This window comes from Hordeum vulgare, chromosome 6H (genome assembly GCF_904849725.1).
Source record: "Hordeum vulgare subsp. vulgare chromosome 6H, MorexV3_pseudomolecules_assembly, whole genome shotgun sequence".
Lineage (NCBI taxonomy): Eukaryota > Viridiplantae > Streptophyta > Magnoliopsida > Poales > Poaceae > Hordeum > Hordeum vulgare.
Genome location: NC_058523.1, coordinates 489,280,838 through 489,425,016, shown reverse-complemented (window position 1 = coordinate 489,425,016; position 144,179 = coordinate 489,280,838). Strand labels below are relative to the sequence as shown.

Here is a 144,179-nt window from a genome sequence, read left to right as displayed (position 1 = left end):
CTTCACCATATTTGGGCCTAGAGGAAGGCATTGGTAAGTAGTAAGTAGATGATGGGTTGCTGGAGTAACAGAAGCTTAAACCCCAGCCTATGCGTTGCTTCGTGAGGGGCTGATTTGGATCCACGAGTTTAATGCTATGGTTAGACTTTGTCTTAATTCTTCTTTTGTAGTTGCGGATGCTTGCGAGAGAGGTTAATCATAAGTGGGATGCTTTTCCAAGTAAGGGAAGTACCCAAGCGCCGGTCCACCCAGATATGAAACTATCAAAGTAACGAACGCGAATCATATGAAAAATGATGAAAATAGCATGACAGAAATTCCCGTGTGTCCTCAGGAGTGTTTTTCCTCCTATAAGACTTTGTTCAGGCTTGTCCCTTACTGCAAAATGGATTGGGTCACTTGCTGCAGCGTTGCTACTACTTTTTACTTGTTACTCTTTGCTTGCTACGTTTCACCTCGCTACACAATCACTTGTTACCGCTACTTTCAGTGCTTGCAGTTATTACCTTGCTGAAATCTGCTTATCAGAGCCTTTTGCTCCTCGTTGGGTTCGACACTCTTACTTATCGAAAGGACTACGATTGATCCCCTATACTTGTGGGTCATCACACCACACCATCAACTATGCATTCACAAACATCGAAACACCAAAACTACACAATCTGCCATAAACAGCATCATAGCACTTTGAGAGCTACATGCAAAGCACCTACAGCCACCTAAACATGCCAAATAAGATATGTGGCAGTATCTATCTGTCGTGGTTTTCTCACAGCAGATGTCCTAGTGAAAGGACTTAATCATGGAGCCATCGCACCTTGGTGGCGACTCAAAGGGGTTGAGCGGAAGCGGGACTCAGATTTACCCAGGTTTGGCCCCTCGCGAGGAGGTAAAAGCCTACGTCCTGCTTTGTGTTGTATTGATGATGTTTCGATTACAAGGAGGGCGTAACTCGCCTGACCTAGCTCTCGATGATTTCTAACCCTGCCTCTCCTCTCCAGGGACTCGCCTTTATATACAGGTCGAGGCCCTAGGGTTTACAAGAGTCCATGCCTTAATACAAACCGTGATTCTTTCTATCTCTAAGTCGTCGTGATTTCCAAGACTGGAAACCTCCTCGACGACTTATCCTCTATGTAGATTTGGAACCGCCATCCAGCTCCTGGGCCTTATGGGCCAAAGCTTGCTTCGCCAAAGGATGAGTCGCCCATTTAGTGACCCGGCCCAACTAGGGCGGGTCACACCACAGGTAATATCCCCAACATTAGGCCCCAGATTGACTTGAACCTGTTCACGCCAATAATCTTTTATCCAGTTTAGGAGCGACTCATTCCACTCCTTTCATGCACCTTACGCTTAAGCCGTCATTCCTCATGAAAACACCTAAACCGCCGAACCGTTTCCGATGACATCACCTTATCCCTTTCATTTCGGAAGACGATGACGCAATCTCCAACGGATCTCGCGACACAAATATCCTGAAAATCTTGGCGCCATAATTGCAAATCTATAACCTGTCTTTTCGGTTCCTGCACGAGGCGAAAGGAATCTCCACCTACTCATTTCGTCTGTCCCTTCTTCCTCACGACCACGCAAAGAACTCCGTCGCCGCCCGAAGAGCTCCGTCACCGCTAGAAGAACTCCGTCACCGGCCGTCGCGTCCGACGCATCTCCGAACCAAACGAGGATGCCATCCTTCCCGCAGGTCCCCACAGTTGCTTCCGGACGCCATTAACAGGTTAGTCCTTCGCCATTATAAACAGATCTCAACTCCTCGGTGTTCGTCATTCGCTGCTTCTTAGAACTCCTCAAACGCCTCTTTGCATGCCAATTGATTTATAGAGGTAATAAGCATGGTAGTACCGGCCGTATCCCCAATCAATCAGCTCCAGTTTGAAGAACCAAGAAGGTTTCGGTCAAATCACCCTTATCGTAGTTACTTTTAGCCATGGCCTGTTTCACCTTATCCAGGTTTTCTCCGTTATTTTGCCTCGCTCGTAGATCCATATTGCATTGCTTGCTATGTAGAAAACTGTTTGTACATTCGTACTTCATCATTTTTCTGCATGTTTTTGATGCCCTGAGATACCTCCTCTGAGTAATGGGAAATTCCTAAATCACCATCGTGTCCAAACCTGGTCCCTTGTTGGCGAGTTAATAGATTCTCTCAGCCACTCGACAAGCGTTTTGGCGAGTTAACTAACCCATGACCTTTTCCTCTGTAGCTATGGGTGCCGTCTTTAAGGCCGACTGGCTCCCGACCAAAATTGACAACACCTTCCTCGAGCAGTGCGTAAAGACTGGGAACCTTGACCCGAAGGAAGTCATTGGATGGCGATCTAGACTAGGCGACGAAATTCCCAACCTGGCCGAAGGGGAAATAGTTGTTTTTGCTGACCACCTCGAACGAGGATTTAAGACGCCAGGGTCAAAGTTCCTCAGAGATGTTATGCTTTTCATGAACGTCCGCCTCCAAGACCTGGGCCCCAACTCGATCAGCAACATGTGCAAATTCCAGGTATTCTGTGAAGCTTACCTACGAATGGAACTGACAGTCACTTTGTTTTGGTACTTCTTCCACCTGAATCGCCAGACCGAATTCTCCAATGGCCCTAGCTTAGAACTTGGAGGGGTTAACGTTCAACGATGCAGGGACAGTCCATTCCCATCACTCGCCATGGCCAGCCAACCTAAAGGCTGGGCCGAGTCTTGGTTTTATTGCCGGGACACTTCTCCTCCGGGTGAAAACAAACTCCTAGGCTACAGGAAGGAGCGTCTGCCCACAAACTTCAAACTTCCTGACAAGCTCACCAAACAAGATGAATTGGATTTCATTCCAGTGCTATCCGAGTTACGATCTTTAACAAACAATGGTCTTACTGGAGTTGATCTGATCCACTGCTGGGTGGAATGGTGCATCCTTCCCTTGAGTCGCTGAGACGGCTTGATGTGCGAGTTTGATTGTACTTTGAACCATCCCCAATGCTACTTCCACACGGCACTCACAGAGGAAGACATTCTGAGCATCATCAAGAAGCAAACCGGCGAGCCTTTGGCCAAGTGTAGCCAAATAGGGCTTAGGCCATTTTGCAAGATTAACCCGGCTCCTAAGGTAAATAATTTGACCCGTCCTTGGTTCACTCTTTCCGACATACTCGGATTCTGACTTGCATAATGACAATTCCACCTCAGAAGGGCGACCGATTCTGGTCACGAAGGCCGGAGAAGATTTCCCTGAAGCAAACCAAACCGCCTCCAAAAAAGAAGTCCAAGGGTAAAAACCAAACCGATGTCGTCGAATCGTTTGATGTGGACGAATCCCAAGTCGGCGAAGCGTCTTCAGAGGTGAAATTTTATCCTTTTTGTCTTGACGCCCTTTTACTCTAATTTGTGCTTATATCTCCGCATTTCCATGTATAGAATGATGATAACGAAAGCCAGGATGACGCCATAGAGGTAATTTCCATTTCTCCCGACTCAACTTCTCCTTCGCCTAAGCCGGCCAGGCGAGTTTGTGGGAAAGTTCCCATGTCTCACCCGAATGCTTGTCTGGACCCTAATTTCCCCTTGAAGAAGGCGCAACACACTTCCTTTCCGAAAACTCGAAGCCACTCAGGGGATTTGATGTCCAGGTTACCAGTAAAAACCCCTACCAAGAAACGGCGAAATGAGGTACCCTCTATCAATTCCTACCTTCGTTTTCTTTTGGATCACACTTGTAACTCGCTCCTATTTTGAGATATTACTTTTGCAGACTTCTCCCCCTTCATCGGGCGACTCAGTGATGTCGGCCCTTCCACCCATGATTCGCGTACAAGGGTAAATCCTTATAATAGTTATGTCTTTCCTGATGATAATGATGCTTGCTTTAAACATGACCCTCTTTTTCTTAGAGCGCAAGCAAAGAAGAGGAAAATCGGCGGCTCAACTTCCACTCCTTGTGCTCCAGAGCTTAAAGAAGACCCAGCACCGGCTCGTGTTGACCCGGCAAAAGATATACTTGATGACCGAATTGACCTTCCAAGTTCTCCCAAGGAAGGCATGGAAAAAACCAACCCGCCAAGTCCGTTGAAGGCGGCTGAAGATCCTGATGATGTGGTCATTACTGGTACTGGCTTCTCTAAGACGACTTCGGAAATCTTATCAAAGCATGTATCAACATCATCCCATCCTTCCACCAGACATGGGATCTCCAAGGCCAAACTTCCTCAATATGAAAAACTTGAGTTTGATGAACTCTGCTCCGGCTTCGCAAGTCGCCTGGAAACAAGTTATGAAATGGAGAAGAACCTGCTCCATATGATGAAGAATAAACATGAGGTACGCCTTAATGCATACCCTCCTCATTAGCCCCCAAGGGTCGGTCATCTTTTGAAAGATGAGTCGGGTCTTGATGTAGAAAAAATCTTCGACCTGTAACCCCCAAGGGTCGGGTCATCTTTTGACAAATGAGTTTGGTCTTGATGTAGAAAAAATCTTCGACCTGTAACCCTCAAGGGCCGGGTCATCTTTTGAAAGATGAGTCGGGTCTTAACTTAGAAAAAATCTTCGACCTGTAACCCCCAAGGGTCGGGTCATCTTTTAAAAGATGAGCCGGGTCTTGACTTAAAAAAAATCTTCGACCTGTAACCCCCAAGGGTCGGGTCATCTTATTGAAAGATGAGCCGGGTCTTGCTCGTGGTATAATTTTGTATATTTAAAAAATTATACGTTAGCCCCCAAGTGTGAGGGATGTTGCTTGCAACAATTCTGAGACTTGTCCCTCCAAAATATGTTGACAGGAATCTATGTCCCAAGCCGAGTCGACGTTGGGCGACTTAAAGAAAAGTTTAGCCGACCAGCAAGACGCGCGGGCTCAAGCAGAAGAAAAATTCCAGGCGATCTTAGCTGATATGGAAAAGCTGAAAGCCGCCAACAAGAAATCTCAAGCTGATCAAGCCAGCGCGCTAAAGCGAGCTGAAACGGTTGAAACAAAACTGGGAGCCATGCAACAAGAGCTGGCCGGTTTAAAGAAACATATTTCCAGCATGACACAGGCCATCTTTGGTAAGAAGGAATTCCTGGTTTCGTATCTCAGAAAGAAAAAAATAGTGTGAAAGAAAACAAAGTACTAACCATCATTGTCTTTCTCACGCACGCCCAAGAGTCGCCAACCTTCAGGACGACTGCATCTTGAAGTTAAAGGCGATTTACACACTGATTGAGCAGCTGTATACTGGGAGCATGCTGACCATGAAGGCAGTGATGGGCACCAAGGAACCAATCACATCAATGAAAAAGATGCTTGGTTGCTTATCCACCCTTCCGCCTCAGATAGGTGAGCTAACCCGATCAGCCGCCCGGAAGGGGGCGCTGACCACCTTGAGTCGGTGTTTGGCGTATGCTCCAGAACTGAAGCCCGAACAGGTAGCAGCAGGCTTCCCACAGCTCAAGGATGACGAGTCAGAGTTTACTCAAGATGATTACCATCGCGTCGTCAAGGAATCACGCTCGGCGGTGACTCAACTAGCAGCAAGCTTGGATTTATCAAAGTACCAAGCCGCTTATGATGACAAGAACAAGAAAGTAAACCCGCCTGCATTTGTGACAACCAGCTTAACTCCTCGTCGGCCCAGTAACCCTTTTGATTTGGAGTCGGATCTCTCGGCATTCTTGAACGATGAAGACGAATTTGCCGCTCTATCCAAGTGTAATTGGGTACTGGGCGATTTACAACTTGAAGTCGGCCAGAGCTCGAGGCAAGTTGACCCGGAGGCACCAGCAGAATAGACCCTATTGATTTGGCCATCTGAGCCATGTAATAGGTCAGTGTAGAAAACAATCCTTTGCTTATGTATGTTGTGGAACTCTTCTGTGACCTTTGAAAAAACCTTGTGCCGTCCTTGGGGTGCCATGATGCTTGACCCGCCATGTCAGTAAAGATTCGATCACAAACCTGTTTGGCTAGCAAAAGCATATATCAAACCATCTCAATGAGTAATGGATGATGATAAATAATAACCGACTCAAGGTGTCTTGGAAAATTGTATGAAGAAAACCGGCTCAACGAGACCCGGCGAGTCTCATAAATCTGTAAAACCTTGTGGCAATGCCAGGAAGGTAATAGTAAGAATTTCATTGGCTCGTTCAAGTCGCGACAGGATAGGACGAGTTAGGAAAACTCAAGTGCTACCCAAAGGAGACTTTTTTGTATAAAAAAGCTCAAGTATTTAGACCGGCTGATCAGGCGTGAGTCAAGCTTCGGTGAAGCAGGTTCAATGAACCAATGGTTTCTCTATTTTCCATGTGGGGCGCTAGCCGGTACCATGCATGTTTTAACCAAGGCGAGTTCAGGGTCCAAATAGCGGATTGACTCGCCAAGAGTTCATGGGTCCATATGGCGATTTGGCCAACACACAATCCAGTATAACCATTTGTAGTGCGGTAATTTTTCGCTAGCCAAATGGGTAGTTAGGCTAATCTCAGTGAGAGGAAGCCCCCAAGTGACCTATGATTAGGGGAAAGACCGGTCATAGGATTGTAGAAGCGTATACGCTCTTACCACAAAACGACTTGGGAGCTGGTAGCCCCAAAGTAAGCCGGCCTAATCCTCAGAATCATATAAGGCGCCCGTGTTTGAATCGTGCGCTTGTAACAACTTGATCCTCTTTGGCTTATCGATACCCAGTGTTGTAATAAGTGCAGCATGGCGACTTATGCTCTCTGGTATTGATAGCGTCCATGCTTGGGCGACTTGTCGAAGAACAATAAAGATCTATGCTTTTAAGAAGATGAAGTGGCAGGAAAACCCAAAATTCGTGGGTATCGAATTTATTGCTTTATATAAACAAAGGACTTACAATTTCCAAAGATGGGAGAGAAAGGAAAAAGAGGAGCCAACAGCTCAAGTGTAGTAAGGCCGCAGATAGGCTATGTTCCAGGGGCGAGTTGACTCAGTCTCCGTGGTTGGCCGATCAGGCCGAAGATCCAGCAAATAGTATGACCCCTTGCGAAGATTTTTGCTGACGACAAACGGTCCTTCCCATGGCGGTGACAACTTATGCATGCCAGTGCGATCTTGGATCAACCGGAGCACTAAGCCGCCCTCTTGAAAAGCTCGGCTCTTGACCCGGCGGCTATGATAACGCCGCAAGTCAGATAGGTGATCGGGAGGCAGCCAAATTGCGTGCTTCCTCCAAAGCATCCAAAGAATCTTGACATGCCAACTCATTATCCTGCTCCACATAACCGGCGACTCGGGGCGAGTCATGCCTAATGTCATTGGGAAGAACGGCTCCTGCTCCGTACACCAAGAAGAAAGGAGTAAAACCCGTAGAACGATTCGGGGTGGTTCGAATACTCCATAATACCGAAGGCAACTCTTCAACCCAACACCCTGGGGTGCGTTCCACGGGAAACATAAGTCGGGGTTTGATTCCCTGCAGCACTTCCTGATTCACCCGTTCTGCCTGTCCATTAGATTGTGGATGAGCAACCGCAGACACATCAAGCCGGATATGCTCCCGGTTGCAAAACTCCTGCATCGCCCCTTGTGATAAGTTGGTACCGTTATCAGTGATAATGTTGTGTGGGTATCCAAACCGGAATATCAACTTTTTCAAGAATTTGACAGCTGTTTCCGCGTCACAGCTACCAACAGGCTCTGCTTCGATCCACTTGGTGAATTTATCGACCGCCACTAGTAGATGAGTCTTTTTATTGGATGACATCTTAAAGGGACCAACCATATCTAACCCCAGACCGCAAAAGGCCAAGTGATGGGGATCATCCTTAATTCTTGAGCTGGCACATGAACCTGTCATCCAAAACGTTGACAGCCATCACATCGACGCACTATCTCTTCAGCATCCGCATGAGCCGTCAACCAAAAGAACCCATCCCGGAACGCCTTGATAACCAGGGAACGTGACCCGGCATGATGCCCGCAATCTCTGGCATGGATTTCGTTGAGAATTATGCACCCTTCATCAGAAGAAACGCATCTTTGAAATACCCCAGAAGTACTTCGCTTGTATAACTCGCCGTTCATGACGACCATGGATTTGCTCCGACGGACGATTTGACGGGCCAACACCTCATCCGAAGGTAACTCGCCTCGTGTGAGGTACGCCAAGTAAGGAAGAACCCAATCCGGCGTACCACGTAGAGCCGCCACAAACTGAGACTCTGGATCTGGTATCGCCAATTCCTCTTCTGAAGGCAACTTCACAGAAGGATTATGCAGAATATACAAAAAGACATTAGGAGGAACCGGCTTACGTTGCGAGCCGAGACGCGAGAGGGCATCAGCTGCTTCGTTGAGTCGACGGTCGATATGATCGACTTGATAACCATGGAAATGACCCGCCACATCAGACACAGCCCTTCCGTAAGCCGCCATCAGGGGGTCCCGGGAATCCCATGTACCTGAAACTTGTTGTGCCACAAGATCGGAATTGCCCAAGCACCTGACGCGTGTGAGGTTGATCTCCTTGGCGAGTCACAAACCATGAAGCACGGCTTCATACTCCGCAGCGTTATTGGTACACGGGAACATGAGTCGGAGGACATAACAGAACTTGTCTCCCTGGGGTGAAATCAACACCACGCCAGCCCTCGAGCCCTCCAATTGCCTAGACCCGTCAAAGTAGATGGTCTAGTACGTGAGATCAGGCCTGTCTTCAGGAATCTGTAACTCGGCCCAATCATTGATGAAGTCGACCAATGTCTGGGACTTGATAGCCGTGTGAGGCGTATATCGCACGTGGTGTGGCCCGAGCTCAATTGCCCACTTGGCGATTCGTCCCGTTGCTTCTCGGTTCTGGATGATATCCCAAAGAGGAGCGGAGCTAACCACTATGATAGGATGTTCTTGGAAATAATGTTTTAGCTTCTGACTCAACATAAACACCCCATAAACCAACTCCTGTCAATGTGGATAACGTTGTTTGGAGAGGGTTAGAACCTCGCTGATAAAATACATCGGGCGATGTATTGGGTATTCCTTTCCTTCTTCCTTCCGTTCAACAACCACTGCCACGCTCACCGCCTTGGTATTCGCCGCGATGTACAAAAGCATAGGCTCCTTTTCAGTCGGGGCGGCCAGAACCGACGGGTTGACCAGTTGCTGCTTCAGGGCTTCAAAATCTTCGTTCGCCTCATCCGTCCAAACAAACTGATCAGCTTTCTTAAGCAACTGATAGAGAGGAATGGCTTTCTCCCCCAAGCGGCTTATAAAGCGACTCAAGGCCGCAATACGACCCGCCATGCGTTGGACTTGATTAGTATTCGCTGGTTTCCCAAGCGAGGTGATTGCTTCGATTTTGTCCGAGTTGGCCTCAATGCCGCGTTCTGACACCAGAAAACCCAAAAGCTTTCCTGCAGGAACACCAAAGACACATTTGGTGGGATTAAGCTTCATCTGATACACACGCAGATTGTAAAAGGTTTCCTTGAGATCCTCCAAGAGCATCTCCTTCTTGCGAGATTTAACCACGATGTCATCAACGTAAGCATGGACGTTGCATCCGATTTGGCCGCGGAGACAGTTTTGGATAGAACGCTGGTAAGTCGCCCCAACGCTCTTGAGCCCAAACGGCATGGATACATAGCAAAAAGCCCCAAACGGGGTTATGAAGGCCGTCTTCTCCTGATCTTCCACAGCCATCTTGATCTGGTGATATCCTGAGTAGGCGTCCAAGAAACACAAACGCTCGCATCCCGCAACCGAGTCAATGATTTGATCAATGCGGGGAAGGGCGAAAGGATCCTTTGGGCAAGCTCTGTTGAGGTCGGTGTAGTCGATGCACATGCGAAAAGTGTCGTTCTTCTTGAGCACCAGGACCGGGTTAGCCAACCATTTAGGGTGGAAGACCTCAACGATGAATCCGATGGCCAAAAGACGGGCGTCTTCTTCTCCGATCGCCTTGCATCGCTCCTCATTAAATCTGCGAAGATATTGCTGAATCGGCTTTGCTTTAGGGTCAACATTAAGATGGTGCTCAGCGAATTCTCTCGGTACACCAGGCATGTCAGAAGGTTTCCTTGCAAAGATGTCCCGATTCTCATGGATGAATTCGATGAGCGTGTTTTCCTATTTGGGATCCAGACCTGCCCCGATAGTGAACTGCTTGGACGGGTCGCCAGGAGTGAAATCCACCATCTTAGTGTCATCCGTCGGTTTAAACTTGAGGAGCGTCTCAGCATCAGTTGTTGGCTTCTTGAGAGGCGACATATCCGTCGGGTCAACATTGGCTTGGTGATACTTGAGCTCTTCCGCGGCGCAAGCGATTTCTGGGTAGGTCGCATCTCCTTCCTCACACTCCTTTGCTATCCTCCTATCACCATCGACCGTGATGGGTCCCTTAGGGCCAAGCATCTTGAGTTTAAGGTAGACATAGCAGGGGCGAGCCATGAACCGGGCGTAAGCCGGCCGCCCGAACAATGCATGATAAGGGCTCTTCAGCTTGACCACCTCAAATATAAGCGACTCACTCCTGTAATTGGATGCTGTACCAAAAGCCACATTAAGTTTGACTCGCCCAATTGGGTATGCCGACTTACCCGGGACGATACCATGGAAAACCGTGGTTGACGGCATTAGGTCCTTCTCCAAGAGGTTCATCCTTCAAAAGGTGTTGAAATATAATATGTTGATGCTGCTGCCACCATCCATAAGAACCTTTGAAAGGGTATATCCCCCGACTTGGGGGGCCACGACCAATGCCAAGTCGCCGGGGTTGTCAATTCTGGGCGGGTGGTCCTCCCTACTCCAAGAGATAGTTTGCTTAGACCAATGGAGGTACCTGGGGAGCGCTAGCTCGGACACGCTATACGTCATGTGCTTCACCTCCTTGTCTCGCTTACAGGCATTGGTGGTGAATACATGGTATTGTCCACTGTTTAATTGCTTGGGATTGCTGCGGAATCCGCCATTATCATCTTGCCCCTGGGGAGCCCCCTGCAGGGGAGGCTGCTGAAACACTCCGGGCGGGTTATACCGCTGCTGGTTATGCACAGGGTACTGGCCACTGCTTGGTTGCGAGCCGCCATGGGGCCCTCGTTCGGGAAAGCCGCCGAACGGGTTCTGACGTTGATTAGGCGCACCGAACTGTTCCTTCCGTTGGCTCTGGTCGCCGGCTTGGCCTTTCTTGAGTGCCTCCGCCCAAAATTCCTGCATCAGTAGCAGTCTTCCCAAGAGTGGGTCACTGGTCCTTCCGCCATGGCGTGATGCTGGTAGGGGCCCTTAAGTATCTCGTTATAATTGCGTGGATTCTTGCCACTGTAACCCCTATTCTTCTCGCGCTGGTTGCCATTGTTAGCGTTGGTATTAGCGATGAAGTCCGTGGGTCCTTCCTTCTGCCTTCTCTTGCCATTTCCACCATGATTATGGTGGGCGCGTCCTTGAAACTAGGAGTGCTTCTTGGATGACTCGCATTTCCTTGGCGGGTTGGCCTTGCTACCTTCCTCTCCTAGATCTTCGGTATCGTCCCCTTCAGCGTACCCAGTGACGGTATCCATCAATTCGCCCATATCCTAGACATTGCGCTTGAGCCGCCCCAGCTTCTGTACCAGGGGCTTGTAGTGGCAGTTTTGCTCCAGAATCAGCACGGCCTGAGCCGCCGTGATGTCGTCCGACGAGTGGATGATTTCGGCAACCCGCCGCGTCCAATGATGAGCCGACTCGTCAGGCCGCTGAATGCAATGTTGTAAGTCGACGATCGTCATTGGGCGTTTGCAAGTTCCCCGAAAGTTTTTGATGAAACACTCCTTCAGTTCAGCCCAAGTCTGGATAGAGTTGGGTGGCAGGTTTTTCAACCAAGTGTGTGACGTTCCTTCGAGCATCATTGTGAAGTACCTGGCACAGACCGCTTCACTCACGTCGAGCATGTCCATCAAGAATTCATAACTCTTAACCCACGACGTCGGCTCAAGATCCGGGGTGTAGTTGGGCACCTTCCTTGGTCCTTTGAAGTCTTTCGGCATTCGCTCATTGCGCGGGGCAAGGGCCAAACACGGCACCCCGACGTGCATGCCGCCTCCGTTGAGTGACGCTGGGTGGGTTTGGATGTGGCCTTGATGATCCTGGCCCGTTGCACCAACGGTGTTGCGGGCGGGAGGGTCCCGATGGTCGGGCAGGTTACCCTGAGGTAGGTGCCGCGGTCTGCTGGTTATGGCGGGTTGGTCCTTCGGCTGGCTTCTGGTGCGGCTCGCCTGGTGGGTACAGTGCAGCCGGTCGAGGCTGTGTGAGAATTGTGTGTTCTGGACCACCGCCGTTTTCAACATCTCAATGGCGTTTCTTGCTTCTATTTCAGCCGGGGTGTTTCCACAAGTTAGAAGGGACTCCAAGTGGCGAGTTGTTGCAAGCACGTTGTCCATGAGGTTGGAAAAGTGGCCCTGAGGCACTTGGAAACGGGGAACGCGATCATCCGCTGGCTGAGGCGGTTGGTTTGGTGGCTGAGTCGGCCCTCCCCTGGAACGGTTCCCGTCCCGGGGTACGCGGAGTGTCGAAAAGGCGGGTAGGGTTTAGATTAGGGGATAAATGCCCTTGGTGCCTCTTCTGATGGACAGCGTCGGACACGCGCTGCTGTCTTTCAAGTCGCCAGTTCTCGGTGTTTAAGCGGGCCGTCTCGACGGCGATCTCAGCTTGCTGGGTCGCAATCCTGGCGGCTTCTGCCTCTGCATCTTGCTGAGCCTTCGCCATCTCATCTCGCAGATTTGCCAACTCGGCGTTGATCGTTTCCTGGTTTTGTGCCGTCATGGGGGTTGCCATGAGCCTCGTTATCTCCGCCGACTGGTCCACCATGACCGCAGCTGGACTTTTGGATGGGCCGCCAGCCTCATTGTTGCCTGTAGGGTTTTGCTGGGACTGTGTTGCCCCCACCATGTATATGGCGATCTGACGACGGGTCCGGTCAAGGACTTCGGGATCCATCACCAACGACATATCTCCGAGGCGGCCTTCATGCAGCGACTGGATCGAATCTGTGGAGCCCATGGATGATTCGTCGTCAGAGTTGACCGGTGTGGCCTCCCGAGTCACCGACCGCTCCGGCTCATCAGATCCCTGCGTGAAGCCGACGAAAACTAGGCGCGTCAGGCTTGGTGGCGCGATGGGACGGACATACCTGGCCGGCTCAACGGTGTCGGTGAAGATGTCCGGCTCAGGCATGGGTGCTCCGACCATGCCGATGAAGATGTTGACCTGGCCGAAGGGGACTCTGTAGCCGGATTCTATTGAATCAGCCTCGGGTCCCCACAGCGAGTTGTCGATGTAGTACTTTTCGCGGCGGCTCCGGGTCATGAGCCCAGCCGCGTACCTCCCTGACCCTGGTAGGGCTCCCTTCGAGAACTCAACTCCACCGTGCGTAGGCCCACGGTGGGCGCCAACTGTCGTGGTTTTCTCACGGCAGATGTGCTAGTGAAAGGACTTAATGATGGAGCCATCACACCTTGGTGGCAACTCAAAGGGGTTGAGCGGAAGCGGGACTCAGATTTACCCAGGTTCGGCTCCTCGTGAGGAGGTAAAAGCCTACTTCCTGCTTTGTGTTGTATTGATGATGTTTCGATTACAAGGAGGGCGTAACTCTCCTGACCTAGCTCTCGATGATTTCTAACCCCGCCTCTCCTCTCCAGGGACTCGCCTTTATATATAGGTCGAGGCCCTAGGGTTTACAAGAGTACATGCCTTAATACAAACCGTGATTCTTTCTATCTCTAAGTCACCGTGCTTTCCAAGACTGGAAACCTCCTCGACGACTTATCCTCTATGTAGATTTGGAACCGCCATCCAGCTCCTGGGCCTTCTGGGCCAAAGCTTGCTTCCCCAAAGGATGAGTCACCCATTTAGTGACCCGGCCCAACTAGGGCAGGTCACACCACAGGTAATATCCCCAACACTATCCAAGAGTACTACAAGCACAAGCAAGAATATCACACAAAGGAGTTAAACACAGAAAGTTACACATCTGCAAACTTGCCCAAAAATATCAGATTTCACGGACTTAGTGAAAATTGCAGATTCTCACTATCTGTCTATGCTCTGAAGCATTTTGACAGCAGCCAAAATAATATCTACAGGACTCCAAATGGAATGAAAATTTACAAAGAGCTAGACAAACATATAAGCTTCAACTTTCCAGTTTAAAGCTTAGGCTGAATCACAACACATTGACATGCACAAGCTCATCAACAGGAGAAGAAAATATAAACAGATTATCTGGAATTTCAGCCACATGCCTACTTTGATTCTGCACAACTTGCACATATGGATTCCTAAACATGAAATGAAACCAACATGTGGTAGAGGGGGTCACCCTCTACTACCACAACCAAGAACCAAACTCTTGTGCACACCACAACTCATGGAACCAAGCTCTAAACATAGAACAAATATGAAATATGTCTTTTCCAGAAAGTGTTCCAATGGAAAAACTGATCTCACCTATGGATTCCTGGGATGATTCTACCCCAAAAGCATATAAAATACCTATGCACGTGCTTGGAACAAGTGAGCACAAACTAGTGAAGAAAAACTACATAGAATAATATTTAGTGAATAGTGCATCATCACAAGTGCAAAATCACTAGAACAACTCCTACACAAGCTTTTGCACATGACCACAACATCAATGGGGGTACATGAGGGGTAGACCTCATGCCTATGTGCCTTGGCACATCACCACACCATCACAAACAACAAGCAAAACATAATAACATCACCTACACATGAAATCTTGCACATATGCCCATCAAGGCATAACTTGCCATGATATGTGTGTGGACATACTCACATGAGCACCCACCCACTCACATAGGATCTAGCAAATCTATATATACATGCACTCAAACAACAATGCACTCCTACATATGATAAAACTACACATGCTCTCCTACACATGATATAGCTACATATGCACTCCTAGTGCAAACACACACACATGCATATGACTTGAACCACATGCACATACCCTCTGCAAGCAACCTACACCATATATACAAGGTGTGTGGGAGGGGAAAACCCTTCACACACACACACACACACACACACTCACACACTCACTTGCATTAAAGGCACAAGCACCACATGACAACAACAACTACCATGCATACACCCTTGATAGCAACACATACACCTCATACATGTTGTTTTAAGGAGAGGCTAAAACTCACAAGATGCATCTACACAATCTATCCTAATGCATCACACACAACAACACTATGCTTGCAAGCATGCAAAACCCACACAAGACTACTACCAAGTAAACCTACACCCACATCATATATAAACACCATCTAGCATATTCACGAAGCACCACATGTTGATATGTAGGAAGAAAATATTCCTCCATGGTGCAAGTACACCACAACAACATGTACACAAATCAAAAGGCCTCTAGCTAAAATGCAAAAGGGAAAAAAAGACATGAGGGGCAGGAATCGAACCCTGAACCTCCTGGTGCTCAATACTGCACTCTACCACTCTGCTAGAGAGGCTCTGGTTGACAGAACAGAGTCATACAGCAGGGTATGCTACTCTGCTAAGCTAAACTACTGCCAGAAATAAAATGCAAAAAAGGGGGTTGTGCTACCCTTGGGACTCAAACCCTGAACCTCACAAGAACACACACAGATACATGCCACTGCGCTACGCTACGTTGTCTGACAGAGGGGAGGTAACTGTCGTGGTTTTGTCACGGCAGATGTCCTCGTGAAAGGACTTAGTATTGGAGCCATCGCACCTTGGTGGCGACTCAAAGGGGTTGAACGGGAGTGAGACGGCGATTTGCCCAGGTTCGGCCCCTCGTGAGGAGGTAAAGGCCTACGTCTTGCTTTGTGTTGTATTGATGGAGTTTCGATTACAAGGAGGGCGTAACTCGCGTGACCTAGCACTCGGTGATTTCTAACCTACCTCTTCTTCCCTGGGACTCGCCTTTATATACAGGTCGAGTCCCTAGGGTTTACAAGGGTACTTTCCTTTCTACAAACTGTGGCTCTTACGATCTCTAAGTCGCCACCATTCCAAAGCTGGGAGACCTCCCGGAAGTTGTAGACTGCCATACAACCTTCGGTCCTGCCAGGCCAAGGCCCGAACCATATTTTTAGATGAATCGCCATATTTGGTGACCCGGCCCAACTAGGGCGGGCTATAAATAGATAATATCCCCAACATTAGGCCCCAGATTGACTTGAATTTCCTTCACGCCAATATCCTTACTCAATTAAGGGAGATTCATTTTCATCCCCTTTCATACGCCATGAACTTAACCCGCCATCTGTTGTGGAAAAACTTGAGTCGCCAAACCATTTCTTGTTGGTGCCTTCTTATCCCTTGAATTCCGGAAAAGATAATGACGTAATCCCCAACGGATCCTTCGGTATCGTTATCCCAAAATTTTCGGGACGCCATCATGGCGAATCTTTATCTTTTGGTGGTTCCCGCTCGTGGCACCTCGATCCTAGCACATGCCCTGTTAAATAGGCGGGAGGAAGGGATTGGGCGCATTCCACCTACCAGTCTTGTCGCCCTTCTCCTCCCCATTATCGCAGGGAAAACCCTCATCGTCTTCCGAGAGCTCCGCCACCACCCGAGGGCCTCGTCGTCGCCCGAAAGCCTTGGTGCCGCCCGAAGACTTCGCCGCCATCAAGCACTTCGCCGTGGCCGAGCAGTTCGCCGCCATCGACCATCTCACCGTCGTCGAGCACCTCGTCGCCGCCGAACACTTCGTCGCCGCCCGAAAGCCTTCATCGCCGTCAACCATCTCTAGCCGAATCCACCAGGTTAGGTTTCTGTCATTCAAGAGCAGATCCCAGTTCCTTTTCGAAGTTCATCACTGTCGCGTTCTTGGCGCTTCCCGAATAGCTTTTACTTGTTCCCGATTAATCAACGGCGACGATGGCGAGAAAATCAATGTCTTTGATACCTTTATATGTTCGGTCTCTACTTGCACACTTAGAGTAGGGCCTCGCCAAATCAACAGTATTGTCCCATCTTAGTCGCAGGTTGCCATATCCAGTCATTTTCTGCGTTCATTTCTGTCTGCCCAGTAGATCCATAATCTACTGCTTGTTATGTGAAAACTGTTTGTAGTCTCATACTTCACCATTTTTGGACAAATACCACTGATGCCTTGAAACACCATTTCCTTAAATAACAAAAGTTCCGTAAGTCGCCCTGGCGACCTGACCCGGCCTTCGTTGGCGGATCAAAAAATTTCCTCAGCCAGCGGGCAAATTATTTAGCGAGTCAAATGAAATTGTGTCACCTCTTTCAGTAGATGTTTTGGCATGTCAATTCACCCGTAATTTTATCCCTTTGTAGCATGGGCGCCATTTTCAAAAGTGACTGGCTCCCCACCAAGGTTAAAGATGCCATACTAGAGGATTATGTGAAAACGGGAAATTTGGACCCTCAGGATGTTATCGGTTGGCGCACCGGGTTAGGAGAAGAAATCCCCAATCTGGATCGAAGAAGGGGAAATAGTTGTCTTCGTTGAACACCTTGAGCGGGGTTTTAAGCCGCCTGGATCGAAGTTCCTCAGAGACGCCATGGCTTTTATGAATGTCCGCCTCCAAGATCTAGGGCCCAACTCGATAAGCAACCTATGCCAGTTCCAGGTGTTTTGTGAGGCTTACTTGCGGATGGAACCCTCGGTTCCCTTATTCTGGTACTTCTTCCACTTAAATCGCCAAACAGAATTTCACAATGGCCCCAGCCTGGAGCTTGGTGGTGTAAATGTTCAGCGCCGCAGGGATAGCCCATTTCCGTCACTCACCATGCCAAGCCACCCCAAAGGCTGGGGCGAGTCTTGGTTCTATTGTCAAGAGACCTCGCCTGAGGGCGAAAACAAACTTCTGGGTTATAGGGAAGATCGCCTTCCAACGAATTTCAAACTCCCAGACAAGCTCACCGAAGAGGAGGAGTCAGATTTTATCCCAGTATTGTCCGAGTTAAGATCTTTGACAAACAACGGCCTTCCTGGAGTTGACTTGATCCGCTGCTGGGTCGAATGGCGCATCCTTCCTTTAATTCGTCGGGACGGGTTAATGTGTGAATTCGACGGCACCCTAGATCATCCTCAGTGCTACTTCCACACGGCTCTGACGGAAAGTGACATTGTCACCATCATCAAGAAGATAACTGGCGAGCCCGCGGGAAAATGCGGCCAAATAGGTCTCAAACCTTTCTGCAAGATTAACCCGGCACCTAAGGTAAACAACTTTAACCCGCCTTTTGTTTTTTACTTCTTATGTCTTATTCGAACTATGACCTCTTATAAAATATGCCATTTCAGAAAGGTGATAAATTTTGGTCCAAGAGGCCAAAAAAGTCAGCCATGAAGCAAGCTAGGCCGCCTCCAAAGAAGAAATCCAAGGGCAAGGGCAAAGCTGCTGTTACCGAACCATCTGAGGCCGATGAATCCCAAGTCGGCGACGCACCTTCGGAGGTAAAAAAAACCTATCCTCTTTTAACTCGCCATCCATTACTGATAACTTTGTATTTACACCTTTGCATCTCTTGAGTAGAATGAAGACAATGAAAGCCAGGAGGATTCCGTAGAGGTAATTTATGTTTCCTCCGATTCATCTCCTTCTCCACCTAAGCCGGCCAGGCGAATTTGTGGGAAAGTTCCCTTCTCACACCCAAATGCTTGTTTGGATCCAAATTTTCTTCTGAAGAAAGCACAACACAGTTCAAATCGGAAAACCCGAAGTCATTCTGGCGATCTTGTGTCAGGTTTACGAACAAGGAACAAGAAAAGGCCAAATGAGGTATCCTTTAACAACACTTCTTCAGGTCTTTTTGGATCGCATTTGTAACTTGCTTATATCTTCGAAGTACAAATTTTGCAGAGCTCTCCTCCTACATCTAGCGACTCAGTAATGTCGGCACTTCCACCGATGATCCGTGTCCGTGGGTAAGTCTTTGATAATATTTACTTTTAGTCTGATGGTGATAAATTTTCAGTCCTTTAAATGCACCCCCTTCTCCTTTCAGGGCACAGGCGAAGAAAAGAAAAACTGGCGGGTCAACTCCCATCACAATTTCGGAGCCTATCGAAAAGTCGGCGCCGATCCAAGATAAGCCGGACCAAGACAAACCAGAAGATCAAGTGGATCTCCCTAGCTCTCCCAAGGAAACCATGGATGCACCAAACCCGCCAAGTCCATTGACAACAGCAGAAGACCCGGACGCTGTAATCATCACTGGTACTAGCTTGTCTAAACCGCCCACAGTGGTTTTCTCGAAGCATGTATCATCATCAGCTCAAACTATTCCTGAGCATGAACTCTCCAAGGCTAAGCTCTCTCAATATGAACATCTGGAATTCAAAGAACTTTGCTCTGGCTTTGCAAGTCGCCTGGAGGCGAGTTATGAGATGGAGAAGAGCTTGCTTCGGATGCTGAAAAACAAACATGAGGTACGTTTTGTTGTACACTATATTATCCCCATTAACCCCCAAGGGCCGGGTCATCAGTAAAAAGATGAGCCGGGTCTTGATGACTTGAAAAACTTTCGACCAGTAACCCCCAAGGGTCGGGTCATCAGTAAAAAGATGAGCCGGGTCTTGATGATTTGAAAAACTTTCGACCTGTAACCCCCAAGGGCCGGGTCATCAGTAGAAAGATGAGTCGGGTCTTGATGATTTGAAAAACTTTCGACCTGTAACCCCCAAGGGCCGGGTCATCAGTAAAAAGATGAGCCGGGTCTTGATGATTTGCAAAACTTTCAACCTGTAACCCCCAAGGGCCGGGTCATCAGTAAAAAGATGAGCCGGGTCTTGATGCTGTATAATTTTGTCTGAAAAAATTATACATTAGCCCCCAAGTGTCAGGGATGTTGCTTGCAATAATTCTGAGACTTGCCCCTTAACTATATGCTTCAACGGGAGTCTCTTATCCAAACTGAATCAGCACTTGGCGACTTGAAGAAAAGCTTATCTGATCAGCAGGATGCCCGGGCCAAATCAGAGGAGAAGTATCAACTGGTGTTAGCTGAGATGGAAAAGCTAAAAGCCGACTTAAAAAGGGCTCAAGCTGACCAAGATGTTTTAACAAAGTGAGTAGAAAAGGCTGAAGCCAAGTTGGATACTGTGCAACAGGAGCTGTCCGGCTTAAAGCGACATATCTGAAACATGGCGCAAGCCGTCTTTGGTAAAAACCAACTCTTGACCTTTGTAAACAAATAACTTTTATCTAAGTTGCTGATTATCATTACCCCTTTATACAGGTCCGAGAGCCGCCAACCTTCAGGATGATTGCGTCCTGATGCTGAAGGCGATTTACACGCTGACGGAGCAGCTATATACCGGGAGTGTACTGACTGTGAAAGCGGTGATGGGCGCCAAGGAACCTATAACATCAATAAAGAAGATGCTTGGCTGCTTATCCACTCTTCCTCCCCAAATTGGCGAGTTAACTCGGTCAGCCGCCCGAAAAGGGGCGCTGACTACACTGAGCCGGTGCTTAGCATATGCTCCAGAGATAAACCAAGAAGAAGTAGCGGCAGGCTTTCCTCAACTCAAGGATGATGGATCAGAATTCGCCGAAGAGGACTACGAGCGTGTTGTCAAGGACTCCCGTTTGGCGGTGACTCAGCTTGCTGCAAGCCTGGACTTATCAAAATACCAAGCCACCTATGACAACAAGAACAAGAAGGTTAACCCGCCAACCTTTGTGACGACCAGCTTAACTCTGCATCGACCCAAGAATCCTTTTGACTTGGACGCGGATCTCTCATCAGTCCTGACCGATGAAGATGACTTTGCCGCATTATCCAAGTGTAACTGGGTACTGGGCGACTTGCAAATTGAGGTCGGCCAAAGCTCGTAGCAGGCTGATCCAAGGGCATCAGCAGAATAAAATTTCATCGATTTGACCATGAGAGCCATGTAATAGGTCTCTTTAGGAATCAAAAACTGCTTCTGTGACACCTTTAAAAAAATCCTTATGTCGCCCTTAAGGCGTTTTGAAATGCTTGATCCGTCGTTTGAGGCTTTTTATCATAATACTTGACCCGCCATTGAGGCCTTTTTATGATGCTTAATCCGCCATGGCTAAAGTGATTTTGATCATCAACCTGTTCTAAGCTTGAAAACATATATCAAACCATCTTAGTGAGTAATAGGTGATAACAAATAACAGTCGCCCCAAAATATTTTGAGGCGAGTCAGAAAAAGTCTGAAAAACCTTGTGGCGGTGCCAGGGAGGTAAAAAATAGCAACTTCGTCGGCTCATAAGGTCGCGACAGGATAGGGCGAGTCAAACAAGCTCGAGCGCCACCCAAAATAATAATTTCGTCGGCTCATAAGGTCGCGACAGGATAGGGCGAGTCAAAACAAGCTCAAGAGCCACCCAAGATAATAATTTCGTCGGCTCATAAGGTCGCGACAGGATAGGGAGAGTCAAAACAAGCTCAAGCGCCACCCAAGGGAGACTTTTGTATCAAAAGCCCAAGAATTTAGACCGGCTGTTCAGGCACAAGTCAAGCTTTAGTGAAGTTGGTTTAATGAACCAATGGTCTCTCTATTTTCCATGTGAGGCGGTTGCCGGTACCAGACATGTTTTAACCAAAGCAAGTTCAGGGTCCTTTAGAGGAATAACTCGCCAAGAGTTCATGGGTCCATATGGCGATTCAGCCAACACACAGTCCAGTATAACCATTTGTAATGCAGTAACTTTTCGCAGGACAAATGGGTAATAAAATTGATCTCAATGAGAGGAAGCCCCCAAGTCGGGAGGCGTTTAATTTTACTGCTTTATAAGAAATGAAAAACTTACAAAATGTAGAGCTTAAGAGCTCAAGTGTAATAAGGCCGCAAGTGAGCAATATTCCAGGGGCGAGTCGACTCAGCCTCCGTGGTTGGCCGGTTAGGCCGGAGATCCACCAGATAGTAAGACCCGTTGTGAAGATTTTTGCTGACGATGAACGGTCCTTCCAATGGTGGTGATAACTTATGCATGCCAGCGCGACCTTGTATCAGCCGAAGCACTAAGTCGCCTTCCTGAAGGGTTTGGCTCTTGACCCGGCGGTTGTCATAACGCCGTAAGTCCTGCAGATAAATGGCCGATCGGGCTGCAGCCAAATCACGCGCCTCCTCTAAGGCGTCCAAAGAATCCTGACGCGCCAACTCGTTGTCATGTTCCACATAAGCGGCGACTCTAGGCGAGTCATGCCTTATGTCAGTGGGAAGAACAACTTCTGCTCCATCGACCAGAAAGAAAGCGGTAAAACCCGTGGATTGATTCGGGGTGGTCCGGATGCTCCATAACACTGAAGGAAACTCCTCAACCCAACATCTCGGTGTTCTTTCCAAGGGAACCATGAGTCGGGGCTTGATTCCCCGTAAGACTTCCTCGTTCGCCCACTCCGCCTATCCATTAGATTGTGGGTGAGAAACCGTAGAAACATCAAGCCGGATATGCTCTCGACAGCAAAACTCCTGCATCGCCCCTTGAGACAGATTAGTGCCATTGTCAGTAATGATACTGTGCGGATATCCAAACCGGAAAATCAACTTTTTCAAGAATTTGACCGCCATCTCCGCATCGCAAGCTCCAACAGGCTCTGCCTCAACCCACTTGGTGAATTTATCAACCGCCACCAGCAAATGGGTTTTCTTGTTGGATGAAATTTTAAAGGGGCCAACCATGTCCAACCCCCAGACCGCGAAAGGCCAAGTGATGGGAATCATCCTTAGTTCTTCAGCCGGCACATGAGCATGTCGCCCATAACGCTGGCATCCATCGCATCGACCAACTATTTCCTCTCCATCTGCATAAGCCGTCAACCAAAAGAAACCATGACGGAACGCCTTTGAAACCAAAGAACGTGACCCGGCGTGATGCCCACAATCTCCGGAATGAATATCATTTAGAATTATGAACCCTTCTTCGGAGGAAACACATCGTTGAAAAACCCCGGAGGTACTTCGCTTATATAATTCGCCATTGATGATCACCATGGATTTGCTTCGCCGAACGATCTGGCGGGCCAAAACTTCATCTGTTGGTAACTCGCCTCGGGCGAGATAGGCAAGATAGGGAAGAACCCAATCCAGCGTAATGTGGAAAGCCGCCACGAAATGAGACTCAGGATCTGGTATCGCCAACTCCTCCTCTGATGGCGAACTCACGGAGGGATTATGCAAAGTATCCAGAAAAACATTGGGGGGAACCGGCTTTCGCTGGGAACCGAGGCGCGAAAGGGCATCAGCCGCCTCGTTAAGGCGCCGGTCAATGTGATCAACCTGATAGCCATGGAAATGACCCGCCACATCGGACACAGACCTCGTGTAAGCCGCCATCACGAGGTCTCGAGAATCCCAAGTGCCTGAAACTTGCTGAGCCACCAGATCAGAGTCGCCAAAACATGTGACCCGCATAAGGTTCATCTCCTTGGCGAGTCGCAGGCCGTGAAGTAAAGCTTCGTATTCTGCAGCATTGTTGGTGCACGGAAACATGAGTCGGAGGACATAACATAATTTGTCTCCTTGAGGGGATACCAGTGCAACACCAGCCCCCGAGCCTTCCAACTGTCTGGATCCATCAAAATAAATAGTCCAGTATGTAAGATCAGGCCTGTCTTTCGGGGCATATAACTCGGTCCAATCATTGACGAAATCAACCAAGGCTTGAGATTTGATGGCCCTGCGAGGGGTGTATCGTACGTGATGCGGCCCAAGTTCAATCGCCCACTTGGCAATCCACCCCGTTGCCTCCCGATTCTGGATGATGTCCCCGAGGGGGGCGGAGCTAACCACTGTGATGGGATGTTCTTGGAAATAATGTTTAAGCTTCCCACTCGCCATAAACACCCCATATACAATTTTCTGCCAATGTGGGTACCGTTGCTTGGAAAGAGTTAGCACTTCGCTGATAAAATACACTGGGCGCTGCACTGGGTATTCCTTTCCTTCCTCCTTCCTTTCAACGACCACTGTCACACTTACTGCTCTGGAGTTTGCCGCAATATACAAAAGCATGGGCTCTTTCTCAGTCGGGGCGGCCAAGACCGGCGGGTTGACCAGTTGTCGTTTCAAGGCTTCGAAAGCTTCATCATCTTCATCTGTCCAAACAAAATGGTCAGATTTCTTTAGCAATTGATAAAGGGGAATCGCCTTTTCTCCCAGGCGGCTTATGACGCGACTTAAGGCCGCAATGCGACCCGCCATCCGCTGGACTTGGTTAACATTTGCTGGCTTCCCAAGGGAAGTAACCACTTCGATTTTGTCCGGGTTAACTTCGATGCAACGCTCAGACACCAGGAAGCCCAACAATTTTCCTGCAGGAACACCAAAAACACACTTGGTGGGATTTAGCTTCATCTGATATACCCGCAGATTATCAAAAGTTTCCTTGAGATCTTCCAATAGCGTCTCCCCCTGGCGGGTTTTAATCACAATGTCATCGACATAGGCGTGGACGTTGCATCCGATTTGGCTACGGAGGCACTTCTGGATGCAGCGCTGATAAGTCGCCCCTGCACTCTTGAGTCCAAATGGCATGGACACATAGCAAAAAGCCCCAAAGGGGGTTATAAAAGTTGTTTTCTCTTGATCCTCCACGGCCATCTTGATTTGGTGATATCCAGAGTAGGCGTCCAAGAAGCACAAACGTTCGCATCCCGCCACCGAGTCAATAATCTGGTCGATACGGGGAAGAGCGAAAGGATCTTTTGGACAAGCTCTGTTGAGGTCTGTGTAATCAATGCACATACGAAAGGTACCATTCTTTTTGAGCACCAAGACCGGGTTAGCCAACCATTTGGGGTGAAAAACTTCTACGATGAATCCGGTGGCCAAGAGACGGGCAACCTCTTCCCCGATCGCCTTGCGTCGTACCTCGTTAAACCTACGAAGATACTGCAGGATAGGTTTTGCCTTTGGGTCAACATTAAGATGGTACTCAGCGAATTCTCTCAGCACACCAGGCATGTCAGAAGGTTTCCATGCAAAGATGTCCCGATTCTCACGGATGAATTCGATGAGCGCGCTTTCCTATTTGGGATCCAGACCCGTCCCAATGGTGAACTGCTTGGTTGAGTCGCCAGGAACGAAATCAACCGTTTTAGTGTCATCCGTTGGTTTGAACTTGAGGGGCGGCTCAGCATTTGTCGTTGGCTTTTTTAAGGGCGACATATCAGCTGGATCAACATTGGCCCGATGATATTTGAGCTCCTCCGCAGCGCAGGCGACTTCCGCGTAAGCCGTGTCCCCTTCTTCACATTCCCTTGCAATCCTTCTATCACCGTCAACCGTGATGGGTCCTTTAGGACCAGGCATCTTGAGTTTAAGGTAAACATAGCATGGGCGAGCCATGAACCGGGTGTAAGCCGGCCGCCCAAACAGCGCATGGTAGGGGCTTTTCAATTTGACCACCTCAAACATCAGCGACTCACTCCTGTAGTTAGATGTTGTTCCAAATGCAACTGTGAGTCTGACTCAGCCTATGGGGTACGCCGATTTACCTGGGACGATTCCGTGGAATACCGTGGTTGAAGGCATCAAATCTTTTTCCAACAGGTTCATCCTTTGGAAAGTGTCAAAATACAAAATATTGATGCTGCTGCCACCATCCATTAGTACCTTCGACAGGGTATACCCCCCAACTTGGGGAGCCACGACCAACGCTAAGTCGCGGGGATTGTCAACTCTTGGCGGATGATCCTCCCTACTCCATGATATGGTCTGCTCGGACCAGTGGAGGTACCTGGGGAGTGTCGGCTCAGACACACTGTACGCTCGGTGACTCACCTTTTTATCACGCCTGCAAGCATTGGTGGTGAAAACGTGGTACTGCCCATTGCTTAGCTGTTTGGGGTTGTTGCGGAAGCCGCCGTTGTCATGCTGGCCCTGCGAAGCCCCCTGTGGGGGTGGTTGCTGAAAAACTCCGGGCGGGTTATACCATCGTTGGTGATGCACCGGATACTGGCCGCTGCTCGGCTGCGAGCCACCCTGAGCCACCGGTTCGGGAAAACTGCCGAAGGGGTTCTGACGTTGGTTGGGTGCACCGAACTGTTCCTGCCGTTGGTCCGGGTCACCACTTTGCCCCTTTTTGATCGCCTCCGCCCGAAACTCCCGCATCACGTAACAGTTCTCCCAGGAATGAGTCGTCGGTTCGTCTGCCATGGCGTGGTGCGGGCAGGGGCCCTTGAGTAACTCTTCATAGTTGCGCGGCTTTTTACCACTGTATCCCCTGCTTTTCTTCTGGCGTTGGTTGCCATTGTTGGTGTTGGTATTGGCGACTAAATCCGAAGATTCTTCCTGCTGCCTTCTCTTGCTATTCGCTCCCTGATTGTGGCGGTTGCGTCCCTGGAACCGGGTATGATTTTTGGATGACTCGCCCTTCCTTGGCGAGTTAGCTTTATCGTCCTCACCGGGATCTTTGGTGTCGTCCGCCTCAGCGTACCTAGTAAGGGTATCCATTAGCTCCCCATGTCTTGGACCTTTCGCTTGAGTCGCCTCAACTTCTGTACTAGACGTTCGTAGTGGCAATTCTGCTCGAGGATCAGCACAGCCTGAGCCGACGTAATACCATCTGATGAGTGAATGATTTCCGCGACCCGCCGTGACCAGTGGTGGGCCGACTCATCGGGGTGCTGAACGCAGTGCTGAAGATCGACAATCGTCATTGGACGTTTGCAGGTTCCTCAGAAGTTTTTGATGAAGCGCTCTTTCAATTCAGCCCAGGTCTGGATGGAGTTGGGGGTAAGTTTTTTAACCAAGTACGCGTTGTCCCTTCGAGCATCATTGTGAAGTATCTGGCGCAAACTGCTTCGTTTACGTCGAGCATGTCCATGGCGATTTCATAACTCTCGACCCATGACGCCGGCTCAAGGTCCGGAGTGTAGTTAGGCACCTTTCTTGGTCCTTTAAAATCCTTGGGCATTCGTTCGTTGCGAAGGGCGGGGGCCAAGCACGGCACCCCCACTCGTCCGCCGCTCCCGACAAGAGGAGCTGGGGCGACTTGGATGTCCGGGAGATCCCGGCCTGGCGGGTCTTGATGATCAGGCAGGTTGTCCTGGGGGATGAGCCGCGGTCCGCTGTTTACAGCGGGCTGGTCCTCTGGCCGACTCCTGGTGCGACTTGCCTCGGGAGTGGAATGCAGCCTATCTAGGCTATGTGAGAACTGGGCGTTTTGGACCACCGTCGTCTTCAACATCTCAATGGCGTTCCTTGCCTCTATCTCGGCAGGAGTATTGCCGTGAATCGGAAGAGATTCCAAATGGCGAGTTGCAGCAAGGACGTTGTCCACCGGGTTGGAAAAGTGACCTTGAGGTGTCCGGAATCGGGGGACGCGATCCACAACTGGTTGGACCGGCGGGTTAGGCGGCTGGCCCGGTCCTCCCCCCGGGGCGGCTCCCGTCCCGCGAGTTCGCGGAGTGTCGAACAAGCGGGTCGGGTTGAGATGCGCGCTGGTGCCTTTCGAGCCGCCAATTGTCAGTATTTAAGCGAGTTATCTCAGCAGTAATTGGAGCTTGCCGGGTCTCGATCCTGGCGGACTCCACCTCGGCATCCCGCTGAGCCTTTGCCACTGCTTCTCTTAGTTTCGTCAATTCCGTGTTTACTGCCTCCTGGTTTTCCGGTGTGATGGGGTCGCCATGAGCCTTGTAATTTCCGCTGCTAATTCCACCAAGACAGCGGTCGGGCTTCTGGATGTCTCGCCAGTTCCATCTCCGCCTGCCGGGTTTGGCGAGGGTTGAGTCGCCCCAGCCATGTAAACGGCGATCTGATGGCGGATTCGGTCAAGGAGTTCGGGGTCCATGGCCAGCGACAAGCCCCCAAGACAATCCCCATGTAGAGACTGGATTGAATCTGAATCGCCCATGGATGATTCGTCATTAGTGTTGACCGACGTCGTTTCCTGGGTCGCTGAGTGTTCTGGTTCCTCAGATCCCTGCGTGAATCCGACAAAGACCGGGCGAGTTAGATTTGGTGTCACCACCGGGCGGACGTACCTGGCCGGCTCGATGATGTCGGAGGAGATGTCCGGCTCAGGCACGGACGATCCAATCATGCCGATGAAGACGCTGATCTTGCCGAAGGGGACCCTGTTGGAGAACGTCGCATGGGAAACAAAAATTTTCCTACGCGCATGAAGACCTATCATGGTGATGTCCATCTACGAGAGGGGATGAGTGATCTACGTACCCTTGTAGATCGTACAGCAGAAGCGTTAGTGAACGCGGTTGATGTAGTGGAACGTCCTCACGTCCCTCGATCCGCCCCGCGAACAATCCCACGACCAGTCCCACGATCTAGTACCGAACGGACGGCACCTCCGCGTTCAGCACACGTACTACTCGACGATGATCTCGGCCTTCTTGATCCAGCAAGAGAGACGGAGAGGTAGAAGAGTTCTCCGGCAGCGTGACGGCGCTCCGGAGGTTGGTGATGACCTTGTCTCAGCAGGGCTCCGCCCGAGCTCCGCAGAAACGCGATCTAGAGGAAAAACCGTGGAGGTATGTGGTCGGGCTGCCGTGGAAAAGTCGTCTCAAATAAGCCCTAAAACCTCCGAATATACAGGTGGGAGGGAGGGGACCTTGCCTTGGGGCTCAAGGAGCCCCAAGGGGGTCGGCCGAGTCCAAGGGGGGAGGACTCCCCCCCCCCCAAACCGAGTTGGACTTGGTTTGGTGGGAGGGAGTCCCCCTTCCTTCCCACCTCCTCCTTTTTTTCTTCTTTTCTCTTGATTTTCTCTTCTTGGCGCATAGAGCCCTTTTGGGCTGTCCCACCAGCCCACTAAGGGTTGGTGTGCCACCCTCAAGGCCTATGGGCTTCCCCGGGGTGGGTTGCCCCCCCCCCCCCCCCCGGTGAACTCCCGGAACCCATTCGTCATTCCCGGTACATTCCCGGTAACTCCGAAAACCTTCCGGTAATCAAATGAGGTCATCCTATATATCAATCTTCGTTTCCGGACTATTCCGGAAACCCTCGTCACGTCCGTGTTCTCATCCGGGACTCCGAACAACATTCGGTAACCAACCATATAACTCAAATACACATAAAACAACGTCGAACCTTAAGTGTGCAGACCCTGCGGGTTCGATAACTATGTAGACATGACCCGAGAGACTCCTCGGTCAATATCCAATAGCGGGACCTGGATGCCCATATTGGATCCTACATATTCTACGAAGATCTTATCGTTTGAACCTCAGTGCCAAGGATTCATATAATCCCGTATGTCATTCCCTTTGTCCTTCGGTATGTTACTTGCCCGAGATTCGATCATCAGTATCCGTATACCTATTTCAATCTCGTTTACCGGCAAGTCTCTTTACTCGTTCCGTAATACAAGATCCCGCAACTTACACTAAGTTACATTGCTTGCAAGGCTTGTGTGTGATGTTGTATTACCGAGTGGGCCCCGAGATACCTCTCCGTTCACACGGAGTGACAAATCCCAGTCTTGATCCATACTAACTCAACTAACACCTTCGGAGATACCTGTAGAGCATCTTTATAGTCACCCAGTTACGTTGCAACATTTGATACACACAAAGCATTCCTCCGGTGTCAGTGAGTTATATGATCTCATGGTCATAGGAATAAATACTTGACACGCAGAAAACAGTAGCAACAAAAATGACACGATCAACATGCTACGTCTATTATTTTGGGTCTAGTCCATCACATGATTCTCCTAATGACGTGATCCAGTTATCAAGCAACAACACCTTGTTCATAATCAGAAGACACTGACTATCTTTGATCAACTGGCTAGCCAACTAGAGGCTTGCTAGGGACGGTGTTTTGTCTATGTATCCACACATGTAAATGAGTCTTCATTCAATACAATTATAGCATGGATAATAAACGATTATCTTGATACAGGAATTATAATAATAACTATATTTATCATTGCCTCTAGGGCATAATTCCAACAGTCTCCCACTTGCACTAGAGTCAATAATCTAGCCCTCACATCATCATGTGAATTACATTGTAATAAATCTAACACCCATACAGTTCTGGTGTTGATCATGTTTTGTCCGTGGAAGAGGTTTAGTCAGCGGGTCCACTACATTCAGATCCGTGTGCACTTTGCATATATTTACGTCCTCTCCCTCGACGTAGTCGCGGATGAGGTTGAAGCGTCGTTTGATGTGTCTGGTCTTCTTGTGAAACCGTGGTTCCTTTGCTAAGGCAATGGCACCAGTGTTGTCACGGAACAAGGTTATTGGATTCAGTGCGCTTGGCACCACTCCAAGATCCGTCATGAACTGCTTCATCCAGACACCCTCCTTAGCCGCCTCCGAGGCAGCCATGTACTCCGCTTCACATGTAGAATCTGCTACAACGCTTTGCTTGGAACTGCACTAGCTAACTGCACCCCCATTAAGAATAAATACGTATCCGGTTTGCGACTTAGAGTCGTCCAGATCTGTGTCAAAGCTTGCATCGACGTAACCTTTTACGGCGAGCTCTTCGTCACCTCCATACACGAGAAACATCTCCTTAGTCCTTTTTAGGTACTTCAGGATATTCTTGACCGTTGTCCAGTGATCCACTCCTGGATTACTCTGGAACCTACCTGCCATACTTATGGCCAGGCTAACATCCGGTCTAGTGCACAGCATCGCATACATGATAGAACCTATGGCTGAAGCATAGGGGACGGAGCGCATATGCTCTCTATCTTCATCAGTTGCTGGGCACTGAGTCTTACTCAATCTCGTACCTTGTAGAACTGGCAAGAACCCTTTCTTGGACTGTTCCATTTTGAACCTCTTCAAAACTTTATCAAGGTATGTGCTTTGTGAAAGTCCTATCAGGCGTTTTGATCTATCCCTATAGATCTTAATGCCTAGAATGTAAGCAGCTTCTCCTAGGTCCTTCATAGAGAAACTTTTATTCAAGTAGTCCTTTATGCTCTCTAAAAACTCTACGTTGTTCCCAATCAGTAATATGTCATCCACATATAATATTAGAAACGCCACAGAGCTCCCACTCACTTTCTTGTAAATACAAGATTCTCCAACCACTTGTATAAACCCAAATGCTTTGATCACCTCATCAAAGCGTTTGTTCCAACTCCGAGATGCTTGCACCAGTCCATAAATGGATCGCTGGAGCTTGCACACCTTGTTAGCATTCTTAGGATCGACACAACCTTCGGGTTGTATCATATACAACTCTTCCTTAAGGAAACCGTTAAGGAACGCCGTTTTGACATCCATCTGCCACATTTCATAATCGAAAAATGCAGCTATTGCTAACATGATTCTGACGGACTTAAGCATCGCTACGGGTGAGAAAGTCTCATCATAGTCAACTCCTTGAACTTGTGAAAAACCCTTTGCCACAAGTCGAGCTTTATAAACGGTCACATTACTGTCAGCGTCCGTCTTCCTCTTAAAAGATCCATTTGTTCTGAATGGCCTTGTGGCCCTCAGGCAGTACCTCCAAAGTCCACACTTTGTTCTCATACATGGATCCTATCTCGGACTTCATGGCTTCCAGCCATTTGTTGGAATCTGGGCCCACCATTGCTTCTTCATAATTCGCAGGTTCATTGTTGTCTAACAACATGATTGATAAGACGGGATTACCGTACCACTCTGGAGCAGCACGTGGTCTCGTCGACCTGCGTGGTTCGACAGAAACTTGAACTGGAGTTTCATGATCATCATCATTAACTTCCTCCTCAACCGGCGTCGCAATGACAGAGGTTTCCCCTTGCCCTGCGCCACCATCCAGAGGGATGAGAGGTTCGACAACCTCATCAAGTTCTATCTTCCTCCCACTCAATTCTCTCGAGAGAAACTCCTTCTCGAGAAAAGCTCCGTTTTTAGCAACAAACACTTTGCCCTCGGATTTGAGATAGAAGGTGTACCCAACTGTCTCTTTTGGGTAACCTATGAAGACGCACTTTTCCGCTTTAGGTTCCAGCTTTTCAGGCTGAAGCTTTTTGACATAAGCATCACATCCCCAAACTTTAAGAAACGACAACTTTGGCCTTTTTCCATACCACAATTCGTATGGTGTCGTCTCAACGGATTTTGATGCTGCCCTATTTAAAGTGAATGCAGCTGTTTCTAATGCATAGCCCCAAAATGATAACGGCAAATCAGTAAGAGACATCATAGATCGCACCATCTCTAATAGAGTACGATTACGACGTTCGGACACACCATTACGCTGTGGTGTTTCAGGCGGTGTTAACTGTGAAACAATTCCACATTGTCTTAAGTGAGTACCAAACTCGAAACTCAGATATTCACCCCCACGATCAGACCGCAGGAACTTGATCTTCTTGTTACGACGATTTTCCACTTCACTCTGAAATTGCTTGAACTTTTCAAATGTTTCAGACTTGTGCTTCATCAAGTAGACATAACCATATCTACTTAAATCGTCAGTGAAGGTGAGAAAATAACGATATCCGCCGCGTGCCTCCACGCTCATCGGACCACACACATCGGTATGTATGATTTCCAACAAGTCACTTGCACGCTCCATTGTTCCTGAGAACGGAGTCTTAGTCATCTTGCCCATGAGGCATGGTTCGCACGTGTCAAGTGAATCAAAGTCAAGTGACTCCAAAAGTCCATCAGCATGGAGTTTCTTCATGCGCTTTACACCAATATGACCTAAGCGGCAGTGCCACAAAAATATGGCGCTATCATTGTTAACTCTAACTCTTTTGGTCTCAATGTTATGTATATGCGTATCGCTATCAAGATTCAATATGAACAATCCTCTCATATTCGGTGCATGACCATAAAAGATGTTACTCATAGAAATGGAACAACCATTATTCTCTGACTTAAAAGAGTAACCGTCTCGCAATAAACAAGATCGAGATATAATGTTCATGCTCAACGCAGGCACTAAATAACAATGATTTAAGTTCATCACTAATCCTGACGGTAACTGAAGTGACACTGTGCCGACGGCGATTGCATCAACCTTGGAACCATTTCCTACGCGCATCGTCACTTCATCTTTCGCCAGCCTTCGCCTATTCCGCAGTTCCTGTTTCGAGTTGCAAATATGAGCAACAGAACCGGTATCGAATACCCAGGCACTACTACGAGAGCCGGTTAAGTACACATCAATAACATGTATATCAAATATACCTGATTTTTCTTTGCCCGCCTTCTTATCTGCCAGATACTTGGGGCAATTGCGCTTCCAGTGACCCATACCCTTGCAATAGTAACACTCCGTTTCCGGCTTAGGTCCAGCTTTGGGTTTCTTCGTCGGATTGGCAACAGGCTTGCCGCTCTTCTTCGAATAGCCCTTCTTGCCTTTGTCGTTTCTCTTGAAACTAGTGGTCTTATTCACCATCAACACTTGATGCTCTTTACGGAGTTCAGACTCTGCGACTTTCAGCATCGCAAACAACTCACCGGGAGACTTGTTCATCCCTTGCATGTTGTAGTTCAACACAAAGCCTTTATAGCTTGGCGGCAGTGATTGAAGGATTCTGTCAGTGATAGCTTCTTGCGGGAGTTCAATCCCCAGCTCAGCTAGACGGTTTGAGTACCCAGACATTTTGAGCACATGTTCACTGACAGATGAGTTTTCCTCCATCTTGCAAGCATAGAATTTATCGGAGGTCTCATACCTCTCGATCCGGGTGTTCTTCTGAAAGATAAACTCCAACTCCTGGAACATCTCAAATGCTCCATGACGCTCAAAGCGACGTTGAAGTCCCGGTTCTAAGCCATACAAGACTGCACATTGAACTATTGAGTAGTCCTCCATACGTGCTAACCAAGCGTTCTTAACATCCTGATCAGCCGTAGCGGGTGGTTCATCTCCTAACGCTGCATTAAGGACATAATCCTTCTTCCCAGCTTGTAAGATTAGCTTAAGATTACGAGCCCAGTCTACAAAGTTGCTTCCATCATCTTTCAACTTAGCTTTCTCTAGGAACGTATTAAAATTCAGGATGACTGTCGCGTGAGCCATGATCTACAACACAAATATATTCAAAGTGGACTTAGACTATGTTCAAGATAATTAGAGTTTAACTTAATCAAATTATTCGCTAAACTCCCACTCAAAAAGTACATCTCTCTAGTCATTTGAGTGGTTCATGATCCACTTACACTAGCTCAAGTCCGATCATCACGTGAGTTGAGTATAGTTTCAGTGGTAAGCATCCCTATGCTAATCATATCATCTATATGATTCATGATCGACCTTTCGGTCTCATGTGTTCCGAGGCCATGTCTGCACATGCTAGGCTCGTCAAGCTTAACCCGAGTGTTCCGCGTGCGCAACTGTTTTGCACCCGTTGTATGTGAACGTTGAGTCTATCACACCCGATCATCACGTGGTGTCTCGAAACGACGAACTGTAGCAACGGTGCACAGTCGGGGAGAACACAATTTTGTCTTGAAATTTTAGTGAGAGATCACCTCATAATGCTACCGTCGTTCTAAGAAAAATAAGGTGCATAAAAGGATTAACATCACATGCAATTCATAAGTGACATGATATGGCCATCATCACGTGCTTCTTGATCTCCATCACCAAAGCACCGGCACGATCTTCTTGTCACCGGCACCACACCATGATCTCCATCAACGTGTTGCCATCGGGGTTGTCGTGCTACTCATGCTATTACTACTAAAGCTACATCCTAGCAAAATAGTAAACGCATCTGCAAGCACACACGTTAGTATAAAGACAACCCTATGGCTCCTGCCGGTTGCCGTACCATTGACGTGCAAGTCGATATTTCTATTACAACATGATCATCTCATACATCCAATATATCACATCACATCATTGGCCATGTCACATCACAAGCATACCCTGCAAAAACAAGTTAGACGTCCTCTAATTTTGTTTGTTGCATGTTTTACGTGGTGACCATGGGTATCTAGTAGGATCGCATCTTACTTACGCAAACACCACAATGGAGATATATGAGTTGCTATTTAACCTCATCCAAGGACCTCCTCGGTCAAATCCGATTCAACTAAAGTTGGAGAAACCGACACTTGCCAGTCATCTTTGAGCAACGGAGTTACTCGTAACGATGAAACCAGTCTCTCGTAAGCGTACGAGTAATGTCGGTCCAAGCCGCTTCAATCCAACAATACCGCGGAATCAAGAAAATACTAAGGAGGGCAGCAAAACGCACATCACCGCCCACAAAAACTTTTGTGTTCTACTCGAGAAGACATCAACGCATGAACCTAGCTCATGATGCAACTGTTGGAGAACGTCGCATGGGAAACAAAAATTTTCCTACGCGCACGAAGACCTATCATGGTGATGTCCATCTACGAGAGGGGATGAGTGATCTACGTACCCTTGTAGATCGTACAGCAGAAGCGTTAGTGAACGCGCTTGATGTAGTGGAACGTCCTCACGCCCCTCGATCCGCCCCGCGAACAATCCCGCGATCAGTCCCACGATCTAGTACCGAACGGACGGCACCTCCGCGTTCAGCACACGTACAGCTCGACGATGATCTCGGCCTTCTTGATCCAGCAAGAGAGACGGAGAGGTAGAAGAGTTCTCCGGCAGTGTGACGGCGCTCCGGAGGTTGGTGATGACCTTGTCTCAGCAGGGCTCCGCCCGAGCTCCGCAGAAACGCGATCTAGAGGAAAAACCGTGGAGGTATGTGGTCGGGCTGCCGTGGAAAAGTCGTCTCAAATCAGCCCTAAAACCTCCGTATATATAGGTGGGAGGGAGGGGACCTTGCCTTGGGGCTCAAGGAGCCCCAAGGGGGTCGGCCGAGTCCAAGGGGGGAGGACTCCCCCCCCCCAAACCGAGTTGGACTTGGTTTGGTGGGAGGGAGTCCCCCTTCCTTCCCACCTCCTCCTTTTTTTTTTTTTCTCTTGATTTTCTCTTCTTGGCGCATAGAGCCCTTTTGGGCTGTCCCACCAGCCCACTAAGGGCTGGTGTGCCACCCTCAAGGCCTATGGGCTTCCCCGGGGTGGGTTGCCCCCCCCCCCCGGTGAACTCCCGAAACCCATTCGTCATTCCGGGTACATTCCCGGTAACTCCGAAAACCTTCCGGTAATCAAATGAGGTCATCCTATATATCAATCTTCGTTTCCGGACTATTCCGGAAACCCTCGTGACGTCCGTGATCTCATCCGGGACTCCGAACAACATTCGGTAACCAACCATATAACTCAAATACACATAAAACAACGTCGAACCTTAAGTGTGCAGACCCTGCGGGTTCGAGAACTATGTAGACATGACCCGAGAGACTCCTCGGTCAATATCCAATAGCGGGACCTGGATGCCCATATTGGATCCTACATATTCTACGAAGATCTTATCGTTTGAACCTCAGTGCCAAGGATTCATATAATCCCGTATGTCATTCCCTTTGTCCTTCGGTATGTTACTTGCCCGAGATTCGATCGTCAGTATCCGTATACCTATTTCAATCTCGTTTACCGGCAAGTCTCTTTACTCGTTCCGTAATACAAGATCCCGCAACTTACACTAAGTTACATTGCTTGCAAGGCTTGTGTGTGATGTTGTATTACCGAGTGGGCCCCGAGATACCTCTCCGTTCACACGGAGTGACAAATCCCAGTCTTGATCCATACTAACTCAACTAACACCTTCAGAGATACCTGTAGAGCATCTTTATAGTCACCCAGTTACGTTGCGACGTTTGATACACACAAAGCATTCCACCGGTGTCAGTGAGTTATATGGTCTCATGGTCATAGGAATAAATACTTGACACGCACAAAACAGTAGCAACAAAAATGACACGATCAACATGCTACGTCTATTAGTTTGGGTCTAGTCCATCACGTGATTCTCCTAATGACGTGATCCAGTTATCAAGCAACAACACCTTGTTCATAATCAGAAGACACTGACTATCTTTGATCAACTGGCTAGCCAACTAGAGGCTTTCTAGGGACGGTGTTTTGTCTATGTATCCACACATGTAAATGAGTCTTCATTCAATACAATTATAGCATGGATAATAAACGATTATCTTGATACAGGAATTATAATAATAACTATATTTATCATTGCCTCTAGGGCATAATTCCAACAGACCCTGTAACCAGATTTGATCGAATCCGCCTCGGGCCCCCATAGTAGGTTGTTGATGTAGTACTTCCCACGACGGCTCCGAGTCATGAGCCCCGTCGCATAGCTCCCAAACCCTGGTAGGGCTCCCTTTGAGAACTCAACTCCACCGTGTGCAGGCCCCAAGGTGGGCGCCAACTATCGTGGTCTTGTCACGGCAGATGTCCTCGTGAAAGGACTTAGTATTGGAGCCATCGCACCTTGGTGGCGACTCAAAGGGGTTGAACAGGAGTGAGACGGCGATTTGCCCAGGTTCGGCCCCTCGTGAGGAGGTAAAGGCCTACGTCCTGCTTTGTGTTGTATTGATGGAGTTTCGATTACAAGGAGGGCGTTACTCGCCAGACCTAGCACTCGATGATTTCTAACCTACGTCTTCTTCCCTCGGACTCGCCTTTATATACAGGTCGAGTCCCTAGGGTTTACAAGGGTACTTTCCTTTCTACAAACCGTGGCTCTTACGATCTCTAAGTCGCCACCTTTCCAAAGCTGGGAGACCTTCCGGAAGTTGTAAACCGCCATACAACCTTCGGTCCTGCCAGGCCAAGCCCCGAACCATATTTTTAGATGAATCGCCAGATTTGGTGACCCGGCCCAACTAGGGCGGGTTATCAATAGATAGTATCCCCAACAGTAACCATCTAGGTAACCTACTGCAAGCCCCTGCTCTGCCTACAGAGAAATGCCGGTGACATGGAGGCCGTCGGGCATGCTCTGCTGCTGCTGCTGTGCCGCGCCAGGGAAAACACCACTGCTCGCGCTGCTACTATGAGGGGACACACCGAACACACAACACATCTACGCAAGAACTACTCCCTGATAGAGGATCTCCGGCGAACCCTAGCCGAACTACTCGAGGAGAAGGAGGGAGGAAGGAAGGATCCTCACCTAGGGAGGAAGATGGGGATGCCAAACTTCTTGGAGGAGAAGCCGGAGGGGAAGAATCCTATCTGGAGGAGTTCTGCTGCAGACCGACGTAGAACCGAGGAAGACGAAGGAGAGCAGCGGGGCCGAGGCGTTGACAACGAGCTGGCCATTGGTGAGGTCACTCCCCGGCCTCACCGAGGACGGGAATGGGGCGCGGGCGCCTCTCCCGAGGCCTCGGACATGGTGGCCGGTGCCGGAGACGACGAACACACGGGGGACGACGGCGTTGCACTTCCCTCTCTCTCTGTTGGGTGGAACTACGGAGTACTTACCAGCGAGAAGGAGGAGAAGGAGGGAGAACGAGAGAGGTGGCGGCGCAGATGGGAAGAGAGGGGAACCCTAGGGAAGAGAGGCACGGACGCCCATGTTATAAGGGGGGTCCTCGATGTTTGTGCCTCACGGCGGCAGCGTGCTCTCTCTGCTGGTCCTGACGGAAAGGAGGCAGAGGGGTGTAGACGGTGTCTGAAGGTGGAGGGAGGTCGTGGGAGCTCGGCCCTAGCACGAAGGAGGGGAGAGATGGGCCGGCCTATGGGAGTAAGCCCATAGGGTGGCGCAACATAAGAGAAAATAAATTCCCTGGAGCCTTATTCTATTTACAGGAAAAACCAGAGAAAATAAAGCTCGGCAAAATATACTGGGGATAAAAACAAAACAAAAATACCCCTGGTCATGATAAATCATGACCTATTTAAGAAAAATAGAAAAGGAGTATATGGGGCATTTAAATATTTTCAAAACAGCATTAACATTGGCTGTTTTGGAAATATTTGCACCTTGCAAATAAGGATTAAAGAAGCAACTTCACCTCTACAATTCCACCACAAGAATATGCTAAACCCTGGACATTTTAAAAACAGAGAAGAGGCAAAGATATTTGGGGTTAGAATAAAAGAGAGAGACAGAGTTTTGAAGCTATGCAAACCACATCTATTCCTACTATCACATGCAATCTACTAGAGTTGCACCACACCACACATTTCACAAACCACATATCACACAAGACCACAAGCATCACATCACCTCATAAGAACACAATGCAACATCACAAGGACATGGACATGATATGATATGGCATGCATGCATGCAAGGAAGAATAACAAGTGACATCACATGAAATCATAGCATAGATAGCTCTCATGTCCATGACAAGTTGGACCCACATAAAGAAGGTTCCAAAAAGGGAAGGTTACACATTGGGGCATTACAGATGGGTTGGATGAAATCTATCATGTAATCGAGTTAGTTTTGTTAGGGTTTGATCCCTAGTATCCACAATGTTCTGAGATTGATGTTGCTATGACTTTGCTATGCTTAATGCTTGTCACTAGGGCCCGAGTGCCACGATTTCAGATCTGAACCTATTATGTTTTCATGAATATATATGTATTCTTGATCCTATCTTGCAAGTTATAGACACCTATTAGGAGTTATGATCCGCATCCCCCAGGGTGACAATAACTGGGATTCTTTCCGGTGATTACCGTAGTTTGAGGAGTTCATGTATTCACTAAGTGCTAATGCTTTGGTCTGGTTCTCTATTAAAAGGAGGCCTTAATATCCCTTAGTTTCCATTAGACCATGGGAGGGTAGGACAAAAGATGTCACGCAAGTTCTTTTCCATAAGCACGCATGACTATATATAGAATACATGTCTACATTACATTGATGAATTGGAGCTAGTTCTGTATAAACCTATGATATGATTGTTGCATGATGAATGCCATCCGATATAATTATCCATCACTAATCCATTTCCTACAAGCTTTCCACATAATGATCTTTGCTAAGTTACTTTTCCGTCGCAATTGTTACAATCACTACAAAACTGCTACCGTCACGTTTGCCACCGTTACCGTTACTTCCATACTACTTTGCTACTAAATACTTTGATGCAGATATTAAGTCTGCCAAGTGTGGTTGAATTGACAACTCAGCTACTAATACTCGAGAATATTCTTTGGCTCCCCTTGACTCGAATCAATAAATTTGGGCTGAATACTCTACCCTCGAAAACTGTTGTGATCCCCTATACTTGTGGGTTATCAAGGCGTTTTTCTGGCACCGTTGTCGGGGAGCACAACTTTATTCTCTGAGCCACTTGGAATTTATATCTGTTGTTCACTATGAAGAATCTGAAAGACGCTAAAACCAAGATATACCCCTCAACTATGAGGGCAGGTAAGGAACTGCCATCTAGCTCTGCACTTGATTCACCGTCTATTATGAGTAAATTTGCAACACCACCACCTGCTACTGAATCTAATATGTCGCAAGTAATTGATGATGCTACTTCTGCTATGCGTGATGCTTATGATGATACTTCGCTTGATACTATTGTGCCACTTGGTGAATTTCTTGATGAACAAATTGCTAGAGTGAATGCTGAAACTAATGATATTGCTGAATCTCATGAAAATAGTGAAATCAAACACTATTATGCACCTGTCAGACCTAGCTCTCCTAGATATGAATTGCCTAATATACCTAAGGGTTATGTTATGGAAGGAGAGGTAGCTAGGGACTTTCTTTCTTGTAAGGATAGAGATGATCTTAACAAATTGAAAAATCTTTGAATGCTAGAATGCAATATGATCCCAAGTTTGCTACTTCACCTATCTGTGTCACTGATAAAGATTATGAATTATCTGTCGATCCTGAGTTGACTACTTCGGTAGAATCTGATCATTTCTATGGTTATGAATCTGAAATTGTTGTGGTACACCTTACTTAATTGAATGATATAGCCACCCTATTTACCCATGAGGGAAAAAATCGTTATTACTATATTCTTAAGTTGTTTCCGTTCTCATTAAAGGGTGATGCTAAGATATGGTTTAATTCTCTTGCTCCTGGTTGTGTGCGTAGTCCAGAGGATATGATTTACTACTTCACTAAAAATATTTTCCTACCCATAAGAAACAAGCTGCCTTGCAGGAAATATTTAACTTTGTGCAAATTAAAGATGAGAGTCTCCCACAAGCTTGAGGCTTCTGCAGTTGCTTAATGCTTTGCTTGATCACCCTCTCAATAAAAATGAAATACTTGATATCTTTTATAATGGACTAAGCGATGCTTCTAGGGACCACCTAGATAGTTTCGCTGGTTGTGTTTTCACGGAACGAACTGTTGAACAAGTTGAACTACTATTGAATAATATATTGAGCAGTGATAATGATTGGACTATTCCCGAACTACCTCCAAAACCAACTCCGAAGAAAAGAGGTATTCTATTCCCCAGTCCTGAAGATATGCAAGAGGCAAATAAATCTATGAAAGAAAAAGGTATTGAAGTTGAAGATGTTAAGAATCTACCACCTATTGAAGAAATACATGGTCTTGATAACCCGACACAGGTAGTAGAGGTAAATTCTCATCATAGATTTTATGAAGGTGACATTCCTTATAATAAGTCTGCTAGCCAATGCTTGGATGAATTCGATAACTTTTTTGTTAAACAAGGATATTTAAATGCTTATGTTAGTAGACAATTTAAGCATAATGCTTATATGCTTGATCGCTTGGGTGATTATATGAGTAGAACTGTTAATGACCTTAGGCTTATTAGTAAACAAGCTTCCACGGTAACTACTCAAGTAGAACAGGTACTCATGGCACAAAATGATTTGCTTAATGAGATGATTAGTAAGAACAATGATCATTCTTTTAGAGTTGTGACTAGAGGTGGTAGAATGACTCAGGAACCTTTGTATCCTGAGGGCCATCCTAAGAGAGTTGAGAAAGATTCTAAGAGAGTTAATATTGACGTACCTGGTCCTTCTAATAAAAGGAAAAGGAATGGCAATAGTACTTTGCATGCTGCTAGTGTGCCTGTTGTAGAGTCACATGAAAACCCAAATGATATCTCTATTTATGATGTTGAGACACAATCTAGTAATGAACATGAACCTAGTGATAATATTAATGATGATGTTCATGTCGATGCTCAACCTAGTAATGACAATGATGTGGAGATTGAACCTCCAGTTGATCTTGATAACCCACAACCTAGGAATAAGCGATGTGATAAAAGATATTTTATTGCTAGGAAGCATGGTAAGGAAAGAGAACCATGGGTTCAGAAACCCATGTCCTTTCCTCCTAAACCATCAAGAAGAAGGACGATGCAGATTTTGAGCGCTTTGCTGAAATACTGAGACATGTCTTTTTACGTATGCGCTTAACTGATATTCTGAAAATGTCTCCTTATGCTAAGTACATGAAAGATATTGTTATGAATAAAAGAAAGATACCGAAAGCTGAGATTTCCACCATGCTTGCTAATTACACTTTTAAGGGTGGAATACCAAAGAAACTAGGAGATCCCGGAGTACCTACTATACCATGCTCTATTAAAGGAAATTATGTTAAAACTGCTTTATGTGACCTCGGAGCTGGTGTGAGTGTTATGTCATTCTCTTTATATAATAGACTTGATTTGAATAAGTTCACACCTACTGAAATCTCTCCGCAAATGGCTAATAAATCAACTGCTTTACCCATCGGTATTTGTGAGGATGTGCGTGCTGTGGTTGCAAATGTTACTATCCTAACGGACTTTGTTATTCTTGATATTCCCGAGGACGACAGTTTCTCGATCATTCTTGGTAGACCCTTTATGAATACTGCAGGGTTATTGACTGCAACAAAGGGAATGTCACTTTTCATGTTAATGGTAATGAGAATACGGTACACTTTCCGAAGAAACAACCTCAAGTTCATGGTATCAACTCCATTGAAAAAATTCCAACGTTTACTATTAGAGACTTTGAATTTCTTCTCCCTACTATCAAAAAGAAATAGGATATACTTATTGTTGGGGATATGCATATCCCCATTGAGGTAACCTAGTGCTATTCGAAAGTTCTCTGGTTCCATGCCATTCGAAAAAAGTTTGTCAATAAGACTTGATCAACCTTATTGATGGATTCCTTTTGAAGGGCATGAGATGGATGAATTTAGAAAGTACAACCTTCTGTACCCAACTTTTCTTTTCTGTTTCTTAGTTTCAGTTTAGGAAAAATGCTACTTCCTATAAGATATTTAGATTATGGTAGGATGGTAGCACATGATTTTATTAAGAAAGATAATGATAAGAGGCTGCTTTATAACTTAGTATTTAGTCAGGGTACTTGTGAGATTATTGGCTTGCCTGCTTCTTCTTTGTTCGATATCCATTCAGGCAGGTACACTATTATGCCCGAGGACAATTACAAATATTGGGGCTTGTCGCAACCCCCAGCACCTAGGCCTGCACCAGCCCTTGACCCATATCAGGTTCCAGTTTTTCAGTGGGAGCTGCAGGAGCTCGCAAACCAGTGGAACCCTCAGTGTCCCCCAGAGTATCCACGAGAAGGTTATTTCCAGCCATGGCCTTAGACAAACTTAGGCCAAAATCCTAAGCTTGTGGGAGTACGTATTTCTCACCGACATTACATTCATGTTCACACACTCACTCCACTTGTCGGTGTTCATACTTTTTCATTATACCATCCATGGTAGTTTATTTCTTATTTTTGTTTTCCTCTTGTGTGTTTCAATAACCTTGAGAAAATCCAAAAAATAGTTCTAGCTTTACCTTCTAGTTTGCTTAGTTGTAGTGTTAAAATAAAACCCAAAAAGATTTTTTCGTTCTTCTTTTGCTTGTTGGGGGCTTTCCTGTGTAAATAGTTTTTCTTTCTTCTTTGGGCCATAAGGAGAAGACCACGATGACGTGCTGAGTAGCTCTCATATGCATTATCGTTTATCTATCAGAGAGCCCATATTACCTTGTCTTATCCTTTGAGTATTGCTTGCAGATTCCAGCTTAGTCCAATGCACGTGCACTCTTATAATTATTCACACCGTTCGGTCGTGCAAGTGAAAGGCAATAATGACGATATATGATGAAGTGACGGAGGTGGAGAAAAGTTGGTATGAACTCGACCTCTTTTGTTTTTGTAAATATATGATTAGCTCATCATTCTGGATTCAGCTCGTTATGAATTGAATATGTTTGCAATGACAATTAGAGATTATAGTAACTTATGCCATGCTTAATTAGCTAAGAGTGAATAATGGTTTGTCTTGAGTGCCAACATGCATATTAAAATGGTTGTGATGTAGTATGATAGTATGGTATCCACCTACGAATGATTCGAGTGGCTTGACTTGTTACATGTTCACGCATGTAGTTGAAACAAAACCAACGTAGCCTCCACAATGTTTATGTTCATGGTGATTTATATCCTACTCATGCTAGCATTCGATGTTGGTTAATCCCAAAGCATGTTTATGACTGTTGTCGCTCTCTAGTTGGTCGCTTCCCATTCTCTTGCTAGCCACCACTTGTACTAAGCGGGAATACTGCTTGTGCATCCATTTCCATAAAACCAAAGTTGTTTCATATGAGTCCACCATACCTACCTATATGCGGTATTTACGTGCCATCCAAGTAAATTTTCATGTGCCATACCGTAAACCTTTAAATAAATATTCTGTTTTGTATGCCCGGATCACTCATGTAGTGATTAGGGGCTCTCAGTATCTTCCATGCTAGGTGGGTTATTCTCAAGATATGTGTTGATTCACTATCATTCATGAGAAAGTGGTTGGTAATCGGGATGCCCAGTTCCATGCCCAAAATTCAAATCAAATATAATGAAACAAAACACCCCGAGGAATGTTGTTGGTATGGACGGTACCCGTGGATTCGACTTGCAGTGGAGTGTGATAGATTGGTGGAGGGGGAGTAAAAACTTTACTATTCTCTTTGGGAACCACCTATAATCTATCTAGCATGGAAGATATTGAGATCTCTTAATTGTTATGTTGAAAATGAAAGCATACCACCCAAATTTTTGATTCATCCTTGGTTTAAAAGCTCGAGCTCTGGCACCTCTCTAAATCAATGCTTCCCTGTGCGAAGGGCCTATTTATTTTACTTTACTATTGAGCCATCCTCTTCTTATAAAAGGGCACTAGTTAGAGAGCACCTCCATCATTTGTATGCTTTGTTATTAATTGATATTGAGTATGAGTATGACTGGATCTCTTTTACCATGAATTACAATGTCTAGTCAGTCCTACTTCTTCGGAGGTGCTCTGCATTTATGTTTTGCGGTCTCACAAAGGGCTAGCGAGCTACCAGTTTATCATATTGTATTATGATTGTTTTAATAAAATTATTGTCATCCGAGACTTATTATTATTGCTCACTAGTTGATTATGCCATTGATATAAGTAAATATGAGACCTAAATGTTATTGTGAATGTGGTTAGTCTATAATCTTAGCTGAAGATGTGAACATCAGTTAGACATATTTACGACAACAAGATCAAACAGAGTTTGTAAAAGTTTTTCTTTATCATTTTCAGTTTATCAACTGAATTGCTTGAGGACAAGCAAAGGTTTAAGCTTGGGGGAGTTGATATGTCTCCAACGTATCTACTTTCCAAACTCTTTTGCCCTTGTTTTGGACTCTAATTTGCATGATTTGAATGGAACTAACCCGGACTGACGGTGTTTTCAGCAGAATTGCCTTGGTGTTATTTTTGTGCAGAAATAAAAGTTCTCGAATTGACCTGAAAGTTTACGGAGAATATTTTTGGAATTAATAAAAAATATTTGTGAAAGAATCAACCGGAGAGGGGCCACCACGTGACCACAAGCCTACACAGCGCGCCCCTAGCTTGTGGGGCCCCTCTGGCTCCTCCGACCTCGTTTCCACTTCTATATATTCCTATCCGGGGAGAAAAAATTGGGAGAGAAGAGTTCATCGTGTTTTACGATACGGAGCCGCCGCCACCTCCTGTTCTTCCTCGGGAGGGCAAATCTGGAGTCTGATTTGGGCTCCGGAGAGGGGAAATCGACGCCATCGTCATCACCAATCATCCTTCATCACCAATTTCATTATGCTCTCCGCCGTTCATGAGTAATTCCATCGTAGACTTGCTGGATCGTGATGGGTTGGATGAAATCTATCATGTAATCGAGTTAGTTTTGTTAGGGTTTGATCCCTAGTATCCACTATGTTATGAGATTGATGTTGCTGTGACTTTGCTATGCCTAATGCTTGTCACTAGGGCCCGAGTGCCATGATTTCATTTGAACCTATTATGTTTTCATGAATATATATGTGTTCTTGATCCTATATTGCAAGTTATAGACACCTATTACGAGTTATGATCAGCATCCCCCCGGGGTGACAATAACTGGGATTCTTTCTGGTGATTACCGTAGTTTGAGGAGTTCATGTATTCACTAAGTGCTCATGCTTTGGTCTGGTTCTCTATTAAAAGGATGCCTTAATATCCCTTAGTTTCCATTAGACCATGGGAGGGTAGGACAAAAGATGTCACAGAAGTTCTTTTTCATAAGCATGTATGACTATATATGGAATACATGTCTACATTTCATTGATGAATTGGCGCTAGTTGTGTACCACCCTATGTTATGACTGTTGCATGATGAATGCCATCCGACATAATTATGCATCACTGATCCATTGCCTACGAGCTTTCCACATATTGATTTTTGCTAAGTTACATTCCGTCGCTATTGTTACAATCACTACAAAACTGCTACTGTCACATTTGCCACCGTTACCATTACTTCCATACTACTTTGCTACTAAATACTTTGTTGCAGATATTAAGTCTTTCAGGTGTGGTTGAATTGACAACTCAGCTGCTAATACTCGAGAATATTCTTTGGCTCCCCTTGAGTCGAATCAATAAATTTGGGTTGAATACTCTACCCTCGAAAACCGTTGCGATCCCCTATACTTGTGGGTTATCAGTGACCCCCTCCGTGATCGTGTTCCTTTCCGAAACGGGCTCTAGATTGGATTTCGTGGCACTGGAACTTGCGGCCAGTGAAAAAAAATCGTCGACTCCTCTAGGGTTTTCTGAATATTGGGGTATTCACAGAGCTCAAAGGCGGTGGAGGAGCCGCCCGTGGGACCCACTAGACACCAGGCCACGCTAGGGGCCTCTGGCACGCCCTGATGTCTAGTTCCTCCTGGGCCTCGTGTGCTTCTCAATCTTTGTCCCAAGTTTTCTTTTGGTCCAAAAAAAGTCTCCATAAAGTTTCGTGGCAATTGGACCTCATCTAATATGGGTTGTTTACGAAGGAAAAAACAGAAACTAAGAGTAGGCACTATGTCAATAGGTTAGTACCAAAAATGATATAAAGTTGCTATAAAATGATCATAAAACATCGAAGAATGATAATATATAGGCATCTTATTAGTCCGAGTTGGTGTCAAAAATTATAGATACGTTGGAGACGTGTCAAGGGGCGTAGGGGCAAGGATATATATAGGCATCTTATTAGTACGAATTGATGTCTAAAATCGGGATTGAAGAGAGACCTTTAGTCTCGGTTGGAGATACCAACCAGGAGTAAAGCAGTTGCGCCAAGAGCGAGGCCCTTTAGTCCCGGTTGGTGTCTGGAACCGGGACTAAAGGTCCTAGTCCAATCGGGATGGATGCGTGCAGAGGCCCGACTAGCGTCCTAGCCGCTCGAACCGGGATTGATGCTCACATTATTCCCGGTTCATAACAAGACCGAGAATAATGCTCTGATCTAGCCAGAACCAAAGCCCTGATTTCTTCTAGTGTAGTATGGTGATATTGTTATGGTGCCCTGGTGTGCACTGCTTGGCATCGGGGATCGACTTGGGATGTATTTATCATGGATATCAATGGCGACACAACACGACTGTGCTTGGCACGACTCGGTCGGGTAGAAGACCGTGTCGGACGACAAGGGCATCATCCCACGTCCTCTCCAAGCAACACATACAAACATGTGAGATATGTGCCTCAAACTAATTGAGAGTTGTGAGCCTATCGGCACCTCTCGTCCGGATCCAACTACCTAGGATGCTAGACCGGCGGTGGACGTGCTGGCTCAATGTCGAGGCATGGCAGAAGATGTTGTTGGGTAGAGAAAGAGGATGGTCATGTCGTGGCGAGGAGACGAGGGGGCGGGCGACGACGACGTGGAAGGGGGGAAGAGGGAGGCATGTGCTTAGCCATGACGTGGAGGGAGGGTTCTTGGGAGAGATGGTAGCAATGATGCATGGCGGGACATGAGATCTAACGACACCCGTTGGCTGGCGGGGGCAGTGGGAGGCGGTTGTGCAGTGAGTGAGTTAGAGGAATGACTGTTTTTTCCTTCAAGAATAGGAGAAAGGAGCAGCTGCTACACAATGACAGAAATGCCACATAGCTTAGCAAGTCTTCTTTAGAAAAAGTATCATTCAAGTGATCTATTTTTATGGGCTATCATTTCTAGCTCGTTAAAATCGGGATGCGACTCACATTGTACCATACAAATTAAGCTAAAGACAACATTTCTCACATTCTATTGAAATATTTTAAACTCATCAAATATATCTAAGTTTGCAACAAATAATTAGTTAGATCATTGCTCTCTATGTACACAACTTTCTACTATGTCTTTTATCATCTTACAACATCAAAAGTGAAGTGGATTTCATATACTTTTTAATTGTTATGGGCTATCATTAATATACATGCAAAATTTGACATGCACTCTGTCTATATATGCAACTCACAATTTTTTTATGACCCGTGGCAAAGCACGGGCACCCTACTAATATAGCTGGTGTCCGTGTCGAAAAGTGCGTGAAGAGGCCGAGCTCCATTGAACTCTTTACATTTTTTCTAGCGACAATATATTTTCACACCACAAAAAAATCTGAAAAAAATATAAATGCACACACTTATTTGTCGTATACGTGTATAAAATTTCATGAACATATACATTCATATGTATTGTAAAAAAGACAAATACACATATGAAAATGGGCTTTTCCTTTATTGTATTTGGACCAAATATTTCTCTTTTTTGTGTAGCATGCAACTTAGTAGATGAAATTTTATACATACTTGAAGAATATGCATATGTATTTGTAGAAAAGTTTGACATTTTTTGAAACTTTTAAATATATTTTGATTTGTTTTTACAAAACGGGCTTCATGTAGCCCGGCCTCTGCAACGTCACACTCTGTCCGTGTCTCGTTTTTTGTTCTCACCTCCTCCCTGTTTGCTGCGCCAGCAACCGCAATCAGTCACACGAAGCCCGTAGTCCAAGCGTAGGAACACTTGTGCACTTGCTTCTTAGAGCATCTCCAACGGTAGCCCAAAAAATCTGCGCCCAACAATTTTTTTAGCGCGTTACTGTAGCACTTTTAAAGCGCTGGGACCGAAACATCTCCAACAGACGCGCGCTAGTGCGGCGCCCCATCCAGCCCGATCCAGCAACCCCACATCCAGCAGCTCAGAGTTTGCTGCGCGTGCAAGCCGGCGCACCAAATATGCTGCGCGCGATAGCGTTTTTAAACGCGTGTCCAAAATTTTTTAGCGCGCGCACTGTTTTGCAGCGTCTGTTGGAGCTGTCAAGCGCAGAAAAAAACGAATCTTTCAACGCGCGGAGCAGTCTTTGGATGATTGGAGATGCTCTTAAACAGGCCCACAAGAAATGCAACCGTCAAAGGAGATCACCATTACCCTTCCACTGGCCACTTCCACTAGCCTCAGAGTGCAAGGCCAAGGAGGATATATACGAATATGTCTATGCTTAACCGGTTATGCGCCTAACCCCAATCCATGCTGTTGCTGCTTTATGGGGATGCGTGTTTTTTGCATGTGCTTCTCTCTCTTCCTGTGCACTCTGACGCAAGCATGCTTATTTTATCTACCCTGCCTCCTCTAAATCCATCACTTTTCATTTTCTTGGAACAATTTAGATGGCTCATATGTTTAAGACCAAAATTCCATTTTTGAAACTTTTTACATATTTGAACTACTCACGCCGAGCTCTTTAGAACAAAATCAATCTTGGATACATTTGAAACACATTTATTTTTGAAACAGTAAAGAACTTTTTGAATATTAGGTGTATACTTTGTTAGAAATATGAAAGAACTTTCTCAGAGTTTTTTTCTGAAACCAAAGAACTTTGTTAATATGGTGTTCGAACTTTGTCATAAGAATTAGAAGAACTTTATATACACAGTCGTGATGAATGCAGCAACTCCTGACAAAGAATATAAAATACTGTACCATGGGTTGCATGGCTGTCAGAATGATGGGCCATATGTATTGGACATCATGTATGATGAGCGGCAGGGATTCGCGTTGCGGCGCGCAAAGCGTTAGGAAAAATCCACGTCCGGATATATACACCTCCATTGCCGACCACTTCCCGTGCAGTAGATCACTTGCTGTGACAGGGTTAGCCATGGCCGCAAGGAGGGCCGCTTCGTCCTTCCTCTCACGCCGCCTCCTCGCACGGCGTCCTGCCGGTTCTCTTCTCGGAGCAGGTGACCACCTCCTCTTGCTTGGATCTTGGACTGTTGCACCGCTTGCTTTAGGTCTTGATTTCTGTTTCTCCCTTGGTGCTTGATCTTCACTCTCCATGATACTGAAGCAACAACTAGACATGCTTCAACGATGACGTGGGTGGTGTTCTGTGTTAGAGTGGTCAGGACGTTCGATCATCAGTGGCTAATCGTCAAGAGCACTGCATTGGCGGATGCGTTAGGATTTTGTTTTTGTTTTCTGTTTGGTGCCTCATCTATCATCTGCGGGAATCGACTGGTTCATCGTTGAGCGAAGATGATTGGGGTCACTGTACATTTTGGCTCAGTGAAGTTCCTTGGCGTTCTCTATTTGTCTTTCCCATATCATGACCCATATTTCTGTTTCGTTTTGTGTGGTACTTGTGATATGACCAGTGATGTCACCAATGACACCAAAGTTCGCTGGAGCTTTCCTCCCAAAGTGGTGCTGATTGCTGAAGATGAGGTTTCCCAGTCCAATCCTTATCGAAAAACTAGCATGAGCCAAAAGTAGTTAGGCTGCGCGCAGTACGTTTTTCCCGTTATGTTTGTTTCCAACTCGGGTGCCATGCTGTGATGCCTCTCCCCTGCGAAGATCACACCCCCATCGTGCGCCAACAGACAAGCAAGTTCCTCGGTGATGCGTACCCATGCACGGTGTTGCTTATGTTGAAGTGTACTCATGTGTGACAGTTAAAATAAAATGATTCACCTATGCGTATGTTAACTTTCTAGAACACCTGAATAATTCCTAGAGTACATAGTAAAAAAGATTCACTAGTAGGAGCATTTACACGTGTTAATTTTCTGAATAGGAGTACTTGAGTAACTTTATGATGGAGCACCCTGCTTTTGCAATTTTCAACTTGTGATACACTCGTATACGCAGCTGCATTGAACATGCTGTGTGCCTGCATACAGACAATGCACGGCGCTTTTTGCCCGGAGCCGTTTACAGGTTCAGCACCGCAGCGGCCGCCACCGCCGACGAGGAGCCGATCAAACCCCCCGTGGAGGTGAAGTACACGCAGCTCCTCATCAACGGCAACTTCGTCGATGCAGCATCTGGTACGTACGTACACTACTCGGACCGAATGAACTGCACCGAACCACCATGCCTCCCCGGCCGTAGCGCACCAAAATGTGCACCGTTTTTCCTCTAGGGCGGACGTTCCCGACGGTGGACCCCCGCACCGGCGAGGTCATTGCCCGCGTGGCCGAGGGCGACGCCGAGGACATCAACCGCGCCGTCGCCGCCGCCCGCAGGGCCTTCGACGAGGGCCCCTGGCCGAGGATGACCGCCTACGTACGTTGCTGTTCACGCCTGGTGCGTACCTTGAAAACAGAGGCAGGATAGCTCATCATGTCTTGGAATGGTACGCGTGTGGGCATGCAGGAGCGGTGCCGGGTGCTGCTGCGGTTCGCGGACCTGATTGAGCAGCACAACGACGAGATCGCGGCGCTGGAGTCGTGGGACGGCGGGAAGCCGCTGGAGCAGTCGGCGGGCGCGGAGGTGCCCATGGCGGCGCGGTGCATGCGGTACTACGCCGGGTGGGCGGACAAGATCCACGGCATGGTGGTGCCGGCCGACGGCCCGCACCACGTCCAGGTGCTGCGCGAGCCCATCGGCGTGGCTGGCCAGATCATCCCCTGGAACTTCCCACTGCTCATGTTCGCCTGGAAGGTCGGCCCTGCGCTCGCCTGCGGGAACGCCGTCGTGCTCAAGACCGCCGAGCAGACGCCGCTCTCCGCGCTCTACGTCGCCAGCCTCCTCCACGAGGCCGGGCTCCCGGAGGGCGTCCTCAACGTCGTCCCCGGCTTCGGCCCCACGGCCGGCGCCGCGCTGTGCAGCCACATGGGCGTCGACAAGGTGATCACGTAACCTGCGCTTGGAACGGCTCGACGACCATCTTGGTGATTGAGTAAAGAGCTAACACCAATGTTCATTGTGCTCATAGCTTGCGTTCACCGGATCGACTGGCACTGGCAAGATTATTCTCGAGTTGGCGGCGAGGAGCAACCTCAAGCCGGTGACGCTGGAGCTCGGCGGCAAGTCTCCGTTCATCGTCATGGACGACGCCGATGTCGACCAGGCCGTCGAGCTGGCGCACCGCGCAATCTTCTTCAACCAGGTCTTATGTCCATCTCAAGTACTAACAGAGCATATATATACATCAGAACTCTGAGATGTCTGTCCTAATTCGTGGTCTGCACGCGTGACAGGGGCAATGCTGCTGCGCTGGGTCTCGCACGTTCGTGCACGAGAGCGTGTACGACGAGTTCGTGGAGAAGTCCAAGGCTCGCGCCCAGCGGCGTGTCGTCGGCGACCCCTTCAAGAAAGGTGTCGAGCAGGGACCTCAGGTAGGTTAGGTTACGTACACACCCATATGACACTCTTCATTTCATTTCAGCCGGTCACGTCGTCGATCCTAACTCGTAGAGCTGCTGGAATCGTCCGTGTCTTTACATCAGATCGATGGCCAGCAGTTCAAGAAGATCCTGGGCTACGTCAAGTCGGGCGTCGACAGCGGCGCCACCCTCGTGACCGGCGGCGACAGGCTAGGCAGCAGGGGCTTCTACGTCCAGCCGACTGTCTTCGCCGATGTCGAGGATGAAATGAAGATCGCCAAGGAGGAGATATTCGGGCCGATCCAGTCCATCCTCAAGTTCAGGTACAGTGGCCAGAACTTCGTGGCCACGAGACAGCGTTATCCATGTGACCACTGACCAGCAGTGACTGACGGTGCAAGCTGGGGTTTTGGTGTGCAGGGACGTGGGGGAGGTGGTGAGGAGGGCGAACGCGACGCAGTACGGGCTGGCGGCGGGTGTGTTCACGGGGAGCCTGGACACGGCGAACGCGGTGGCGCGGGCGCTGAGGGTGGGGACGGTGTGGGTGAACTGCTACGACGTGTTCGACGCGGCCATCCCCTTCGGCGGGTACAAGATGAGCGGCGTGGGGCGGGAGAAGGGACCCTACAGCCTCGGCAACTACCTCCAGACCAAGGCCGTCGTCGCGCCCCTCAGGGACCCCGCCTGGTTGTAGCGGCGGGGCATATCGTCGTCCTCCAACGATACCGATAGGAGGCGGAAAGGGCACCGACAACAACGCCGGCGAACTCTTAAGCCTGCCTTTGAATAAACGGCGTCGTCAGTTTCTGGCTTACTAGTTCCAAATTGTGTTTGGCGCTGCCAGTTTGGACCGGAATTCTGGCTGGAGCGGCCCCCGTACTGATCTTATCTTGGATGGCATTGCTTCGAATCTTACATTCTTAAAAGTGATCTCTATTTTCTAAACGTGTAAAGTATCCATGCCAACGTTTCACTAAGCAATGCATTTAACTCTTTTCTTCGACTAAATCATGCAAAAGCTGTCACACAAACCAGTCATGCACTTAACTTATACATTGCAATCATTTTTCATTACTCTATGCATGTAACATTGTCACATCTATATTCATGTTAGTCATCATTCATATTTTTTAAAATTATACTAAGCTTGAGACAATTATTTTGGGACGAAGGAAGTACATTCTTAAGAAATTAATCCCAATTCTTTCGACATGTAAAGTCTTTATCTCAGTGTCTCATTAAATGGCTAAACAATGCATTTAAGTATTCTCTCACTAAGTCATGCAAATTTTGCCACATAAATAAGTCATGCATTTAACTTATAAATTACAATTATTTTTGCATTAGCCTATGCATGTAACGCTGTCGCATTATATATTCTCATTTTTCACATTTTTGTTCAAAATAACATTTTTAAAATTTAAATCAAAAGTATTTAATTCTATTTTATTCATGCATTAGACGTTTCACATTTTTTTTAAAATTTTCAAGCTTGTATTTTTTTTCATTACATCTTGACATGCATTCATGTCAACTCAGCTATCATGCCATATCAGCAAGCATGCACTAAACTACTGAATTTCCAAGCTCTATCGCGATGCCTTGTGCCATCACTTATGTTTTCACTTGTTTATTTCTTTGCTTTAATTTATTAGCCGTGAGTCCATTATCTCCTCCATGCAAAAAAAAAGGAGCTGAACCGGTTGGCTATTCAGGGGGTGTTTGTTTCCAGGGACTTTTTGCTGTAGGGACTAAAAAAAGTCTTAAAAAGACTCATGTGAAACAAACAGGAGGGACTTTTAGGGACTAAAAGGGGTATTTTGGACTATTTGGAGAAGTCCCTATGGGAGGGTCTTTTTGGGACTTTTTTGGCACTTTTTCCAACAATGCCCCTACTTTTAGCATGTCATTTAATAACTACTACTACATTACTAAGGGTAACATGGTCTTTTTACATGTCATTTAATGACCTCTAGTCCCTATTTAGTCCCTGGAAACAAACGGGTAGAGACTAGGGACTTTTAAGTTGATACTAAAAAAAGTCCCGGGACTTCTGAAACAAACAGGGCCTCACATCCCCACTATCTCACTGAAAGTTAATTTCTCCACGAAACAAGTCTACGGGTAAGAGCTGAATGCATGACTTCATTCCTTCATAACATGTCCTTCTCACATGAGTTCTTCTAATATACTCCCTCCGTCCGGAAATACTTGTCCTACAAAAATAAAATGGATGTATCTATAACTAAAATAAGTCTAGATACATCCATTTTTATAGCCACATTCTATGCTGCTGCGATGGTGGCGGTGGCCACAACTAGGCGATAGGTATAAGATTACGTCCCCTAGCGTAGCTAGGGTTTCCAACTCCTTACGGCGAATCCCCGCCGTAAGTCCACCCCGTGCCGGCGGCCGGCGAGAACCTGCAGCTACCCTCGCATCCCATCGCCTACCACCTCGCCCCTCCCGTCCCTCGCATCCCATCGCCTCCCACCTCGCACCTTCCGTTCCGCCTCCCCCTCGCCATAGCAGAGTTCCCCCGCGTCTTCCGATCTACATGCGATAACGATGGCTACTTCACCTTCCGTTGGTGTTTTTGGCAATTCCCAAGGGAAAGATGACGACCTTGGTGATTTCTTCGGGAAACTTGACCTCCACGAAGATGAGTTCGATGATGTCGTCGTGGAGGAGGAAGCTCCTGAACTTCTGGAGGAAATCCGCTGGATTGCCCTCGCTAGGGTTCATACCCCCAAGCTGTTCAGCCAAACCGCGTTCTACAAGGATATGCGAGCAGCTTGGAACTGCTCGCAGCAGGTCCGGTTCCGTCCCATCGGACCAAATCTCTTCGTGGTGCAGGTGTATTGTTTGGGCGACTGGGATCGCATCATGCAACAAGGGCCTTGGCTCTTCAGCAACATGGCTGTTATGATTGCACCGTACGATGGATTTACGCGGGCAGAGAACGTTCCAATGTTCAACATGCCCATATGGCTGCAAATTCACAAATTGCTAGATGGCTATTGCCGGCATGATCTGATTGTCAAACTACTGCGATCGGCTGGAGAGGTTCTGGAAACTCGGATCAATGGGAATTCACGAGGTGACTACGTGCGAGTAAGAATCAACCATGACATCAGGAAGCCATTAACTAAATTTGTGAGCATTGTCAAGGACAAGATGCGCCACATATTTGCTGTCCGATACGAGAAACTTGCAAGATTCTGAAGTGCATGTGGAGTAATAGGTCACGAGCATAAGGAATGTGGTGATGGGGTTTTTGTAGAGAAGGATCTAAAATTTGGTGCCTACCTGTATGCGGATCAACCTGCCCGTGCCCGTTCAGAGAGGGTATATACACATGAAAGCAAAATCTCTCCAACTTCTGTTGTGGCAACACAAGCAGCTACGCCCCCTGGGACAGTTCATGTACAACAAAATCCTAGCCCTCTTCCGATGGACCAACTCACCGATATGGACCTGGATAAACTCTCTCGGAAGAGGTTGATGAATTCTAAGGCTGTTACCATGCAAGTTGTTGTTGAGGATATTGCCGTAAGGGATGGGATCATGTTATTGACCGATAAACCCTCGGACGCCCCTGATGAAAGTAGTGTTGCTGGGTGTAGTAAACGAGCAAAGGTGGGTACTGACTCAAACTTGGCGGGCTCCAAATAGGAGTGTCGCCCGTCCCAATGAGTCACTTGTTCTGGAACTATCGGGGGGTGGGGAACCGCCGGACAGTTCGCGAAGTTAGGGCTCTTGTAAAAGCCCATTCCCCGCGCTTGGTCTTTCTTGCGGAGACGCGACAGCCAAGTGCAAAGGTTGAGACTCTGAGATGGAAACTAGGACTAAAAGGTTTCTGCGGTGTCGATTCTGATGGCCGTGGCGGAGGTCTTGCGCTATTATGGGATGAATCACTAACAGTCACAGTACTTGAGTCATGCAGCAGGTTTATAGATGTCGTGGTGCTAGATCAAGGAGTGGGAACAACGTGGCAATCTACCTTTGTGTATGGTGAGCCCAGGGTTGAAAACCGTCAGCGTATGTGGGATCATCTGGTGAGACAGAATAACACATCGGCCTTGCCATGGGTACTATGCGGTGACTTTAACGAGGCTATGTGGCAACACGAACACTTCTCCAACACTAGCAGGGCTGAGAACCAGATGATGGCATTTAGGGATGCTCTTCAACTTTGTGAAGTGGTGGATCTAGGCTTTATGGGCGCGCCCTATACATTCGACAATGGCCAACTGGGACAAGGTAATGTCCGTGTCCGTCTAGACCGGGCATGTGCCTGTGATGACTGGTGGGAACTCTTCCCTTATGCTAGGGTGCAGCACCTTGTCTCCCCTAGATCAGATCATTGCCTTATAGTGATGATCCTAGATTCAACTGAGGATCGACAGCGCAAGGGTACCCCCAAAGTATGAGATTATGTGGGAGCGTGACCACAAACTCCCGGAGCTTATTTCACAAACATGGGCCAAGGTACGGTCTGGTGGAGACCTGGGCAATGTGTCCACTTCTCTAAGCTCGGTCATGAGTGCCTTACGCCGATGGAGCAAAGCAAACTTTGGGCAGGTGAAAAAACAGATCGAGGCACTACGTAAAGAGCTTGAGAACTTGCAACTAGCTAATGCTGACCGTCTCTTACTACGTATGAAAATGCAAAAACTTGATGAACTCCTGTATAGAGAAGAGATGATGTGGTTGCAACGGAGCAGAATATCATGGTTTAAAGAAGGGGATCGTAACACAAAATACTTTCACCGTCAAGCTGTCTGGAGGGCAAGGAGAAACAATACCCGTAGACTACAAAAGGAGGATGGTTCCTGGTGTCATTCTCCTACAGAGATGGAACGTATGGCTGCGTCTTACTTCAAGGAATTATACACTAAGGACCCCACCCTCAATCCGAACCCCGTTCTGGATACCCTTGGTCAGAAAGTCTCCCCTGAAACAAATGATCGGTTGTTAGCCCCGTTTACAGATCAGGAAATTTCAGATGCTCTCTTCCAGATTGGCCCCTTAAAAGCACCCGGTCCGGACGGCTTTCCGGCAAGGTTTTTCCAAAGGAATTGGGGATGTCTAAAAGAGGATATAGTGGCTGCAGTGCATTGGTTTTTTTAGACTGGACAAATGCCCTTGGGTGTCAATGATACTAGTATTGTTCTTATTCCAAAAGTCCAACACCCGGCCACCTTGAAAGATCTACGGCCTATATCCCTCTGCAACGTAATCTACAAGGTGGTCTCTAAATGTCTGGTGAACAGGTTGAGGCCGTGCTTGACGGATTTGATCTCTGAAAACCAAAGTGCTTTCATCCCAGGGAGATTGATTTCAGACAACTCCCTTATTGCATTCGAATGCATTCACCACATCCAAACTAATACTGGGAATTTAGAGTTCTGTGCCTACAAACTTGATCTATCCAAAGCATATGACAGAGTGGACTAGGATTATTTGGAAGGAGCTCTATTGAGATGGGGTTTTGCCGCACGTTGGGTCTCTCTTATTATGGTTTGTGTCCGATCAGTCAAGTTCTCTGTCAAGTTTAATGGACGATTGCTGCAACAATTCATTCCCACACGCGGTATTCGTCAAGGTGATCCCCTATCTCCCTTCTTGTTCCTTTTTGTGGCGGATTCATTATCTTCATTACTGCATAAGGTTGTACAACAAGATGGGCTGGAGGCGCTCCAAATCTTCCGAAGAGCACCGGCTGTGTCACATCTCCTTTTTGCGGATGATTCATTGCTTTTCTTCCGAGCAAATCTCGAGAATGCAACAATGGTCAAGGGTGTCTTGAACACTTATGCCTCAGCGACGGGTCAACTTATTAACCCTTCAAAGTGTTCCATCCTTTTTCATGACAACTGTGCTCCTCAAGTGGCTGATGAGGTAAAGCTTGTCCTCCAAATCACACAACAAGCATTTGAGCCAAAGTATCTCGGCCTCCCTGTGCCGGAAGGTCACATGCATAAGGGATGTTTTGAATCTTTACAAGCTAGGGTAAGCAAAAGTCTAATTGAATGGAGTGAACGTTATTCCTCATACTCGGGCAAGGAAGTGCTTATTAAAGCAGTGGCGCAAGCTATTCCAGTATATGTCATGAGCATCTTTAAACTCCCGGTGGCAGTGTGCGATGAACTATCAAGAATAATGCTATAGTTCTGGTGGGGTGTTGAGAATGGAAAAAGGAAAATGGCCTGGGTAGCTTGGGATCGACTTTCTCTTCCAAAATCCCGTGGTGGTCTGGGTTTTAGAGATATGCAGGCCTACAATCAAGCTCTCCTTGCAAAGCAAGCATGGCGGCTCATCACCACTCCCGATTCCTTATGTGCTCGGCTTTTTAAAGCAAAATACTACCCCAATGGTAACCTAGTGGACACCGTCTTCCCTGCTAACTCTTCGGCAGTATGGAAAGGTATAGAACACGGACTCGCCCTTGTCAAAAAAGGTATGTTATGGAGGGTAGGAAACAGTGAACATATTCGGGTTTGGAGAGACCCTTGGATTCCACGAGGGCCACCTTTCACGCCTATTCTTCCGAAAAGAACATGTCGGCTCACAAAGGTTAAGGACTTCCTCGATGTTCGTGGGAATTGGAAGACTGAACTGCTGCAACAATTTTTCTGTCAAGTAGATGTGGCATCCATCACAAAGATCCGTACTTCGGTGCACCAATTGGATGATTTTATTGCTTGGCCATGGGACAAATCTGGAAATTTTACGGTAAAATCTGCTTACCACCTAGCTATGACCACATGTTGGAACCAGCTGAGTCCTGGTGCAACCTCCTCTGCTCCTACGGGTGACCGCTCTATGTGGAAGCTAATTTGGAAAATCGCAGCTCCCCCAAAGTTGCGACACTTCACGTGGCAGGTGATCTCTGGTTCCCTTCCTTCTTCGGCAGAGATGCACAGGCGCCATATGACTACCCAATCTACATGCCTCTTATGTGACCGCGATGTGGAATCATCATTTCATGCTCTCCTGGTTTGCCCGCATGCGGCTACCCTCTGGGACGCAATGCAGACAGTGTGGCCTTTACCTCCGCGTACGGACATCAAATGCACTGGCAAGGAGTGGCTGTTCCACTTCCTACTGGAGGTCCCGGAGTCTATTCTTAGCAGGATCACCATGGTCTTATGGAGGATATGGTACTTTAGGAATGAAGTTTTTCATGGCAAAACGGTACCCCCTCTTGATATATCCTGTTCTTTCCTGGCTAGCTACTATAACTCCTATAAGAACATATCATTGAGTGTGGAAGATACGGTGAAAGGGAAAACCCCAGTGATGGAACTTCTCCCTCCAACACCTGCACCCGTAAGAGTGGTGAAGAAGTGGCCGGTTCCAGATTCTAACATGGTGGCCTTATCTACTGATGGTTCCTTCAACCTCGAGGATGGAACAGCTGGTTCAGGGATGATCCTTAGAAATTGTCAAGGGGGTGTCATCTTTGCATCCTACCGGAAACTGTTCCAATGCAATGACGCGTTAGAGTCGGAGCTTGAAGCAATAAAAGAAGGGCTACAACTGGCTTTTACTCATGCCTCATCACCGGTGGTGCTGCAATCTGATTCGGCGATGGCTCTAAACATGATAGCTAGTGCTGGCACTACAACAAGAACCCCCTTTCAGCAACGCATTGATGTGTTGTTGTATGTCCATATAAGTGTTGCTAAGGCCTACACCAACGGATTAATATGTGTTGCCGTAGGTGGCGTTGGAAGGACCTACAACAACGTATATAAATGCGTTGGTAAACGGCATGAAAAAACGTTGCAGGCTGGCAACGTATATAACTAGATTCTAACAACACTTTGTATGTGTTGCTCGCTGCATTGTACAATAGGATTTCCAAATGGACACAACAGATCATTGCAACATATAGAGGTGTTGCTAAAGTTTATGAACTGCGATTCCATATATTGTTACCAGAATGATATGGTTAGTGCTGACAATACATGGAGCCACAATATAACAAACATAAAGGTCTCATATATTAATTTGACTTTGTTGCTTTACAAAGAACATGATCCAAAGGATGCAATGAGATACTAAAATAATAGCTAAGTCTGGACGTTTCAATCAACGCCTCAACCATTCTAAAACATAATGTTTGAAATATCCACACTAGAGATGACATCCTAAAACACTACGTAAGACCATCGAATAGGAGCCCCATTCTCCACCTTGCAATCAACATCTGGGCCATGCATTATCAATTTATCTTGGCAATCTACAATAATAAAGAAATGATATCAACAAGTTATTGTAGAGAAAACAAGGCTAAGAGTGGTAAAATTAAAGAAGGAAGAACATACAAAGGTTGAAGGCCATGCAATAATTAATCCTGCTGCATGACCAATAATGTTGACCTTTTTTAGAGGTCGTATCAACGGATCTGATTTTGCCAATGTATCATCAATTCGCACTGCCCAGAATTTATTACCAAGACGAACACCCTCAACTTTGTATTCTGGGTCAGTGCTTTGGAGTGTACCAAGAGCAACATTCTTGTTTGGATTTCCCAAGCTCTTCAAAAATACTATAGTGCCAATCTGTTCGTAAACGAGAAAACCATTTGTACTATAAGCAATTTGAAACATGCACATAATCATGTGTAACATAAACTTAATACCCATACATCTATCGAGTTGGCACCCATGCAATTTGTTGTACTGCATTGTTGTTTGTGTAGATATTTTATGGAACATCAGTATGCAATATACTTAAAGCCTAAGAACTGAAAGGGAGAATAATAAGATTTAGAAGATGTATGTCATACATTGGCATTCTTTGTTGCGTTACCTCCTCTTGACATTTTACTAATGCTCTGGCCACCATGCTAATGGCAAGATGCAAAATAATCAGAATAACTTAAGAAGGAAAAACTGAATATATATGTACACATGATGAATCACAATTAAATATTCATATATGTTGTCTACATCTATATATGTACACATGATGAATCACAATTAAATATTCATATATGTTGTCTACATCATTATGCAAAAGAAAGACTGAAATAACAATGTTATATATGTCAGACATCATTTCTAGCATGCGTACGCACTGGAAATGTGCAAAAAAAAAATCTTGATGCATGAGAGCAGAGATGCATTGTGAAAATAAGCTTTAGAAGATTAGAAGATATGCAGTGCAGTAACCTTATTTGCACTAGAGTTTTCCTTCTCTTGTTGCACATTTTCACCATGGATAGACGTATCTTTGTTCTGTGACAGAAGATATATCATAAGATTTGGAAGAATTGTAATAAACATTCCTACCAGAACGTTTCAATAGGCCGAGCTCCCAGAACGTTTCAATAGGCCGAGCTCCCAGAACGTTTGGAAAGAGACGGTACTCAAATATGTCCAGGAAGCACTGCAGGCCCTTGAAGGCCTGAATACCCACTCGAGATAGTGGCAGATTTTCCCATACCATGACAATGGTTTTGCCTTACTCATTCAGACGCAACTCGAAACGGGAAACCAAACTTGAAACTATTTCGAAGGCATGGTACTAATCATACAAAGCCCATGTGTATCCATGGCATGAATTTTTTATTAACCTATATGTGTATTTCCAGGCTACCCTGTGGAACAACGTGGTTTACGAACTTAGGATCTCAGATGTATGCGAAGCTGCATTCTGCCTGTCTCCCTAGCAGCATGCAGAAACTATGGCTTCGATATTACCGTGTTTCATGGTTCACTATGCTAAGCTCAAGAATGAACCGGTGGTCCTCCTGTTGCGGTTAAAATCCTGGTAATCGTCGTGTAAGATGTAGCTTGTATGGTAAATTTCTAAATCCCTCAAAAGAGCAGATTGTGTTCCACCGGGTGAGTGATGAGACACCTGATAATCATAATCATGTAGCCAGCAGCCGTGCAAGTACATCGCCTGCATGTGCATGAACCGAATCACCCGGCTACCAAGCAAGCAGAGACTTGGGTGATCCGTCGTCATGTTTTCTACGGCTACTTCTCCTATGCACGGTCAGTGCATCTTGATGCTACTTCCAAATGATCATGTGTCCCGAGTTGTTATCCTGTTCTAAATGACGTGCCTCTCGCAATCCTAACGCCCTATAACTATTGTGTGCCACGGCTCATCTCCACATAAAAGTGTCTTGAGCCATAGAACAGATACACGTCCTGACTGAGCCGCCCACTAAATTTCAAACGTCCACCACGCAGCGCTCTAGGGATCGCACCGTACACCATATCATACCGTATTTCCCGTTCTCGAGTCAGTTCTAGCGCCCACGCCATAACAGTTCATCGGGATGCCCAGTTCCATGCCCAAAATTCAAATCAAATATAATGAAACAAAACACCCCGAGGAATGTTGTTGGTATGGACGGTACCCGTGGATTCGACTTGCAGTGGAGTGTGATAGATTGGTGGAGGGGGAGTAAAAACTTTACTATTCTCTTTGGGAACCACCTATAATCTATCTAGCATGGAAGATATTGAGATCTCTTAATTGTTATGTTGAAAATGAAAGCATACCACCCAAATTTTTTATTCATCCTTGGTTTAAAAGCTCGAGCTCTGGCACCTCTCTAAATCAATGCTTCCCTGTGCGAAGGGCCTATCTATTTTACTTTACTATTGAGCCATCCTCTTCTTATAAAAGGGCACTAGTTAGAGAGCACCTCCATCATTTGTATGCTTTGTTATTAATTGATATTGAGTATGAGTATGACTGGATCTCTTTTACCATGAATTACAATGTCTAGTCAGTCCTACTTCTTCGGAGGTGCTCTGCATTTATGTTTTGCGGTCTCACAAAGGGCTAGCGAGCTACCAGTTTATCATATTGTATTATGATTGTTTTAATAAAATTATTGTCATCCGAGACTTATTATTATTGCTCACTAGTTGATTATGCCATTGATATAAGTAAATATGAGACCTAAATGTTATTGTGAATGTGGTTAGTCTATAATCTTAGCTGAAGATGTGAACATCAGTTAGACATATTTACGACAACAAGATCAAACAGAGTTTGTAAAAGTTTTTCTTTATCATTTTCAGTTTATCAACTGAATTGCTTGAGGACAAGCAAAGGTTTAAGCTTGGGGGAGTTGATATGTCTCCAACGTATCTACTTTCCAAACTCTTTTGCCCTTGTTTTGGACTCTAATTTGCATGATTTGAATGGAACTAACCCGGACTGACGGTGTTTTCAGCAGAATTGCCTTGGTGTTATTTTTGTGCAGAAATAAAAGTTCTCGAATTGACCTGAAAGTTTACGGAGAATATTTTTGGAATTAATAAAAAATATTTGTGAAAGAATCAACCGGAGAGGGGCCACCACGTGACCACAAGCCTACACAGCGCGCCCCTAGCTTGTGGGGCCCCTCTGGCTCCTCCGACCTCGTTTCCACTTCTATATATTCCTATCCGGGGAGAAAAAATTGGGAGAGAAGAGTTCATCGTGTTTTACGATACGGAGCCGCCGCCACCTCCTGTTCTTCCTCGGGAGGGCAAATCTGGAGTCTGATTTGGGCTCCGGAGAGGGGAAATCGACGCCATCGTCATCACCAATCATCCTTCATCACCAATTTCATTATGCTCTCCGCCGTTCATGAGTAATTCCATCGTAGACTTGCTGGATCGTGATGGGTTGGATGAAATCTATCATGTAATCGAGTTAGTTTTGTTAGGGTTTGATCCCTAGTATCCACTATGTTATGAGATTGATGTTGCTGTGACTTTGCTATGCCTAATGCTTGTCACTAGGGCCCGAGTGCCATGATTTCATTTGAACCTATTATGTTTTCATGAATATATATGTGTTCTTGATCCTATATTGCAAGTTATAGACACCTATTACGAGTTATGATCAGCATCCCCCCGGGGTGACAATAACTGGGATTCTTTCTGGTGATTACCGTAGTTTGAGGAGTTCATGTATTCACTAAGTGCTCATGCTTTGGTCTGGTTCTCTATTAAAAGGATGCCTTAATATCCCTTAGTTTCCATTAGACCATGGGAGGGTAGGACAAAAGATGTCACAGAAGTTCTTTTTCATAAGCATGTATGACTATATATGGAATACATGTCTACATTTCATTGATGAATTGGCGCTAGTTGTGTACCACCCTATGTTATGACTGTTGCATGATGAATGCCATCCGACATAATTATGCATCACTGATCCATTGCCTACGAGCTTTCCACATATTGATTTTTGCTAAGTTACATTCCGTCGCTATTGTTACAATCACTACAAAACTGCTACTGTCACATTTGCCACCGTTACCATTACTTCCATACTACTTTGCTACTAAATACTTTGTTGCAGATATTAAGTCTTTCAGGTGTGGTTGAATTGACAACTCAGCTGCTAATACTCGAGAATATTCTTTGGCTCCCCTTGAGTCGAATCAATAAATTTGGGTTGAATACTCTACCCTCGAAAACCGTTGCGATCCCCTATACTTGTGGGTTATCAGTGACCCCCTCCGTGATCGTGTTCCTTTCCGAAACGGGCTCTAGATTGGATTTCGTGGCACTGGAACTTGCGGCCAGTGAAAAAAAATCGTCGACTCCTCTAGGGTTTTCTGAATATTGGGGTATTCACAGAGCTCAAAGGCGGTGGAGGAGCCGCCCGTGGGACCCACTAGACACCAGGCCACGCTAGGGGCCTCTGGCACGCCCTGATGTCTAGTTCCTCCTGGGCCTCGTGTGCTTCTCAATCTTTGTCCCAAGTTTTCTTTTGGTCCAAAAAAAGTCTCCATAAAGTTTCGTGGCAATTGGACCTCATCTAATATGGGTTGTTTACGAAGGAAAAAACAGAAACTAAGAGTAGGCACTATGTCAATAGGTTAGTACCAAAAATGATATAAAGTTGCTATAAAATGATCATAAAACATCGAAGAATGATAATATATAGGCATCTTATTAGTCCGAGTTGGTGTCAAAAATTATAGATACGTTGGAGACGTGTCAAGGGGCGTAGGGGCAAGGATATATATAGGCATCTTATTAGTACGAATTGATGTCTAAAATCGGGATTGAAGAGAGACCTTTAGTCTCGGTTGGAGATACCAACCAGGAGTAAAGCAGTTGCGCCAAGAGCGAGGCCCTTTAGTCCCGGTTGGTGTCTGGAACCGGGACTAAAGGTCCTAGTCCAATCGGGATGGATGCGTGCAGAGGCCCGACTAGCGTCCTAGCCGCTCGAACCGGGATTGATGCTCACATTATTCCCGGTTCATAACAAGACCGAGAATAATGCTCTGATCTAGCCAGAACCAAAGCCCTGATTTCTTCTAGTGTAGTATGGATATTGTTATGGTGCCCTGGTGTGCACTGCTTGGCATCGGGGATCGACTTGGGATGTATTTATCATGGATATCAATGGCGACACAACACGACTGTGCTTGGCACGACTCGGTCGGGTAGAAGACCGTGTCGGACGACAAGGGCATCATCCCACGTCCTCTCCAAGAAACACATACAAACATGTGAGATATGTGCCTCAAACTAATTGAGAGTTGTGAGCCTATCGACACCTCTCGTCCGGATCCAACTACCTAGGATGCTAGACCGGCGGTGGACGTGCTGGCTCAATGTCGAGGCATGACAAAAGATGTTGTTGGGTAGAGAAAGAGGATGGTCATGTCGTGGCGAGGAGACGAGGGGGCGGGCGACGACGACGTGGAAGGGGGGAAGAGGGAGGCATGTGCTTAGCCATGACGTGGAGGGAGGGTTCTTGGGAGAGATGGTAGCAATGATGCATGGCGGGACATGAGATCTAACGACACCCGTTGGCTGGCGGGGGCAGTGGGAGGCGGTTGTGCAGTGAGTGAGTGAGAGGAATGACTGTTTTTTCCTTCAAGAATAGGAGAAAGGAGCAGCTGCTACACAATGACAGAAATGCCACATAGCTTAGCAAGTCTTCTTTAGAAAAAGTATCATTCAAGTGATCTATTTTTATGGGCTATCATTTCTAGCTCGTTAAAATCGGGATGCGACTCACATTGTACCATACAAATTAAGCTAAAGACAACATTTCTCACATTCTATTGAAATATTTTAAACTCATCAAATATATCTAAGTTTGCAACAAATAATTAGTTAGATCATTGCTCTCTATGTACACAACTTTCTACTATGTCTTTTATCATCTTACAACATCAAAAGTGAAGTGGATTTCAAATACTTTTTAATTGTTATGGGCTATCATTAATATACATGCAAAATTTGACATGCACTCTGTCTATATATGCAACTCACAATTTTTTTATGACCCGTGGCAAAGCACGGGCACCCTACTAATATAGCTGGTGTCCGTGTCGAAAAGTGCGTGAAGAGGTCGAGCTCCATTGAACTCTTTACATTTTTTCTAGCGACAATATATTTTCACACCACAAAAAAATCTGAAAAATATATAAATGCAGACACTTATTTGTCGTATACGTGTATAAAATTTCATGAACATATACATTCATATGTATTGTAAAAAAGACAAATACACATATGAAAATGGGCTTTTCCTTTATTGTATTTGGACCAAATATTTCTCTTTTTTGTGTAGCATGCAACTTAGTACATGAAATTTTATACATACTTGAAGAATATGCATATGTATTTGTAGAAAAGTTTGACATTTTTTGAAACTTTTAAATATATTTTGATTTGTTTTTACAAAACGGGCTTCATGTAGCCCGGCCTATGCAACGTCACACTCTGTCCGTGTCTCGTTTTTTGTTCTCACCTCCTCCCTGTTTGCTGCGCCAGCAACCGCAATCAGTCACACGAAGCCCGTAGTCCAAGCGTAGGAACACTTGTGCACTTGCTTCTTAGAGCATCTCCAACGGTAGCCCAAAAATCTGCGCCCAACAATTTTTTTAGCGCGTTACTGTAGCACTTTTAAAGCGCGGGGACCGAAGCATCTCCAACAGACGCGTGCTAGTGCGGCGCCCCATCCAGCCCGATCCAGCAACCCCACATCCAGCAGCTCAGAGTTTGCTGCGCGTGCAAGCCGGCGCACCAAATATGCTGCGCGCGATAGCGTTTTTAAACGCGTGTCCAAAATTTTTTAGCGCGCGCACTGTTTTGCAGCGTCTGTTGGAGCTGTCCAGCGCAGAAAAAAACGAATCTTTCAACGCGCGGAGCAGTCTTTGGATGATTGGAGATGCTCTTAAACAGGCCCACAAGAAATGCAACCGTCAAAGGAGATCACCATTACCCTTCCACTGGCCACTTCCACTAGCCTCAGAGTGCAAGGCCAAGGAGGATATATACGAATATGTCTATGCTTAACCGGTTATGCGCCTAACCCCAATCCATGCTGTTGCTGCTTTATGGGGATGCGTGTTTTTTGCATGTGCTTCTCTCTCTTCCTGTGCACTCTGATGCAAGCATGCTTATTTTATCTACCCTGCCTCCTCTAAATCCATCACTTTTCATTTTCTTGGAACAATTTAGATGGCTCATATGTTTAAGACCAAAATTCCATTTTTGAAACTTTTTACATATTTGAACTACTCACGCCGAGCTCTTTAGAACAAAATCAATCTTGGATACATTTGAAACACATTTATTTTTGAAACAGTAAAGAACTTTTTGAATATTAGGTGTATACTTTGTTAGAAATATGAAAGAACTTTCTCAGAGTTTTTTTCTGAAACCAAAGAACTTTGTTAATATGGTGTTCGAACTTTGTCATAAGAATTAGAAGAACTTTATATACACAGTCGTGATGAATGCAGCAACTCCTGACAAAGAATATAAAATACTGTACCATGGGTTGCATGGCTGTCAGAATGATGGGCCATATGTATTGGACATCATGTATGATGAGCGGCAGGGATTCGCGTTGCGGCGCGCAAAGCGTTAGGAAAAATCCACGTCCGGATATATACACCTCCATTGCCGACCACTTCCCGTGCAGTAGATCACTTGCTGTGACAGGGTTAGCCATGGCCGCAAGGAGGGCCGCTTCGTCCTTCCTCTCACGCCGCCTCCTCGCACGGCGTCCTGCCGGTTCTCTTCTCGGAGCAGGTGACCACCTCCTCTTGCTTGGATCTTGGACTGTTGCACCGCTTGCTTTAGGTCTTGATTTCTGTTTCTCCCTTGGTGCTTGATCTTCACTCTCCATGATACTGAAGCAACAACTAGACATGCTTCAACGATGACGTGGGTGGTGTTCTGTGTTAGAGTGGTCAGGACGTTCGATCATCAGTGGCTAATCGTCAAGAGCACTGCATTGGCGGATGCGTTAGGATTTTGTTTTTGTTTTCTGTTTGGTGCCTCATCTATCATCTGCGGGAATCGACTGGTTCATCGTTGAGCGAAGATGATTGGGGTCACTGTACATTTTGGCTCAGTGAAGTTCCTTGGCGTTCTCTATTTGTCTTTCCCATATCATGACCCATATTTCTGTTTCGTTTTGTGTGGTACTTGTGATATGACCAGTGATGTCACCAATGACACCAAAGTTCGCTGGAGCTTTCCTCCCAAAGTGGTGCTGATTGCTGAAGATGAGGTTTCCCAGTCCAATCCTTATCGAAAAACTAGCATGAGCCAAAAGTAGTTAGGCTGCGCGCAGTACGTTTTTCCCGTTATGTTTGTTTCCAACTCGGGTGCCATGCTGTGATGCCTCTCCCCTGCGAAGATCACACCCCCATCGTGCGCCAACAGACAAGCAAGTTCCTCGGTGATGCGTACCCATGCACGGTGTTGCTTATGTTGAAGTGTACTCATGTGTGACAGTTAAAATAAAATGATTCACCTATGCGTATGTTAACTTTCTAGAACACCTGAATAATTCCTAGAGTACATAGTAAAAAAGATTCACTAGTAGGAGCATTTACACGTGTTAATTTTCTGAATAGGAGTACTTGAGTAACTTTATGATGGAGCACCCTGCTTTTGCAATTTTCAACTTGTGATACACTCGTATACGCAGCTGCATTGAACATGCTGTGTGCCTGCATACAGACAATGCACGGCGCTTTTTGCCCGGAGCCGTTTACAGGTTCAGCACCGCAGCGGCCGCCACCGCCGACGAGGAGCCGATCAAACCCCCCGTGGAGGTGAAGTACACGCAGCTCCTCATCAACGGCAACTTCGTCGATGCAGCATCTGGTACGTACGTACACTACTCGGACCGAATGAACTGCACCGAACCACCATGCCTCCCCGGCCGTAGCGCACCAAAATGTGCACCGTTTTTCCTCTAGGGCGGACGTTCCCGACGGTGGACCCCCGCACCGGCGAGGTCATTGCCCGCGTGGCCGAGGGCGACGCCGAGGACATCAACCGCGCCGTCGCCGCCGCCCGCAGGGCCTTCGACGAGGGCCCCTGGCCGAGGATGACCGCCTACGTACGTTGCTGTTCACGCCTGGTGCGTACCTTGAAAACAGAGGCAGGATAGCTCATCATGTCTTGGAATGGTACGCGTGTGGGCATGCAGGAGCGGTGCCGGGTGCTGCTGCGGTTCGCGGACCTGATTGAGCAGCACAACGACGAGATCGCGGCGCTGGAGTCGTGGGACGGCGGGAAGCCGCTGGAGCAGTCGGCGGGCGCGGAGGTGCCCATGGCGGCGCGGTGCATGCGGTACTACGCCGGGTGGGCGGACAAGATCCACGGCATGGTGGTGCCGGCCGACGGCCCGCACCACGTCCAGGTGCTGCGCGAGCCCATCGGCGTGGCTGGCCAGATCATCCCCTGGAACTTCCCACTGCTCATGTTCGCCTGGAAGGTCGGCCCTGCGCTCGCCTGCGGGAACGCCGTCGTGCTCAAGACCGCCGAGCAGACGCCGCTCTCCGCGCTCTACGTCGCCAGCCTCCTCCACGAGGCCGGGCTCCCGGAGGGCGTCCTCAACGTCGTCCCCGGCTTCGGCCCCACGGCCGGCGCCGCGCTGTGCAGCCACATGGGCGTCGACAAGGTGATCACGTAACCTGCGCTTGGAACGGCTCGACGACCATCTTGGTGATTGAGTAAAGAGCTAACACCAATGTTCATTGTGCTCATAGCTTGCGTTCACCGGATCGACTGGCACTGGCAAGATTATTCTCGAGTTGGCGGCGAGGAGCAACCTCAAGCCGGTGACGCTGGAGCTCGGCGGCAAGTCTCCGTTCATCGTCATGGACGACGCCGATGTCGACCAGGCCGTCGAGCTGGCGCACCGCGCAATCTTCTTCAACCAGGTCTTATGTCCATCTCAAGTACTAACAGAGCATATATATACATCAGAACTCTGAGATGTCTGTCCTAATTCGTGGTCTGCACGCGTGACAGGGGCAATGCTGCTGCGCTGGGTCTCGCACGTTCGTGCACGAGAGCGTGTACGACGAGTTCGTGGAGAAGTCCAAGGCTCGCGCCCAGCGGCGTGTCGTCGGCGACCCCTTCAAGAAAGGTGTCGAGCAGGGACCTCAGGTAGGTTAGGTTACGTACACACCCATATGACACTCTTCATTTCATTTCAGCCGGTCACGTCGTCGATCCTAACTCGTAGAGCTGCTGGAATCGTCCGTGTCTTTACATCAGATCGATGGCCAGCAGTTCAAGAAGATCCTGGGCTACGTCAAGTCGGGCGTCGACAGCGGCGCCACCCTCGTGACCGGCGGCGACAGGCTAGGCAGCAGGGGCTTCTACGTCCAGCCGACTGTCTTCGCCGATGTCGAGGATGAAATGAAGATCGCCAAGGAGGAGATATTCGGGCCGATCCAGTCCATCCTCAAGTTCAGGTACAGTGGCCAGAACTTCGTGGCCACGAGACAGCGTTATCCATGTGACCACTGACCAGCAGTGACTGACGGTGCAAGCTGGGGTTTTGGTGTGCAGGGACGTGGGGGAGGTGGTGAGGAGGGCGAACGCGACGCAGTACGGGCTGGCGGCGGGTGTGTTCACGGGGAGCCTGGACACGGCGAACGCGGTGGCGCGGGCGCTGAGGGTGGGGACGGTGTGGGTGAACTGCTACGACGTGTTCGACGCGGCCATCCCCTTCGGCGGGTACAAGATGAGCGGCGTGGGGCGGGAGAAGGGACCCTACAGCCTCGGCAACTACCTCCAGACCAAGGCCGTCGTCGCGCCCCTCAGGGACCCCGCCTGGTTGTAGCGGCGGGGCATATCGTCGTCCTCCAACGATACCGATAGGAGGCGGAAAGGGCACCGACAACAACGCCGGCGAACTCTTAAGCCTGCCTTTGAATAAACGGCGTCGTCAGTTTCTGGCTTACTAGTTCCAAATTGTGTTTGGCGCTGCCAGTTTGGACCGGAATTCTGGCTGGAGCGGCCCCCGTACTGATCTTATCTTGGATGGCATTGCTTCGAATCTTACATTCTTAAAAGTGATCTCTATTTTCTAAACGTGTAAAGTATCCATGCCAACGTTTCACTAAGCAATGCATTTAACTCTTTTCTTCGACTAAATCATGCAAAAGCTGTCACACAAACCAGTCATGCACTTAACTTATACATTGCAATCATTTTTCATTACTCTATGCATGTAACATTGTCACATCTATATTCATGTTAGTCATCATTCATATTTTTTAAAATTATACTAAGCTTGAGACAATTATTTTGGGACGAAGGAAGTACATTCTTAAGAAATTAATCCCAATTCTTTCGACATGTAAAGTCTTTATCTCAGTGTCTCATTAAATGGCTAAACAATGCATTTAAGTATTCTCTCACTAAGTCATGCAAATTTTGCCACATAAATAAGTCATGCATTTAACTTATAAATTACAATTATTTTTGCATTAGCCTATGCATGTAACGCTGTCGCATTATATATTCTCATTTTTCACATTTTTGTTCAAAATAACATTTTTAAAATTTAAATCAAAAGTATTTAATTCTATTTTATTCATGCATTAGACGTTTCACATTTTTTTTAAAATTTTCAAGCTTGTATTTTTTTTCATTACATCTTGACATGCATTCATGTCAACTCAGCTATCATGCCATATCAGCAAGCATGCACTAAACTACTGAATTTCCAAGCTCTATCGCGATGCCTTGTGCCATCACTTATGTTTTCACTTGTTTATTTCTTTGCTTTAATTTATTAGCCGTGAGTCCATTATCTCCTCCATGCAAAAAAAAAGGAGCTGAACCGGTTGGCTATTCAGGGGGTGTTTGTTTCCAGGGACTTTTTGCTGTAGGGACTAAAAAAAGTCTTAAAAAGACTCATGTGAAACAAACAGGAGGGACTTTTAGGGACTAAAAGGGGTATTTTGGACTATTTGGAGAAGTCCCTATGGGAGGGTCTTTTTGGGACTTTTTTGGCACTTTTTCCAACAATGCCCCTACTTTTAGCATGTCATTTAATAACTACTACTACATTACTAAGGGTAACATGGTCTTTTTACATGTCATTTAATGACCTCTAGTCCCTATTTAGTCCCTGGAAACAAACGGGTAGAGACTAGGGACTTTTAAGTTGATACTAAAAAAAGTCCCGGGACTTCTGAAACAAACAGGGCCTCACATCCCCACTATCTCACTGAAAGTTAATTTCTCCACGAAACAAGTCTACGGGTAAGAGCTGAATGCATGACTTCATTCCTTCATAACATGTCCTTCTCACATGAGTTCTTCTAATATACTCCCTCCGTCCGGAAATACTTGTCCTACAAAAATAAAATGGATGTATCTATAACTAAAATAAGTCTAGATACATCCATTTTTATAGCCACATTCTATGCTGCTGCGATGGTGGCGGTGGCCACAACTAGGCAATAGGTATAAGATTACGTCCCCTAGCGTAGCTAGGGTTTCCAACTCCTTACGGCGAATCCCCGCCATAAGTCCACCCCGTGCCGGCGGCCGGCGAGAACCTGCAGCTACCCTCGCATCCCATCGCCTACCACCTCGCCCCTCCCGTCCCTCGCATCCCATCGCCTCCCACCTCGCACCTTCCGTTCCGCCTCCCCCTCGCCATAGCAGAGTTCCCCCGCGTCTTCCGATCTACATGCGATAACGATGGCTACTTCACCTTCCGTTGGTGTTTTTGGCAATTCCCAAGGGAAAGATGACGACCTTGGTGATTTCTTCGGGAAACTTGACCTCCACGAAGATGAGTTCGATGATGTCGTCGTGGAGGAGGAAGCTCCTGAACTTCTGGAGGAAATCCGCTGGATTGCCCTCGCTAGGGTTCATACCCCCAAGCTGTTCAGCCAAACCGCGTTCTACAAGGATATGCGAGCAGCTTGGAACTGCTCGCAGCAGGTCCGGTTCCGTCCCATCGGACCAAATCTCTTCGTGGTGCAGGTGTATTGTTTGGGCGACTGGGATCGCATCATGCAACAAGGGCCTTGGCTCTTCAGCAACATGGCTGTTATGATTGCACCGTACGATGGATTTACGCGGGCAGAGAACGTTCCAATGTTCAACATGCCCATATGGCTGCAAATTCACAAATTGCTAGATGGCTATTGCCGGCATGATCTGATTGTCAAACTACTGCGATCGGCTGGAGAGGTTCTGGAAACTCGGATCAATGGGAATTCACGAGGTGACTACGTGCGAGTAAGAATCAACCATGACATCAGGAAGCCATTAACTAAATTTGTGAGCATTGTCAAGGACAAGATGCGCCACATATTTGCTGTCCGATACGAGAAACTTGCAAGATTCTGAAGTGCATGTGGAGTAATAGGTCACGAGCATAAGGAATGTGGTGATGGGGTTTTTGTAGAGAAGGATCTAAAATTTGGTGCCTACCTGTATGCGGATCAACCTGCCCGTGCCCGTTCAGAGAGGGTATATACACATGAAAGCAAAATCTCTCCAACTTCTGTTGTGGCAACACAAGCAGCTACGCCCCCTGGGACAGTTCATGTACAACAAAATCCTAGCCCTCTTCCGATGGACCAACTCACCGATATGGACCTGGATAAACTCTCTCGGAAGAGGTTGATGAATTCTAAGGCTGTTACCATGCAAGTTGTTGTTGAGGATATTGCCGTAAGGGATGGGATCATGTTATTGACCGATAAACCCTCGGACGCCCCTGATGAAAGTAGTGTTGCTGGGTGTAGTAAACGAGCAAAGGTGGGTACTGACTCAAACTTGGCGGGCTCCAAATAGGAGTGTCGCCCGTCCCAATGAGTCACTTGTTCTGGAACTATCGGGGGGTGGGGAACCGCCGGACAGTTCGCGAAGTTAGGGCTCTTGTAAAAGCCCATTCCCCGCGCTTGGTCTTTCTTGCGGAGACGCGACAGCCAAGTGCAAAGGTTGAGACTCTGAGATGGAAACTAGGACTAAAAGGTTTCTGCGGTGTCGATTCTGATGGCCGTGGCGGAGGTCTTGCGCTATTATGGGATGAATCACTAACAGTCACAGTACTTGAGTCATGCAGCAGGTTTATAGATGTCGTGGTGCTAGATCAAGGAGTGGGAACAACGTGGCAATCTACCTTTGTGTATGGTGAGCCCAGGGTTGAAAACCGTCAGCGTATGTGGGATCATCTGGTGAGACAGAATAACACATCGGCCTTGCCATGGGTACTATGCGGTGACTTTAACGAGGCTATGTGGCAACACGAACACTTCTCCAACACTAGCAGGGCTGAGAACCAGATGATGGCATTTAGGGATGCTCTTCAACTTTGTGAAGTGGTGGATCTAGGCTTTATGGGCGCGCCCTATACATTCGACAATGGCCAACTGGGACAAGGTAATGTCCGTGTCCGTCTAGACCGGGCATGTGCCTGTGATGACTGGTGGGAACTCTTCCCTTATGCTAGGGTGCAGCACCTTGTCTCCCCTAGATCAGATCATTGCCTTATAGTGATGATCCTAGATTCAACTGAGGATCGACAGCGCAAGGGTACCCCCAAAGTATGAGATTATGTGGGAGCGTGACCACAAACTCCCGGAGCTTATTTCACAAACATGGGCCAAGGTACGGTCTGGTGGAGACCTGGGCAATGTGTCCACTTCTCTAAGCTCGGTCATGAGTGCCTTACGCCGATGGAGCAAAGCAAACTTTGGGCAGGTGAAAAAACAGATCGAGGCACTACGTAAAGAGCTTGAGAACTTGCAACTAGCTAATGCTGACCGTCTCTTACTACGTATGAAAATGCAAAAACTTGATGAACTCCTGTATAGAGAAGAGATGATGTGGTTGCAACGGAGCAGAATATCATGGTTTAAAGAAGGGGATCGTAACACAAAATACTTTCACCGTCAAGCTGTCTGGAGGGCAAGGAGAAACAATACCCGTAGACTACAAAAGGAGGATGGTTCCTGGTGTCATTCTCCTACAGAGATGGAACGTATGGCTGCGTCTTACTTCAAGGAATTATACACTAAGGACCCCACCCTCAATCCGAACCCCGTTCTGGATACCCTTGGTCAGAAAGTCTCCCCTGAAACAAATGATCGGTTGTTAGCCCCGTTTACAGATCAGGAAATTTCAGATGCTCTCTTCCAGATTGGCCCCTTAAAAGCACCCGGTCCGGACGGCTTTCCGGCAAGGTTTTTCCAAAGGAATTGGGGATGTCTAAAAGAGGATATAGTGGCTGCAGTGCATTGGTTTTTTTAGACTGGACAAATGCCCTTGGGTGTCAATGATACTAGTATTGTTCTTATTCCAAAAGTCCAACACCCGGCCACCTTGAAAGATCTACGGCCTATATCCCTCTGCAACGTAATCTACAAGGTGGTCTCTAAATGTCTGGTGAACAGGTTGAGGCCGTGCTTGACGGATTTGATCTCTGAAAACCAAAGTGCTTTCATCCCAGGGAGATTGATTTCAGACAACTCCCTTATTGCATTCGAATGCATTCACCACATCCAAACTAATACTGGGAATTTAGAGTTCTGTGCCTACAAACTTGATCTATCCAAAGCATATGACAGAGTGGACTAGGATTATTTGGAAGGAGCTCTATTGAGATGGGGTTTTGCCGCACGTTGGGTCTCTCTTATTATGGTTTGTGTCCGATCAGTCAAGTTCTCTGTCAAGTTTAATGGACGATTGCTGCAACAATTCATTCCCACACGCGGTATTCGTCAAGGTGATCCCCTATCTCCCTTCTTGTTCCTTTTTGTGGCGGATTCATTATCTTCATTACTGCATAAGGTTGTACAACAAGATGGGCTGGAGGCGCTCCAAATCTTCCGAAGAGCACCGGCTGTGTCACATCTCCTTTTTGCGGATGATTCATTGCTTTTCTTCCGAGCAAATCTCGAGAATGCAACAATGGTCAAGGGTGTCTTGAACACTTATGCCTCAGCGACGGGTCAACTTATTAACCCTTCAAAGTGTTCCATCCTTTTTCATGACAACTGTGCTCCTCAAGTGGCTGATGAGGTAAAGCTTGTCCTCCAAATCACACAACAAGCATTTGAGCCAAAGTATCTCGGCCTCCCTGTGCCGGAAGGTCGCATGCATAAGGGATGTTTTGAATCTTTACAAGCTAGGGTAAGCAAAAGTCTAATTGAATGGAGTGAACGTTATTCCTCATACTCGGGCAAGGAAGTGCTTATTAAAGCAGTGGCGCAAGCTATTCCAGTATATGTCATGAGCATCTTTAAACTCCCGGTGGCAGTGTGCGATGAACTATCAAGAATAATGCTATAGTTCTGGTGGGGTGTTGAGAATGGAAAAAGGAAAATGGCCTGGGTAGCTTGGGATCGACTTTCTCTTCCAAAATCCCGTGGTGGTCTGGGTTTTAGAGATATGCAGGCCTACAATCAAGCTCTCCTTGCAAAGCAAGCATGGCGGCTCATCACCACTCCCGATTCCTTATGTGCTCGGCTTTTTAAAGCAAAATACTACCCCAATGGTAACCTAGTGGACACCGTCTTCCCTGCTAACTCTTCGGCAGTATGGAAAGGTATAGAACACGGACTCGCCCTTGTCAAAAAAGGTATGTTATGGAGGGTAGGAAACAGTGAACATATTCGGGTTTGGAGAGACCCTTGGATTCCACGAGGGCCACCTTTCACGCCTATTCTTCCGAAAAGAACATGTCGGCTCACAAAGGTTAAGGACTTCCTCGATGTTCGTGGGAATTGGAAGACTGAACTGCTGCAACAATTTTTCTGTCAAGTAGATGTGGCATCCATCACAAAGATCCGTACTTCGGTGCACCAATTGGATGATTTTATTGCTTGGCCATGGGACAAATCTGGAAATTTTACGGTAAAATCTGCTTACCACCTAGCTATGACCACATGTTGGAACCAGCTGAGTCCTGGTGCAACCTCCTCTGCTCCTACGGGTGACCGCTCTATGTGGAAGCTAATTTGGAAAATCGCAGCTCCCCCAAAGTTGCGACACTTCACGTGGCAGGTGATCTCTGGTTCCCTTCCTTCTTCGGCAGAGATGCACAGGCGCCATATGACTACCCAATCTACATGCCTCTTATGTGACCGCGATGTGGAATCATCATTTCATGCTCTCCTGGTTTGCCCGCATGCGGCTACCCTCTGGGACGCAATGCAGACAGTGTGGCCTTTACCTCCGCGTACGGACATCAAATGCACTGGCAAGGAGTGGCTGTTCCACTTCCTACTGGAGGTCCCGGAGTCTATTCTTAGCAGGATCACCATGGTCTTATGGAGGATATGGTACTTTAGGAATGAAGTTTTTCATGGCAAAACGGTACCCCCTCTTGATATATCCTGTTCTTTCCTGGCTAGCTACTATAACTCCTATAAGAACATATCATTGAGTGTGGAAGATACGGTGAAAGGGAAAACCCCAGTGATGGAACTTCTCCCTCCAACACCTGCACCCGTAAGAGTGGTGAAGAAGTGGCCGGTTCCAGATTCTAACATGGTGGCCTTATCTACTGATGGTTCCTTCAACCTCGAGGATGGAACAGCTGGTTCAGGGATGATCCTTAGAAATTGTCAAGGGGGTGTCATCTTTGCATCCTACCGGAAACTGTTCCAATGCAATGACGCGTTAGAGTCGGAGCTTGAAGCAATAAAAGAAGGGCTACAACTGGCTTTTACTCATGCCTCATCACCGGTGGTGCTGCAATCTGATTCGGCGATGGCTCTAAACATGATAGCTAGTGCTGGCACTACAACAAGAACCCCCTTTCAGCAACGCATTGATGTGTTGTTGTATGTCCATATAAGTGTTGCTAAGGCCTACACCAACGGATTAATATGTGTTGCCGTAGGTGGCGTTGGAAGGACCTACAACAACGTATATAAATGCGTTGGTAAACGGCATGAAAAAACGTTGCAGGCTGGCAACGTATATAACTAGATTCTAACAACACTTTGTATGTGTTGCTCGCTGCATTGTACAATAGGATTTCCAAATGGACACAACAGATCATTGCAACATATAGAGGTGTTGCTAAAGTTTATGAACTGCGATTCCATATATTGTTACCAGAATGATATGGTTAGTGCTGACAATACATGGAGCCACAATATAACAAACATAAAGGTCTCATATATTAATTTGACTTTGTTGCTTTACAAAGAACATGATCCAAAGGATGCAATGAGATACTAAAATAATAGCTAAGTCTGGACGTTTCAATCAACGCCTCAACCATTCTAAAACATAATGTTTGAAATATCCACACTAGAGATGACATCCTAAAACACTACGTAAGACCATCGAATAGGAGCCCCATTCTCCACCTTGCAATCAACATCTGGGCCATGCATTATCAATTTATCTTGGCAATCTACAATAATAAAGAAATGATATCAACAAGTTATTGTAGAGAAAACAAGGCTAAGAGTGGTAAAATTAAAGAAGGAAGAACATACAAAGGTTGAAGGCCATGCAATAATTAATCCTGCTGCATGACCAATAATGTTGACCTTTTTTAGAGGTCGTATCAACGGATCTGATTTTGCCAATGTATCATCAATTCGCACTGCCCAGAATTTATTACCAAGACGAACACCCTCAACTTTGTATTCTGGGTCAGTGCTTTGGAGTGTACCAAGAGCAACATTCTTGTTTGGATTTCCCAAGCTCTTCAAAAATACTATAGTGCCAATCTGTTCGTAAACGAGAAAACCATTTGTACTATAAGCAATTTGAAACATGCACATAATCATGTGTAACATAAACTTAATACCCATACATCTATCGAGTTGGCACCCATGCAATTTGTTGTACTGCATTGTTGTTTGTGTAGATATTTTATGGAACATCAGTATGCAATATACTTAAAGCCTAAGAACTGAAAGGGAGAATAATAAGATTTAGAAGATGTATGTCATACATTGGCATTCTTTGTTGCGTTACCTCCTCTTGACATTTTACTAATGCTCTGGCCACCATGCTAATGGCAAGATGCAAAATAATCAGAATAACTTAAGAAGGAAAAACTGAATATATATGTACACATGATGAATCACAATTAAATATTCATATATGTTGTCTACATCTATATATGTACACATGATGAATCACAATTAAATATTCATATATGTTGTCTACATCATTATGCAAAAGAAAGACTGAAATAACAATGTTATATATGTCAGACATCATTTCTAGCATGCGTACGCACTGGAAATGTGCAAAAAAAAAATCTTGATGCATGAGAGCAGAGATGCATTGTGAAAATAAGCTTTAGAAGATTAGAAGATATGCAGTGCAGTAACCTTATTTGCACTAGAGTTTTCCTTCTCTTGTTGCACATTTTCACCATGGATAGACGTATCTTTGTTCTGTGACAGAAGATATATCATAAGATTTGGAAGAATTGTAATAAACATTCCTACCAGAACGTTTCAATAGGCCGAGCTCCCAGAACGTTTCAATAGGCCGAGCTCCCAGAACGTTTGGAAAGAGACGGTACTCAAATATGTCCAGGAAGCACTGCAGGCCCTTGAAGGCCTGAATACCCACTCGAGATAGTGGCAGATTTTCCCATACCATGACAATGGTTTTGCCTTACTCATTCAGACGCAACTCGAAACGGGAAACCAAACTTGAAACTATTTCGAAGGCATGGTACTAATCATACAAAGCCCATGTGTATCCATGGCATGAATTTTTTATTAACCTATATGTGTATTTCCAGGCTACCCTGTGGAACAACGTGGTTTACGAACTTAGGATCTCAGATGTATGCGAAGCTGCATTCTGCCTGTCTCCCTAGCAGCATGCAGAAACTATGGCTTCGATATTACCGTGTTTCATGGTTCACTATGCTAAGCTCAAGAATGAACCGGTGGTCCTCCTGTTGCGGTTAAAATCCTGGTAATCGTCGTGTAAGATGTAGCTTGTATGGTAAATTTCTAAATCCCTCAAAAGAGCAGATTGTGTTCCACCGGGTGAGTGATGAGACACCTGATAATCATAATCATGTAGCCAGCAGCCGTGCAAGTACATCGCCTGCATGTGCATGAACCGAATCACCCGGCTACCAAGCAAGCAGAGACTTGGGTGATCCGTCGTCATGTTTTCTACGGCTACTTCTCCTATGCACGGTCAGTGCATCTTGATGCTACTTCCAAATGATCATGTGTCCCGAGTTGTTATCCTGTTCTAAATGACGTGCCTCTCGCAATCCTAACGCCCTATAACTATTGTGTGCCACGGCTCATCTCCACATAAAAGTGTCTTGAGCCATAGAACAGATACACGTCCTGACTGAGCCGCCCACTAAATTTCAAACGTCCACCACGCAGCGCTCTAGGGATCGCACCGTACACCATATCATACCGTATTTCCCGTTCTCGAGTCAGTTCTAGCGCCCACGCCATAACAGTTCATCGGGATGCCCAGTTCCATGCCCAAAATTCAAATCAAATATAATGAAACAAAACACCCCGAGGAATGTTGTTGGTATGGACGGTACCCGTGGATTCGACTTGCAGTGGAGTGTGATAGATTGGTGGAGGGGGAGTAAAAACTTTACTATTCTCTTTGGGAACCACCTATAATCTATCTAGCATGGAAGATATTGAGATCTCTTAATTGTTATGTTGAAAATGAAAGCATACCACCCAAATTTTTTATTCATCCTTGGTTTAAAAGCTCGAGCTCTGGCACCTCTCTAAATCAATGCTTCCCTGTGCGAAGGGCCTATCTATTTTACTTTACTATTGAGCCATCCTCTTCTTATAAAAGGGCACTAGTTAGAGAGCACCTCCATCATTTGTATGCTTTGTTATTAATTGATATTGAGTATGAGTATGACTGGATCTCTTTTACCATGAATTACAATGTCTAGTCAGTCCTACTTCTTCGGAGGTGCTCTGCATTTATGTTTTGCGGTCTCACAAAGGGCTAGCGAGCTACCAGTTTATCATATTGTATTATGATTGTTTTAATAAAATTATTGTCATCCGAGACTTATTATTATTGCTCACTAGTTGATTATGCCATTGATATAAGTAAATATGAGACCTAAATGTTATTGTGAATGTGGTTAGTCTATAATCTTAGCTGAAGATGTGAACATCAGTTAGACATATTTACGACAACAAGATCAAACAGAGTTTGTAAAAGTTTTTCTTTATCATTTTCAGTTTATCAACTGAATTGCTTGAGGACAAGCAAAGGTTTAAGCTTGGGGGAGTTGATATGTCTCCAACGTATCTACTTTCCAAACTCTTTTGCCCTTGTTTTGGACTCTAATTTGCATGATTTGAATGGAACTAACCCGGACTGACGGTGTTTTCAGCAGAATTGCCTTGGTGTTATTTTTGTGCAGAAATAAAAGTTCTCGAATTGACCTGAAAGTTTACGGAGAATATTTTTGGAATTAATAAAAAATATTTGTGAAAGAATCAACCGGAGAGGGGCCACCACGTGACCACAAGCCTACACAGCGCGCCCCTAGCTTGTGGGGCCCCTCTGGCTCCTCCGACCTCGTTTCCACTTCTATATATTCCTATCCGGGGAGAAAAAATTGGGAGAGAAGAGTTCATCGTGTTTTACGATACGGAGCCGCCGCCACCTCCTGTTCTTCCTCGGGAGGGCAAATCTGGAGTCTGATTTGGGCTCCGGAGAGGGGAAATCGACGCCATCGTCATCACCAATCATCCTTCATCACCAATTTCATTATGCTCTCCGCCGTTCATGAGTAATTCCATCGTAGACTTGCTGGATCGTGATGGGTTGGATGAAATCTATCATGTAATCGAGTTAGTTTTGTTAGGGTTTGATCCCTAGTATCCACTATGTTATGAGATTGATGTTGCTGTGACTTTGCTATGCCTAATGCTTGTCACTAGGGCCCGAGTGCCATGATTTCATTTGAACCTATTATGTTTTCATGAATATATATGTGTTCTTGATCCTATATTGCAAGTTATAGACACCTATTACGAGTTATGATCAGCATCCCCCCGGGGTGACAATAACTGGGATTCTTTCTGGTGATTACCGTAGTTTGAGGAGTTCATGTATTCACTAAGTGCTCATGCTTTGGTCTGGTTCTCTATTAAAAGGATGCCTTAATATCCCTTAGTTTCCATTAGACCATGGGAGGGTAGGACAAAAGATGTCACAGAAGTTCTTTTTCATAAGCATGTATGACTATATATGGAATACATGTCTACATTTCATTGATGAATTGGCGCTAGTTGTGTACCACCCTATGTTATGACTGTTGCATGATGAATGCCATCCGACATAATTATGCATCACTGATCCATTGCCTACGAGCTTTCCACATATTGATTTTTGCTAAGTTACATTCCGTCGCTATTGTTACAATCACTACAAAACTGCTACTGTCACATTTGCCACCGTTACCATTACTTCCATACTACTTTGCTACTAAATACTTTGTTGCAGATATTAAGTCTTTCAGGTGTGGTTGAATTGACAACTCAGCTGCTAATACTCGAGAATATTCTTTGGCTCCCCTTGAGTCGAATCAATAAATTTGGGTTGAATACTCTACCCTCGAAAACCGTTGCGATCCCCTATACTTGTGGGTTATCAGTGACCCCCTCCGTGATCGTGTTCCTTTCCGAAACGGGCTCTAGATTGGATTTCGTGGCACTGGAACTTGCGGCCAGTGAAAAAAAATCGTCGACTCCTCTAGGGTTTTCTGAATATTGGGGTATTCACAGAGCTCAAAGGCGGTGGAGGAGCCGCCCGTGGGACCCACTAGACACCAGGCCACGCTAGGGGCCTCTGGCACGCCCTGATGTCTAGTTCCTCCTGGGCCTCGTGTGCTTCTCAATCTTTGTCCCAAGTTTTCTTTTGGTCCAAAAAAAGTCTCCATAAAGTTTCGTGGCAATTGGACCTCATCTAATATGGGTTGTTTACGAAGGAAAAAACAGAAACTAAGAGTAGGCACTATGTCAATAGGTTAGTACCAAAAATGATATAAAGTTGCTATAAAATGATCATAAAACATCGAAGAATGATAATATATAGGCATCTTATTAGTCCGAGTTGGTGTCAAAAATTATAGATACGTTGGAGACGTGTCAAGGGGCGTAGGGGCAAGGATATATATAGGCATCTTATTAGTACGAATTGATGTCTAAAATCGGGATTGAAGAGAGACCTTTAGTCTCGGTTGGAGATACCAACCAGGAGTAAAGCAGTTGCGCCAAGAGCGAGGCCCTTTAGTCCCGGTTGGTGTCTGGAACCGGGACTAAAGGTCCTAGTCCAATCGGGATGGATGCGTGCAGAGGCCCGACTAGCGTCCTAGCCGCTCGAACCGGGATTGATGCTCACATTATTCCCGGTTCATAACAAGACCGAGAATAATGCTCTGATCTAGCCAGAACCAAAGCCCTGATTTCTTCTAGTGTAGTATGGATATTGTTATGGTGCCCTGGTGTGCACTGCTTGGCATCGGGGATCGACTTGGGATGTATTTATCATGGATATCAATGGCGACACAACACGACTGTGCTTGGCACGACTCGGTCGGGTAGAAGACCGTGTCGGACGACAAGGGCATCATCCCACGTCCTCTCCAAGAAACACATACAAACATGTGAGATATGTGCCTCAAACTAATTGAGAGTTGTGAGCCTATCGACACCTCTCGTCCGGATCCAACTACCTAGGATGCTAGACCGGCGGTGGACGTGCTGGCTCAATGTCGAGGCATGACAAAAGATGTTGTTGGGTAGAGAAAGAGGATGGTCATGTCGTGGCGAGGAGACGAGGGGGCGGGCGACGACGACGTGGAAGGGGGGAAGAGGGAGGCATGTGCTTAGCCATGACGTGGAGGGAGGGTTCTTGGGAGAGATGGTAGCAATGATGCATGGCGGGACATGAGATCTAACGACACCCGTTGGCTGGCGGGGGCAGTGGGAGGCGGTTGTGCAGTGAGTGAGTGAGAGGAATGACTGTTTTTTCCTTCAAGAATAGGAGAAAGGAGCAGCTGCTACACAATGACAGAAATGCCACATAGCTTAGCAAGTCTTCTTTAGAAAAAGTATCATTCAAGTGATCTATTTTTATGGGCTATCATTTCTAGCTCGTTAAAATCGGGATGCGACTCACATTGTACCATACAAATTAAGCTAAAGACAACATTTCTCACATTCTATTGAAATATTTTAAACTCATCAAATATATCTAAGTTTGCAACAAATAATTAGTTAGATCATTGCTCTCTATGTACACAACTTTCTACTATGTCTTTTATCATCTTACAACATCAAAAGTGAAGTGGATTTCAAATACTTTTTAATTGTTATGGGCTATCATTAATATACATGCAAAATTTGACATGCACTCTGTCTATATATGCAACTCACAATTTTTTTATGACCCGTGGCAAAGCACGGGCACCCTACTAATATAGCTGGTGTCCGTGTCGAAAAGTGCGTGAAGAGGTCGAGCTCCATTGAACTCTTTACATTTTTTCTAGCGACAATATATTTTCACACCACAAAAAAATCTGAAAAATATATAAATGCAGACACTTATTTGTCGTATACGTGTATAAAATTTCATGAACATATACATTCATATGTATTGTAAAAAAGACAAATACACATATGAAAATGGGCTTTTCCTTTATTGTATTTGGACCAAATATTTCTCTTTTTTGTGTAGCATGCAACTTAGTAGATGAAATTTTATACATACTTGAAGAATATGCATATGTATTTGTAGAAAAGTTTGACATTTTTTGAAACTTTTAAATATATTTTGATTTGTTTTTACAAAACGGGCTTCATGTAGCCCGGCCTATGCAACGTCACACTCTGTCCGTGTCTCGTTTTTTGTTCTCACCTCCTCCCTGTTTGCTGCGCCAGCAACCGCAATCAGTCACACGAAGCCCGTAGTCCAAGCGTAGGAACACTTGTGCACTTGCTTCTTAGAGCATCTCCAACGGTAGCCCAAAAATCTGCGCCCAACAATTTTTTTAGCGCGTTACTGTAGCACTTTTAAAGCGCGGGGACCGAAGCATCTCCAACAGACGCGTGCTAGTGCGGCGCCCCATCCAGCCCGATCCAGCAACCCCACATCCAGCAGCTCAGAGTTTGCTGCGCGTGCAAGCCGGCGCACCAAATATGCTGCGCGCGATAGCGTTTTTAAACGCGTGTCCAAAATTTTTTAGCGCGCGCACTGTTTTGCAGCGTCTGTTGGAGCTGTCCAGCGCAGAAAAAAACGAATCTTTCAACGCGCGGAGCAGTCTTTGGATGATTGGAGATGCTCTTAAACAGGCCCACAAGAAATGCAACCGTCAAAGGAGATCACCATTACCCTTCCACTGGCCACTTCCACTAGCCTCAGAGTGCAAGGCCAAGGAGGATATATACGAATATGTCTATGCTTAACCGGTTATGCGCCTAACCCCAATCCATGCTGTTGCTGCTTTATGGGGATGCGTGTTTTTTGCATGTGCTTCTCTCTCTTCCTGTGCACTCTGACGCAAGCATGCTTATTTTATCTACCCTGCCTCCTCTAAATCCATCACTTTTCATTTTCTTGGAACAATTTAGATGGCTCATATGTTTAAGACCAAAATTCCATTTTTGAAACTTTTTACATATTTGAACTACTCACGCCGAGCTCTTTAGAACAAAATCAATCTTGGATACATTTGAAACACATTTATTTTTGAAACAGTAAAGAACTTTTTGAATATTAGGTGTATACTTTGTTAGAAATATGAAAGAACTTTCTCAGAGTTTTTTTCTGAAACCAAAGAACTTTGTTAATATGGTGTTCGAACTTTGTCATAAGAATTAGAAGAACTTTATATACACAGTCGTGATGAATGCAGCAACTCCTGACAAAGAATATAAAATACTGTACCATGGGTTGCATGGCTGTCAGAATGATGGGCCATATGTATTGGACATCATGTATGATGAGCGGCAGGGATTCGCGTTGCGGCGCGCAAAGCGTTAGGAAAAATCCACGTCCGGATATATACACCTCCATTGCCGACCACTTCCCGTGCAGTAGATCACTTGCTGTGACAGGGTTAGCCATGGCCGCAAGGAGGGCCGCTTCGTCCTTCCTCTCACGCCGCCTCCTCGCACGGCGTCCTGCCGGTTCTCTTCTCGGAGCAGGTGACCACCTCCTCTTGCTTGGATCTTGGACTGTTGCACCGCTTGCTTTAGGTCTTGATTTCTGTTTCTCCCTTGGTGCTTGATCTTCACTCTCCATGATACTGAAGCAACAACTAGACATGCTTCAACGATGACGTGGGTGGTGTTCTGTGTTAGAGTGGTCAGGACGTTCGATCATCAGTGGCTAATCGTCAAGAGCACTGCATTGGCGGATGCGTTAGGATTTTGTTTTTGTTTTCTGTTTGGTGCCTCATCTATCATCTGCGGGAATCGACTGGTTCATCGTTGAGCGAAGATGATTGGGGTCACTGTACATTTTGGCTCAGTGAAGTTCCTTGGCGTTCTCTATTTGTCTTTCCCATATCATGACCCATATTTCTGTTTCGTTTTGTGTGGTACTTGTGATATGACCAGTGATGTCACCAATGACACCAAAGTTCGCTGGAGCTTTCCTCCCAAAGTGGTGCTGATTGCTGAAGATGAGGTTTCCCAGTCCAATCCTTATCGAAAAACTAGCATGAGCCAAAAGTAGTTAGGCTGCGCGCAGTACGTTTTTCCCGTTATGTTTGTTTCCAACTCGGGTGCCATGCTGTGATGCCTCTCCCCTGCGAAGATCACACCCCCATCGTGCGCCAACAGACAAGCAAGTTCCTCGGTGATGCGTACCCATGCACGGTGTTGCTTATGTTGAAGTGTACTCATGTGTGACAGTTAAAATAAAATGATTCACCTATGCGTATGTTAACTTTCTAGAACACCTGAATAATTCCTAGAGTACATAGTAAAAAAGATTCACTAGTAGGAGCATTTACACGTGTTAATTTTCTGAATAGGAGTACTTGAGTAACTTTATGATGGAGCACCCTGCTTTTGCAATTTTCAACTTGTGATACACTCGTATACGCAGCTGCATTGAACATGCTGTGTGCCTGCATACAGACAATGCACGGCGCTTTTTGCCCGGAGCCGTTTACAGGTTCAGCACCGCAGCGGCCGCCACCGCCGACGAGGAGCCGATCAAACCCCCCGTGGAGGTGAAGTACACGCAGCTCCTCATCAACGGCAACTTCGTCGATGCAGCATCTGGTACGTACGTACACTACTCGGACCGAATGAACTGCACCGAACCACCATGCCTCCCCGGCCGTAGCGCACCAAAATGTGCACCGTTTTTCCTCTAGGGCGGACGTTCCCGACGGTGGACCCCCGCACCGGCGAGGTCATTGCCCGCGTGGCCGAGGGCGACGCCGAGGACATCAACCGCGCCGTCGCCGCCGCCCGCAGGGCCTTCGACGAGGGCCCCTGGCCGAGGATGACCGCCTACGTACGTTGCTGTTCACGCCTGGTGCGTACCTTGAAAACAGAGGCAGGATAGCTCATCATGTCTTGGAATGGTACGCGTGTGGGCATGCAGGAGCGGTGCCGGGTGCTGCTGCGGTTCGCGGACCTGATTGAGCAGCACAACGACGAGATCGCGGCGCTGGAGTCGTGGGACGGCGGGAAGCCGCTGGAGCAGTCGGCGGGCGCGGAGGTGCCCATGGCGGCGCGGTGCATGCGGTACTACGCCGGGTGGGCGGACAAGATCCACGGCATGGTGGTGCCGGCCGACGGCCCGCACCACGTCCAGGTGCTGCGCGAGCCCATCGGCGTGGCTGGCCAGATCATCCCCTGGAACTTCCCACTGCTCATGTTCGCCTGGAAGGTCGGCCCTGCGCTCGCCTGCGGGAACGCCGTCGTGCTCAAGACCGCCGAGCAGACGCCGCTCTCCGCGCTCTACGTCGCCAGCCTCCTCCACGAGGCCGGGCTCCCGGAGGGCGTCCTCAACGTCGTCCCCGGCTTCGGCCCCACGGCCGGCGCCGCGCTGTGCAGCCACATGGGCGTCGACAAGGTGATCACGTAACCTGCGCTTGGAACGGCTCGACGACCATCTTGGTGATTGAGTAAAGAGCTAACACCAATGTTCATTGTGCTCATAGCTTGCGTTCACCGGATCGACTGGCACTGGCAAGATTATTCTCGAGTTGGCGGCGAGGAGCAACCTCAAGCCGGTGACGCTGGAGCTCGGCGGCAAGTCTCCGTTCATCGTCATGGACGACGCCGATGTCGACCAGGCCGTCGAGCTGGCGCACCGCGCAATCTTCTTCAACCAGGTCTTATGTCCATCTCAAGTACTAACAGAGCATATATATACATCAGAACTCTGAGATGTCTGTCCTAATTCGTGGTCTGCACGCGTGACAGGGGCAATGCTGCTGCGCTGGGTCTCGCACGTTCGTGCACGAGAGCGTGTACGACGAGTTCGTGGAGAAGTCCAAGGCTCGCGCCCAGCGGCGTGTCGTCGGCGACCCCTTCAAGAAAGGTGTCGAGCAGGGACCTCAGGTAGGTTAGGTTACGTACACACCCATATGACACTCTTCATTTCATTTCAGCCGGTCACGTCGTCGATCCTAACTCGTAGAGCTGCTGGAATCGTCCGTGTCTTTACATCAGATCGATGGCCAGCAGTTCAAGAAGATCCTGGGCTACGTCAAGTCGGGCGTCGACAGCGGCGCCACCCTCGTGACCGGCGGCGACAGGCTAGGCAGCAGGGGCTTCTACGTCCAGCCGACTGTCTTCGCCGATGTCGAGGATGAAATGAAGATCGCCAAGGAGGAGATATTCGGGCCGATCCAGTCCATCCTCAAGTTCAGGTACAGTGGCCAGAACTTCGTGGCCACGAGACAGCGTTATCCATGTGACCACTGACCAGCAGTGACTGACGGTGCAAGCTGGGGTTTTGGTGTGCAGGGACGTGGGGGAGGTGGTGAGGAGGGCGAACGCGACGCAGTACGGGCTGGCGGCGGGTGTGTTCACGGGGAGCCTGGACACGGCGAACGCGGTGGCGCGGGCGCTGAGGGTGGGGACGGTGTGGGTGAACTGCTACGACGTGTTCGACGCGGCCATCCCCTTCGGCGGGTACAAGATGAGCGGCGTGGGGCGGGAGAAGGGACCCTACAGCCTCGGCAACTACCTCCAGACCAAGGCCGTCGTCGCGCCCCTCAGGGACCCCGCCTGGTTGTAGCGGCGGGGCATATCGTCGTCCTCCAACGATACCGATAGGAGGCGGAAAGGGCACCGACAACAACGCCGGCGAACTCTTAAGCCTGCCTTTGAATAAACGGCGTCGTCAGTTTCTGGCTTACTAGTTCCAAATTGTGTTTGGCGCTGCCAGTTTGGACCGGAATTCTGGCTGGAGCGGCCCCCGTACTGATCTTATCTTGGATGGCATTGCTTCGAATCTTACATTCTTAAAAGTGATCTCTATTTTCTAAACGTGTAAAGTATCCATGCCAACGTTTCACTAAGCAATGCATTTAACTCTTTTCTTCGACTAAATCATGCAAAAGCTGTCACACAAACCAGTCATGCACTTAACTTATACATTGCAATCATTTTTCATTACTCTATGCATGTAACATTGTCACATCTATATTCATGTTAGTCATCATTCATATTTTTTAAAATTATACTAAGCTTGAGACAATTATTTTGGGACGAAGGAAGTACATTCTTAAGAAATTAATCCCAATTCTTTCGACATGTAAAGTCTTTATCTCAGTGTCTCATTAAATGGCTAAACAATGCATTTAAGTATTCTCTCACTAAGTCATGCAAATTTTGCCACATAAATAAGTCATGCATTTAACTTATAAATTACAATTATTTTTGCATTAGCCTATGCATGTAACGCTGTCGCATTATATATTCTCATTTTTCACATTTTTGTTCAAAATAACATTTTTAAAATTTAAATCAAAAGTATTTAATTCTATTTTATTCATGCATTAGACGTTTCACATTTTTTTTAAAATTTTCAAGCTTGTATTTTTTTTCATTACATCTTGACATGCATTCATGTCAACTCAGCTATCATGCCATATCAGCAAGCATGCACTAAACTACTGAATTTCCAAGCTCTATCGCGATGCCTTGTGCCATCACTTATGTTTTCACTTGTTTATTTCTTTGCTTTAATTTATTAGCCGTGAGTCCATTATCTCCTCCATGCAAAAAAAAAGGAGCTGAACCGGTTGGCTATTCAGGGGGTGTTTGTTTCCAGGGACTTTTTGCTGTAGGGACTAAAAAAAGTCTTAAAAAGACTCATGTGAAACAAACAGGAGGGACTTTTAGGGACTAAAAGGGGTATTTTGGACTATTTGGAGAAGTCCCTATGGGAGGGTCTTTTTGGGACTTTTTTGGCACTTTTTCCAACAATGCCCCTACTTTTAGCATGTCATTTAATAACTACTACTACATTACTAAGGGTAACATGGTCTTTTTACATGTCATTTAATGACCTCTAGTCCCTATTTAGTCCCTGGAAACAAACGGGTAGAGACTAGGGACTTTTAAGTTGATACTAAAAAAAGTCCCGGGACTTCTGAAACAAACAGGGCCTCACATCCCCACTATCTCACTGAAAGTTAATTTCTCCACGAAACAAGTCTACGGGTAAGAGCTGAATGCATGACTTCATTCCTTCATAACATGTCCTTCTCACATGAGTTCTTCTAATATACTCCCTCCGTCCGGAAATACTTGTCCTACAAAAATAAAATGGATGTATCTATAACTAAAATAAGTCTAGATACATCCATTTTTATAGCCACATTCTATGCTGCTGCGATGGTGGCGGTGGCCACAACTAGGCGATAGGTATAAGATTACGTCCCCTAGCGTAGCTAGGGTTTCCAACTCCTTACGGCGAATCCCCGCCGTAAGTCCACCCCGTGCCGGCGGCCGGCGAGAACCTGCAGCTACCCTCGCATCCCATCGCCTACCACCTCGCCCCTCCCGTCCCTCGCATCCCATCGCCTCCCACCTCGCACCTTCCGTTCCGCCTCCCCCTCGCCATAGCAGAGTTCCCCCGCGTCTTCCGATCTACATGCGATAACGATGGCTACTTCACCTTCCGTTGGTGTTTTTGGCAATTCCCAAGGGAAAGATGACGACCTTGGTGATTTCTTCGGGAAACTTGACCTCCACGAAGATGAGTTCGATGATGTCGTCGTGGAGGAGGAAGCTCCTGAACTTCTGGAGGAAATCCGCTGGATTGCCCTCGCTAGGGTTCATACCCCCAAGCTGTTCAGCCAAACCGCGTTCTACAAGGATATGCGAGCAGCTTGGAACTGCTCGCAGCAGGTCCGGTTCCGTCCCATCGGACCAAATCTCTTCGTGGTGCAGGTGTATTGTTTGGGCGACTGGGATCGCATCATGCAACAAGGGCCTTGGCTCTTCAGCAACATGGCTGTTATGATTGCACCGTACGATGGATTTACGCGGGCAGAGAACGTTCCAATGTTCAACATGCCCATATGGCTGCAAATTCACAAATTGCTAGATGGCTATTGCCGGCATGATCTGATTGTCAAACTACTGCGATCGGCTGGAGAGGTTCTGGAAACTCGGATCAATGGGAATTCACGAGGTGACTACGTGCGAGTAAGAATCAACCATGACATCAGGAAGCCATTAACTAAATTTGTGAGCATTGTCAAGGACAAGATGCGCCACATATTTGCTGTCCGATACGAGAAACTTGCAAGATTCTGAAGTGCATGTGGAGTAATAGGTCACGAGCATAAGGAATGTGGTGATGGGGTTTTTGTAGAGAAGGATCTAAAATTTGGTGCCTACCTGTATGCGGATCAACCTGCCCGTGCCCGTTCAGAGAGGGTATATACACATGAAAGCAAAATCTCTCCAACTTCTGTTGTGGCAACACAAGCAGCTACGCCCCCTGGGACAGTTCATGTACAACAAAATCCTAGCCCTCTTCCGATGGACCAACTCACCGATATGGACCTGGATAAACTCTCTCGGAAGAGGTTGATGAATTCTAAGGCTGTTACCATGCAAGTTGTTGTTGAGGATATTGCCGTAAGGGATGGGATCATGTTATTGACCGATAAACCCTCGGACGCCCCTGATGAAAGTAGTGTTGCTGGGTGTAGTAAACGAGCAAAGGTGGGTACTGACTCAAACTTGGCGGGCTCCAAAGAGGAGTGTCGCCCGTCCCAATGAGTCACTTGTTCTGGAACTGTCGGGGGGTGGGGAACCGCCGGACAGTTCGCGAAGTTAGGGCTCTTGTAAAAGCCCATTCCCCGCGCTTGGTCTTTCTTGCGGAGACGCGACAGCCAAGTGCAAAGGTTGAGACTCTGAGATGGAAACTAGGACTAAAAGGTTTCTGCGGTGTCGATTCTGATGGCCGTGGCGGAGGTCTTGCGCTATTATGGGATGAATCACTAACAGTCACAGTACTTGAGTCATGCAGCAGGTTTATAGATGTCGTGGTGCTAGATCAAGGAGTGGGAACAACGTGGCAATCTACCTTTGTGTATGGTGAGCCCAGGGTTGAAAACCGTCAGCGTATGTGGGATCATCTGGTGAGACAGAATAACACATCGGCCTTGCCATGGGTACTATGCGGTGACTTTAACGAGGCTATGTGGCAACACGAACACTTCTCCAACACTAGCAGGGCTGAGAACCAGATGATGGCATTTAGGGATGCTCTTCAACTTTGTGAAGTGGTGGATCTAGGCTTTATGGGCGCGCCCTATACATTCGACAATGGCCAACTAGGACAAGGTAATGTCCGTGTCCGTCTAGACCGGGCATGTGCCTGTGATGACTGGTGGGAACTCTTCCCTTATGCTAGGGTGCAGCACCTTGTCTCCCCTAGATCAGATCATTGCCTTATAGTGATGATCCTAGATTCAACTGAGGATCGACAGCGCAAGGGTACCCCCAAAGTATGAGATTATGTGGGAGCGTGACCACAAACTCCCGGAGCTTATTTCACAAACATGGGCCAAGGTACGGTCTGGTGGAGACCTGGGCAATGTGTCCACTTCTCTAAGCTCGGTCATGAGTGCCTTACGCCGATGGAGCAAAGCAAACTTTGGGCAGGTGAAAAAACAGATCGAGGCACTACGTAAAGAGCTTGAGAACTTGCAACTAGCTAATGCTGACCGTCTCTTACTACGTATGAAAATGCAAAAACTTGATGAACTCCTGTATAGAGAAGAGATGATGTGGTTGCAACGGAGCAGAATATCATGGTTGAAAGAAGGGGATCGTAACACGAAATACTTTCACCGTCAAGCTGTCTGGAGGGCAAGGAGAAACAATATCCGTAGACTACAAAAGGAGGATGGTTCCTGGTGTCATTCTCCTACAGAGATGGAACGTATGGCTGCGTCTTACTTCAAGGAATTATACACTAAGGACCCCACCCTCAATCCGAACCCCGTTCTGGATACCCTTGGTCAGAAAGTCTCCCCTGAAACAAATGATCGGTTGTTAGCCCCGTTTACAGATCAGGAAATTTCAGATGCTCTCTTCCAGATTGGCCCCTTAAAAGCACCCGGTCCGGACGGCTTTCCGGCAAGGTTTTTCCAAAGGAATTGGGGATGTCTAAAAGAGGATATAGTGGCTGCAGTGCATCGGTTTTTTTAGACTGGACAAATGCCCTTGGGTGTCAATGATACTAGTATTGTTCTTATTCCAAAAGTCCAACACCCGGCCACCTTGAAAGATCTACGGCCTATATCCCTCTGCAACGTAATCTACAAGGTGGTCTCTAAATGTCTGGTGAACAGATTGAGGCCGTGCTTGACGGATTTGATCTCTGAAAACCAAAGTGCTTTCATCCCAGGGAGATTGATTTCAGACAACTCCCTTATTGCATTCGAATGCATTCACCACATCCAAACTAATACTGGGAATTTAGAGTTCTGTGCCTACAAACTTGATCTATCCAAAGCATATGACAGAGTGGACTAGGATTATTTGGAAGGAGCTCTATTGAGATGGGGTTTTGCCGCACGTTGGGTCTCTCTTATTATGGTTTGTGTCCGATCAGTCAAGTTCTCTGTCAAGTTTAATGGACGATTGCTGCAACAATTCATTCCCACACGCGGTATTCGTCAAGGTGATCCCCTATCTCCCTTCTTGTTCCTTTTTGTGGCGGATTCATTATCTTCATTACTGCATAAGGTTGTACAACAAGATGGGCTGGAGGCGCTCCAAATCTTCCGAAGAGCACCGGCTGTGTCACATCTCCTTTTTGCGGATGATTCATTGCTTTTCTTCCGAGCAAATCTCGAGAATGCAACAATGGTCAAGGGTGTCTTGAACACTTATGCCTCAGCGACGGGTCAACTTATTAACCCTTCAAAGTGTTCCATCCTTTTTCATGACAACTGTGCTCCTCAAGTGGCTGATGAGGTAAAGCTTGTCCTCCAAATCACACAACAAGCATTTGAGCCAAAGTATCTCGGCCTCCCTGTGCCGGAAGGTCGCATGCATAAGGGATGTTTTGAATCTTTACAAGCTAGGGTAAGCAAAAGTCTAATTGAATGGAGTGAACGTTATTCCTCATACTCGGGCAAGGAAGTGCTTATTAAAGCAGTGGCGCAAGCTATTCCAGTATATGTCATGAGCATCTTTAAACTCCCGGTGGCAGTGTGCGATGAACTATCAAGAATAATGCGATAGTTCTGGTGGGGTGTTGAGAATGGAAAAAGGAAAATGGCCTGGGTAGCTTGGGATCGACTTTCTCTTCCAAAATCCCGTGGTGGTCTGGGTTTTAGAGATATGCAGGCCTACAATCAAGCTCTCCTTGCAAAGCAAGCATGGAGGCTCATCACCACTCCCGATTCCTTATGTGCTCGGCTTTTTAAAGCAAAATACTACCCCAATGGTAACCTAGTGGACACCGTCTTCCCTGCTAACTCTTCGGCAGTATGGAAAGGTATAGAACACGGACTCGCCCTTGTCAAAAAAGGTATGTTATGGAGGGTAGGAAACAGTGAACATATTCGGGTTTGGAGAGACCCTTGGATTCCACGAGGGCCACCTTTCACGCCTATTCTTCCGAAAAGAACATGTCGGCTCACAAAGGTTAAGGACTTCCTCGATGTTCGTGGGAATTGGAAGACTGAACTGCTGCAACAATTTTTCTGTCAAGTAGATGTGGCATCCATCACAAAGATCCGTACTTCGGTGCACCAATTGGATGATTTTATTGCTTGGCCATGGGACAAATCTGGAAATTTTACGGTAAAATCTGCTTACCACCTAGCTATGACCACATGTTGGAACCAGCTGAGTCCTGGTGCAACCTCCTCTGCTCCTACGGGTGACCGCTCTATGTGGAAGCTAATTTGGAAAATCGCAGCTCCCCCAAAGTTGCGACACTTCACGTGGCAGGTGATCTCTGGTTCCCTTCCTTCTTCGGCAGAGATGCACAGGCGCCATATGACTACCCAATCTACATGCCTCTTATGTGACCGCGATGTGGAATCATCATTTCATGCTCTCCTGGTTTGCCCGCATGCGGCTACCCTCTGGGACGCAATGCAGACAGTGTGGCCTTTACCTCCGCGTACGGACATCAAATGCACTGGCAAGGAGTGGCTGTTCCACTTCCTACTGGAGGTCCCGGAGTCTATTCTTAGCAGGATCACCATGGTCTTATGGAGGATATGGTACTTTAGGAATGAAGTTTTTCATGGCAAAACGGTACCCCCTCTTGATATATCCTGTTCTTTCCTGGCTAGCTACTATAACTCCTATAAGAACATATCATTGAGTGTGGAAGATACGGTGAAAGGGAAAACCCCAGTGATGGAACTTCTCCCTCCAACACCTGCACCCGTAAGAGTGGTGAAGAAGTGGCCGGTTCCAGATTCTAACATGGTGGCCTTATCTACTGATGGTTCCTTCAACCTCGAGGATGGAACAGCTGGTTCAGGGATGATCCTTAGAAATTGTCAAGGGGGTGTCATCTTTGCATCCTACCGGAAACTGTTCCAATGCAATGACGCGTTAGAGTCGGAGCTTGAAGCAATAAAAGAAGGGCTACAACTGGCTTTTACTCATGCCTCATCACCGGTGGTGCTGCAATCTGATTCGGCGATGGCTCTAAACATGATAGCTAGTGCTGGCACTACAACAAGAACCCCCTTTCAGCAACGCATTGATGTGTTGTTGTATGTCCATATAAGTGTTGCTAAGGCCTACACCAACGGATTAATATGTGTTGCCGTAGGTGGCATTGGAAGGACCTACAACAACGTATATAAATGCGTTGGTAAACGGCATGAAAAAACGTTGCAGGCTGGCAACGTATATAACTAGATTCTAACAACACTTTGTATGTGTTGCTCGCTGCATTGTACAATAGGATTTCCAAATGGACACAACAGATCATTGCAACATATAGAGGTGTTGCTAAAGTTTATGAACTGCGATTCCATATATTGTTACCAGAATGATATGGTTAGTGCTGACAATACATGGAGCCACAATATAACAAACATAAAGGTCTCATATATTAATTTGACTTTGTTGCTTTACAAAGAACATGATCCAAAGGATGCAATGAGATACTAAAATAATAGCTAAGTCTGGACGTTTCAATCAACGCCTCAACCATTCTAAAACATAATGTTTGAAATATCCACACTAGAGATGACATCCTAAAACACTACGTAAGACCATCGAATAGGAGCCCCATTCTCCACCTTGCAATCAACATCTGGGCCATGCATTATCAATTTATCTTGGCAATCTACAATAATAAAGAAATGATATCAACAAGTTATTGTAGAGAAAACAAGGCTAAGAGTGGTAAAATTAAAGAAGGAAGAACATACAAAGGTTGAAGGCCATGCAATAATTAATCCTGCTGCATGACCAATAATGTTGACCTTTTTTAGAGGTCGTATCAACGGATCTGATTTTGCCAATGTATCATCAATTCGCACTGCCCAGAATTTATTACCAAGACGAACACCCTCAACTTTGTATTCTGGGTCAGTGCTTTGGAGTGTACCAAGAGCAACATTCTTGTTTGGATTTCCCAAGCTCTTCAAAAATACTATAGTGCCAATCTGTTCGTAAACGAGAAAACCATTTGTACTATAAGCAATTTGAAACATGCACATAATCATGTGTAACATAAACTTAATACCCATACATCTATCGAGTTGGCACCCATGCAATTTGTTGTACTGCATTGTTGTTTGTGTAGATATTTTATGGAACATCAGTATGCAATATACTTAAAGCCTAAGAACTGAAAGGGAGAATAATAAGATTTAGAAGATGTATGTCATACATTGGCATTCTTTGTTGCGTTACCTCCTCTTGACATTTTACTAATGCTCTGGCCACCATGCTAATGGCAAGATGCAAAATAATCAGAATAACTTAAGAAGGAAAAACTGAATATATATGTACACATGATGAATCACAATTAAATATTCATATATGTTGTCTACATCTATATATGTACACATGATGAATCACAATTAAATATTCATATATGTTGTCTACATCATTATGCAAAAGAAAGACTGAAATAACAATGTTATATATGTCAGACATCATTTCTAGCATGCGTACGCACTGGAAATGTGCAAAAAAAAAATCTTGATGCATGAGAGCAGAGATGCATTGTGAAAATAAGCTTTAGAAGATTAGAAGATATGCAGTGCAGTAACCTTATTTGCACTAGAGTTTTCCTTCTCTTGTTGCACATTTTCACCATGGATAGACGTATCTTTGTTCTGTGACAGAAGATATATCATAAGATTTGGAAGAATTGTAATAAACATTCCTACCAGAACGTTTCAATAGGCCGAGCTCCCAGAACGTTTCAATAGGCCGAGCTCCCAGAACGTTTGGAAAGAGACGGTACTCAAATATGTCCAGGAAGCACTGCAGGCCCTTGAAGGCCTGAATACCCACTCGAGATAGTGGCAGATTTTCCCATACCATGACAATGGTTTTGCCTTACTCATTCAGACGCAACTCGAAACGGGAAACCAAACTTGAAACTATTTCGAAGGCATGGTACTAATCATACAAAGCCCATGTGTATCCATGGCATGAATTTTTTATTAACCTATATGTGTATTTCCAGGCTACCCTGTGGAACAACGTGGTTTACGAACTTAGGATCTCAGATGTATGCGAAGCTGCATTCTGCCTGTCTCCCTAGCAGCATGCAGAAACTATGGCTTCGATATTACCGTGTTTCATGGTTCACTATGCTAAGCTCAAGAATGAACCGGTGGTCCTCCTGTTGCGGTTAAAATCCTGGTAATCGTCGTGTAAGATGTAGCTTGTATGGTAAATTTCTAAATCCCTCAAAAGAGCAGATTGTGTTCCACCGGGTGAGTGATGAGACACCTGATAATCATAATCATGTAGCCAGCAGCCGTGCAAGTACATCGCCTGCATGTGCATGAACCGAATCACCCGGCTACCAAGCAAGCAGAGACTTGGGTGATCCGTCGTCATGTTTTCTACGGCTACTTCTCCTATGCACGGTCAGTGCATCTTGATGCTACTTCCAAATGATCATGTGTCCCGAGTTGTTATCCTGTTCTAAATGACGTGCCTCTCGCAATCCTAACGCCCTATAACTATTGTGTGCCACGGCTCATCTCCACATAAAAGTGTCTTGAGCCATAGAACAGATACACGTCCTGACTGAGCCGCCCACTAAATTTCAAACGTCCACCACGCAGCGCTCTAGGGATCGCACCGTACACCATATCATACCGTATTTCCCGTTCTCGAGTCAGTTCTAGCGCCCACCCCATAACAGTCAAATCACCTTCTACGGATCCACATAGTGCAGCCAACGCCAAGGATAACAGATGCAGCTGGGCTCGGGCACTGAAACGCCGTGTCCTTGATTGTTGCTCAACTATATTGGACTCCAAACTATACATAAATGAACATACCTTATCCTTAGAAAGGCGTTTGTTTGATAGTTGCATCTCCATGTCATATATAAACTTTTCCTTGCTCTGTAATGAATGGCAAGAGGTGATTAATTTCTATAAAAGAAAACAGAAATATATTAATAAGTTCAGAAAGGGAAGCAGTTAGTAACCTTATCTGCACTAGTGTTTTCCCACTGTTGCTGAACATTTTCATCATGGACCAAAGTTTCATCGCTCTGTGACAAAAGATATACTATCAGATTCCTGAGAACAATAATAAAAAATCGTAGTGGAAAAATGTGTGAGTAATTCCAAATTTGAACTCAACCATGTGTGATTCCAAACAATATATCAATGATCATACCTCATCCATAGAAGGACGTTTGTATGATGGTTGCATCTCCATGTATTTGAGAAATGTTTTCTTGCTCTGTAATGAATGTCAAGAGATGATTAATTTCTTTAACAAGAAAACAGAAATGTATTAATGCATCCATACACTACCATCACATTATTCTGCTTCCCAACAGTACGAAGTTGTTCACTATGATCGTCGCCATAAATTCTCTGTCGATTGAAACCAAACTAGATTAAGAACATACTTGTAAAATGGCTTCAAAATATTTATTATACCTTTGTAAAGACACATACTTTTCTTTTTGAATTTGTCTTGCCAATAGAAGGAATATCTCGAGATGCAGATATGTGATCCAAAGAACCCTGTAACTACTACCTATGAATTAGTACATATATTGAATAATGGATAAATTCTTCGAATTTACCTGTCCTTCGGAGTTTTTGTTCTTCCCTTTTAGTTCCAAAATCTCAGCATCTTGCTTTTCCACTTTGTTCTCCAGCTTCTCCATCTTCAGTCTAATAGCCAAAAGATCTTCATTCGATGTATCCTGCAATGAACTAAGGTGTATATTCTCAAAATGGCGTGAAGTTGACACATCAAAGACTTGATTTGGATCCGGAACACGTCCCAGGCCATGAATATGTCCAGGCTTGTCTGCGCCAAGTACCGCATTCAATTTACCAAGGTACCTGCACACATGTAAAAAAACAATTTAGTAGGTCTCATATGACATCACTTGTGCCAATATTCCACTTTCTTAGCACCACAATTTTACCTTTCAATAAAGTACATCCAACGGTAGCAAACTGGTCCAGCAAGTTTACATTCAGTTGCTAAATGGACAACTAAATGAACCATGACTGTGAAAAAACCAGGAGGGAATATCATCTCCATTTTACAAAGTGTGATTCTAATTGATTCTTCCAAATGATCAAGCTCATTTACATGGAGAACTTTTGAACATATTCCTCGAAAGTAAGCAGATAATTCAAATAGTACTGTTGTGACATGGTCTGGAAGAATACCCGTCAAAGCCATAGGCATGAATTGTTGCAGTAGGACATGGCAGTCATGTGTTTTTAGCCCAGAAATTTTTCCTTCAGCAGACTTCACACATTTAGATATATTTCCACAATAGCCATCGGGAACCTTTATAGACTCAAGAACTTCAAGGAACAATTTTGTCTCACTTCTGGACATGGTAAATAATGCGGGTGGTAAATAAAACTTGCCTGAAGGTTGTTTCTCTGGATGCAGGTCCTCTCTAATATTCATTTCTTTAAGATCTAGACGAGCAGAAAGATTATCTTTTGACTTCCCATCTAAACCTAAAAGTGTGCCCAAAACATTATCACACACGTTCTTCTCTATGTGCATCACGTCAAGATTATGACGAACGAGATTATAGTCCCAATAGGGTAATGTAAATAGACTACTTAATCCCTTATAAGTTTTTGACTGCTTAAAATCACCAAGAGCCTTTATTTCTTCTTTGACCTGACGTCCATAGTATGTTCGAGGCTCTTCTCTATGCTCTGCTGTTCCATCAAAAGACTTTTCATCAAAACGAAACTTATGACGAGGAGGCAGAAATCGGCGATGACCCATAAAGCATGATTTCTTTCCATGTTTCAATCGTTTGGACCATGCATCTGCACCGCATGGTGGACATGCAAATTCTCCATGCACTTTATGTGAAGAAACCATTCCTAAAGCTGGCAAATCATTTATAGTCCATAACATGACTGCTCGCAAAGTAAAGGTTTCATTTTTAGATACATCATATGCCTGAATTCCATTCATAAGCAAGTCTTTCAAGTCATCCAAAAGTGGCTGGAGAAAGACATGAATATTATCGTGTGGACTTTTGGACCCAGGAATTATCAAAGATAGCAAAAGATAAGATTCTTTCATGCACAACCATGGCGGCAAATTATATATTACCAAAACAACTGGCCAACAACTATAACTAGAACTCAGCATCCCATAGGGATTAAATCCATCAGTGCTCAAGCCAAACCGTATATTACGACAATGAGATGCAAGATTTGAGTACCTTTCATCTAAAGCCTTCCATGCTGGGGAATCAGCCGGATGTCGTAGTGCACCATCCTTAATGCGCTCTTCATCATGCCATCGCAAAAGAGGTGCTGTCTCTTTGCACATGAACAATCTTTTCAACCTATCCTTGATTGGAAAGTAACGTAAAACTTTGCATGGTGTTGCTTTTTTTCTTTCCTTCTTTGTTAACTTTGTTTCCGGTGCTTTATCTTTCCACCTAGAGGCCTTGCAGATCGAGCAAAAATCATCATTTTCTGTGTCTTTCCAGAAAAGCTGGCAATTATTTGGGCAAGCATGAATCTTTTTATAATCTAGGGCAAATTTTGAAACAATCTTCTTAGCCTCATAGAAATTCTGGGGCAGCTCATTTCCGTTTGGAATTGCCATGCGTAGAGTATCAAGTAGGTCTCCAAATGACTTGTCAGACCATTTGTTCGTGGATTTTATATTAAACAAAATGACAAGTAATGATAGCTGTGATAATCCACATCCCGACCATAAAGGCTTCTTCGAATCATCGATCAATTTGTAAAATTCCTCAGCTTCTAAATTTGGTCCATGTTGATTCGGTGGATCTGGACTCTCACTCATTGGCACATCATCATACATATTCCTAAAAGCATCATTGATCAACCCATGCATGTTAGCAAGCATTTCTTCATTGTGAGGTTGTGGTTGCTGATCATCATTGTTCTCATCTGAAGATTCGCCATGAAAAACCCATTTGTTATAACTCTGAAGAATTCCATTACAGATCAAACGATCACGGACATCATCCTTTGACAGTAAAGAAGTGTGCACACATTCTTCACATGGACAAAGGATCGTGGTATCTTCTGTCTTATCTTTATATGCAAATTCCAAAAATCCATCTACGCCAGCCAAGTACCGGCTACTTCCTCTAGGATAATGCAAAAGTACCTTGGTGATTTGTACATCCATAGCCACTCTGCAATACAGGGTTTAATTGTCATTGTAAGGTTGAACTCTACTTAATCTAGTTTTCTAGTTACTGATCAAGACAAGTTATGTTTAACAACCATAAGCAGACCATAAAAATATCAAACTTACTTTTTCTAGCAAACTTCACCATCAAGGACATAAATATTTTCCAAAGATGAAGTAGATAAGATCATACAAGAGATGAAAAGGGCGAGAAGCTTACCTATGCTGGGCCCTGTCTTTGGTGTTGGTGTAGGCGGCAATTTTCAGACTACTGGTCGATGGTACAGATGTGACAAAAATTCTGAAAGAGAAAACAAAATAGCTCATGTTTCTTTAGAGTCGTTTTACAGCATGATCGTACTACCCTAACAATCAAATTTTCTCTCAACCAACAAGGACATGTATATCATCCATATATTTCCCAATGTGCATGACCAGTTTGTCAAGAGAAGAATACATTTTAAAGTAATAGGACTACATGATCAACAACACTACACCACAATAATCTTTTTCAAAACTACAAGCTAATGAAACTGAACATTGATGCTACAATTTGGTGCATGTTTTCTACTAATCGATGCATAGCCTAGTACTCGAAATTGGGAGGACCTCATGATCGAACTTTGACTGAATTGACTTATATAGATGCATCTACAAATTCAGTTTGCTAACATGACTTCTTGAATAGCATATGAAAATGATTATGCTAGATAGATATACTTAATTGACTTCAACTGCATCAAGTTCAGTTCAGGTGTCAGTTTTTTATTGGGTACAAGAATAAATCTGTATTGATCTTCACACTTTCAGACAAAGAGATGAATCTCAGATGATTCAGTTCTTATAACCAGCAGGAAAAATGTCAGTTTCAGACAAGCGATGAAGAGGGTGAGGGAAGATCACCTATGCAGGGGCGCTTCGCTCGTAAAACGTCAGGTGAGGCGCTGCTAGATGCAGGGATCCACGGACAGTAGTGTTAGCACGGCGTTGGCGGCGTGGGTAGCAAGGGACGGCGGCATGGGAGGGGCTTTGGACAGTCAGGCGTGCAGTATGGGGAGGGGGGCTTGGGGCCAGCGGCGGAAGTGAGAAGGCTCTGCGGCGGCGCAGCAAGGTGAGGCGGCCTGGGAGGGTGGAGGTGGAGGGGAGTTCGGCGTCGGGTGTTTGGCGGTGGCGGCGCAGCAAGGTGAGGCGGCCTGGGAGGGTGGAGGTGGAGGGGAGTTCGGCGTCGGGTGTTTGGCGGCGGCGGCGCAGCAAGGTGAGGCGGCCTGGGAGGGTGGAGGTGGAGGGGAGTTCGGCGACGGTGGGAGGTGGGCTGGCTCGGCGGCGGCGCAGCAAGGTGAGGCGGCCTGGGAGGGTGGAGGTGGAGGGGAGTTCGGCGACGGTGGGAGGTGGGATTGCTCGGCGGCGGCGTGTTCTCACAGGTCACAACAGGGAGATTTAGATTCAGGTAATTCTAGGTTTTTAATTCTTACATTATTATACGATTTATTGGAAAACAAAACAATATAACTAATAACTAAGGGAAACAAATAAAGTTATCACTATTATGTAAAGGGCCCACAAGTCAGAATTCTAGATCAGAGGAGATCTGTTTCTCCCGTCCATTAACACATAGCAACACAAAACTACAACATATGGCATTCGTTGTTGTCCATAGAGCGACAACGGATGTCCTTGCCAATGTATATATGTGTTGTAACAATGATATATTGCATCGCATTCTTAAAGCGTTGCAAACTATGCATTGCTATATGGGGGTTCTTGTTGTGGTGTGGTTATGATAGATCACTATACGGTGTCCTAGTGGTAGAAATTAAGAATTTACTTTTGAATAGGGAGGTTACTTTATATAAGATTAGTCGTGAACAAAACAGAGTTGCACATTGCTTAGCAAACTTTGGTCGTAGTGGTGATAGGACGGCATGTTGGTTGGGTAGACCACCTCCATGTGTCACTATGCTGGTTGCTGAGGATTGTAAGTCCGTTGCAGTTTAATAAATCTCCCTATTTTCCCGTAAAAATAGATACATCCATTTCGAAGACAACTATTTTCGAACGGAGGGAGTTTCAACGACCTCATCACCTAGCGAGGATTAATGATTTTTTCCTTCCCTTGGTCGATCTCTTTCGCCGACCCCACAACAACGTGGATACTGTACGACTGTGCATACCCAGAGGTTCAGAAGCCGACGTCGCTGCCGGAGGATGGTGGCGCAAATTTTAGAGTTACACAGTAAATACAAGTCATGCATCTTCTGCTGCAAAACATTTTTTATTTTTATTTTCTTACTCTTTTTCTCCTTACCATGTGTGCCCCTCTTTCAATTTCTTTTACACTACCATCCTGCTGCAATGAGTGGGGTATTGTTTGTTTGCTATACACGGGAGTATGTGGCAAGCTTTGTCACCTGAATACCCCGAAAAACTAGGAAGCACATGCCGGTTCTACGACCGCACACAATGGCGTGGGGGACTCGGTGAACGGCCGTACAAAGCCTACGCCTCGCTAGCGAATACGTGACAGAATGGCGGCGTCCACAACAGGAGTGAAGGTCTGGTGGACCATGTGATAATGGTTGTGCGGGGAGTTATTGGCTCTCACAATAGGATGCGGAACGCATGGCAAGGACCCATATGTGTTGACGTGACGCATGGTGCCAACTAGGGTGTCAAACTCTGTGAGCGACGAATCAACACCGGAAGGGGGGGGTACAAGAGAAAGGAGTACATGTTTGGACGGGAAAGAGATCCATGGCGGCCGACGACCGGGGCGGTGAAGGCCAGGTGAGAGTGGTGTCAGGTACATATGGAGTGGACGGAAGGTTTTGAGAGGGAAGCATGGAGTGGATGAAATTTAAGGGGCGGCGTCAAAGAAAACACATTCCAGCCCTAAAATATGTACTAAGCATCATGATCTAACATTCAGAAAATCTCGTTAGTTGATTTGCCGGGCATTTCTGAATGAATAAGCATCATGATCTAACATTCAGAAAATCTCGTTAGTTGATTTGCCGGGCATTTCTGAATGAATAAGCATCATGATCTAACATTCAGAAAATCTCGTTAGTTGATTTTTTTTTTGAAAGATCCAACTGCTGGCTGGCATATATTAAGATAGCAGAAAGCATGGCGGGAATACAAAAGGGTGAGGTTGATCAAAAGATCAAAAGGACATAACAGGAAGAAATCGCGGAAAAAATGCTGAAAAACAGGAAAATCTGGCGCAGAGTTTGTACTCCTCACGTGATTTCCCCGAACGGGTGCTCTAGGAAAACTGCTCCAGCTTGCCTCCAAGATTGGAGAGTTGTGGAGATGGAGGTGGATATGCTCGCGGCTCTTGCTATTTTGTTTCTGAAAGTGCACTCATTTCTTTCTTTCCAGATTTATGATAGAACGAGGACGATCATTGTCCTAGCTCCTTTTTTGTATTCTGGTCTTGCCTTGCTTATCATTGTGGTGATGATCTCTCTGGCTGTTTTTTTATGGGCCCAACTTGTTGGGCTTAGTGAGGCGCATCCGGTGCGAGATGCCGTCACCCCCCATACTGTCGTTGTGACATTGCATCTCCAGAAAAGATGATCTGCTGATTCCAAATTTCTGAGGCATAGCTGACAGAAGTAGCTGTTTTGCCAGCCCCTTCTTTGCAATCTGTCGTTGCACCAGAGCCTATTTTTTGTCAGCAGCCAAATGAATATCTTGACCCTTTGCGGTGCCCAAGTTTTTCATGTGAAGTTGCTGATTTCCGACGTTGTTCTTCCTAGGAATTGGGCTTTGTATGCTGAGTTGGCAGAGTAAGTCCCTGAGGCCTCATGTCTCCATTTGATTTGGTCTCTTGTTTGCTCTATTAGCTGGATGTCCGCTTCCTGGAGCCATCTATGCAGACGCAGGGCGTCAACCCAAAGGTGCGTCGTGTCTCCGTGCGCAAGGTCGGCTATCCAAGCGTTGCCTTGTAGCGCCTCATGCACATTCCTATTCTTTCTCCGTGAGTGCCTGAAGAGCGATGGGTATATCGTCTTTAGCGCCCCCTCACCCGTCCAGTGGCAGTGCCAGAAGGAGGCCGTTTTTCCATCCCCCAGGGTGACTGACGTGGAGGCAGTAAAAAGGGCTCGATCGTCGTCATTGCATGGCAGCTGCATGCCGTTCCATGGCCTTTGCGGGCTTGTCCATGACAGCCATAGCCATCGCAGCCGGAGCGCTCTCGAGAAGCGATGCAGGTCCAATACCCCTAGGCCACCGCTCTCCACGGGGGAGCAGACTATTGGCCAACTGACCTTGCATTTTCCTCCACTGAGGTCTTCTTCATGTGCCCATAGGAAGCGGCGCCTAACCTTGTCTATGTCGTCTAGGAATTTTTTGGGGATTCTCAGGACGGATAGGGCGAAAGTTGGCAGCGCGGTGAGTACGCTTCGAACCAGGACACGCCTTCCTGTGATGTTCATTAGCTTCCCTTTCCATCCGGCTAGCTTAGCTCTAATCCTATCTAGGATGTATTGGATATGTACCAAGCGAATCCTGCTAAGGGTGAGAGGTAGTCCCAGGTATCTTATTGGGAAGCCTATCTTCTCCCCTCCGAAAGCTGTGAGCACAGCGTCGAGATTTATCCCTTCGCAGCGTATTGCCGAGACAGTAGACTTGGCAGGGTTGATGTGCAGGCCCGTGGCATTCCCGAAGTCTACCAGGATGCCCATAATCTCGTCAATTTCTTCCTGGATGGGATTTGCGAAGATGATGGCGTCATCCGCATAAAGACTGAGCCTTAGCGAGATGTCTCTATTCGGCAGTGGCTGGAACTTGTTCAGCTCAGAGGCCCTGCACAGGAGCCTGTGCATGGTGTCGATGGCTAGGATGAAAAGAAGTGGGGATAGCGGGTCTCCCTGCCGCAGACCCCTTTTGTGCCAGATGGGTCTGCCCGCGGCGCCATTTAGGGTTACCCTAGACGATGCAGAGCTAAGGAGTAGAGCTATCCAATCTCGCCATCTTGCCGGGAACCCTAGATGCTGCAGAAGCTCGAATAGGTATTCCCAGGAGACGTTGTCGAAGGCTCTTGCAATATCTAGCTTGAGCAGCAGCGCAGGGGTCTTCTTTCGGTGTAGGGATCTAACGGCATTTTGCACGTAGAGGAAGCTGTCTTGTGTTGACTTGGCACATAAGAAAGCTGATTGTGCTGGCGAGATTAAGCTGTCGATGACCGTGGCTAGCCTTCTTGAGAGAACCTTAGCTATAAGCTTGGAGATCGAATGGATTAGGCTTATTGGTCTGTAGTCCTGTATCTCGGAGGCTCCTTCCTTCTTTGGCACTAGTACTATTGTGGCAGAGTTTAGTTTGGAGAAGTCTCCTCTAGTGAGGTGGTAGAAGCTGTGGAAAGCTTCCATCACGTCATCCTTAATTTGAGCCCAGCTCGTTTTGAAGAATGTCCCCGTGAAACCATCCGGTCCCGGTGCCTTCTCCGAAGGAGATGCCTTGACTGCATCCCATACTTCCCGTTCGGTGAAAGGGTTGTCCAAGCCTCTCGTATGAACTGATGGTAGTTGTAACGAAGCCCAGTCTAATGTGACGGTGCGTGCCGCTGTTTTTCCTAACCCATCGTTAAAATGCCTATAGAGGACTTCCTCTTTGTGATGGTGAGTCGTGGCTATGTCGTCTCCCGCCTTAAGAGTGTGGATGAAGTTTTTTCGCCGTCGTGCTCTCATCTTGATGTGGAAGAATTTTGTTCCCGCGTCACCCATCCTAAGCCATGTAAGTCTAGATGCCTGTCGCCGTCGTGCACGCTCGACCGCCGCGAGGCCGAGCATACGCAGCTTGAGGAGTTTGCGAAGCTCGAACTCTGCAACTGAGAGGCGCCTACTTTCTTGCGCTACATCGAACCTAAGCACTAATTCCGCCGCCAGGTGGAATTGCAATTTTGAATCGCTGAAGAAGGATTTGCTCCATATCTTTAGGTCCCGCGCCGTACGCGTCATTTTGGTGAGGAGACGTTGGAAAGCGCAGGTAGACTGCACTGGTCTATTCCAGGCCCGTTCAACCCTGTCGTGGAACCGCGGGAACCCCGGCCAAAAGTTTTTAAATTTGAACACGGCCGGGCGTGCGGTTGCTGATGTGTCGGTGAGTACTAACGGGCAGTGGTCGGAGGTGGCCGTGGATGCTGCGTGCAGAGACGCAGAGGGGAACTTGCATTCCCAATGGAGGTTACAGAAGAACTTGTCAATGCTAACTAGCGTCGGGTTTTGCCGCTCGTTGCTCCACATGTAGCGGCGGTTATTACATCTAATTTCCTTCAACCCGGCAGTGTCGATGACCTGCCTGAACCTGCCCATGAGCCTCCTGTTGAGGTTAAGGTTATTTTTGTCCCTGGCCTCGTAAAAAAGGTTGAAATCGCCGTTTATCAGCCACGGCTCCGCAGGCGGTGGAGCCGAGAAGGATAGTTCGCGGAGGAACGCCTCCTTCCTGGCATCGTCCGCTGGTCCATAGACCGAGGATAGCCAGAAAGGCTGGGTCTGTCCTAGCAGGGTGACCCTTGCAGTGATCGCAAAGATTCCTACCGCATGCGAAGCTATTGTGGCGAGCTCTTTATTCCATAGGATTGCCGCCCCCCCCCTCGTGCCGATCGCCGGAAGCGCGATGCATTCTGTGAGTTGTGTTCCTCCTATCTCCTGCACTAGTTGCGGAGTCCAGGCGTCTATCTTTGTTTCTTGAAGGCACAAGATGGCAGCTCGCGATGATTTTGCCATCGCGCACACTGATTCCCTCTTTGCTGGATGGTTTAGTCCTCTAACATTCCAACACATGATCGGGGGAAGCTTTTCACTCATGGGGGGAACTAAGAAGACTCCGGTGACTATAATTCAATGGCCTTTGGCCCATAACATACACCTCCAACATAACCGGGGATCGCCGTCGCCCACCAATAGGCCCCAAGCTACGACGGCGATAGGATACGGCCTCGCTAACCTTACACAATGAAAGGAAACCTAGCTCTAACCGGCTGCCCGCCGGTCACCACCGGATAAAAACGAAGATTACTACTAACATAACTAGACTACGGCCTTCTCGGCCACTACGTCAGGGCCGGCCATGCGGGCCATGGCTGAAAGGGCCTCTCCGTCGAGGCGGGTGAGCTTGGCGATGACGGCGATGTCGCTGTCCGAGAGAGGCTCGTCAAACCGTCGGATTAGAGCCTTAGCTACCTCCTCAGTCATCTTTTCCTTCGGTCCTAGCAGCCCTAGCTCCTTGACGAGACGGAGGGAGGCACGCTGCGCGACCGGGACGGTGGACGCGTTTGCTGTCTGGCGCGTGCTGTGCCTGGTCGGTGCAGCCTGCACTCTACTCCTCGGCGGCGGCACCGATCTTCTGGTGGGTGGCGCGGCCAGCAGAGGAGGCCTGCACTCACGGAAGAGGCCAGGTGCCCTGCTGCCGCTAGCTTCGACGAGCTCAAGCTGGCTCACGCGACTGGTCACTGCTCCCAGTTGGACCTCCATCGTGCGCGCGGAGGAGGGGGTCGCCCTGTTGAAATGGCCGTAGTCGGACAGCGAGGGACTGAAGTTGTCTAGTTGCAGCATCTCCCCCGCTGCATCGAGCAGGGACCCTTCGTCGAAGACCAGCGGCTCGGCTAGGACAGCGTCCGCCGCGGCCTGAACGTTCGCCGCCGTGCCGTCGACTACGGGGGGAGGGATCGGCTGCTTGCCCGCTGCCTTGAAGAACTCATCCACCGGGTTTTTTCCCGTGGCCTCACGCGGCTGAGATGGTCTGGCCGAGAGGGGTGGCGGAAGCCTGGACCTGCCCCGCGGAGCATGGTGCTGTCTTCCGACCGAGGCCCTCCTCTCACCGCGGCGGCGGCTGGAGGAGTCCCGTGACCGGCGTCTCGGCGCCGGAGAGCGGCTGCGCTGCCGGGGAGCCGGAGGTTGTGCGTGGACTGCCGGAGCTCGGCTACGGCGGAGAAGAACGTCCTTCCAGGAGCGTTGTTCTCCCCCCCGCGGGTCACCATCCCCGTCGCCGTCATGCTCTCGGCCGCTGCGAGCCACTCCCCGGCAGCCAACGCTGGCCACCGGCGCGCGTGCCAGGCGCTTCTTCCTTCCCCCCTCTTGGCCGTTCTCGGTCCCCATTGTCCAGGACGCGGGCGCGACAGCCGGGAAGGGGGCGTCGTCGCCGTCCGAATCAGAGGATGGGAGACCGCTCCGCTCGGAGTGGGAGGAACGGGGGGACGGGGGGGGGGGGGGGGTCCAATCTTCCACGCGGTCGACGTGGATGAGCATGGAGTACTCGGCCGTCGCCGGAGGAGGAGCTACTCTTCTGTCTGGCGGGGAGAATCCGACCATTTCCTCGACGCGGCCGGCTCCCCTCGGAAGGATCCCGAGGCAGTGCTTGGTGGGGATGTTGCCGACGTCGTCCGTCCAGACCCAGCACGCAAACGTCTTCGTGTGGCCTCGCTCGAGCGTCCTGCTGTCGAGGCGATCCACTCTGACCTTCCTCCCGAGGATATCCTCAGCCCCTTCTACAGACCAGAGGTGCATGGGGACGCCCTCGATGACGACTCGGACATGGAGCAGTAGAGAGCCGAACGAGGCGTGGTCGTGCTCATGCCAGGAGGCGACGTTGAAGACGGCTCCGTCGACCCGGATGGAAGCCCGGCGGGCATTTCTGAATGAATAAGCATCATGATCTAACGAGAAATCGTCAGCTGTGCGGTCGATGAACAGCACCAAGTTATGCATAGACAGGCCTTGAGCGTGGCCTCGTGATTTTCCACGATGTTCAGTTAGAAATCCTCGCAAGAGCATCTAAATCAACACGATGGCTATATACATCACAAATGCAGAAACGCTCTCACCACTCATTTACACAGCACATACGCATGCATATAATCAACAAAATGAGGACCTAGCGAACACCTGCAAACACTGCATCCAACTGCCCAACGACGGCTGTCAGGCAGCAACGATCTCCACGACGACCTCGGAGGCCACCGCGCTGTCCTCCTTCGGCGGGCCGGCCACCTCGGCGCGGCAGATGGGGCACAGGCGGCTCTTGCGCAGCCACGAGCCGACGCACTCGGCGTGGAACCCGTGCTCGCACCGCGGCAGCACCATGCAACGGTCGCCGGCCATGAACGCCTCCAGGCACACCGCGCACTCGCCGGCGCCGCCGTCTTTGAAGTCGTGGCATGGCAGCTCGCCGAGCTCTTCGGCAGTAAGGCCCGCGTCTTCCTCCGCGTGCTCGGCGACGCGGGCGGTGATGCCCCGCCTCAGCACCCAGAGGACAACGAGGATGTGGACGACGAGCATCAGCGTGATGCCTGCCGCGAGCAGGACGACGGAGAGTACCATGTGTGGGCTGATTGCTTTGGCTATGGAGGTGCCGTACGCTTGTGAGGTACAGAAACTAGCACTGCAAAGCCGCTGACTAAATATCAGAAAACTTCCGAGTAAGCTCTGACTTTTCAGTGAGGTGTGTTATTGGCCAAGCGCTACAGGTTAGACAAGTTGCGGCATGCGACTTCAAGTTCATGATGCCATTACCACATCGTCAGTTCGTCACTAATACTAGGATTAGGATATACTCCCTCCGTTCCTAAATATAAGTCTTTCTAAATGTTTCGTTAGTAAACTACATACGGATGTATATGAACATACTTTAAAATATATATTCACCCATTTTGTTTCGTATGTAGACTTTTATTAAAATCGCTTAAAAGACTTATATTTAGAAACGGAGGGAATACATTATATGATAGAAGTATATAAGAAAAATTAATTTTTTTACCCAAATCTCCATGCAAGATCAACGAATATAACATTGACTGAGACATAACCATGTTTCTGTCTAGTGAGGCTCAACAAAACTGTATTAGCGTACATTATGCGATACTCATGGCCTGTTTGTGACATTGAAAGATTATAGAGAACAATTTTAATTGGTCGCGCCTCCTAAATAAGAGTCTTGGCTTTGGAGTAGTTAATTTTTAAGTTTCTGAATCAAGAAGCATATTCTTTTTGTCAGACCACCATGGTCCTATGTTCGTTTTGTCCTTTCCTAGGTTCCCACGTACACTTCACAAGTGTTTCAAGCTTACTTTGACAAATTCATGTCCATGGATAAAACAGTACTTGTACTGCCACATCATGTACGGACGGACACTCATCTAGTCATATAAGAGTATGAAATTATTTAACCATTGCAGATTGCACTACATCACATGATATGCATTCAAGAGTGGACTTGGATTAGCAAATTTGATGAGATAATGCTTAGGTTGACATGTTTAACCATAAACAAGTCCAGCATGTAGCAGCTTCCGTGGTTTTGGGTCAGGAATTCGAACTACGGAATATACTTGGGCATCAAGATCAAGGCAGTTCCCGCAACACAAAAAATAATAATAATCAGGATCAAGGCTGAAGTCAAACGCCCTGCCTTGGAATAATTCGAGGTCTATTAGGATTGCAGGATTGTGAAAACAGTCACTCCTATCCACTTCTACCATAGTGGGGAGACCCATATATTTATCTGTTAATGCCTCAGTTAGAATATCCAGGTTTGTACACACCTGTTCTCTGACAAGAACACTTGTATTGATTGAAGAAAATGCTAGATTTTGGTGTACTTACACACTGTCCACTACTTCCACAATAAACCTCCAGGACTCTCTTCAGTGTGCTTGCATTTTGGATATTTGCTTTCATAAGAATCATCGAGTCATCTGCAAAAAGCAAGTGGGATACAGATGGTGCATCTCGCCAGACTCTTATACCTTCAATTCATCCCACTTCTTCTTCATGAGCTACACAGAGAACGAGGTTCTCACCGTCATCTCGCAAATGCCAGGTGACAAGGCGCCGGGTCCAGACGGTTTCACAGGAGCTTTCTTCAAGTCTTGTTGGGTAATAATCAAGGAGGATATGATGAATGCGGTGAACTCCTTCTCAAATCTCCAAACCACACATCTTCATTGGCTGAACTCAGCCAACATTGTGTTACTGCCTAAGAAGGAAGGCGCTGAAGACATAACAGATTTTCGCCCCATCAGCCTCATCAATGCATTCACCAAGATTCTGTCCAAACTCATGGCAACTCGGCTGGCCCCCTTCATGAATGAATTAGTATCTCGCTCCCAAAGCGCTTTCATCAAATCAAGAAGCATTCATGATAACTTTATGTTTGTGAGAGGCTTCATTCGACGCCTCCATCGGACCAAGACGCCTTCCTTGCTGCTAAAATTAGATATCAAGAAGGCCTTTGATTCCATTCATTGGGACTACCTATTGGACTTACTTCAGCGGCGAGGCTTCCCTGCCAAATTCAGGAACTGGGTTACTGCCATATGGGCCACATCATCCTCGCGAGTACTCATCAATGGGATTCCGGGTGAGCCAATACATCTGGGTAGAGGGCTACGACAGGGAGACTCGCTATCTCCTCTCCTATTCGTCATCGCAATCGACCCCTTACAGCAGCTGCTGGATAAGGCCACGGAGATTGGCCTTCTTCACCACCTCCGTGGACGGGCTGCAGCAATGCGCACTTCCCTCTACGCTGATGACGCGGCCATATTCATTGCTCCAATCAAGGAGGACATCCAGAACCTAGCGACAATCCTGACCAGCTTTGGGGAGGTCACCGGCCTCATGGCCAATCCCAGCAAGAGTATTGTTGCACCCATTCATTGCGCAAACGTTGATCTGGAGGACATCCTCCAAAGTTTCCCTGCCACCAGAACTGGATTCCCATTGCGTTACCTGGGCCTCCCGCTTTCCACACATAATCTCAAGAAGTCGGACTGTCAATTCCTGGTGGACAAGGTGGCAGGGAAACTCCCTCCTTGGCAAAGCAGGAACATTAACAACGCTGGACGATCCACCCTGGTTAAATCCGTGCTATCGTCCCTGGCCATATACTTCATCATAGCGCTTAACATTCTAGCCGGGACCTTTATGGATATCACCAAGATTCAGCGAGCCTTTCTGTGGGCAGGCACCAGCACGGTGTCTGGAGGACAATGTAAGGTCAACTGGAAGCTGGTGTGCAGACCACTGAACTTGGGAGGTCTGGGGATTCTCGATCTTGATAAGTTTTCCAAAGCTCTCAGACTACGATGGCTATGGTTTCAGTGGGTGGACCCCCAAAGGGCTTGGGTTGATTTCGACATTCCTTGCGATGCCGACGACACGGATTTGTTCTACTCCGCGACGACGGTGGCCATAGGTGATGGCAAGAAGGCCAGCTTCTGGTTTGCTCCTTGGTTGCAAGGGCAGAAACCAAAAGATGTGGCACCGGACATTTTCGCCCTCTCCAAGCGCAAGAAGACATGCGTGGCACACACATTGGCAACAATGATTGGATTGGCCGTGTCGACATACAGGGAGGGCTGTCTGTTGTCCAAATACAACAATTTGTGGAGCTATGGAGCAAGATCCAGGAGGCCCAAATACAGACGGACGTGGAGGACACCATTCGATGGAAATTCATGGCGGATGGATGCTATTCCGCCGCCACAGCTTACAGGATGCAATTTGCGGGGTTAATTAAATCAGACATGCCTAGGATGGTATGGAAGATTTGGGCGCCGCCCAGAATTAAATTCTTCTCATGGCTCATCCTTCAAGACAGAGTGTGGACAGCGGATAGACTAGCCCGTAGAGGATGGCCAAATTGTGGCCCCTGTCAGCTTTGCAAAAGAGAACCGGAAACTACTACCCATCTCTTTTTTAAATGCCGCTACTCGGTCAGGATTTGGAACTCAATCAACGACTGGCTGGGGATTCCTTCACAGACCAACGCATGGGCAGGTCTCCCGTCTGTCCAGAAGTGCTGGGATGCCGATGGCCTAGCCACCAACACACGCAAAAAGGCCTTAAAATCCCTGAAGATGCTAATATGCTGGGTAATTTGGAACGAGAGGAATGCCAGGGTATTTCAAAACAAGGCATCCTTTCCTACCCACGTTGTTGCTTCTATTAAGATCGAGGCACAATTATGGATAAAAGCTAGAGCTAAGTCCCTTGGGAACATTTTTCAGGGAGGTAGTTAACATGTTTCCTATTTTGGCCTGAGTGGCCATGTAACCACAAATCTGTACTGCTCTCTTCTTAATTAATTCGATGAGGCAAATCTTTTGCCTCCGTTTGAAAAAAAAAGCTGGAAAGCCCTTCAGAACAAATTAAAATTAGATAGGGGGAAAGAGGGTCTGTAACGCCCAAGATGCGATCATATCCTTATTTTGGCACGAGGGCCTCGACAGGGATAGAAGCGCATCTCGTCGTTTCGCAAAAATGGATATCGTTACAAGTACATGTACTGAAAAGATGAGATATATATAATTGGCTTACACTCGCCACAAGCTACATCAGAGTCACAACAGTACAATACATAAACATCACGAAGAAGAGCAGGGTCCGACTACGGACGAAAACAAACGAGAAAAGAAGAACGACGTCCATCCTTGCTATCCCAGGCTGCCGGCCTGGAACCCATCCTAGATCGATGAAGAAGAAGAAGAAGCAACTCCAAATGAGCAATCAACACGCTCGCGTCAAGTAACCTTTACCTGTACCTGCAACTGGTGTTGTAGTAATCTGTGAGCCACAGGGGACTCAACAATCTCATTTCAAAGGTATCAAGACTAGCACAACTTAAAGGTGAGGCATGGTTCAGTGGTGAGGTTGCGGCAGCGACTAAGCAATATATGAGGTGGCTAACTTACGAGTACAAGAATAAAGAGGGAGATGATCTACGCATAACAGACGTGAACTACTGATGATCAAATGAATGATCCTGAACACCTACCTACGTCAGACATAACCCCACCGTGTCCTTGATCGGAGAAGGAGATCACGAAAGAGACAGTCACGGTTACGCACTCAGTTGTCATATTTTAATTAAGTTAACTTCAAGTTGTCTAGAACCACTGTTAAACAAAGTTTCCACGTTGTCACATAACCGTGGGCACGGCTTTCCAAAAGATTTAACCCTGCATGGGTGCTCCAACTAATCCATCACAAATTACCACAAGCCGCATAGAAATCCTCGATCACGAAACTCGCGATCCCGTCGGACTCCTTAGTGGAAAACCTCAACTCTGAGATTACCCAAAGCATCACCGGAATCCCGATGTACAAGATATCTCGTAAAAAGTAAAACTAATCCAGCAAGGCCGCCCGGCGTGTCGACGATCCCGATAGGAGCAGTGTATCTCGTTCTCAGGACACGACGGATAAGCTACGCGTTCGGTGGCCTGATAGAAATCACCCAAGTTGCCCTGCGTTGGCCCCGCACAGTGCTCTGTTTTGGACCAGCACCATCAGCACTGGCCCCCCTGTATTATGTAGAATTACTCCTCGGGTTCATGACGCCCTATGCTTTCAGTATTAACAAAATTATTATGTTGGGCAAATGTAGTACCAATGTTGGGCCTTGCCAGACCAGCTTTAATCTAAAACGAATTATTAAGGGGGTCCCCATAACAACCCCAATCGTGTTAGGAGTGCTCAATTATGGAACATAACACCGGTAGCCGAAACTAAGGGGGCAAAGGTGGAACAAAACACCAGGCTAGAAAGGCCGATCCTTCCACCTTTTACCAAGTATATAGGTCCATTAAATTAAATAACATTAATAGGGTGATATAACAAGGAACTCCTGTTATCACATGGAAGCAACTGCACCTGCAACTAGCAACGCAAACACATGGATAAGCAAGCGGTAACATAGCCAATCAGTGGTTAGCTAGGTTGTGAACAGGTTGAAGGTTTTCATGGCAATGTTGAGAGGCTGATATTTAACAGGTGGTAGGCAATGAGACATAGCGACAGAAACGGTTATACTAGCATGTCAATGATAGTAATGGTATCTGGGGAAATGGTCATCTTGCCTGAGATCCCGCTTGGAAGAAGAACGACTCCGTGAAGCAGACGAACCTACGTAGTCGAACGGGTCCTCACAATCCGACACGCTCGCGGAACTCAATCAAGACGAAGCAAACTAGAAACAGGAATCAACAAACGATATTCACCACACGATGCACAACACAAATGATGCATGAACAACTGAATATAGGCAAGACATGGCATGGCAATTCACAACAAACAAACACTACACATAAAGTGAAGTTCAATATGCAACGAGTTGCATATTGACGAAACTCCACATACGAATTATTTAGTTCTATCCCGATTAGGTACACGTCAATATTTAAATGTGGATAAACATGGAAAGAGGTGAGGTGTAGTTAAACTACCTATCTAGACATTTTAAATGAGGTCGGAAATGACATATAGCACCTCCGAAATGACCTCACATGTTAATTTACAATTCTATCCAGATCTGAACCAACACGTTTAAATGTTTGTTGAACAGAAAAATAAATGGGTTCATGTGGTTCTACGCATCGTTACAATCAATTTACACAGAGAGAACACCTCTAACGGAGCTACGGTTCAAAAGATACGAACACCGCAAGATATGATGGCATGAATGCAATATGTGTGCAACGACAATCACAAGCATTTCAAAACATACAACCAGCAATATAAAATGAAACTACACGAGATTCTAAGCAAGTTTCATATAGGACACGATCAAAACGGAGCAACGGTTCAACAACTACGAGCTAAACAAGAAATCACTACAACCTGCCAAAATCAGCCACATGACATTTTCTACACCCTACAACTACGAGCTACACAAAACAAAATGCTCAAGCAAGGCACAAGATAGGAGTGGTAAAGAAGCACTACAACATACAACTAATAACATCTAGCATGGAAGCATGGATCACTAGGAAAAGAAGTCACAAAATGGCATCTCCCACACTGTTTCAGACTTAGTGAAAACCACAGTTTATGAAAGTGCAGTTTTCGATCTGAAGGCATATTGACAGCAGCAAAACTATAAGATACATGACTCCAAATGGCATGAAAATTGACAGCATGCTAGATAATCCTAAAGTCTACAACTAACTCCATTGCATCAACCTCAAAAGAGCTATAGATCACCAGATAAACTCATGCAAAGACAGCAACAAAATATAACAGATTTCAGACTTAGAAATAGTTCAGCACCTCCAAATCAGCACTATTTTCTAGCAAGTTGAGAACAAGAAAACCACACCTAAACATGGATTTCTATTGCAACCAAAATTACCAGGGGCTAGTCTATACATCCAAGGGCATATCTCTAGTTGACAACTCATTCATATTACGCACGGATTAAATCTCACAAAATAAACAAAAGGGCAACATGGCAAAATATCACGCGAACTAACTTGCCCAAAAGCTAAAACTAAATGCACAGTTAAATTCTAGGGATTTTTCTACCCCAAATATATATATAACATATGGGGTTGCACAACAATAATATCGCCACACGTATATGCGAGAATATGTCCTAAACGCCTTATAGCAAACTAGCAACGAAATCCTACATGCAAAAATACCAACAACTACTCTAAAATACATGGAAAAAGTTCCTAAAAACATGAGCATTTATCTATGGAGTTTGAGCAATTCGGACACGCATAAAAATAAATACGGGATAAACCCCTATTAGGACAGCATGCAAAACTAGGCATTTGGCGGGTCAAACTACTTCAAACATGCATGCAAGTTGCAAAATAATAATCTACACGAAAAACTAATCAAGTTTGATACATAATACGTCGCGATCCGACACACGGTTTAAAATCTACGGGCATCTAAAATATCTATATATTCCTGAAAAGAATTAAATCCTAAAACCTAAAACAAATCACTAATGGGCCGAATCTAAACTAATTGGGCCTACAGTGCCAAGGCGCGACAACACTATACAGCGCACAAGCGAAAATTAGAGGGCTGGTCTCACCTTGTGGGCCAAGGCCCAGATCTGGAGGCAGCAGGCTAGGGGTTGGTGGAGCTGGGCTGCGGTCAACGCGGGCCGAGGGAGGTCGGGCCTCTGGGTCGGGGTGCTCCTGGGCCTGGGTGACGCAGCTGGTCGGTGTGGCTCGCCTGGGCCGCGTGGGGGTGAGGCCCACCACAACCAGCGCGAGCGGGTGCGCTCTGCTCGTCCTCCCGAGCGGGAGTCATGGCGGCGGAGCAGCAGGGCTCGGCGAGGCCGACGGGGGTGGCGGATCCGGCTGGCACCGGCCAGATCCAGCGAAGGGAGCGGTTCCGGCGAACCACGGCGGCGACGAACCAGCTACGGGCTGGCGAGACAGGGAGGAGGCGCGGGGCGACGTAGCTCGACACGGACCGGCAAGGACTTGGCTCGGGCGCGGCTGACGGGAGGAGCGGCTGTGGTTCCGGTGACCTGAATGTACGGCGGTGGCCAGCAGGGCGACGGCCGGGGCGTGCTGGTGCGGGATCCGTTGGCCGACGTGGAGGAGCTGTTGCTTCTCCCTGAGGAGGAGGAGGGGCGAGCTGGGGCTGTAGATCGGGGCGGCGGCCAGATGGGCTCGGCTGGCCTCGCGTGGGCTCGCGGGCCCGGCGGTGACGCTGAGGAGAGAGGAGAGAGAGTGCGGTGGCTAGGTTAGGGTTTCGGGCGCGGATCCCGAGGATGATTAGGGGGGCGCCCAAATAGGTAGGGGAGGGGTGTTTATATAGGGAAAGGGGGCTAGGGTTAGCAGAATTTTGCCCTGGTTTCAACCGCGCGATCGGAATCGAACGGTTTCGCACGCGGGATGGGCTAAGTGCCCGTGTCGAGTAGGTTAGCCAGAGATGAGAGGGAAAACGGGCACCTGGCAACGTATTTTAAAACAACGAAAAAGGTTGGACGATAGACCGGAGATGGTGCTGCTACGGTCGACCATTCGGGTACCAGACGAACTCCGATTGCGATGAAGTTTGACAAGCGGCCTACCTATATCTAAATAAGACCGCACGCCAAGTTCCAACTCAATCAGAGAAAGTTTTACACACACTTTTAAAAACCAGGATTCAACCGATGTCGCGGGCGCGTGCGAGTGTGGTCGGGCTCAGAACGGGCAACGACGTGAACCGACAACTAACAACCGATGCAAGTTTTGAAAACTGGCGGCAACGGAATGCCGATGCAATGCGGATGATGTGCATGATGCGACAAATAAAAATAATCACACGACGAAAATGGAATAAAAGGGGAATCTTCTCGAACGTCGGTCTCGGGCTGTCACATGGTCTCCCTCTCTTGAACCTCTTGATGGTATGATCTCTTCCGTTTCCACTCCATTGAATCTTATATTGTATGTCACTGAGGAGACACATTGCATGATCATCTCCACCCAAAGCGGGTGAAATCCCAATTTCAACATCATTTGTTTGAGAAAACCCCATTCTAACCGATCACATACCTTCATCATATCCAATTTCACTGCACAAATCCCATTAGACCCATGGGTCTTGTTTTTTATTGCATGAAAGCATTCATAAGCTACCAACACATTGTCAGTTATAAGTCGCCCATGAACAAAAGCACTCTCTGTTGGAGATATTACCTGCGGAAGAATCTTCTTGAGCCTATTTGCGATCATATTTTAAATGATTTTATAAACCACATTGCATAAGCTAATAGGTCTAAACTGTGTGATTACCTCCGGGCTATCAACCTTTGGAATTAATACGATATTCGTTTGATTCCATCCTTTCGGCATTTTCCTTGTATGGACTGTCTCTAACACCTCATCAGTAATATCATCACCAAGGATGTGCCAGAACCGTTTGAAGAAAACAACATGCAGTCCATCAGGTCTGGGTGCCTTCATATTTCCAATCTGAAAAAGGTCCTTGCAAACCTCCTCCCGAGAGTATGGTGCCATCAAAAGTGTATTCATCTCTAGAGTGACTTTCGGTTTTATCGTATGCAACAATCCTTGGTCATATTTTGTAACATCAGAAGAAAAGAGACGAGAGAAATATCTCGAAATATGCAGGCTAAGCTTATCATTGCCCTCAACCCATCTGTTATTATTATATTTCGATTTCTTAATAAAATTCCTCCTCCTCCTAGCTGATGCAAACTGATGAAAATAATGGCTGTTACAATCACCTCTACGTAGCCATCTAACATTACCTCTCTCGGCCCAAAAGATTCCCTCTTGATCTAGTAAGTTTTCTAACAGTACCGATAGTTCTTTTTGCCTCGACCGAGCCTCATCAATAAATGGGGCTTGCATTAGTTTTCCCAATTCCTTTTGCGTTTTATTCAACCGAATCTGAAGTCCTTTAAGGTCTTCTATCCCACTCATGCAAATCAAGGTGGACAACATCAACCCTTTCTTTCAAAGTTGTATGGAGGCCTTGATGATGTGCCTTTTGCCATGCTGTTTTGATGATTTCTTCCACAGTTTCTGTTGGGTAACGTAGCATAAATTCAAAATTTTCCTACGCATATTCAGATCTTCCTATGGAGAGACCAGCAACGAGACAGGGGTAAGAGCATCTTCATACCTTTGAAGATCGCTAAGCGGAAGTGTTGCTAGAACGCGGTTGATGGAGTCGTACTCGCAGCGATTCCGATCTAGTGCCGAACTACGACACCTCCGCATTCAACACACGTGCAGCCCGGTGACGTCTCCCGCACCTTCATCCAGCAAGGAGGAGGGAGAGGTTGGGGAAGAACTCCAGCAGCACGACGGCGTGGTGTCGATGGAGAGACGAGGTATCCCGGCAGGGCTTCTCCAAGCACCGGCAGAGAGGAGGAGGAAGAAGGGCAGGGCTGCGCCAAGAGAGAGGCAAAAGTCTGATCTCCAATGGCCAAAAGTGCCCACTATATATAGGAGGAGGGAGGGGCTGCACCCCCTTGAGGGTTTCCCTATCCTGGGGGGGGGCGGCAGCCCTAGATGGGGCTGGTGCGGCGGCCAAGGGGGGAGGAGGGGTGTGGCGCACCCCTGGTGGGCCTTAGGCCCACCTGGCTTAGGGTTTGCCCTCCCCTTTTCTCTCCCCCACGCATTGGGCTGAGTGGGGAGGCACACCAGCCCACCTAGGGGCTGGTTCCCTTCCCCACGTGGCCCACCTTACCTCCCGGGGTCGTTGCCCCCCTTCGGTGGACCCCCGGGGCCACCTCCGGTGGTCCCGGTGGTCCCGGTACGTTACCGGTGATGCCCGAAACACTTCCGGTGTCCGAAACCATCCGTCCTATATATCAATCTTTACCTCCGGACCATTCCGGAGCTCCTTGTGACGTCCGGGATCTCATCCGGGACTCCGAAGAACTTTCGGTAACCTCGTATAACAATTCCCTATAACCCTAGCGTCACCAAACCTTAAGTGTTTAGACCCTACGGGTTCGGGAGACAGGCAGACATGACCGAGACACCTCTCTCGCCAATAACCATCAGCGGGGTCTGGATACCCATGGTGGCTCCCACTTGCTCCACGATGATCTCATCGGATGAACCATGATGTCAAGGATTCAATCAATCCCGTATCCGATTCCCTTTGTTTGTCGGTATAGAACTTGCCCAAGATTCGATCGTCAGTATACCTATACCTTGCTCAATCTCGTTATCGGTAAGTCTCTTTACTCGTTCCGTAGCACGTCATCGTGTGACTAACTCCTTAGTCACATTGAGCTCATGATGATGTTCTACCAAGTGGGCCCAGAGATACCTCTCCGTCACACGGAGTGACAAATCCCGATCTCGATTCGTACCAACCCAACAGACACTTTCGGAGGTACCCGTAGTGCACCTTTATAGTCACCCAGTTACGCTGTGACGTTTGATACACCCAAAGCACTCCTACGGTATTCGGGAGTTGCACAATCTCACGGTCGAAGGAAAAGATACTTGACATTAGAAAAGCTTTAGCATACGAACAATACGATCTAGTGCTATGCTTAGGATTGGGTCTTGTCCATCACATCATTCTCCCAATGATGTGATCCCGTTATCAATGACATCTAATGCCCATGATCAGGAAACCATGATCATCTATTCACTAACGAGCTAGCCAACTAGAGGCTTGCTAGGGACACATTGTGATCTATTTATTCACACATGTATTACTGTTTCCTGTTAATACAATTATAGCATGAACAATAGACGATTATCATGAACAAGGAAATATGATAATAACCATTTTATTATTGCCTCTAGGGCATATTTCCAACAGTTTCTTCTTCCAGCCACCTTGCTTCAAAACGCCGGTTATATTGTGGTTCTGCATCCACCCTCGCAAGGTACTCCGTATCCAGCATTATGGGCCTATGATCAGATTTACCCATATCCAAATTACATAGGGCTTCATGTGGGTGCATACCCATCCACTCACCATTAGTTACAGCTCGATCACGACGCTCTTTCAGGCCACCACAAAACCATGTGAATTTATCTCCCACATAGCCCAGATCTTCTAGAGCACAATCTGTCAATGAATCTTGAAAGGCCTGCAAGCGAGCTTGCTGTCTTGGCGGCCCTCCCTCCTTTTCCGAGGACAGCAAGATCTCGTTGAAATCTCCAATGATTACCCAAGTTAACCTAGACTGGTCGTGCAAATCTTGTATGTATTGATATGTACGATCCTTGTGTTCCCAACAGGGTTCCCCATAGATGCCTGTGAATCTCCTAATATCTCCATTCGCCTCATGAACATGAGCATCAATTCCTCTGTGTGCGGTGGTCTGGGAGTAGATCCTCACCTCCTTTTTCCAGACCATTAGCAAACCGCTTGTCCAACCGTCACCACAAGGTGCCACAATTCTCTCATCCATGCCTAACTTTCTCATCAGATTTTCTGCCTTTACATCATCCAAATGTGTTTCACATAGGAAAACCACATCCGGAGATGGAGAAGCATGCCACAAACTTCACGAATCAGCACCAAAATCCGGTGTGACTCCCTTCCCTAATCACAAACCTCACGAATCAGCACCAAAATCTGCAACTTATACTTCAGTAACCGAAGACGGAGAAGTAGCCAACAAATCTATTCCCAGGTTCTTGTTAAAAGACCATCAAGAAAACCTGCAGTAAAGACAAAGAACCAGACGCGGCAGCACAAAGTCATCACGCTGGGACAAAATCACTGACACAACATCGCCGCCGGAGAGGGGGGCGGGGTTTGCCAGCAAAACCCTAGTCGCCTAGACGTCCACCTCTTTCTCAGCAAACCCCTAAAGGAGCAGTTTAGTCCTAAGCCTAGACGGATGAGTTTGTCTTGGCCGCCTAGGGTTAGGTGTGGAAAAAAAAGATACAATATTTACATATATCAAATAGGATATCAATGTACCGAATAAATGAAATCGAGAAAAATAGAAAGGACAACTCCAAATGCTAGATGGTTTACTTGTATGTACAATCACAAGTTAATCGTACTAAAAAAAAACACAAGCTAATCAACGGTCAAACAAAATCCTCTAGCGATCTGCACCTCCTAGTCATTCAGCGACGATCTCCGAGGTAGCGGCCTCATCGGCCAGCGCACCGGCCGCCTTGCCACGGCAGGCCACCTCGGCGCGGCACACCGGGCACCGGCGGCTCTGGCGCAGCCACGCGTCCACGCACTGCGCGTGGAACCCATGGTGGCACCCCGGCAGCACACGGCACCGGTCGCCCCCCTGGAACGCCTCCAGGCACACCGCGCACTCCCCGGCGCCGGTGCCGACCACGGCGGCGGCCTTGAAGTCCTGGCACGGCAGCTCGCCCAGCTCGTCGGCCGTCAGACCCGTTGCTTCCCCCTGCTCCCGGTCCCGCTCCCGCGCCGCGCCACGCAGCCGCAGCACGGCGCCCCGCCGGACCGCCCAGACGATCACTAGGACGTGCAGCGCGAGCATGAGCACGACGCCGGCGATGAGGAAGAGCACGGAGACCGCCATCCGCGCCATGCAGACGCGCAAACTGATCTTCGCTGATGGAAGAGTTTAAAGCAAAGGCTATACACAAGTGGGCAGAGGATCCAAGACGCAAGTTGCCAAGTAGAACGAACCAGTTCTCACTGCTTCTCGGAGGCAGGTCAATCACTCAACTGCAATACTGCATCTCTCCATCAATCTTCCATATTTTTGCAATGCTTATCTTGTTCCTCAGTTTGACAAAACCGCTGCCCTTAAAAGCAATGTTTTAAATAGCGGGCTACGGCAAATAGCGGCGAGCCTCTAAATCAGCTATAGCGGACTATAGCGCAATATTTGTACATGATGCCATTTAACGGCACCCTGCTGAAAAGGCTATAGCGAGGCTATAGTGTGGCTATAGCGGGCTATTTAAAAGAGGTAAATACACCAGTGGTGTTTGAACTTGCCAGAGATGTTCACTTTAGTGTCTGAACTTGAAAAATACATCAAATTAGTTGTATAACTTGACATAGACGTGCAAATACGGTGATAATCCCATCCATATACGTAAAGTGTGTCGACGTGACATCGTATATAGCTTACATGACATGAGGCTCATTTATACATTCAAAACATGATTACTAGATGAACCTCAAAAAAACATGATTACTACATAATGGTCCCGCTTGACATGGAAAACTAAAATGAAAAACAGTGACAAAACGTACTCAAACCACGAAACCTCAAGCTAAAGTGTAGCCAGTGCTGGCCACCATGCAAACTAGATCTTATTGTCAGGAGGCACTTCTTAAGCTTAAGGTCAATTGAAATAGCGGGGGTCTTTAAATGGATTATTATGATATTTGACTATATATTTTAAATGTTTGCATTAAGTAATATTTTTAAAAACCCATGAATTATATTTAAAATAGTATTTTATGAACAATAGGTGAATATTTAAAAAAAATACGTACATGAACATTTTTAGTACAATATTTTATTGGAAACCACTATATTTATTTTGCATGGAGACGAGTATTTGTGTACCATGAGGTTATTATTTATGTACCACAAATATTCATAACCAACATCTGGTATGGATCCTTCTTTGTGTTTTTTTAAGTAATAGTATATGTGCACATGGATGTTTGTTGACTATGAGGTAATTATTAATAACACAGGAATATTTGAACCTAACTTTTATTATTATTACTAGCAAAAAGGCCCTTGCGTTGCAACGGAAGAAAAGAATATCACACGTTCTTAATTTACAAAAAGATGGTCTACAATCTGAGTAAAATAACATTATATTCAGATTCTACATATTTTTCTAATCAGATTCCATATATAAAATGTTGAATTTGGAGTTCCGGTTTAGAATATATGGGTATTTTAAAAAACATTTAATATGTACTGCGGGTGTAATGTCAGAAACATTAAGGGGTTTTATATAACATAACATGATGGATTAAGAATACCTATTTCTTTTATAGTAGGCATAGATTGTTAATACTATTATTATATACATTTTTAGGAGTAAAACTAACTTTTGAGCATCAAAGTCCACAGTTTGCGAGATACAAACAGAGTCATGTGGTTGAATATATTTTTTATTTTCAGAAAGAATTAAGTGCAGCCCATTTAAGTACCACAATTTTTTCATATAGCCTACATTAAGAGTTGGGATTTTTCCTTGGCAGCAAGACTAGGTTGGTGTAATAATGGTCAGCATAGGCTGCTATTTACATTTATTTAAGTCCTGTCTACACCATTTTTCATTTTAATTTGGGTGATAGGCGGGCCTGTTAGTCATATAAACATATAAGTAATCAAATATCATGTTTCGTTGTTACAAGTGGATCCATGCCTGCCACATCAACCATATACGGTGCCACGTCGGCGCACTTTACATATATGAATAGCATCAGCATCGTATTTGCACGTCCATGCCAAGTTTTAAAACCAGTTCGATGTATTTTTCAAGTTCATGCACTAAACTGAACATCCATGACAAGTTCAAACACCACTCGTGTATTTACCTCTATTTAAAACTATGCTTAAAAGCGACATCGTGTTAGCACTGTACGCTCCTCCGTATGTCTTTATCAGATCGTCTCCATTTCCTGGCGGAAGCAGCGTCTGATTAGATTAACCAGTTTGCAAGAGCAACGTTGTGAATGGTGTTTATCGGAAAGAAAGCGACGCGCCGGTGGGATGCCGGACTGGCGAGAGTGCGAGCTACGCTCGTTTAATCGTTTTCCTTCCATTCCCTTGTTGGTTTGCTGTGAGTGCGTGGCGTGGCTTCCAGCTCCCGGTTGTGAATAAACTTGCCATGGTCGCCGGTCGCGACCTGGAACTTCGGCAACAGCTACGTGTTGACGAATGACAAGGCGGTTTGTCTTCCGGACACGGAGCAAGACTAGGGTTGGCCTTTTTTTTGGAACTCATAGGGTTGGCTTAATGAGGCCGCAAAAAATCTCTACTATATTTGTGGATCATGCATTTAGTTTCTACCTCATCCATGATCTACAAATGGAGTATGAGTGTGAAAATCTAATTAAATCGGGTATATAAGGGCTGTTCTGAATTCTTTCAGCCTCTAACTCCACCAACTCCATATAAATGATTTTCACCCGAACAGATGGAATCCAAGAAGCTAGCAACTTCTGAGAAGCTAGCTGGAGCACAGTGCAAAAATGAGGATCCCGGTCGACCAGCTCGAGAGAAACGTAAGGTTGGAGTTTGTTAGAGTAAAAACGAGATTGAATAAAGTGAATGGACGATTAGTCCTGATTTCTATTGATTCTCAAGTATATATACATCTGGAAGAGGTGCGAAGAAAAGATGTCTGTTCGGAGGCATCCCTCCAGAACAGGTGCCTCTTGGCAATAGAAAGAGAGAGGAGACACGACTGTTCGGGGTTGAACACATCCCTTGGCTAATTAATCTACTAATTAATTTCTAACACTTTCCCTTGTACAACACCGTTCCTTGAATGTTTCATCGTTGAAAGCTTCTTGCATATAGATCTTTCATCTTGAAAAATCTTCCAGATAATCTTGAGAGTCTCCTCCAAAAATTCTGTGGGAAAAATATGAGGAGAATAGAGTAGATATGTTGCTAAAGATCCTTCAAACCCAGTGGGAAAAACAAGGAGAAAATGATGCAACATATGATGATCATTGTCTCTTGATAACTCATATGAGAAAACCTTTGAAGAAGGAGAAAACTCATTGATAAGTTTAGAGAACAATTAATATATCTTGAGTACTTCCTTTAAAAACCCTGGTAGGGAAAATAGAAAGTATTACATATGATCTTTGAGAAGATATTGCCTCACTAAAAACAATTATGAGAAACTTGAGAGAAAACTCATAAGGAAAAAGAGTGCAATCGTACATGCCATTGAAAACTCCTTTAAAAACAAGTGCGAAAAATACAAGGAGAAAATGATATGGCTTATAAAGACACTTGTGTTTATATTATCTCATTAAAACCTTTTATGAGAAACCATTATGGAAAAACTCATCAAGGGAAAAAGAGTACAATATATGCAATCTGATGATTGTTAATAGGTTATAGTCTGGGAGATTACTCTTCCTGAACTTTGCAAATATGGAGGATGTCTCATACCAATGCCATTGACATGAACATGAGATTGTGTATAATCTGTTGGATTATCACAATATTTTGTTTGCAAATTATTTCCTCAACTTTCTATAATCCATAAGGATAAGTAATTTCTGAGCAATGTGATTTATGATATTGCTCTTCATATAACATGTAGGTATTGAGTAACACAAGTGGAAGTATCTTGATAAATCAAGTTATGTGATTCTGATGAATCTCAACTACACGATTTTGAGTGTGGTTAATCATTCTGCCAAGTCATACATATTGCAACTTTAGGATAAAGCAATTATGTCAGAATGATAAGTGGAAATAACCATTAAAATCCATTTATATGACTTTCATGTGAAGGCTATTCCAGCAAATTCAGTCATTGATATGGCGTCGTTGGGATCAAATAAAGACTCAATATCATTACATCATATCATGGTCATATCTTCTATTTCCTGATGGAAATATTCAAGATTTACTGTAATCTTTAGATATCAGATGATAGTACTTATATCAACCATATACCTTTTGTTTGAGGTTGCACTCCGAATAAAGATAGCAAATATAGTGTCAGGCCTGACGTTGTTTGCAAGTATATGAATGCTTTGGCATTAGTGAGATATAGAACTTCAGGTCCTAGTATCACTTCATTATCACCCCTAGGTATGAATGGTTTGTACCTTATCAAAGGTAGTATGACCATACATGCCTTTTGTTGATATGATATATCTAAATTGAACTTCTCGTATATGTTTGGATATATGTAGACTGATATGTATTCTTGAGATAATGCTCAAGTTGTAAACTTAAGCTAAATTTGGATGAATCCAAATTTTCCGTCTTGAGATGATTTTATGTATGTTTAGGTCTTGTAGAGACATTGATGATGAAATCATCATATACACTGAGGTGATGTAAGGAAATAAAATTTTGGTATTCCTTTATTAACACATAAACAATATCATCCTTTGAGTAATCCTCTAAAAAAGGAACTAGTCTAGTCGGTAGTACCATATGATTCGCGACTATTTCTAGTCATAGAGTGACTTATGAAGTTTTACACAATACATGTTGCGATTTGTTTTTGGATTCGGAAATGAAGCCCTTCACGGACTTTAATATAGATTTCCGAAATGAGTGACTCATATGAGTATGTAGTCAATGCATCCATTAACTGCATTGATAATATTATTTGTACTGTCAATGGTATTTATTATCGAAATATAATTCCACTCATACCAAGAAGGTATGTTACATCGTAATCGATGTCGGGTCTCTGCGTGAACCCTTGTGCTACAAGCCTCGCTTTCTCACCACCTCATTTACTTTGTCTATGAATGAGAAGTTTTAGTATTCTATAAGAAAGATACTTATGTGGAGTAGGTATTACTGTGGTAAATACCACTCGTTTACAGAGCGAGTGCTATTCTTCATTACTTGCTTCCTTTTATGTGAACCAATATGAGTACAAGAGGCACTCTACCATGGATTTTGGTTCACGGCCCAAAAGGTTTTAGCAATTTTGAGAAGAAATATATGTCGTCAAATGTAGACTTATGTTATATGATTCTGGAGGAATCAATGAAATTTGTGGAAATGTATTTATTCCTTTTAACTCCTTGTGATTTCCTACAACAATGGTGTCAAGGTGTTTCGATGTCCCGACACCAAAATATTTGTGCACATTTATGTCGAGCTTTGGATGATGAGCATCGAGTGAGGTGTCTTTCAACTTGATGTTGAATTACATTTACTGGTTGAGGATTTGATTTCCTCTGTTTCCGCGGAAGCATATGCAAGATTATATCTCATGTGGTCAGATTTCTCCCCCTCTTTCTCTCATTTGGGGAGAAGAGTGGTTTATCAGGTACCTCCACTCTTTCTGACAATTTACTGCAGGAATATAAATTTGAGTGACACCTTTGTCATAAGTAAATGTATGTGGCAGATTTGCAATGTGTTGCAAATATGTGATTCTAAACTTCTTGTTCAGATTCTTTGAGTACGTGGATATAAGGACTGAATGTGAATAACATTTCTAATTTATTTTTTGCCATTCTTTGTGGTACTTATCTCCCCCTAATGCCAGAAATGTCCTTATTACTGATTCAATCAGCATACGGGCTATGAATAATTTTGATTGACGAATAAATTGTTATTCCTCACATAGATCCCTAATTTTTTGTGAGAGCCCATTGATGTATGCTGGAGTGGTGATATCGGTATGTAATCAAATTATCACAGATAGGAAATACTTTGTTGATTTCCACGTAATTACTACAAGGGGAAAGTAGTATGCTATACAGTTGGTATGATTTATATCATACTTACGGTGTGTAATGTTGTATTTGTCTAACATGAGGCTAGTAAATTACGATTCTACAAGTTTGGTCATATTATTAATTTCATTATCTTTGATAAGATTTTGAACTAAACTATTATGTGTATGTACGTAAAGTATTATGTATAATTAGACATTGCTTGTGAAATGAGTTCAACGAAGTTGTCCATTCGAATGGATTTATCCCTTGTTTAAGAAAACATGCTCTTACTTTGAGAATTTGAGCAACTAATTTAGTTATATCATTCATGGTTTATGTGACAAGAGACACACTCGAAATCATTTTATAAATGTTTCCATGAGTACCATGAAGTATCTATATAGTACCTAATCCACATATCTTCTGGATGTGTTCAAGGAAGAATGAGTTGGCTCATTCAGAGTTGTAAGGTGAGAGTTCCTTAAATTAATTTCCCCTATGGCACATGTGGTGCACATAAAATTTGATGATTTGAGAAATTTTGCAACTTGTTAAGTTGTGACCAATAGAATTTTCAATAATTCTCTAATCATCCCCAAACGAGGATAGCTAAGGCTATTAAGCTTAATATTTAATTTATTAATACTTAGAAAATAATTTTGTACGCAACAATATTGAGTATGAATTGATTCATACATTCAAAATTTATCAAATATCATGCCCAAAAAATAGGATATTGGACATCACTCTACATGTAGTAATACAAGTATAGGCTAATGATATTTTGGGAATAATCAGGAGATTACATGAGGTCTCTAATAGTAGTGATTTTTTTATATATGCAAACATATCTTGGGTGCAAAGGAATTGACCAACCTTTTCTTGCACTAGATTTTTGGTCCTCCTTCTCACGAAGATTTGAGAACAATCATTTACCAGAATAGTTTCCAGTTATAAGTTTGCAGTTTTTCAAATTTATACCAATGACTTCTTTGCCTTTTTAATAAATTTGTGGTGTAGTTTGACCATACATTTGAGGGTTTGGTAATCATAGGTACGATGTTTAAATAACCACACATTTGACAAACTTGAGAGTTGTCGTTGATCGTTGGAAAACGATATATTCCCTATTTAGAAATAATTCCATCTTCGGTTGTATTTTAGCCTCCACTTTACCTTGAATACATCATGGTTCTGTTTTGTGACCAATGACTTGATTATTATTCACAATACTAGCAAGAATTTCAAATAATGGAATAGCACCCATTGGGTGAATCCGATGATTTTATGAAATTCCATGTTTCTTCATCATGAAAATGGTAGGACTATCCTAAGAAGATGTAAAGTGTATTGATGGCTTTCCAACCGGATCTTCGGATGAAAATATTTGATCGTGAGATCTCAACTTAAAGTTGATTGAGTGACAAAAATGTGAGCTGTGATAGACTTGAGGTCTTGAGAAACGAATGGGTGATTATTGGTGATGTGCCCATGGCATCATGTTTCTCTTAAGGGAAATATTCAAGGTTAATAAATATTCATCCATTATGTACTTAGTTTGATGGTGACATATAAAATGAATATGTGCATCAATAGAATAGCCATGTGTTACATGAAATGATCATGCATTATTTAATTTACTTCTTGGTGTAAAATAAAATATATGGATGAAATGATCTTGTTGAGCAAAATCCGCCAAAGTGATGCTTGGTGAACATGGGGTATAAACCTTCAACATAGTTCATGCGATGAAATTGTTGCTAATGTTTTGGGCTTCATTCATGAGAAAAGATGTGACTTTAGATTCACGGCCAAAATATAGACTTTGCAATTTTAACATTGCTTTATCACTATGAAAATAACAACCACAATGTGATGTGGATCTTGCAATAGTATTTGAGACACTCGCTATAAATTATGGCATCCATCTTGATGGATGGATGACGTTATAACTAGAAATAGTGACGTAGGCTCCATTGCCATGCATTTTACGAATGTAGTAGAAGGTAATCACACGTATATGCATATATTTTCATAGTTTCTTATGACATATTCAAGCAAAATGTGCAAGAACAATATTTACTATGAGAGTAAAATATTTTAGTGAACAACAACAATAAATGCTTCAGAGGAGCAAGTTCTTGTTTGGCTGATGCCTTATATGTGTAGAACTCAATCGATATAGAATAACACTTTGAAGATAATAACCAATATGGTGTAGATCTCGCAATAAAAGAAAACATAGTCTGACTATTGTCAGTAGATGTTCATCATTCTATTACCTTATGTTATCTATTTTTAAGAAAACCACTATGAAGGTGACTACCTATCAGAATGACATGATGTAGACCTTGCAGTAATAATGAATAGTCTGCAAAAATTTGCAGTAGATGCCAATATTAACTTATGATTTCTTGAGGTAGTCACATCTAATATTAATATTTGAAAGAGCACTTTGAAGGTAGTCATCTTGTTAAAATGACAAGACGTAGACTTTACAGTAGTGATGGATAATCTGCAAATTGTGCAGTAGATGCCATGAGGACCTTGTGATTCACAAATATGTTTTGGGCTAGACACATTAATATTTAGAAGAGCACGTCGAAGGTAGTCATCTTATCAAAATGACAAAAGACACAGAGCTCACAGTAGTGATGGATAATATATTATGGAGAATGGTTGAGGCAGACACATTGAACATGTTGATTTATTTTCTCTAGATAGAATTGTCATTTACAATCTGTAAATGCAATATGGAAAGTGAGTCTCCTATCCAAATTTGCAAAACAGTTGATCGTCAAATCTACTATTTAAAGTATGGACACATACTAAATTAGGGAAGAAAAGTAAGCCTGGTTGAATAAAACTGCAGGGACGTGTACTTGTTATAGAGAAGTACAAGGGCTAATCGGAATAATGTCAAAGAGATAAGGATTTCCCCAATCATCTCTCTATCATGTGCGGTTTCAAATCAGGAGTTCTACCTGTCACCACCGCTGCTAGGGATTTGCCCTCACGGCCAAAAAATTGCGCCGCACGCGCCGGAGGATTGGGCTGCTCTGCCGCCACCTCATCTCAGGTCGTGGCCTCGACGGGACTGTGCCGAACTGCGTCGGAAGGCGCCGTGTTCTGGACGATTGGTGGATGACAGTTCCGTGCAGCCGGATGGATCCGTCGCTCCAATCGCCGGTTGTTGGCCGCGTCTGAGGACGCGCCACCGGGAGCCGTGATGGGAGCGCATCCGCACGGCTAGTGACGCGTCGCCGTCGTGACGTGGGGCACGCGTGCGCCGTATGCGGAGGCCGGAGGGCGCTTCCGAGGTGTGAGCCAGGAGGGCTTGCGCGCCCGATGCCACACACCGGTGGGTGCTATCACTGCAGTGTCGTTGGTCATCTGCGCGCCTCCCACTGTCGCTAATGCCGGAGCGTCTAATTGGATGGAGGGCGTCACACCAGATATGCTACACCACCGGGAGGAGCCAAACCGAAGGGCGCTGTGCACCAGGCGTAGGCCGCAGGGACCATCGCTGCACCGCCGGCGTGCCGCTGCCTCCTGTTCCGGAGCGGCACTGAAACGAGGAGGTCGCCGCGGGCGTGCCGGAGGGCATCGCTGCGGAGGGCCAGCCGTGGGCCGTGGCCTTAGCGCCGCATCGACGACAAAAGTTCGAGTTCGTCGTCGGTGATTCGTTGCGATGCGCGAGTGCATCTGTCGTCATTCTTTCGGTGTGGCTTATTTCTCTGATCGAGAGTAAAGTGCGTGATAACGTGTTAGAGTAAAAACGAGATTGAATAAAGTGAATGGACGATTAGTCTTGATTTCTATTGATTCTTAAGTATATATATCTGGAAGAGGTGTGAAGAAGAGGTGTCTGTTCGGTGGCATCCCTCCAAAACAGGTGCCTGTTGGTAATAGAAAGAGAGAGAGGAGACACAACTGTTCGAGGTTGGACACATCCTTTGGCTAATTAATCTACTAATTAATTTCTAACAGAGTTCGCCTAATTTACGGCGATATACCACCGCCAAACATACCGGTTCGACCCCCCTCACTTGATAGAAAAAACGACCCCTCGAAGCGTTACGCTCCTCCCCTCCCCTCGGTTGAATCGGTACCCCCTCGTCTCTGGAGCTTGCCCATGTTGGTTCCTGCCGGGCCTACTATGGCGGTAAGACATGCCATAGATGCTGCCAGCCCATGTTGGCGATGGGAGAAGCTAGTGTCGCTGTCGAACGGGATCAAATTGGCCTGGGCGTCGGCGCGCCGGCACGAGCGCTCGCCGGTCGCAGCGCGACCGTCGGATCTGCGAGGGGCACCATTAGATCTATGCATCCAGTAATTTCCTCGATGTAATAAATTTCGTTCACGATGCAGCAATTTCGTTAACAGTTGCAACAAAAAGAAAGTTGTACAAAATAATATCTATGTGATCGTAGCAAAAAAAGAAGCTGATGATGGGTGGTAGCAAAACAAAAAATGGGTTGTAAGAAAACAATTTGATGAACTCGGGTTGCAACTCTGACAAACGTGTATGCAACTTTTTAGTGAACAGTTGCAGCAAAAAGTAATACCGGTTGTAGCAAAAATTAACACGGTTGTAGCAAAAATAAAAAAATACCGGTTGTAACAAAAAAACCGGCGAAGTCAAGTTGCAACCAAACTTGAATGCAACTTTTTTAATGGACAGATGTAACAAATGAAAAACGCTAGTAGCAAATTTAAACACTAGTTACAGCAAATTTACACGGAATAAAAATTGCATGCCCTGACTAGTGAAGCGCGCGCGTGAAAAATGTTGTATGACCCGTGCAAGACAGCGAGCGACCGGCGCGGCGCGCCCAGGAGAAACGTTTCCCGATCATATTGCCGTGTGGAGATGGAAGTTGCGCTGGGAATGTGGATTTGAGGACTTGGGAGAGTTGGGAGCAATTACGAACACACCCTAAGTAGTACCTTCTTGCCACCTCTCGACCGACCCCCGCTTGTTGCTGTTGTCAGCTGCTATCGGGCAAAGCCCAGGCAGTACCGGTGGCGCCAAGGACTCGCTCGGGCACAACCCCCTCCTCCCTGGCCATGGTGTGGGTGCTCCTCCGATGAGTGTTTTGGCGGCGTGGTGTAGCGATGATGGTCCGATGCGGCTTAATGCCGTGGTTGCAGTGGAAGTGTGTGCCTCGTCCGGTGATGTGGCATGTGCTTGTGGCGACCTACGGTCTTAGCCCGTCTTGGTTCGATATGATTTGGATCCGGGTCTGGTCGGCCAAGCTTCAGTTGCTGCTGCCATCAGGCGTAGTGATGCCGGGTCTCCATCGCCGTTGGGCACCGCGATGGTGCAGGCAACTAGTGGTTGTGCGATATGGTGAATGGCGGGATGATATGGTGCATAGTCGTGGGTGACACAGCAGGTGACAACTCTAAAGAGAAACAATGACTGATCAAGTAAACAACATTGGAACATATACCTAAAAGGAGAGATGGCATTCCTCACGTCTATCACGTCTCCCTCGCCACAGGCGCGCCCACGGCGGCGCTCCTCATCACCGGCAGATCGGGCCGCCGCGCAGGAGAGGGTAACCGTGGGGAGCATACACGTCCCCCTGCGCGACCGTGTGCCGCAAGCCACGTCCGGCTTGGGTGTTCTCGGGCCTGGGCCCGTGTCGAGCGTCGGGCAGGGAGAGGCCCCGGCCCCATTAAGGGAAGGCCCGCACGCTACAGGAAGCGGCGACATGATTTCACCCCCACCCACCCCCGCAGCGTCGCCCATTCCAGATCGCGCCGCTCTCTTCGGCCACTTCTGGGGGAAAGCTAGGGTTTCGCCACCTAGGGTTTCGTCTTCCTTCGGCTGGTGGGAGGGGAAGGTTGGAGGGGAGAGCAGATCGTTCGCCGAGGTGACAGCGTCGCCGTCGCGGGATCCACCCATGGCAGGGCGAGAGGGTGGCCGTGGGTTCCGCGGGGATGGAGGTGGAGAAGGTCGATTCGGGCGCGGTGGAGGTGGTGGTCGGATCAGACCTGGAGGAGGTCGCGGCCGCGGCGGAGGTGGAGGCGACCGCAACATGGTGTGGACGCGCGAAGCCAAAGACGGTGGGCAAAACACCTCCAACATAGATCCACGGCATGGTGGTTCCGACAAGGCCAGATGGGAGGTGGCGGCCATGGAGGTGCAAGGAGGAGCCCGCGGGGAGAGCTGGGGCGACAACAGCACCCAAATCCCCGCGGGTGGATCTGCGGGGGGGACGACTTCAGGAGACGCGCCCCGCAACAGCTTCATCAACCTTCTGACCGTCGACATCCTACTCCCGGCAAGAGGAATGTCTCTCCACTAGTGGGAGGCACTGAGGTTTGCGTCACTTGCAAGGATCCTGAGCACTTACCTATTTGCTGTCCGCGTGCTATTTGTGGTAGATGCGGGATTCATGGACATCTGGCCCCTATATGCAATACTGTTCTTCCATGGGAGTGAGTAGCACCCATGTGTGGGTTCCAGGCAGAGGGAAAATGTTTTTTCTACATTCATGATCATAGTACGCCAGCCAGACTACTGATAGGAACAGGTTTATTGTGATTTCTGTGGTTGAGGGTCATGCATCTGGTAGACAGTTGGAGGAATTTTTTAACACTTACATCAATACTAACTCGAGGTGCTCGGCTAGATCTATTGGCCCTAATACTTTTGTTATGATATTTCCATCTCCTAGAGATGTGGATAAAGCTTGCTTTGCTGAGAGTATGAATGTTAAGAGTTGTGGTGCTGTGATTAATCTGAGAAAATTGTCTGAATCTGTGGGGGCTAAAGGGGTGTTGAATGTTGCTTGGGTCAATGTAAGTAACATTCCCCTAGATAAGAGACATGAGAAGAACATTGCTTATGTGGGATCTCTGGTGGGAGTAACTTTGGAAATTGATAAATCCACTATAAATAGAGCCGAATCTGTTAGAATTAAGCAGGGTTGTAGGGATGCTGAGGACATCCCTGCTTCAGCAGAGGGAGTGTTGGGAGGACACTTTTATGATTTCTTCTTCTCTGTTGATAAAATCCTGATTAAAAACCCTCCAAGAGAGAGAATTGGAGTGCAGCAAGAAAATGAGGAAGGTAATGCTGCTAAAAAAGCTAGGTTTAATACTGATACTCGTGTTGAAAGAAATATTGCATCCTCATCTAATATGGGGGAGTCTTCGGCTCCCCCAGGAACAACTGGAGGTGGTTATGGAAAAAATGAGGTGATGAATCCTGTGGAAGAAAATATGGAGGAGGAAAAGAAACAAAATGAGAGTGAGGACATGATGTCTGATGAAGAAAGTGAGGAAGTGGGGAATGAGTTACTTATTGATACAATGGTGGAAGAGGCTGAAAAAATCCAAAACAATGAGGAAGGGGGGAATGTGGACTCTGGGATGGTATCCTATGATGAAATTATAGTGAATTCTATGCAGATTGTGCCAAGCTCTATTTTTGTCACTGGTAAAAAATTCTCATCATATCTTGATGCTTGTATGGTGGAGCCTGTGGTGACTGAGATGGATCCCCGTGAAATCTCTGGTAATCCAAAAATACAATCCTACTTGGTGCAATCCCCTGATAATTCTGGTGAGAATGTGGAAGTAATTCATACTCCCCCCGTGAGGGAGGAAATGCAAGTCAGATGTAGCAAGAGGAATGTGGGGGCCAATGTGGAGCATGTGGGTGTCAGAGCTGAGAGGCTGGCTCAAAAGAGAGATCTACAAGGTAACAGCATATCTCCTGGTAATTCTTTTGAAGTTTTATCAAATCTTGAGATTATATCTGTTGCTGTCAAAATGGGTGTTAATATTCGTGATGATAATTTTGAAACCATAGACATTATAAGAGAGCTTGAGATTTCCAGAGCTATTATTGCTAAAAAAGTTGATAAGAGTGAAAATCAACATGATAAAGTTATGTTTATCACTAATGCTGCTGGAGAAGCATCTCCCTTAGATACTGAGTGAAAATCAACATGATAAAGTTAACTGTGTTGAAGGCAAATATGTTATGAGTTTTGAATTGTGGAACAAGATTCTTAAGATGAAATGTTGTATTCTAGTGGTATATGGATCAGCACATGAAGAATTTAAAACTGATGTCCTAACGGAGCTTGCAGCTACATGCAGTCACATTACTTGTCCCTACATTGTGGGGGGGGGGGGATTTTAATATTCTTAGATTTGTGGGGGAGAAAAATAAGAGAGTGAGGCTAGGACACTCTTCAGACCTTTTTAACTCCATTATTAATGCTCTTTCCTTGCGGGAGGTGGATATGAGTGGTGGCATTTATACCTGGTCTAATAATCAACATGATCCTACTTTGGAGAATCTCGATAGAGTTTTCATGTCCAAATCCTGGGAATACTTGTTTCCTTTTACTTTTGTTAGGAAGATGATTAAAGAGATTTTGGATCACTGTCCCCTGATTCTTAATACTGATGATAATATTCCCATTAATTTTGGAAAGAGGGATTTCAGATTTGATATGAATTGGTTGAGCAAACCTGAATTTAATACTTTAGTGGCTAAAATCTGGATGCAACCTGTATATTCTGGTAATCCTATTGATATCATGAATATCAAGTTGAAGAGATCCAAAAAGTATTTTAAAGGGTGGGGCTCAAATAATTTTGGCGAAGCCAGGAAAAGGAGAAAGTGGTTGAGGGAGGAATTAGGGCGTATTGAGGAGTTGCAAGAAAATGATACTTTGAGCCCTGAGCTTTATTGCAAAAAAGTGGAGATGCTGGTAGAGTTAAATAGCTTGCTGATGGAAGAGGAGGTAGCCTAGCTACAGAAATCACATGACAATTGGTTACTAAAGGGTGCTAGTAACACTGAATATTTTCATAGGATTGTGAATGGGAGGAGAAGGAGAAATACTATCATTTCTCTTAGCTGCGGGGTTATGATAATAGAAGGAAATAAGAACATGCTTAAACATGCTACTGATTTTGATAGAGATCTTTTTGGCCCTGCTCCTGGTAATCTATGTAAGATAGATGGGAATATGTGGGATGATAAAGAGAAATTGGGAGATATTGGGAATTTTCTCTTACTTAGACCTTTTTCGGATACAGAAGTTAAACATTCTTTGTTCTTAATGAAACATAACAAGGCTCCTCGACCTGATAATATTCCAATTGATTGTTTTCAATCCTGTTGGGAAATTGTCAAGGAAGATGTAATGTCACTTTTTTACTGGTTTCATGAAAATAATCTCGAAGTGGAAAGAATCAACTATGGTATAATAACACTGTTGCCTAAAGTAGCTGGAGCTGATAAAATGCAACAGTTCACACCTATTTGCTTGTTGAGGTGTATTTACAAGTTGATTACCAAGGTGCTGACTATCAGATTAGAACCGCATGTAGACATCTTGTTTAGTCGACATCAGAATGCCTTTATAAAAAATAGAGATATTATGGACGGGATCATGTCACTACATGAGATTCTGCATCATACTTATGCTAAAAATAAAAAAGGGATTGTTCTTAAACTTGACTTTGAAAAAGCATATGATAAGGTGAACTGGGAATTCCTGTTAGATTGTCATAGCAAAAGAAATTTTGACCCACGCTGGATAGATTGGATTAGAAGAATTCTGGTAGGTGGTACCATTAGCGTGAAATTAAATGATGAGGTGGGAGAATATTTCCAGAGTGCTAAGGGAGTGAGGCAGGGTGATCCCGTGTCCCCTTTCCTCTTTAATCTAGCTGCTGATTGTCTTACTAAGATGGTCCTGAAGGCACAGGCGAATGGCCTGTTTACTGGGTTAGCGGCGGACTTAGTGGAAAATGGGGTAGCAATTCTTCAGTATGCGGATGATACTATCCTATGCTTTGAAGACAATGTTAGTAATGCTTTGAATATTAAGTCTCTGCTTTATCTCTTTGAGATTATGTCTGGTTTAAAAATCAACTTTCTGAAAAGTGAGATTTTGTTAGTTGGTGCTGATGATGATACTATGAGGAATTATGCTGATATGTCCAATTGTGAGATTGGGGCGTTCCCTATTAAATACCTGGGCATGCATGTTAGCTATGCTGGGCTTAAATGTAGTGATTGGCTTTTTGTTGATGATAAGTTTATTAGCCATGGGGAATCCTGGATTAGTGAATCTTTGTCCAGTGGAGGCAGATTAATCAAAGTAAATGCGGTGTTATCTCATATTCCCTCATATTATATGTCCATGGCTTTGATAAAAAATCTACACTGGAAAAGTGGGACAAACCTAGAAGAAAATTCTTTTGGCACCACAAAGGGAGAAAGGGGTATCATATGGTGAAATGGACCCGTGTTTGTAGATCTAAAGCAAAGGGGGTCTAGGGGTTAAAGATTTAAGGAAGCAAAATATCAGCTTATTAGCTAAATGGTGGTGGAAGTTGGAGAAGAAGAAGGGATTATGGCAAGATATAGTGAAAGCTAAGTACCTTAGAAGAACATCTCTGGCTAAAGTTAAACAGAAAGCTACTGATTCCCCCTGTTGGAAAAATATTCTGAAAGTTAAGGAGTATTACATGGCTGGTAGAGGGGTGGTACTTAATAAAGGTAACATTGCTAGCCTTTGGCTAGATGATTTGGGTGAGAACATACCTCTTAAAGATAAATATCCAGATCTTTTTGAAATCTGTCTAGATAAAGACTGTACTGTGGATAAACTGGATAGTATGAACCATCTAACTTCTTTTAGAAGAAGGCTATCTCCAACTATGCTTCAGAAATGGGATGAAATGAAGCAGTGTGTGTTGGCTAAAGTTTGTACAGATAAAAGTGATGAGGTTTACTGGAAATTAGATAATTCCGGAGAATAATCCACTAAATCTATGTATAAATGGTTAGAAAGAAATCTTGCGGGGGCCAATTATAAGTGGATCTGGGGGACTAAAATTCCTTTGAAGATTCAAATCTTCTTGTGACAGCTATTTCAAAACTCCATTCTTACTAGAGATAATATGACAAAACGACAGTGGCAGGGAGATCCTAAATGTTCTTTCTGTGATGAACTTGAATCGGCGCAGCATCTGTTCTTTGGATGCTGTGTGGCCAAGATTGTTTGGAGAACAGTTGGTGCTATTTTTGGTACCACTTATATACCGAAAACAATTTGGCAGGTTTTCTCTTGGTTGTATGCTTTTTTGCCAGGCTTGTGTGAGATATATACCGTTGGCTTAGCTGCAGTTTGCTGGTCTATTTGGTTGGCTTGGAATCGAGCTACATTTGAAAAGAAATGGATAAAAACTCCTTTTGAAATTGCTTTCACAACATGTGCATTCATTGAATACTGGGCAGGTATGCAAAACCGGCGATGGCAGGAAATGTCAAGGGAGCTCAGCTGCTGAAAGAGAGCGCAACTCAAATGCTGCGGCTGTGTGGACCACCAAGGCCAGAAGCGAGCGAGCAGGTTGATGAAGAAGAAGTCTGGGATGAATGGTAAATGCGGGAAGGCTCTAGGTCCAGTTGGTGCTAAACTTTGCTGGTTGCAGTGCTGATGGCTTGGCTTCCATGGTGATGTTTAAGGTTCTATGTCCAGTTGGTGAAAACTTTCGTCTTATGTTTGTGCTCCTGTGTGAGCCTAGTTTCGGTGATGGTTGTTTTGGGCTCCTGGTAGTGGTGCTGAAACTTGGTAGTGTAATACTTTTTGTCTTTGTTGTGTAGTTTTGGATGATATCAGGTTTTCGCCCCGCAGTTTGTGTTCCTGATGACACGCATGAACGGTGGGTTTCCTGATATTGTCCCGAACTCGCTTTTTTCCCTTTCCCTCTCTTTCTGGTTCTGGTATCAAAACATTGTATTTCCGTCATGAAAGTAATGGAAAGGGGAGAAAGCCCGGTTCGAAAAAAATGTTTTAGCGTATCTACTTGTTCACACTTTTTGTTTTATTTTAGGCTCTAATTTCTATGATTTGAATGAAACTAACCTGGATCGACGTTGCGAACCGGGACTAAAGGCCCTCCACTCATTTCAAATCATCTAACTTCCCAGCCGGTCACCCATCCTCTCACTAATCCAACCCAAGCACGCTTAACTTTCTGGTTATCTTCACTCGTTTCCAAGTCTCCACTTGTTGTTTTCTTTATAATAGTAAGTTATCAATCGTATTAATCCTTAGGTCTTGATGTCACATGATTTAATTTTTTGAAATTCAAACAATTATTAAAATAAACAACAATGTTTAATAAACAATAATAATTAATTTAAAAACTAAAAAAAAACTTTTAAAAAGAAAAAAAATCAAAAAACTAATCAAATAAGTAATAATATTATTTTATTCTTTTTTGCTATTTATTCATTTAATATGGCATAATTAATATCTTTAAATCTATAAATAGAAATTCGACAAATAATATATCCATTATTTT

The 144,179-nt window shown here is 46.0% G+C and overlaps 5 protein-coding genes across 5 annotated transcripts; 3 read left to right on the top strand and 2 right to left on the bottom strand.

The window, feature by feature from the left end:
• The first annotated feature begins 50,165 nt into the window (after positions 1–50,165).
• On the top strand, positions 50,166–53,648 carry LOC123403750 (benzaldehyde dehydrogenase, mitochondrial-like). Its single transcript, XM_045097664.1, has 8 exons — positions 50,166–50,273; positions 51,213–51,359; positions 51,455–51,597; positions 51,688–52,161; positions 52,250–52,423; positions 52,515–52,652; positions 52,764–52,963; positions 53,061–53,648. The coding sequence occupies exons 1-8, from the start codon at positions 50,192–50,194 to the stop codon at positions 53,332–53,334; spliced, it is 1,632 nt and encodes a 543-aa protein (XP_044953599.1). The 5' UTR covers positions 50,166–50,191; the 3' UTR covers positions 53,335–53,648.
• Positions 53,649–68,569: 14,921 nt separating this feature from the next.
• Positions 68,570–72,052, top strand: LOC123403756 (benzaldehyde dehydrogenase, mitochondrial-like). The gene is made up of 8 exons (XM_045097669.1): positions 68,570–68,677; positions 69,617–69,763; positions 69,859–70,001; positions 70,092–70,565; positions 70,654–70,827; positions 70,919–71,056; positions 71,168–71,367; positions 71,465–72,052. The coding sequence occupies exons 1-8, from the start codon at positions 68,596–68,598 to the stop codon at positions 71,736–71,738; spliced, it is 1,632 nt and encodes a 543-aa protein (XP_044953604.1). The 5' UTR covers positions 68,570–68,595; the 3' UTR covers positions 71,739–72,052.
• Positions 72,053–86,973: 14,921 nt separating this feature from the next.
• Positions 86,974–90,456, top strand: LOC123403743 (benzaldehyde dehydrogenase, mitochondrial-like). Its single transcript, XM_045097655.1, has 8 exons — positions 86,974–87,081; positions 88,021–88,167; positions 88,263–88,405; positions 88,496–88,969; positions 89,058–89,231; positions 89,323–89,460; positions 89,572–89,771; positions 89,869–90,456. The coding sequence occupies exons 1-8, from the start codon at positions 87,000–87,002 to the stop codon at positions 90,140–90,142; spliced, it is 1,632 nt and encodes a 543-aa protein (XP_044953590.1). The 5' UTR covers positions 86,974–86,999; the 3' UTR covers positions 90,143–90,456.
• Positions 90,457–111,989: 21,533 nt separating this feature from the next.
• Positions 111,990–112,626, bottom strand: LOC123404712 (RING-H2 finger protein ATL60-like). Its single transcript, XM_045098658.1, has one exon. It carries the CDS (start codon positions 112,548–112,550, stop codon positions 112,152–112,154), a length of 399 nt encoding a protein of 132 aa, XP_044954593.1. The 5' UTR covers positions 112,551–112,626; the 3' UTR covers positions 111,990–112,151.
• A 12,728-nt stretch (positions 112,627–125,354) lies between these two features.
• On the bottom strand, positions 125,355–126,267 carry LOC123404356 (E3 ubiquitin-protein ligase ATL23-like). Its single transcript, XM_045098275.1, has one exon. It carries the CDS (start codon positions 125,992–125,994, stop codon positions 125,548–125,550), a length of 447 nt encoding a protein of 148 aa, XP_044954210.1. The 5' UTR covers positions 125,995–126,267; the 3' UTR covers positions 125,355–125,547.
• Between the last annotated feature and the right edge of the window lie 17,912 nt (positions 126,268–144,179).

What these genes read in the sequence shown, in the direction of transcription:
- LOC123403750 (XM_045097664.1), top strand. Translation starts at nt 50,192, where the DNA reads ATGGCCGCAAGGAGGGCCGCTTCGTCCTTCCTCTCACGCCGCCTCCTC. An exon ending in CTTCGTCGATGCAGCATCTG is followed by an intron (nt 51,360 to 51,454) that starts GTACGTACGTAC and finishes TTTTTCCTCTAG; the next exon opens with GGCGGACGTTCCCGACGGTG. An exon ending in GCCACATGGGCGTCGACAAG is followed by an intron (nt 52,162 to 52,249) that starts GTGATCACGTAA and finishes TTGTGCTCATAG; the next exon opens with CTTGCGTTCACCGGATCGAC.
- LOC123403743 (XM_045097655.1), top strand. Translation starts at nt 87,000, where the DNA reads ATGGCCGCAAGGAGGGCCGCTTCGTCCTTCCTCTCACGCCGCCTCCTC. An exon ending in GCCACATGGGCGTCGACAAG is followed by an intron (nt 88,970 to 89,057) that starts GTGATCACGTAA and finishes TTGTGCTCATAG; the next exon opens with CTTGCGTTCACCGGATCGAC. An exon ending in GCGCAATCTTCTTCAACCAG is followed by an intron (nt 89,232 to 89,322) that starts GTCTTATGTCCA and finishes CACGCGTGACAG; the next exon opens with GGGCAATGCTGCTGCGCTGG.
- LOC123404356 (XM_045098275.1), bottom strand. Translation starts at nt 125,994, where the DNA reads ATGGCGCGGATGGCGGTCTCCGTGCTCTTCCTCATCGCCGGCGTCGTG.
- LOC123403756 (XM_045097669.1), top strand. Translation starts at nt 68,596, where the DNA reads ATGGCCGCAAGGAGGGCCGCTTCGTCCTTCCTCTCACGCCGCCTCCTC. An exon ending in CGGTTCTCTTCTCGGAGCAG is followed by an intron (nt 68,678 to 69,616) that starts GTGACCACCTCC and finishes GCCTGCATACAG; the next exon opens with ACAATGCACGGCGCTTTTTG. An exon ending in GCCACATGGGCGTCGACAAG is followed by an intron (nt 70,566 to 70,653) that starts GTGATCACGTAA and finishes TTGTGCTCATAG; the next exon opens with CTTGCGTTCACCGGATCGAC.
- LOC123404712 (XM_045098658.1), bottom strand. Translation starts at nt 112,550, where the DNA reads ATGGTACTCTCCGTCGTCCTGCTCGCGGCAGGCATCACGCTGATGCTC.